We start from the raw sequence: 144,179 nt of genomic DNA, 5'->3' as shown, positions 1-144,179 counted from the left end.
ACTGGAAGGAGCATGCTATGAAAATGTACGTGAACAGTGTTGGTTTACCCAGGCCTAAGCCAGAGCTGTGATCTTCAGCACTGGTATTTTATTTATTTATTTATTTATTTATTTATTTATTTATTTATTTATTTATTTATTTATTCTTAAATATGTTTTTATTAATTTCAGAGAGAGGAAGGGAGAGGGAAAGAGAGAGAAACATCAATGATGAGAGTCATTGATCTGCTGCCTTCTGCACAACCCCTACTGGGGACCAAGTCCACAACCCAGGCTTGTGCCCTGACTGGGAACTGAATGGCGATCACCTGGTTAATGGGTTGATGCTCAACTGCTGAGCTGTGCTGGCCGGGCAGCGCTGGCATTTAAAAACTTTTAATTGAAGTATAATATACATACAGAAAATACATGCATACACATGTCTCCTAAGTATATAGCCTGATCAGTTTTCTCATCATTGGTTTACTCTTGTCATTTGGATTAATAGATCTTCAGATGCTTAGAAAATAAACAGAAGGTAAACATATTTTTATTACCCATCATTAAAATTGAAAAAATGCACACACATACACGCACACACACATATATAGAGAAAGAGCGCCTCAGTCTTTGAATGGAGGCTCATTTACAGTGACTGTCCAGTGCTTTAAGCTGGGAAACCTACATTAAGCACAGAAATGACATCTAGGTTTTCTATTGTTCCTCACATTCTGCTTTCATTCCAACTCTTCTGTAAAAGCCACATACTTATTTATCCTCTCTGCATATGTTCCTGGGATATTTCTATTTAGTAGGAAAGCAATATTGATGAGCATCTCTGTTTTATTTTGTCAACAACAGAATATCTGGTCTGCTGGCCAGAATTTGTTAATCTGTTTTCACAGCTCTCAGTCTATCTTGGAAGGCTGTTTCCACCACATTCTTGGGTTCATGCTTATCAGCGGTGCTCCTCCACTTGTCAACAGAGGCCAGTTATTGATATCAAGTCTTAGCACCACTTTTCTGTTGGTATTTATGTTCCTGAGGAAAATTCTCTACACCATCTCCTAGCTCCTCTGTTAGGCTGACATGATAGCTGATAATTCCTACCCCAGCTTCAGAAGCCTATGAGGTAAAAATTGAAAGGAGAAGCAACTGAGGGGTAAAACTTTTTATGAGAAAAAGCTAGGGCAAAAATTCCCTATCTTTGCATAACCAAGGACCATTCTGGATCTGATATTTTTTTCTTTTTAAAAATTTTATTATCTTGCCCAGCCGGGTGTAGCTCAGCGGTTGAGCATCGACCTAGGATCCAGGCGATCGGGGTTCGATTCCCGGTCAGGGCACATGCCCGGGTTGCGGGCTCAATCCCCAATGACACTCTTATCATTGACGTTTCTGTCTGTCTCTCTCCTTTCCTCTCTCTGAAATCAATAAAGATATATTTTAAAAAGAATTTATTATCTTTATTGGGATGACATTGGTTAATAAGATTATGTGTTTCAAGTGTACAGTTCTATAACACATCATCTGTTTATTGCATTGCATGTTCACCACCCAAAGTCTAGCCTCCTTCTGTCGCCATATATTTGACCTCCTCTACCTTCTTCTACTCCCTTCCCCCTGGTAACCACCATGCTGTTGTCTGTGTTTATGAGTTTGTTTATTTGTTTGCTTTATTTGTTCATTTGTTGCTTTCTGTCTTATATCCCACATATGAGTGAAATTATGTGGTTCTTGTCTTTTTCCCTCTGACTTATTTCACTTAGCAGGATAGTCTCACGATCCATCCATGTGGTCACAAATGGCAGTGTTCCATCCTTTCTTATGGCTGAGTAGTATTCCACTGTGTACGTGTCCCACATCTTCTTTTCCAATCATCCATTAAAGGACACTTAGGTTGTTTTCATATCTTAGCCACCATGAATAATGCTGCAATGAAGATAAGGGTGTATATATCAAACATTTATTGAATAAATGTTTTCAAATTTTTCAGTTAGTTACCTAGGAGAGGGATTGCTGGGTCAGATGGTAACTTCATTCTTAATTTTTTTGAGGAACCGCCATACTGTTTTCCATAGCAGCTGTACCAGTCTGCATTCCCACCAGTAGTGAATGAGGGTTCCCTTTTCTCCACAACCTCTCCAACTCTTGTTACTGTCTTGTTGATATTAGCCACTCTAACAGGTGTGAGGTGGTATCTTATTGTAGTTTTGATTTGTATTTCCCTCATAGCTAGTGAAGTTGAATATCTTTTCATATATCTGTTGGCCATCTGTATGCCTTCTTGGGAGACGCGTCTGTTCATGGACCTGATGATTTTAAAGCACTGTCTATCAAATCACAGAAATTAAAGAGCAGAGGTTTCAGCTTGTGCCTGGTCTGTGTCCACAGTGAGGATACAGGTGTATGTGGATGTGTTTGGGGATTGGAAAGAAGACAGGCAGGACCAGAACCAAGCTGCATGTGAACGGGGCAGTTGTTGAAGGAAGAGGGAGGGGGTTTTAGTGAAAGTTCCCTGGAGAAGGGGCTGGAAAAGTGTCTGTCTCCTGCTTCTTCTCCCAACCAAGGATGCGTTCTGACCCCTGATGGAAGTTCTGCTATTGGCACACGCTACAAAGAGGGAGAGATTCCCTGAGACTATGGTAAAAGCTGTGCTATTTAAGGGTTCAGGTGACAGAGGGTGACACAGAATTAGGGGCAGGGACAACCTGGTAACTTCTCTGTGGAGCCCTGAGCTCCTCAGGAACAGGAGCCTCCCACACAACCTGTGCCCACAGGGGTAGCAGATACTTCCCGTGGATGTGAGGTGCGTGGTGGATGTGGTTGAGCCACCAGGTCACCAGGAGGTCAGTGGGTCTAGAGGGACAATTTTGCAGCAAGCTGAGGTGTTGTATAAAGGCAGAGGCAAAAGCCATGGAAATCTGAGTTATTTTTAGCATATACATTTCTACCAGGATTCACCATCTGAGGAAATCCAGGGCAAGTTGAATTAATTAAAAAATAATTCATTTATTTTCCCAGTGTTAGTCTTTACAGGTTTTGACAGTGACTTATTTCAAGTAGCAGACTGTGTGGCCTAGGTGACACCTGAAGTTCAGGTAGGTCACAGCGATGCTCAGTTTTGTGAACTAACCAAAGACAGTCTAGTGGTTCACCACAATCTCAGGTGCTTTGGGTGAATCTGAGTAGCAGCCAGTGACAAGGTACATAAAAGCTATTTGTCTCCTGCCCCACAACACTTTGTTACACAGAAAGCAAGCCTCAGACAAAATTATGTCACCCAAATATTTATTAAAAGCAGGATAAAAAATCATGAAGGCCCATTCTAAGAAGCATAGGGAAACCCTGCCCTCTGTCCTCAGCTCTGAGTGAGGGAGTCATGGTGTGGCCCACACTTGGTATTCATGGCAGCCCTGCTGTCTCCGGGTCAGTTCAGCAGACAGACGAGGGCCCAGACCACTCCAGACCTTACTGACACAAGAGCAATAGGTATCCCTCAAATCCTTCAGGTCAACCATAAACTTGAATGCTACTCATTAAAAACAACCAATGGCCCTGGCTGGGGTGTGTCAGTGGTTAGAGCATCTGCCCAAGCACTGAAGGGTTGTGGGTTCAGTTCCTGGTCAAGAGCACTTACCTGGGTTGCAGATCGATCCTTGGTCAGGGCACATGCAGGAGGTAACCAATCAATCAATCTCTCTCCCTCCCTCCCTCTATCTCTCTATCTCTATCATCTCTATATCTCTATCTCTATCATCTCTCCTCCTTCCCTCCCTTCAACTCTCTCTAAAAATCAATGGACAAAATCTCCTTGGGTGAGTATTAACAAAATAATAAATAAAAATAAGCAATGAAAAGTTGTTCCTAACATCTATTGTGCTGGTTGGCGGAGCCTCAACAGCAAATTGAAAGAATGAGATTTGCCACATTTGCCTCTTGAGTGTGGTTTCCTGGTGAAAGTCCCCTACCTTATAACAAATCACCCTTGTGCTGTGGGTTTCTGATTAGGGGCTTTCAAATGCTAAGTAGCCATTCACCGGGATTTTATTTAAAGCAAATCTACTCATGTACCATACCTCACATGGCCAATAGTGAAGTATTTGAATTACCACGTAGGCAATATGATATGCCATGTGATAAAGTGAGCACCTATGGCAAAGGTGGCTTTTCACATGAAATTAGTCCCCCAGACCATTTCTAGAACATGCAGAAAAAACAATTAAGTAAATCCAATATTTGTGCCCTTGCTTGCAGTTTATAAAACACTCATGCATAAAACTGTTTAATCCTTAATTTAAGATGAATATCTCAGATCACAAATGGAACTGAAGGGCCCACTCTTAAGCTCATTCCCAAAGACTTCTCTCCACAGGGCTGCCTCTCAACATGGTGGTTGGCTTCCCCAGAAAAAATGATCTGAGACTCAGCCTTCCTATTACATAATCTCAGAGATGACCCCTGGTTCTTTCTATCATTTTCTATTAGAGCTAGCCCATAAGTTCAGCCCACATGCAAGGGGAGAGGATTCCACAAGAACATGAGTTCCAGGTAGCGGGGGTCATCAGGGCCATCCCAGAGGCTGCCCAGCAGAGCAAGTCATACATCACTCTTCATTCTGGAGCTTACAATATGGTCACAGAGACAACTATGATTCAGAACAACTATTACTCAAATTATCCACTTACAATTATATTTAGTTAGAAGTGATTTATTTGATATAAAGGAGAGGCATAGGAGCCAAAACAAGAGTAACAGGAAGGTTTCTTTAAAGAAGTTATATTTGAATAAAATTTGAGAATGAGTGGGATTTAGGGGAAGGGGGTGTCACAAAAGAAGAGGAAAGGGTATTGTCTGTGCAAAGGCTCCATGGCTCTGGGTAGCATGGAAGTTACCTTTTTCTCTTGGAAAACTTCTTGACAAAGAAGTCCAAGACTCATGTGATTGTTGTGCCCATGTCCCAGGAGCTCAGCTTTTTCTGGCTTGTTCCTTGCTTGTGAGGAAGTGTTGCCTTGTTCTCAGAGTCCATGATGGCTAAACCCACATTGGTGTCCCCAGCAGCAGGAATGGGGAAGGGGATGAGAGAAGGAAGAAAGACACACACTCTCCTTTTCAGGGTATGACCTAGAAGTTTCACACTGGCTGTAATTTAGTTACATAGCCACACCTAGCTGCAAGGGAGGCTGGAAATATGGTCCTTATTCTGAGTAATCATATGTCTGGTAAAATACGGAGATTTTATTCTTATGAGAACATAATAATAATCTCTGCTTTAGTCTGTTCCTTGGACCACCCAAAGATCTGTGCACACCCTTTTTCCCCTTGGAATTTATTCACCGCTCACCCCAAGTGATAAAATTCCAAAGCCTCACTTGGAGGCTGCAGACAGTTTGAATTTAAGTGTCTCTCAGTGATACTAAGTTCCCTCCACCAGGTACAGATGTGGAACTCCCATTTCTGGTGACCCAGGAACTAAAACACAATGATCTGTCCTGATACATCCATTGTATGATAAGAAAGAAGGAGCAGAGTCTTAATAGAGCAAATTGCGTCTCCCTCAAAATTCATATATTGAAGCCCTAATAGTACCTCGGAATGTGACCTTATGTGGAAACAGGGTGATGACAAGTGTGATTAGTTAAGATGCAGTCATACTAATTACATGACTAATCCAATATGACCGGTGTCCTTATTAAAAAGGGAAGTTTGGACACACACACACACACACATGGAGAACATCATGCAAAAAAAAAAAAAAAAAAGTGAAAGCAGAGACAAGTTGATGAGTCTACAAGCCAAGGAAGCCAAAGATCACCAGCAAAACCCCCAGAAGGAAGGAGAGGGGCCTGGAACAGATCCTTCCCTCAGAGTATCAGAAGGAACCAATCCTGCCAACATCCTGATCTCAGACTCCTTGCCTTCAAAACTGCGACACGATAAATCGCTAAAGTTGAGCTACTTCTTAGGCAACCCTAGCAAACTAATACACAGAAAAAGTACAGTAATGCCACCTTTCCTGCAAATTTGAAAAGGGAAAGACAGGAAATTTACACTAGTCACTCATTCATAAGAAGTTTAAAAACAGCCTCCCCTGCCCAGAGAGTACTCTGTGTGTGTGTGTGTGTGTGTGTGTGTGTGTGGTCAGTCCATCTGGCCCCCATCTGATGCCTGGAAGGAACCCCCTGTGCAGTGGCTCCTGGGGCCCTGGGTTCTGCCCTCTCCTCCATGGCAACATCTGAGATGATCGTGGCCACTATGTTCCGCTTGGCAGCTGCTCAGCTTCCACAGCCACTCTGGCTAGTGGTTTTAGGGGTTGAGTGGGCACAGATTTTGGCAAGTCAAACACCTGATTCTTTGGCAATATAATTACCTCAGAAACTCACCCATTTCCTGGTCTATTTGCTTCTGGTCAGTACCAGGTACAAGTAACCTCAGCCAAATACCAACAGTTTCTCAGCCCCAAGCCTTTGGTTTTTTTCCTTACTAGGTCTGTGTTCTCTCCACTTCTGCTCTCAACCTAAGACAGCAACGGGAGACCCTCTGAAAGAACACGCTTGAGGGGGAACGTACACCTGCCACCTGGTGTTTGACACTAGACTGGCATTTGCTCTCTTTCTCTCCTCTCCTGTCCTCTCCCCACTTCTCTTCTTTTTCCTCCCCCTCCCCTCCCCCTCCCTCTCTCCCTCCTCCTTTTCCTCCCCCTCTTCCCCTCCCTCCTCTTCCTGTCCCTAGTCCTCCTCTTCCCCTCCCCCTCCCTCTCCTTCCCCCTCTTCCCCTCCCCCTCCCTCTCCTTCCCCCTCATCTCCCTCCCCCTCCCCCTCCCCCTCTCCCTCCCCCCTCCCCCTCTCCCTCCCCCTCATCTCCCTCCCCCTCCTCCCCTCCCCCTCCCCATCTCCCTCCCCCTCATCTCCCTCCCCCTCTTCCCCTCCCCATCTCCCTCCTCCCCTCCCCATCTCCCTCCCCCTCATCTCCCTCTCCCTCCTCCCCTCCCCATCTCCCTCCCCCTCATCTCCCTCTCCCTCCTCCCCTCCCCATCTCCCTCCTCCCCTCCCCCTCCCCATCCTCCCCTCCCCATCTCCCTCCCCCTCATCTCCCTCCCCCTCCTCCTTCCTCGTCAGCCCCCTCCCTTTCCTCCCCCTCCGCCACCTCCTTTCTCCCTCTCCCCCTCTCATTTTCTGACAAAAAAAATTTGACCAGATGTTCCAGAAAATCACTTTGGGTCACAATCTTGTTTCCTCCTAAGCCTGTGGCTTCACTTGGGGGCACAGAAACGGCTGGCTTTTTAACTCAGTCTCTGAATCCATCAACCCAGGTTTTAGGCTGCGGATTCTGAGCCCTGCCCCTCGCAGAACAGAACCTCCTCCCACCGCTGCTTGCCGACTGACTGCCTCTAGCTGGAGTCCGCCTCTCCCTGGCCTCTGCTGCAGCAAGAGCCAGCCGACACCCATCGGAATTCTCACTTTCCCCAACCGTTTTTCCCTGGAGCTAAGATCTGATCCGCATGAGATGTGACTCCCAGGTTATTGCAGAAAATGTTTTCACCAAGCGTTTGCCAGCCACGAAAAGGCTCGCTGGCCTCCAGGGGCTACAATTTCTGGGTCCCTGAAACCAGTATCCACCGTAAAGTCTATGCCATATAATTTAGACATTTTTATACCAAATTCTAATTTATTTGGATATGCTGTATGTATCACTACATGTAAAAGGGATCCAAAATAAAAGAAACGTAGGTCAAATAGACATTTGTCCTCACTAATATAACTGTCCGTGGGCAGGTGGCCCAGGACTGCTGTGAGGCGGCTTCATTTGGCATTAGCCGTTGTCTTGACATCTCTTGGCTCTGCGGTCCACGAAGGCTCGCTTCCCATCCACGTCTCAAGCCACAGGACAGGAAGAGGGAGGAAGATGGGTGCACCTCCTCCTTTCAAAGACTTTACCTGGAACTTGCATGGACCACTCTTGCAGACATCCTTCTGCCGAGCACTAAACCACATGGCCACACCTAGTTGCTGGGAAGAGAAACGGCCTTCACTCTATGAGATCATGGGCCCAGCTGACAATTGGGGGATCAGCTACTAAGAGAAAGAAGATTTCTTTTTTCTCCAAACACAGTTGGTTATTTCGGGGACACAGAAAGGCTCATTTGGCTCCAACTAGCCCTCCCTTCAGCCCACTCCACTGCATTTTCATCGCTTTAGGTTGGGAGTAAGATTGGTCTTTAAGAAGTGCCACATTTCACACTGTTTCTGGACTTGTATTAACAGGATTTTCAACACTATGAAATAATTATTGATGATTCTCCTTTACAGTCTTTAACCAAAACCGTTTTCCAGTCATTTCTCACTTCCAGTTCTTCATAACCCCATCGCTCCATCTTTTGATCTCCTTTTTTAATTTCTTTCCACTCTCCTCCTACAATCTTGCATCTGTCGGTCCCAGTTTTGAGCTGCACATTACTCTGCTTGTTTGATGATGAAATGCAGCCCCTGCTGCCCACACTGCTCCTAGTCTGTAAGCCACATCCAAATTGTGCAGCTTGTAAAAGGAGATTAGTCGTATGCACTTTCTTCCATAAATCTAAGGCATTGCACACACAGCCCTGTGTGTCTGCTGAGTGCAGCATGTTTTACAAAGTATGGATTTGGCAGCTTTTGCACAGCAAGGGTACTTTATTCCAGCAACTTGGAGTGCATGGAGGGAACTTTCTACGTAGGTTCAACCAGGAGACCCTGAGCACTCCTGATCTACTTCGAAACAATCCGAGGTTTCCTGCTTTTGGGGGTTCGTTCTCACGCTTACATGTGATTGGAAGAATTGGGAAACTGACTTTTCCACCAGCCAATCCATCCTTTCTGTTTGTTGGGTAGTTTTGGGTATCGCTTGTGTGGGAAGAGGTAAATCTTTATGTCTTTATCTGAGAACACCATTGGTGATCTGCCTATCGGGTCACTGTGTGATGAAATGGTGAGAGGAGTGTTCAATGGGAGTAGACAGAGAATTGATCTGGGTGTTGGAAGGATGCTGGAGAGACTGGAAATAAAGGCGGAAGGGAAGGGGTGGCTGTGAAACAGCCAAGGTTCCCTCTGGCTCCCCTGGACTCAAGCCCCTTACTCTAAACCACAAAATAGAAGCAAAGGGGGCAGGGAGGAGGCCACTGCACCAACCAACAGGCCCTCCTTAGACTTGGGGGCTAAAGCATGAGCCCTGCAGACCCCAGAGAAAGCCTAGGAGAGAAGTTCTCAAGCCCAGGATAATTCTAAAAGTACAAAAAGTAAGGCCACAAAGAAAAGCTAAGCGATGAGTGATGACTTAACCTAGAATTAAGGGTAAAGAGAAAGGACTGTTGTCCACAGTCAGAGAGAGCAGCTTCTGGAAGCAGTCCTGAGCTCACTCCGCAGCATCAGGGAAAATCAGCCCCGCCGCACAGGGTTTCGACACTGAGGGAGTTCTTTTGTTTGTTTGCTTAAAAAAGCATTTTGGACTAGGTTGGAAATTCTTCCTTCTGGGAGCTTTTTAGAAACATACACAGACACAGAGATGAAAGAGCAGGGAGAGAGGAGGAATAAGAATTGAACCCTGGCAAATAGAGCATGTTTGTAAATTTTTAAAAGAAGTTTCGTGAGTTGACTGGACAGGGAATTGGGAGAGAAGGGAGCCAAGATTTCCTGACTTCTCCCCAGCCCACACCAGTGGAAGGGGACATATGGAGCAGTAGTCGCTATGACCCTCCTTTCAAAAAAAAAAAAATATCTGGTGAGGAAACTACTGTACAGAGAGTTAAGTAACTTCCCCGGGGCCACATCTCACCAGTGTGCAGATTCACCTGACTGAGCCCAATCCCCAATGTGCTGTAACTGCTGATTTAGGGCATACAAGGGTGAGCAATGGGGCCGGGGCCCGGAACTGCTCCAGCGTCCCAGCGTGTCCCCAGGACGCCGTTGGGTGAGCCACAGTCTCCTCCATGTTCCCAATGTGCCCTCTCATTTACCCCATTCTTATCTCTCAGAATCCTGTGTCCTGCTCGTTAATTTGAAAAGTGCACATCCACTTATGCTTTAGTGTTTTCTATGGTGAAGCAAAATATATACCTGTGCACAGTAAAAATTCAAATGCTACAGAGAAACATAAAAGATTTTAAAAGTTTTCCTTCCTTCTCCTGACAGCCCTTCCACAGAAGAAAATCACTTTAACAGTTTTATCTGTGTCCTTCCAGAAAAATGCCCAAGGGTATAACCAGGTCTGTACTTAGTAAGGACCATCTGCCATGTCTTAAGCCAATGAGTGAGCAATGTTATGAGAATCTGCAGTATAGTAATCAGGGGACAATAATCTGGTTTTGTGTTCATTGTTGTTTTATAAAATACAGCTAATGGATGGCACTAGCTAAGGCTCACTAGTTCTTTTGGGCCTGACATTGTTTTATGTGTATCACTTAATCTTCACAATCACCTTCTGGAGGCATATTATAGTTTTACAGAAGGATCCTTAAGGCCTTAGAGAAATGCTCTCTCAAACCCTTGCAGCACTGAGGGAGGAAGCTGGGAAGTGCACCTGGGCAGTGGGACCTCCCACCTTGAGTTTTTGAGCACAACAGATCATCATTCACTCAGCAATGGCAGAGACACTTTGGAAAAGCAGAGAACATAAGAAAAACACCACTGTCCAAATAAAATCCATAGGTTATTTATTTTGATCTGTTTCCTATTGTGACTTTTTTCTTAACTCCAAATCTAGACATGAAACCTCACAACTGATGTAACTGCCTGATTTGTGAGTGTACTTACATAGAAAGTTCTCCAAGAGGGAAGACATTCAATTGGTGGTTATACAAGTCATGAGCTCATCTGAAAGCAGGACTATTCTGGAAAATATAGGAGTTGCTCTGTAACTAAGGTAGAGGAGGGAAATGAGTGACATGATGGCACTTGGTCTTCCCACAAGGGTGGGCCTAGAAGGGATTCCAAAGTAGTGAGAGTGGATGAGCAGGTGTCGGGGTGGTGGGGGTGGTGTCTGGGCAGCCTGGAAAGCAGCTGAATGCCAGAGACAGAACCTCTCCTGCACCTCAAAAGGCCAGGAGAAGGGCCTGGGTGACACAGATACCAACCACCATTATCTTTTATTTTAAATTGACACATAACCACAGGGCTGCTGTGAGGCAAAATAAAATGCAGCTATATTTTGGGTCCCAATGAGGAAAGGGATGATTGCTACTGATGAGGGTCACTATTTCTTTCTTTTTTTAAGTTTATTTTTTGTTATTGACAGTATTACAGATGTCCTCTTCTCCCCCCCTCCCCCCACTTCCACCTTCCAACCAATTCCCACCCCACCCCAGGTCTTCCCTACACTATTGTCTGTGTTCATGGGCTGTGCATATATGCAAGTTCTTTGGTTAAACACTTCCCATCTCCCCACCATCCTCCACCCTGAGATCTGTCAATCTGTTCCATGCATCCATGCCTCTGGACCTATTTTGTTCATCAGTTTATTTTTTTCATTAGATTCCACAGATGAGTGAGATCATGTGCTACTTGTCTTTCTCTGACTGACTTATTTCACTTAGCACAATACTCTCCAGGTCCATCCATGCTGTTCCAAAGGGTAAGAGATCCTTCTTTTTTACAGCTGCATAGTATTCCATGGTGTAAATGTACCACAACTTTTTTATCCCCTCATCTACTGATGGGCAGATGGGCTTTTTTCAGATCTTAGTTATTGTAAATAGCGCTGCTGTGAACATAGAGGTGCATATATAGTTTCCGATTGGTGTTTCTGGCTTCTTAGGATATATTCCCAGAAGTGGGATGACTGGGTCAAAGGGCAGTTACATTTTTAATTTTTTGAGGAAACCTCATACAGTTTTCCATAGTGGCTGCACCAGTTTGCATTCCCACCAGCAGTGTACTAGGGTTTCCTTTTCTCCACATCTTAGCCAACGCTTGTTGTTTGTTGATTTATTAACGGTAGACATTCTGGCAGGTGTAAGGTAATACCTCATGATAGTTTAATTTGCATCTCTCTGATGATTAGTGACTTTGAGCATTTTTTCATAAGTCTATTGGCCATCTGTATGTCCTCTTTGGAGAAGTGTCTGTTCGGGTCCTTTGCCCATTCTTTTAATTGGATTTGTCATCCTTTTGTTGAGTTGGATGAGTTCTTTATATATTTTGGAAATTAACCCCATATCAGATGTGTCATTGGCAAATATGTTCTCCCATAGAGTGGGCTCCATTTTCATTTTGGTGATGGTTGCTTTTGCTGTGCAGAAGCTTTTTAGTTGGATATAGTCCCTTTTGTTTATTTTCCCTTTGTTTATTTTTCCTAGGAGGCGTATCAGCAAACATTCTCTTACTTAAGATGTCTGAGATTTTACTGCCTATGTTTTCTTCTAGGATTTTTATGGCTTGTGACTTACATTTAAGTCTTTTATCCATTTTGAGTTTTTTCTGTGTATAGTGTAAGTTGGTGGTCTAGTTTCAGTTTTTTGCATGTATCTGACAAATTTTCCCAACACCATTTATTGAAGAGACTCTCTCTCTTTACTCCATTGCATGCTCTTGCCTCCTTTATTGAATATTAATTGACCATAACCATGTTGGTTGACTTCTGGGGTCTCTGTTCTGTTCCATTGATCTATATGCCTATTTTTGTGCCAGTACCAGGCTGTCCTGATTACAATGGCTTTGTAGTATAACCTGATACCTGGTACTGTGATCCCTCCAACTTTAGTCTTCTTTCTCAAGAGTGCTGCAGCTATTCAGGGTCTTTTTTGGTTCTATATAATTTTTTGGAATATTTGTTTTGGATCTGTGAAGTGTTTTGGATCTGTGAAGGGTATTTTAATAGGGATTTCACTGAATCTATAGATTACTTTGGGTAGTATGGACATTTTTATGATGTTAATTCTTCCAATCCATGAGCATGGTATATGCTTCCACTTGTTTGTACCTTCTTCTATTTCTTTCTTCAATGTCCTATAGTTTTCCAAGTACAGGTCTTTTACCTCCTTGGTTAAGTTTATTCCCAGGTATCTTATTTTTTTAGTTGCAATGGTAAATGGGATTATTTTTTTAGTTTCTCTTTCTGAGAGTTCATTATTGGTGTATAAAAATACTCTCAATTTCTGGGCATTAATTTTACATCTTGCTACTTTGCTGAATTCATTTATTAAATCTAGTACTTATGGTGGAGTCTTCAGGGTTTTCTATGTATAACATCTTGTCATCTGTGAATAATAACAATTTTACTTCCTCCTTTCCAATTTGGATGCCTTTTATTTTTCTTTTCTTTTTTTATTGTTCAAAATATTAGAGATGTCCCTTTTTTTCCCCATTGACCCCTTCTAGCCCACACCCACTCCTCTCCCCAGGCTTTCACCATGGACGCCTTTTATTTTTCCCTCTTGTCTGATTGCTGTAGCTAGGACTTCCAGTACTATGTTGAATAAGAGTGCTAAAAGTGGACATCCCTGTCTTGTTCCTTTTCTTAGAGGAAATGGTTTTAGTTTTTGCCCATTGAGTATGATGTTGGCTGTTGAGGTATGATCCTATTCTCACTTTACTGAGTTTTTATCAAAAATAGATGCTGGCCCAAGTGGCGGGCCTCAGTGGATGAGTGTCAACCCAGGAACCAAGAAATCATGGTTCGATTCCCAGTCAGGGCACATGCCTAGGTTTCTGGCTCCATCCCCAGTAGGGGGCGTGCAGGAGGCAGCGGTCCCTGATGTTTCTCTCTCATCAGTGTTTCTATCTCTCTATCCCTCTTCCTTCCTCTCTCTCTAAAAAATCAATAAAAACATACTTTTTAGAAAATGGGTTCTGGATTTTGTCAAATGCTTTTTCTGCATCTACTGATAAAATCATGTGATTTGTATTCTTCATTTTGTTTATGTGGTGTATCACATTTATTGATTTGTGAATATTGTACAAACCTTGCATCCCGAGAATAAATCCCACTTGGTCATGGTGTATGACTGTTTTAATGTATTGCTGAATCCTATTTGCCAATATTTTGTTGAGGATTTTAGCATCTATGTTCATCAGGGATATTGGCCTGTAATTTTCTTTCTTTGTAGTGTCTTTATCTGGTTTTGGAATTAGGATAATGCTGGTCTCATAAAAAGAGCTTGGAAGTCTTCCCTCCTCTTGAATATTTTAGAATAGTTTGAAAAGGATAGGTGTTAGTTCTTTGAAACTGGCCTGTGAAGCAAGGACTTTTGTTTGCTGGAACTTTTTCTATTACTGCTTCAATTTCATTAGTTGCTCTTGGCCTATTCTGTTTTTTTTTATTCTTCTTGATTGTGTTTTGGAAGATTGTATGTTTCCAGGAATTTGTCCAGTTTGAAAGGTTGTCATTTTGTTGGCATGGAGTTGTTAATAGTATTTTCTTATAGTCCTCTGTATTTCTGTGGTGTCAGGTGTTACTTCACCTCTTTCATGTCTGATTGTATTTATTTGAGTCCTAGTTCATCAATCTTGTTTATCTTTTCAAACAACCAACTCTTGGTTTTATTGATATTTTGTTTTGTTTTTTTAGTCTCTGTATCATTTATCTCTGCTCTGATCTTTATTATTTCCTTCCTTCTACTTACTCTGAGCTTTTCTTGTTGTTCTCTTTCTAATTCTTTTAGTTGAAGGGTTAGAATGTTTATTTGAGCTTTTTCTTGTTTCTTGAGGTAGGCCTGTAATGTTATGAATTTCCCTCTCAGGACTGTTTTTGCTGTGTCCCATAGACTTGGGGTTGTTTGTGTTCATTTTCATTTGTTTCCTGGTAGTTTTTTATTTCTTCCTTGATCTCATTGGTAACCCATTCATTGTTTAATAACATGCTATTTTTTAGCCTCCATGTGTTAGAACATTTTCGAGTGTTTTTATTGTAGTTGATTTCTAATTTCATGCCATTGTGTCCTGAAAAGATGCTTGATATGATTTCAGTCTTTTTGAACTTGTAAAGACTTATTTTGTTTCCCAACATGGGGTTTATCTTTGGGAATATTCCATGTGCACTTGAGAAGAATGTATATTCTGCAGCTTTTAAATGAAATGTTCTGTAAATATCAATTAAATCCATCTGATTTATTGTGTCATGTAAGGTTGCTTTTCCGTGTTGGTTTTTTGTCTGGAAGAACTAGCCAGTGATGTCAATGGGGTGTTAAAGTCCCCTACTATGATCGTGTTGCTGTTGATCTCTCCCTTAAAGTTCTCCAGGAGTTTATTAATATATTTCAGTGCTCTTATATTGGGTGTATATATGTTTACTAGGGTGTTATTCTCTTGTTAGATCAATCCCTTTAGCATTATGTAGTGACCTTCTTTGTCTATTTTACAGCCTTTGTTTTGAAGTCTATTTTGTCAAATATGAGAATTGCTACCCCAGTATTATTTTCATTTCCATTTGCATGGAAAATTTTCCATCCCTTCACTTTCATCCTTTGTGAGTCTTTTGTTCTGAGGTGAGTCTCTTGTAGGCAGCATATATATGGGTCATGTTTTCTTATCCATTCAGCTACCCTGTGTCTTTTGATTGGAGCACTTAATCCATTTACATCTAAGATTATTATTATAAATACTTATTTATTGCCATTTTTATTCTCTCTGCATATCTTCCCCTCTCTCTCTATTTCTTCTTTTTCTTACATCATTTCCTTATACATTTCTTGCAATGCTGGTTTGGTGGTAATAAATTCCTTTAGTCTTTTTTTGTCTGTGAAGCTCTTTATTTCAAAATATATTTTGAATGATAGCCTTGCTGGATAGAGTAGTCTTGGTTTAAGTTCCTTTTTTTTCATTACTTTGAATACTTCCTGCCATTCCCTTCTGGCCTATCGTGTTTCTGTTGAGAACTCAGCTGACAGCCTTATGGGAGCTCCTTTGTAGGTAACTGACTGTCTTTCTCTTGCTGCCCTTAAGTTCTTTCTTTGTCTTTAACGTTTACCATTTTAATTATGATGTGTCTTGCTGTGGGTCTCTTTATGTTCTGATTGCGATTCTCTGTGCTTCTGGAATCTGTTTGTTATGGAAGTTTTCTGTCAGTATTTCTTCAAACAGGTTCTCTATCCCTTACTCACTTTCTTCTCCCTCTAGCACCCCTATGATGTAGATGTTGCTCTGTTCAATGTTGTCCCACAGTTCCTTTAAACTGTCCTCATGCTTTTTAAGCATTTTTTCTTTTTTGCTGCTCTAGTTGAGTGATTTTTTTTTTCTACCTTGCGTGACAATTCTCTGATTAGATCCTCAGCTTCTTCTAATCTACTGTTGATTCTTTTTAGGGTATTCTTTATTTCAGCTATGCAATTCTTCATTTTCAACTGTTTCTTATTCATGGTCTCTGTGTCCTTTTTCATGCTGATGCAGTTCCCAGTAAGTTTCTTGTAGTTCTAATTAAGGTCCTTATAGCTCTCACTAAGTTGTTTGAGCATGATTATAACCATTACTTTGAACTTTATATCTGATCAATCGCTTGCCTCCATTTCATTTCTATTTCTGGAGATTCATTCTGTTCTTTCATTTGGGGCCTGTTTCTTTGTTTCCCCATTTTTGCCGTGTCTTTGTGTTTGTATCTGTGTATTGGATAAGACTGCTATGCCTCCCAGTCTTGGTATTGCCTTCTTGAGGGGCCCAGTGGTGTAGTAGCCTTTTTCTTCTGAGCTGGGTGCTCTAGGAATGTCTCTTGTGTGGGTTATGTGGGCCCTCCTATTGAATTTGGGTTTTTATTGCTGTTGTCCCATTCGTGGGTGGGCTCAGCCCTCAGGCTTGTTTACTGAGTTTCAGCCCCAACCACATCATGCCAACTGTTATGCAGGTGCTTTGGATCTGCTATTTGTGGAGTTGCTGGATTTTGCTCTGATACTGTTGAATCTGGTCCCTTTGTGTGTCAGCCCTGGACCTTCCAGGAAGTTCTCTGGTGCAGAGCAATGTGAGTTGCTGCCCCTGCCTGGCCCTGGGCAACCTGACTGAAGTCCAGCAGGGCAAATCCCCAAGTAGTCTGGCTGGCAGGGCCTCTGTAGCTCAGAGGCTGAGTCCTCCTTGAGTCTTGCACCTTGAATGTCTTTGTTCTGAGCTGCCCTTTCCCCCATGTAACTGGGTTCTGTGGGGGTACCTGGGTTTTTGTCAGGATGGTTTAAACAGACTCACATTGGGGGAGGGTGCCCATAGCTTACAGGAGGGGTGTGTGGGCACCCTCTCTCCTTCCAATGCCTCAGCTCTACCTGTGTCACTGGCACCACCTTTTCACTATCCCAAGTAGGATGGGATATTACAAAAAAAACAGCCCCACTTGGCTCTCTAATCTCTCAGCACAGCCAGCCCTTTCTGGGCAAGGCTTCTGCCCAGGCTCCCACCAAGCCAGATGTCCGAGTCCGCTGCACCACCAGGCCCAGCTACACAGGTGTATATTTCCAGCCCAGAGCCATTCCACAGGTGGGGGAAGGGGTGTCTCCTCTTCCTTCCAGGTGGGGAGGATCGCTCCTCTTTTCCAGGGCACTCTGACTGGCTCATCCTGCTCTCTGCCAAAAGTTCTTCCACAGAATAATCAGACCCTCAGATTCACTGCTGAGTGAACCAGTCAGACCCCTCCGGGAGTCAGGAGTTCTGGTGGCCCCTCGGGCAGACATAGATCAGGGTGAACTTCCCAGGCTGGTGTAACCAAGCATCTGCTTTTTCCTGGGATAATGTGGTCTGAGTCTCTCAGGTGGACCAAACTACCAGATTCCCACTACCCAATGCTACGTGGGCTCCCCTCCCCTCCCCTCCCCTCCCCTCCCCTCCCCTCCCCTCCCCTCCCCTGTTGCTCTAGAATGGGGATCCGTGTATTGCATGGAGACCCCACACCCCTAGTGGGTAGGGGCTGTGCTGCCCCACCTTCCCTCAAGCTTCTCAGCCACCCTGTGCAGCTGCTCGAGTTGTCTCACCCAGTCCTTGTCTTTCCTTTCCCCTCGCCACACTCCCTGCTCACAGTATTTCAGGTCAGCTATTTTTCAGTTGTTTTTTCAAGTTGAATGTTCTGCAATTTAGCCAGGAGTCCTGTCCAGTGCTAGGAACTTCCCTAGACCACAGCCATCTTGCTTCCTTTGAGAGTCACTATTTCTAATTCAATCATTATACAGGCAGGGGAAATAGCTAAGGAAATTAGTTTACAAACTGTCTAGCTGGGTCTAGGTATTTGTTTTTATTAATTATGAAGAAAACAGGAATCTGAATAGCCTTGTTACATTAGAGTCTTATAGATGTTTTAGTTTCTTTATGTGTTTAAGGAAAACGTACTGAAAAGTGTGAGTCACAAATCACATTCTAGGAATGCTGCTAAGCATACACATTTCATTTCATTCCTGAATGTGGTCAGATATAAATAGCAGCACAGATATTTAAGAGCTATTCCCACTGCAAAAAAAAAGTAATTAATTGGTGTAATACACAAAGGACTTCTGTATTTAGGGGGGGCGGTAACCAGCACAGCTTTAATTACAAGTAATTGTTCTCAAAATCAGGCTGCTCGTTAAGTTCTGCATCCTAGACAGTGATTATGTATCAATACACTAATCTATCACTTTCATTATTTTAGTCATTTGGTTTGTAAATTTGTTTTTCATTCTGACAACAACTAGGTAGTTTCCACTGTTACTTTCTATCAAAGTATGCCTTTTTAAGGCACAATTTGGGTGATTCTAACTTTCATTCATTCCTTTTACTTAGGAAAATAATAGTATGTTGTTTTTTCCTTCTGATGACTCGTAGGTAAATACAATGGCATCAGATGCACTAGGAACTGGGTTTGTTACTAGTTAATTGAGAATTTTACTAGGTGTCCCCATAGAACTGCGTTTACTACCTCACTGAAGTGAGCTGAAGCTTACAGAAATTCCCCTCCAAAAATATTTTAGTAGATTAATTGGAGCCCCTTCCTGACTTCATCCAGAATTTGTACCTTCCTTTCCTTCCGAATTAGACATTGGGACTGTTGCCTGGATCACTGAAACCTAGTACACTATTTACTGGGCCTTTGTATATATCTGAATGAATGAATTCCCAAAATCAAAATCGAAGGCCTTCCTCAGACATCAGATGGGAGACATTAACTCCCCCTCGTCCCCGTGGGAGATTGCATTTTCTTGTGCATGCATGCAGAAATTCTGCATTTCCTGAAGAAAGTCAAATGGTGATACCCTTTGATTTTTCCAACTTTGAGTGTGTGTGTGTGTGTGTGTTAGTCCAATTCCTAGACTAGAGAATTTAAATTAAAAAATAATAAAGTTAAAAATTCCATCTATGCTTGCAAAAAACAAAACACTCAAGTGCTATCTTTGGTAAACATTGGTTGAAAAACCCTAATACATCATGCACAAAAAACGTCTCAAACTTGAGCCAATATCTCCTGATGACACACTCTACCGTTATACATTTCAAACCCTTTTAAAATTGGAAACATTGAACAAAATTAGCATTTAAAACTACTCACTTTCTTCATTGTTTTTCCTTGGGCTTTCTTACTACGTGTGCACACTGTAGAGCTGAACTGGCCAGGACTAGACCGCTTTGCGGACACCCTCTGTTCTGTCTTTATTTCCCAGGTAAAGTTTTTATTGCGGTCATGAGAATTTCACCTAAATAAAGAATTATTGGTAACCTGACAATATTTATTGAAGGACTTCTGTGATCATGATATTTAGTGAGAACAGGACACAGGATAAAACGATAGTAGCAAAGATGATGACGATGCAGGACATATTATTGTCCCCCTCGGGGAGTTCACAGTCACAGGTTAAATTGTGTACCCGTGTATCATGGGCACACACACACACACGCATACACACAGCTCTTGTTCCAGACAAGTAGATGATTATGGAAAAACTGAGGAAATAAATAGGAAGAACCAAGAGGACCCCTGGAAGGGGAGCGGCTAGCTTCGCACTGAAGTTTATTCGCAGAGCTTTCAGAAACGGCCAAGGGAGCGACAGGGCTGGTCATCGGGTAGAGGAGCCCTGAGTTTCATGAAACAATTTTTGTTTCACAAAGATGATTTAACCAATGCGTACCAGTACTTCACTATAGTTGATTACTTAAATGAAACTTTAAAAAGTTGTTTTTGGAAGAGGTAAAAGGTTACCCGTGGGGGAGATTCCAGGGCGCTGAGAGATGCAGAGGACGTTTCTAGGCCAGTGTGAGCGAGTCGCGAGCCAGAGGCCGCTGAGGTTGGTGAAAACCCGCATCTGTCTGTACAGAACTGGTGAAGAACAAAGCAGATAATCCCACGAAGGTAAGCTATGGGGGAAGGAGGGGCTTTTTAAATCAGGTAAAATTGCTCCAACGGACCACAGAAAGTTCTAGATCTCACTGGCATTTTCACATCCTGATTACTCTCACCGTATATATGTTCTCACTTAAGTCATTTCAGCCGGTCACCCACCAAAGATGAGAAAGAGTGAGACATACTATAATCATATGTGCTCAGCCTCTGCCTACGGGATCTCAAAGATGCCAGTTTAGTGCGAAATAAGCATTTATCTGACATACAGAGGGAAAAAAACCCAAGTACTAGTTTACATTTTAAATTTCTATTCACCTATTAGTGAATGTGAGTGCATTGCCTAAGATGGCAGTGATCTGGGGATGGTCCTGCCTTTAAGCAGGGAAGGAACGTGAAGGGGAGCAGCACCCCAGTGCGCACATGGGACGTGCTGAGCCTGTTTCCTGTCACTGACGTCGGCAAGAAAAGCTGAGCACAACTACATTCCCACTAATGTGCTCTACGTAGAGCTTCTCGGTCACTCTATTTGCACATATCAGATGCTCAGTAAATGGTTTTTGCGCTAAAGAGCTTAATTGTCCTCTTTACACTGCCTACAAAAAGAACTTCAGTGACACATCAGTAAACCAGATACTTAGTGGATGAGACTCACGCTTCCTTCATACCAAGACCAAAGGCTTAAGTTTTGAGTCTCAGTGATCAACACTTAGCAGAATAAACACACCTCTATATGTTGGGGTTTTTTTCCATTCCCAGAAATAGGAAATAGGTCGCTTTGGTACAAATGAAAGAATTGTAAGCCAAAAGACAAATGAACGTTGTTAGAATTTTGAGAACCTAATTTACAGAAATCCATTACAAATTTTGAACTATAAAAGGCAGATATCCACATTGACTTTTACTGTGTACATGTACATTTTTTTCGTTAGAGAGGAAGGGAGAAGGGGGGGGGACACCGATGTGCGGGAGAAACGTTGATGGGTTCCCTCTGCACACAACCTGCCTGGGGATCAAACTGGCCGCCTTTCAGTGCACGGGACACTGCTCAACCAACTGGGCCACCAGGCCGGGGCGCATGTAAAATTTTGTGGAGATTATACGCGATGTTAGAAAACAATGCTGTTGCTGAAAAGATTTTCCTTGGGGTTACAAGGTAGGTCAGATCATACTTTGTAGAAGCAAATGTGTCCTTCAACGTTTGTCATGCAGAACAAATAAAGGAGTAGATGCTGAAAGCAACTGTCCTACCAGGAGCCGATGAAAACCATCCATCCCGCACATATACCTCGAACGCTTCCAGGGAAGCAAGAGCATTACTGCTTGTGCCAAACAGCAGAAGGTCTCAGCGAGATGGGAAAGGAGAGGCAGGGGGGCAGCGAGCCTTCCCGGAGGGAGGAGTTGAGGTGCACACTGCCCCGAATTTCTTTCGGGAAAAAGTCTTGTGGGAGCTGCCAGGCTGTGAAACAGATGTTGGCTTTTCTGGAAAGGCTTTTTTGCTTCTGTCATTCCATAGGGAGAGGCTGCTTTGGGTGGTGCTTGCAGAAGTCTTACGGCGAAGCAGGCCGAGTCCTTGGGTAAGAGCTCACCGTCCTGGGCCGTTTCTGGGCATGCTAACAGCCATCTATTTTCAGTGTCCTCACTAACCATCCCATAATAGAGTGCCTTTTACTGAGCAATGGGAACATCCTGGACCTGAGCAGTAAAAGGGATTGGGCTCAGGAACACGGGAGCTTTCTTCAGAGGGTCCCGGGCACTCTGCGGTCGTGCGGGACAGGACGGTTGCCTCAACGTGAATGCTGCGGGGAGGAGGGAAGGGCAGGTCTGGGACCCAAGCGCACTGGCTCTTGCTCGGGGCCATCCCCGTTGTCCACACTTGCTTGTGTGCCACAAGGGCTGTCTGGGGGGCCCTGGCCAGGCAGTCGTCCACCCAGGCAGCCTTGACCTTCCTCCCACTTCTTCTGCTGCTAAGATCACAATGCACCCGACTCAACTGATGTTCACAGAGAGAAGCAGAGAGCCAGGCCCAGATCGAATGTCTCTACCTAACCCCAACCTTCCCTTTTATAAACTGGTTTACAAATTAGCCTAACTTCAAAGATCACCCCGGGTCCACCTGGGCTGTGTACAGGGGAGGGAATCGTTCGTGGTATTATTTTTTTAATTAATCTTAATTTTCTATCTTTCCAATAACATCTGGACTATCTTTCAGTTCATGTCTGGTGATAATGAAATCATTAAAAAATGTACCAGAACCCTTTTTGCTTATCTCTGTGCCATTTGGAGCATATGTGAATAAATTGAACACCACTGGCTCATTGGTTTTCTCTTCCCCTCTCTCCCCTTGTTTTTGAAAACCGTGTTTGAATTCAGTCACCACAGAGCGAGGCATCTGAGTTAAGGATGGTGCTGGGAGGCAAGCCTCCCACCCTCCACATGGCCTTCATCTAGATGGCAAGCCGCAGTTAAGCCACACATTTTTGTGGCTTAGGTGACTTAGTGTCTGGGGCCTTTCTTCGTTGAGGATTTTCTTTGGTTTCCGGGTGGATTTTAGAGCAACAGCACCCACCCCAGTTGGGCATTTCACAAAGAGCTCACAGATGACCCCGGGGAACTCGGCCGTGCTGTCGGGACTAGCAGCTAAAGTACCTTAGAGCACTTGCCATACACCAGAGAGCATCGTTCCCTTCTGGGAAATCACGTTGCCAGCCCTTTCCAGCCACGGAGCCCGTGTTGGGCAAGAAGAGAGCGCGCTGGTTTGTCCCAAGATAGCCTCCCCCACCCCCCAATGAGACGAGACTTTCCCAGAAGGAGCCTGCTCCAAAGCACAAGAAGGTTCAGCCTCCAGCCCATCATTTTAAAAAGTTTTCAAAGTCTTTAAAGCAACAGTTTAAACCCAGCTGCACCTATCGATCTGTGATTTGACTTTGCTTTGTTAGGAGGGATTTGTAATCTGCTTTTAAATGTTTTTGTTCCTGGCCTTCATTGACAGCAAAGTTCTGCCCGGGGCTCTCCTCACACTCTCACGGCAGCTCTGAGTCCATGGGAAAAAACAGAGTAATTTTCATCTGCACCTCTCCCCACCTCTTTTCCTCAGTGAGACTTTTTCTTCAAGTTCTGCCAAACCTAAAACTTATAAAAGGGGTCATTTGTCTTTAGAAGGGAGAACAGAGGAGTAAATTCTATTTACAAAGTAGAGTGAACTAGATTTCATTTTCTCAAGTACATTCAGTTAGTCTCAAAAGTATGCAGCTCCTCAAGCTTTGTCTGCCTAGCGCCTGCTGCCATTGAAAAATAAATCCCCAAAAATATCCGAATCAGAGCAGAGCATGCTATTTTTGCAATACATAGATTTTATAGAAACTTTTATTTACAGCTTTTAGAGGTTTTCAGTGTGCCTTTAATGGCACTGTGAGCTATTAATTTTATGTTCTCTAAACTACCACAAAATAGTGGGTTTTCTATCATTATAGTATGAATTAAAGAACAGAAAGTGTGGTCCTAATTTAACTAATCACTCCTGATATTCCCCAAACTTATGAAAACCCAAAACACTCATAAGATGTCTGTTTTTTTATTTTTTAATAAAACGCACACGTGTTATTTTTATTATAATATAAGTGTATGCTTACACATGTATGAACCTTATGAGTTTATTTAGCAGGAAACCGAATATGTGAGGAAAACAGACTTTAAAAGTGGTGCCTTAATTGTCTTCCATGCATGTTCCACAGATCATTGCTGAGTGTTCACAGGTCCTGCATGGGATGGCTCTACACCAAAGAGGGTAACGGATCTCCGTTGTTTATAAAAATGACAGCCCCTAATGGACCATATTAGCTTTAACACAAACTATTAAATCCCCTTCATTAAATTTTTCTGTGTTCTGTTTCAGCATCTTGTTAGCCCGGCGACGTAGGTGCAAACGGGGAGGGAAACGTGAGCACACATTGAGCCGATTAGAGATCATGGTTATTAGATAAGCCTCTGGAGGATGTTTTTTTTGGGGGTCTGCTCGCGAGCATTTTGAAAGAGTTGTGTTCCAGGTTTGAGGTCCCATGTTTCTTCCTCTTAAACTATGAGCAGCTGTAGCTCACGACCTACTTCTGTAGGGCCCTGTAATGATTTCCTTCCTTCGGAGGCTTCAGGAGTCCTCCCTCTGCCCTGTGAAAAAAAGGGACAAATATTTTAATCCAAGCAAAATGCTGCAGCAGGTTTTGTTGGTTTCAGGGAAGAAACTCAATACAGCTCCAGCGCTGAGCGGAGACCTCAAATTGGAGCCATCTGGCCGCGCGGGCCCGGGGGCCTCTGTGGACGGCGGGGCGGCCCTGCCCGGGGTGCAGCTGGTCCACCTGCGCGGGCACCGGCTCCTGGCGGCCGGCCGGGCGCCCGAGAAGCGGGGCCTTTCCCTTGGCCGAGGGGCCGCCCTGGCAGTCGGCATATCGAGAAAGAAAAGGTGACAACTACCTACTCAGGCGACAACGTATTAAGTAAACATTCCTCATATTTGACACAAATCGGACAAAAACACGCGTCTCCTAACTTCCCTTTTGGCGGCCAAGGGGAGGAAGCCTTCGGGCAGCTATAAGCCGATATGCACAGTATTTTTCGGGGTCGTATTTAGAGGGGAAAAGGCAGTGCACGTCGGTCCGGCGGGCCCCGTGTCCTTTCCAGGTTCTGTGTACAGCCCGTTGCTGGCGAGGTGTACTTGCCAAGTCGGTGAAAACGCTTTTCAAGTGGCCCTAATATCTGGACATTAGGCTTAGGCCAACTTCTGGGAGCTTGTTTTCAATGAAGTATTTTGTGGACTTTGAATTACCAACTTTCCACGGGGAGGGAATGAGAGAACCAATCCGTTTTCGAACAAAGAGAACCAGCTGCTTTGCTTTGTCAAAACCCAGAAATCTTATCACTTAATTTTAAAACCAGTTCATAATATATTTTTCTGGAAAGAAAATGGGACACGAAGAACGGATCAAAATGGTACACAAGTTGTCCATGTAATAAAAACATTTTCCACGTATGGGTGATGACGAACATGTCGTTTTTAATCTCGGTTTAAATTATTTATCATAGAAGCATTATGGTTACAGTGGCCGTTATCAACTCCTAAGTGATAGGACCAAGCGTGACACCCCGAGGATGGGACACCCGCACGGAGGTCAGAGGGCGACTCCGTGAGAAAAGGCGAGCCACTGACAGGGTGGGCGGTTCAGGGGAAACGTGGGAGAGGCTGTTGAAATCGTGTGTCTAGTTAAATTCTTAGATGCGTACATTTATCTGGCTTCCTCTACCCCATCTTTTAAAGTAAGCCAATGGACCTCACTTTTTCTTTTTGTAATTAAATGTATTGGCTGAATGAAATATACAGTCAAGATGTGGGTAATACACATGACGTAAAAACTTCATACATTTTTAAAAATAAGAACTGCGAGCTTGAATACATTTTCTCATCTCTAAAGGGAAAATAAGAATTAGAATAACATTTGAATAGCAAGGCTCACCCAACATCCCTGTTCTTCCGAAGTTCTGAGAACAGGCAGGATGTGTAGGGGGGAGTCCCCAGCACATCGCCACGCCTGTCCCCAAGCTTCTCACACGCACGTGCCTCACAGGCCCGCTGGGAGGACGGCGGGGCCTGTGCGTGTCGGGCTCTGTTTTTGGCCTGTTCCGAATCTATATGCATGGATCTAAATTTTTAACCAAATCCTTATTCTCTTTCCCCTGGAGGCGGCTTCACGCTCCTGCCCACGCACCCAGCCGCACCCAGGCCCGCAGGGCTGTGCAGCCGCAGGGGAGGCTCAGTGCAGCTGAGCGCGTCCTGGGGGCTTCCTGTGGGGACCCAGTGAGCCGAGACTGGGACAGGCCCGTGGGACCACGCGGGGAGCCCGGCCCTTCCAGGCCACTCCCATGCCTTTGACCTGGGCTTGGGTTTCTCTAGAAAACTGCCACCGGCTCCTTACGCAGCTCTTCGAGGACAGCCAGGCCCGGCGTCTGCGCCCAGCGGCCCAGCAGTGCCAGCGAGGTGCGACCGTCTGGAAAGTATTCACACCCAGCCTTCGGGACACTAAGAAATTCTGCGCTGTGTCCTAATTAGTATTTTTCAACACAAGGTTCGATATCTTCAACTTAGCCCCCAAATCAAGGCAACAGTTATAACAATCATAAGGCAGCAAGGACAATGTTCTTATGATTTTATTTGAAAAGCACGGTTCTCTACAAACGGGAACTCGGTGATATAAATATATCACATATACACATACTTTAGAGAAAGGCCCATGCCGCTCTCAGGAAAGGTGACACTTAGGAACGGGCACTCTCACACTGATTTATGAGCTGGGAAAGTACTTCTGATTTAAAAATATATATATTTTTGGCCCCAGTGGTCAGGAGGTGATGAAGACTGACTGCCCAGCCCTTTGCTGCCAAATCTGAACGGCCCGAAAATGCACAGAAATGCTTGATTAAAACTAGAATAAAAACCTCCAGTTGCCTTCAGCAAACCACAGCACAGGGTGGGAAGGCAGTGCCAGGTCGCAGTTTAAGTACAGTTGCTTGGCGCCCGCTGAAAGCACTGCTCCCTTCCTGTTTAATAATTAATTCGGCTTTAAAGCCCCAAGGATCTGGACTCAGCACCAGCTTCACAAAGCAGCACAGAAACAAAATGCTTCCAGGGCTGGAGGGGGGACACAGGAAGAAAGAATCTAACATTTCAAGAAATATCACGGCATGGGGCGGGGAGCGGAGGGTGGGGTTTGGAGGTGGAAAGAACCAGGGTGGAGAAATTCAAAATAAAATAAATACACACAAAAGCAAGGTTATTCGCGGCCACTGGCACCAGGGCTGGGAGCGGCACAGTGGGCCGGAAGTCATCCATTTGGGAAGCAGGCTGGGTGCCCGCAGGCCAGGGAGAACCAAGAGGGTAATGGGCTCAGTCTCTGGAAAAGGAGAGGCCCAGCCTGGCTCTTCATTAGTGGCCTCTGCTCATTAGTGAGGGCATCTCGCTGGAACAGGCGTCAAAGGTGGGCAGGCTTCCTTGCCTTCGCCCCTCACCCTCCGACCCACCCGGGCCCCAGCCTCCTCCTGCCAGGGGATGGCAGCTATGGAGGGAGGTGGGCACACACACACACGCACACACACATGCACGCACACGCACCGCTGAAGGAAGAGAGGAAGGACTGACTGAGCGGCAGCTGCTCTGTGCATTAAGCAGAATATGGAAAACTAAGCGAGTTGCTAGGCTTAAATATTCCACTACAGAAGTTAAACCCAGCCCAGCCCAGGCCGCTGCAAAAAGGAGCCGCACATGCAACGTGTCCTATGTGATTTTTATAAATCGTGTGCTGGTGAACCCGGCACAGAAGGTCACACGCTGCGGACGCTTACGACAGACAGACGCCCCCACGGCCCATCAGATCTTATCAGGCACAGGTAGGAGGGGGGATGTTCGCAGAATGACCGCATCGGACCCCTCCAACCACAGTCCAGTGTCAGACCCCACGGCCGCGCTCTCTTTCACCGGGAGACCCGAGAATCCCCCAGCATCGCACAGAGGCGACGCGCACTGGCAGTGAACAGCGATCAAACAAAATGCAGGCCCAGGTGGCCCAAGGAAAGAGGAAAACTTACTTAAACACCAAATCTCATTTACTTTTTGCTAATATTATTATAAAGAAGACCCTGCATGGAACACTCACTCATTTCCTCTGGGACTGTAGGAAAGTATTTTGAGAAAGACATTTATGTAATTAAATGGTTGAATTGAACAAATAATGACCTGAATATTTTTCTAATCCCTAAAATGGGATGTTTTTAGTACCCCATAATTATCGACACTGTATGGATTTCTTTACATTTTACTTTATACATAAACTAGTTATAAAGCGTTTAAACGGCACTCCTTTATATCTGTTTCCTCTCACGTCCGACCGATGGCTTTGTCTCAAACATGCAGCAGCTGACTTAAGAATAAGCCTTGTGTTCCTATTGACTGACCCCTCAAAACTGTGCCAAATTCGTCTGAAATAGTTTCCAGTTACTGAACAATTTCAAAGGCCCGTATGTTTTCTCTATTTGTGCGCCAGTGAATATCTAGCTGCTGGTTTTTTAGCTTTTAATTTCAAGTTCAGATTCACGCTAATGCCCTGTTTTCTGTGTAGCTCACAGTGGTCTGGGTCAGGAGGGACCTGACCTCGATTGAGCTCCCTGGCCCTGCTGTGCCTTGGTGTCTTGACCTGCGCAATGGGGTAATCACTGCCCTCGCCTCCCTGGCCAGACTGCAATAGGTGGAGGCAGGTGGGCAGGGGGTGGTGCTGGGTGCACACACAGCCCCTCACACCCAGAGGAGGGCCGAGGGGGGCTCCTCCCAGCCCCTGGCACTGCCCCAGCCAACTCTCTGGAGTGCGGCTATAACCCACTTGGTGAGTTCCGAATCCTGTGCGCTCCCTTTCCCTTTACAAGACCCGAGAGTCGTAAAGATTTGTAAATTGAATTTCTATAAAGCCAATCGTATTTCCAACTCGATTTCCAATAGGCGGCTTCCTATTTAAAGGAGCCACCACGGTAGTAAACCCGTTCTTAGAGTGGCAACATCCTTTGCAGTCAGAAGAATTCTCTCTCAGCTCACCTTTTTAATGCTCATCCCAGGTGTCTGTATGAGGCAGTGTGTTGTAGTGGAAAGAACACTGGCTCTGAGACAAGGCTGGTCCACCACTAACTGTCCAAACCCAGGCAAGTTTCAAACTCAGGGGCACAGCCCCGGGAAATCAGTTTCCACCACAGCCTGAGGAGGGGGCACCACACTCAGCTTCTCTTCTCGGGGACACTAGTATTTGCTATGTAGAGGGAGCCCCGAGGGGAGCCCTGTTTCCAGGGAGCAGGCTCACACCCACAGCCACAGTGCACACTGAATTGGTCCAGATTGAAATAAGCACTCTTCAGAGAGCGATAAATTAAATGGAACAACAGGTCTATAAGGCCCATCCAGCCCCACAATTCTGATTTCATGTGACTCGTGGGTTCACCAGCAGCCAGGCTGGTGCTCCAGTCACTGACCCCACTCACCGAATACTGACTCTGCCTGTTCTCTCCTATCCTGCCGGCGTTATTGCCAAGAAAGGAGCCGCATTTAACCAAAGAGCCTGTGATTAGTGCTACATACCCAGGATTGCCACCCTGAGATATTTTGCTTCCAGTATATCAGTTTGCTAGGGCTGTTATAACAAATTACACAGGCTGAGGGTATTAAACAATTAAAATGTATTTCCTCTCAAATCTGGGGGCTGGAAGCCTGGGATCAAGCTCTCAGCTGGTTGGTTTCTTCCAAGGCCACTGTTCTCAGCTTGTAGGTGGCCGTCTTCCCCCTGTGTTTTCATCCGACAGCCGTGTGTGTGTCCTGGTGCTGATCTCCTCTTATAACGACACCAGTCATAATGGATGAGTGCCCACCCATTTGACCTCATACTAATTTAGTTGCCTCTCGAAAGACCTTAACTCTAAATACAGTCACATGCTGAGGTACTGAGGGCTAGAAATTCAGCACAGAGAATTTTTTGGCAGGGGAGTGGGGGTGTTGGCACAATTCAGGATGTAACAGCCTCCATACCAATAAAAGCATTGCTTACATTACATTTTAAAAATAACAGAAGTTCAGATTTGTACACACGGGTGTACAAGTGAAAGAATGGAAGAGTCTCCATGCACACTAGTGATACACCGTCCCTAAGACGAAGCCCTGCGGGCTCTGTTTCCTTGAGAAGAATACACTCCCAGTCTGGAGACGCGTCACAATCGAGCAAGGGAAGGACGATCACAAGACCAGTGGCACTGATCTGGGTAGCTATCTACTTGCTCACTCAACTTGCAGAACTTCAATAACATAAACCAACAGGAATCCTCTCAAAGCAGGTGCATCCAGGCCAGAAAGGAGGCTGACAAGCGGCCTTAGTCTTTGGCTGGCTCGACCCAGCACCCCCAGTCACTACGTCATTCATAGAGGATTTTGTGACCTACGAGCTCACGAAGAGACAGAGGTGATGGTTCACCCAGTCTCACCCGCCGCCTCCATGGTGTTCAGTGGCTGGTGGGCCCTGGGCTTCCCATGGTGCTCCCCTCTGGGGTCTGTCCCTACACACCTTACCTGTGACTGCCTTTCTGACCCATGTCCTGTCACCCCTACTTGAGTGCAGGAGAAGATCAGGCTCAGTATTGAACTGAGTTCTATTTTTAAACTTCTTCACTTAATAAGTTTAAATGTCTATTCAAGTCCCTTTCAAATTTTGCTCTTCTGGGCTCTTGCAGACTCTTATTTTTAGGATTTACTGAACACCCAAGTCCAAGGAAGGTATTTGAGCACCATATAATTCTGTTATATATTGGTCACCACACTTCACGCTTGAGCATGACGTTTTCAGAAAATTAAAGTAAAAAAAGTAAGGCCTGGTATTGGTTATTAAGCTCAGCTCGGGGTGACTTCTCTTCAGGGGCAATTAAATAGCAGCTCTGGGCTGCTACGTTCAGTGGCTCCCTGGCACGTGGCACCTTTTCACGGATAAGCTCAGTTCAGAGCTGCTGCGATCGCATGCGCTGGAGCCGAGTCTGCCTCTGCAAAACCAGGGTTTATTAGAAAGCGTAGGTGTGACCATATGCGTGCTCGGACCCTGCTTTAAGAAACGGGTTTTGCATTACCAGGAAAATGCCCTTTGCATGGAATTGCCATGGAACACTGGTGACACCCTGTGGTCAGTTGGGTTTAGGCAGCCAGCCTTTTCCAGCAACTATCTCAGGATATAAAGAACCGTCCCAGGTAAATCCTAGTGTGTTTTGCAAAACCAAAGGGGAAAGAAAGAAAAACATCCCTCATCCTAATCACTCTCACGGTGCGCCCATCTGCCTTCCTGAGCCACGCGGTTTCCGAGGACAAACCGAGCTCTGGTGAGGACTGGGGTTGAGAGGAGGCGATTCACGGAAACAGGACGGTGTCGTCCACACCGAGGATGAGCTCCGCGGGGCGCCACTCGCGGCCATACCTGGTTCTCACCATCTGCTGCTGTGTTCCCTGTGCCCTGGCCCAAGGTGGAGCCTTCGCAGGACACCCTTCTGCAAAGAGCACGCCGCGTGGCTTGAAGGGAAAGCAGTGGGTGTTGGCATTTTTACACCAGTGACCATAAATTGGAGCCATTTAGTTGTAAATGTGATATTACGCTTGACGGTTTCCCCTTGACAAAGCACCGAGTGGCCCACATGGGACAGAGGAAAAGAAATGGGACTGGGGGAGCCAAGTCAGTGGCCAGAGCGGCCGAGGAAAGGGGCCCCTGAAGGCGTTTGCCATTTAGAGTCATAACCCGGCTCAGAGCGGAGGTACCGGGAGCAACCGTCCGGGCGAGGCTGGGAGCGCGGGCGGCCGAGTTTATGTTGTTCTGTTTATTAAAAACGGATGGGAGCACTTGACAGAAAAATCAAACTTCTGGTCACGGCTCATTAAGCCCGGTTGCATCTGTCGGGGCCTGTGTGCGGAGCCAGCCAGCCTCCCCGCAGCCTCCAGGAGGAAGAGCACTGCTGAGCTCCGGCTTTTCCCTCGTTTCCAGTGGAAAAGAGACGCCAGTCAAGGCGAAGTGCAGAGCGAGGGGGTTATTTTTAGCCCACCTACGTGGAGCACATTAAGTGTGAGCGAGCCCGTTCAAGATACAAATGATCTTGGTGAAGGGTTGTATTGCCGATGGTTGTGGGGGAGCCTCCTTTAGAAGAGGCGGAAAGGTGAGGATGGGCGTGAGCTAGGCCCGGGCGCGGCTCTTTGTGGAAAGTGCAGCCGGTAGATCTAGATCCTGCACGAGGCGGGTGAGGTGCAGCATCGGCCTCCTCCGGCCCGAGCTGAGGCTCGGCTCAGTCCAGACCGCGTGCAGGAGCCCAGAGGAAAGGGCCAGCGACACTGAGGTCCCGGTGCTGGAAACAGCCGTGGCCCGTGAGCCGACGCCTTTCAAAGCTGTCGCTCGGTGCCCGCTGCGCCTCACAGGGAGACAGGCCACAGGACCAGGACCGACGCGGTGTCCTGCTGACTTGGGGCTTGCACTCCGGAGTCACATTTCTGAATCTCCCGAAGCTCGGGATTCCTTGTGTGCAAAAGGCGAATGACAGTAATTTAGCATCCACCCCTGAGGATTTGGGCAGGATTAGATGAGATAACGCGCCTGAGTCGCTGGAGCACCGCGGTGAGAGCGCTTCTGGACATGCCCATCGGTGACTGTCGCCAGCATCGTGGGCAGCACTGCCTCCTCTCAGCTGGGCTCCCTCCGCACACGTGCCAGGCAGTGGGCAGGGACAGGGACAGCAGAGAAACGTCCTGCTGAGCCAACTGACCCCTCCGGCCAGGGCGATCATTAAACTAATTGTTTTAACTATTCCGGGGCAGGTGCTGCGAGTGAAACAGAGAATTTTCAACTGTAGTCTCCGGGCCCAGTAAACTTAAATCTGGTCCGTGTTTGCGGGCGCAGGAAGTCCTCGGTGTCGGGTGTCGGCAATCTCAAGTCAGTAGCTTGGAGCAAAAGGGAGGCCAGGCTGCAGAGTGAGGGTTCAGGAGGGAGTGGGACCCATGCGACCCTGCTGCGGATCGGGGTTCACAGCTAGGGGGTGGGGAGCTGCTGGAGGCACAGCCTCGAGCATTTCATAGGACACAGCACCTCCTGGGCATTCCTGGCTCTTTTTGAATTTGGTTTTCGTTTAATACATATGAAGTGGCCTCCTTCCTTTGCCTAAATCTTCTCTGCCCACAGATAATGGAAACCAAATTGATCATGAAGCAAGTCTGAGATACACTAGTGCCCCTGATCCACGCAAGTTATGTTCTAAGACCTTCAGTGGGTGGGGACACCTGAATCCACGGATTATAGCAAACCTTATACACACTGTTTTCCTACACGGGCGTGCCTTTTCACGTAAAAGGAGCACTTAACGCTTCTTTGTGGCACGCCAGAATCGCCAGCATCGCTAATTTGCACCTGGGGCCATAATTAAGTAAAACAAGGGTGACTTGGACACAAGCACTGCGATATCCTGGCAGTTGACCTGATAACCTAAGTGACTCATGGGCAGGGAGTACTCACCTCATGGAGACACTGGGGTGAAGGGTGATTCGCGCCCAACCAGGACAGAGAGGGACCACTCAGGACTTCATCGCACTACCGAGAATGGCACCCAGTTTAAAACGTACGAATTGTTCATTTCTGAAATTTTCTATTTACTGTTTCAGGACTGCGGTGGACCGCGGGTAACTGAAACCTCAGCGGGAGAGACCACGGGTAAGCGGGGAGACTATTGGAGAAGTTAGAAGCTCTGACGACCTCAACCATTTTGGTCTTTTTTCCATCTTAAACTCCACTTAAACCACAAGTAAAGCCTTCTAAAAATAGCCATTGAATGCCCAGGGTGGAGAGTTAAACTGTGATGCAGACTGGCAGAGAGACCCCGAGGGCATGGCTTCTCCCCCAGGCACCCTACATTCCAGCTGAAAGAAGCTGCAGGGACACAAGAGAGCACGAGGTCAGATAGCACGTTGGTGACCTGCGGTAGAGCCTGGAAGTCACCAGAGAGCTCCTGAATGAAGAGATTTTGCTTTAACGGGGCCTTGAACGGCGACCGTTAGGATCTGGACAAGTGTGACAGAGGCGTCTACGAGAGGGCCCTCCAAGTACAGGGACATCAGGGCAGAGGCCTGGGGACAAGGGGTCATGGTGTTTACACAGGAAGGAGATTAAGAAAACTACTGTGTGTCTGCTGGAAAGCTCCGCTTGGTAAAGACAAACTGTTTCAGGGAATGCGGTGCATGGGAAACTTCATCCTGCTGGTCTTGTTGCAGTTCCTTCCACTGAAAGAGAAGGATCGAGATTTGGGATTCTGATTAGCCCTGCGGTTTTTATTTACGTTTCTGACTCAAGCCAGTTTCCCCCTCCCTTCCTCACCCAGCCCGAGCACAGGGAGCTAAGGACCCTGGGCAGCAGCGGCTGTATTTTCAGTTTTTATTAGCATTTCTTATTTGCCCACAGCCTGATTTCTTTTAGGCTTGACATAATTTGCATGATTGAGTTAATCCAAGTGTGAAATGCAGTAGGGACCCAATTCAATGGGTGGCCAAAAAGGGAGCATTATTAGGACATAAAGGAGACAGAGCAGGGCTGTGCCTCCAACTGCAGGCGCAAGCAGCCGATAATAGGCCTCGCAGGCCATCTCAGGGGCATCAGCTGCGCGCTCCGCATCTGACAGGCATTCTCAAGGCCCGTCTTACAAAGTATTTTCTCAGTCGAGGCCCCATATTTGAGCTGGGAAGACACCCTCCATGTGGCATCAAACTCTCTCAGCCTAACTCCTCTAGCACTCCTTGTAAAAGGAGCGTTTTCAGCTCTTGATTTATGTTTTAAGCTTTTATTTTAAAATAATTTTAAATTTCTAGAAAGGTACTACAGAGAGCCCCCATATCCCCTTCACCTACCACCCCCTAATGTTTGCATCTTACATCACTTCAGCACATTTGTCAAAACTAAAGCACAGTCCTATTAGTTAAACTACAAATTTCATTCAGATCCCCCCCCCCCCCCCCCCCCCCGTTTTTCCACTAATGCCACTTTATTCATTTTGAAAGAAAAATCTCACCGAGACTCATGGGGGTAGTTACTGCTAATCAACAGAGAAAGTCATTCTTGGTTCCGTTTTGCACCTGAGGGTCCTGCCAGACGTGTGGGCTGGTCAGGGTGCAAAGCACGCTCCCCGCAAAGCCTGGCAGAGCGCTGGGGCCAGGTGCTTCTAGATCTTCCCTGAAACTCAGGACAGGTTTCCCGCTCAGCGCTGAGACTCTGGGGAGCCAGCTCTGAGAAGCAGCTGTGATCCATCGGCAGGCGGAGCCCTTAGACCAGAGGAAAGGCCTGAAGGTAGAAGGACATTCACACAGGGCCCGGTGCAGATCTCACCCAGCAGCAGCTCCCGCTCTTTTCGTTTATTGAGGATTTCTTCCGTGATAATATAATAGCACTTTTGTAGTGATCCCGTATATCCTCTTGGTAGTTTTCCCATATAATTTCACTGTTTTGTGATTTTCAAGTTTAAAATATTATATATCAATGTTATTAAAATCAGATCTTAAGATTCATATATTATAATCTTTAAATATTATCTATAATATATGACATCTTAATTTTATCAAGATATTAATGACATGGGGTGTTTATTACTTTAAATTAACAATTTAAGAAAAAGCGTATTTTGTTGATGAATTAATTTTAAAATGATATATTGTCCTGTCCTTGGAAACTGAATGTATATTAAGATGTAGGTGGAGATTTAACCACACATCACTGTATCGAATGTATCAAAAATCCATTTTGTGGCCTGACATTTACAAATCTTGCATATTGCCCTTTAAAAATTAACTGGCTTATTTTTATAATTTTTGCTTTTTTATCAGTGATAAGATGAGGGAGAACCTTTTACACTAATAGTGGTAAAAGGGTTGCAAATAACACATTGAGTTATTAATAGTTTCAGATTTTTCACTCTCAGTCCATTAAAAACCAAGTTGCATGTGGGTTTATCTTTTGAACATTGAATTTTGAAGTGCTAGAGACATGGTTGTGTACAATACAGGACATCCTGCAGATCAAGCAGATAATCTTAAGAGGAATTTGCAGACTCGCTATTTCATGGTTCTTATTAATTGCTCTTTGGCAACACCAATGTCCCTTATGCTTCTTTTCTAGCCAAATAACCAAATGTAAGTTTAAACTATGCAATCTTTGGCTAAGAATAAAAGTCAGTGGCCCTGCTCAGTGGTGAGAGCCAGTGTGGAGTGGGAGGTGCTCAGTGGGTGGCAAAGCGCCCATACAATCCGAAGTTATCCCCACGTGCTTGCTCTCTGCTTGGCAGAGGGCTCGTGCGCTACAAACAGGGAACTATCCCGAGTTATTTTATCTATTAAACCCACCTGGGACCCTTGCACATACATGTCAGACCTCAGGTTTCCGAAAGGCCCAGGAGCAGGGACCAGGAGGTTTGGACATTTGAGGACAGGGAAGGGAGGAAAGTGGAAGGGAAGAAGAACAGGATGAATGTTGAGCCTCTTGGTGTTGATGGCCTCCCTTCAGCTTCATCACCTTTGACCTTCTCTCCTGTGGCTCCTGTATCTGAGCATCCTATCTCCCAAATTAACAAAGGTTTCCTACCAAAACTTTCTGACAGGTGACTCCATATGGAGAGACGCAGGTGGCCATATGGGGATAAAAAGCAGACAGAAACTGTGTATTCAAGAAAAAAAAACACAACAAAAAACTAGTCTCTAGTCTAGAAAACAATCTGTATTACCTACTCGATCTGGGAGTAAAGCCATTAATGATCATTGACTAGATTCATTCGTTTATTTGGGGTTTTAAAATAGTGATAATCTATTTCTACTATTTTTCACAAAAGCACATTTCTTAAAAACAAGGTGCTATTCTATGAGCCTCCCTTTTCTCAGATATAAAATAGGAATAATAATAATAACTGCCTTACCTACATCACAGAAGTGTTGTTGGGCAGATACAAAAAGTTTCTGGGAGCTGAAGTCACCATGCAGATGTATGGCAGACACCATGGTTGATCCCTCACATCAACTTCAGAGGAAGCACAGAACCAGATCTTGCTAGTAACAGACTTGGGAGTAGGCTTTCGACCCAACCCTCATGGATGAGTCACTGGAGGAGGGAATCCTCTTGAAAAGCTTCTGGGAAATGGTTCCTTCTCCTCAGATAGAGCCATAGGAAGCAACAGTAACCCTTCTTTCCTCTGAACAATGCCATACCTGGAGTATCACCAGGAATGGGTGATGTTATTTGCTACCAAAGAGGTTGGATCCTTGATGACACTATCAACCTGCTGAATCAACCAACTCTGGAGCCCATTTTTCTTATGAGTCTCCTGCTTTGGAACATAAAATATTTATAATTTATAGCTAGTTTGAGTTGGGGTTTCTGGTTGCAGTGGAAACCATCCCAACTAGTATAGAAGGTAAGGCGTGATCACGGTGGCGATAGTGATGAACACAGCTTTCTTAAAAAGCACCAAGACATAAGTCAGGGTCAGAGGTGTCGAATAGACTTTGAACATGTAAATATTTATTATTAATCAACACTTCATGTGTATATACTTCGTATAAAGCATTGTATATACTACCAATGAAATTTTATACAGAGAGTCTCCCAGGAATGGTCTACACATGATTTCTAGTTAAGAGATGTCAGCTCTAATTTCTGTGCTGGGAAATGGTGCCAGCCCATGACTTCATGGTCTTTTTTGAACTTGGTTTTCTCTTTAAGGTGGAACCATCTTGAAATCTCTTTGAAAGGTAATAACATTTATGAGTGGAGGTAGCACCGAATTCAGCTGCACTTCCCTGAATTGTGACTTGCTGCCCATGGCTTGTAAGACACTGTCAAAAGCACTTTAAAATGTACGATGTCTTTCTCACTTGAAAAAGTTTATTTTCAGAACACAGGGTAATATAATTCTTCCTAAAAGATAGTTTTAAATCCTTGAAATATTCTGTATGCACACAACCTTGCGTCTAACTTATATGAAACATCTCCTCATCCTAGGTTGCAAGATAAAATTCTGTGTTTTGGAAAATGTAAGAGAATGAAACTGAAAATTCATCATAGAATTTTGTTAAGACAAAGTGCTGTTAAGAGATCTTACTGGATGGGGGTGGGGAGGACTTGTCCCTAATAGAAAATATTAAAATTCATCTCCTTATCTAAGGAGGGAAATACTAGAGACTTAGCCCAAGTAAAGAGAAAGGGTCAAAGCAGGAAAGAGGAATAGACCTAAATGTAAAAAAAAAATAAAAATGGGGGGGGGGGGGTGGAGGTGGGAACCAGACTTGGGTCCAGAGAATGCCCCATTTCAGGACTGAGAAACATAAGTGAAGCATAAAAACAGACACTAGAGTCCCTATAACAAATCAAAGACTAAATGCAGAAGACAGTATCCAAGATGTCTTGAGAGAGACAAAAGAGCTTGTGTTTGGTCCTGGAAGACAGAAGCTAATGGGTTTAACAGAGTTACCTAGAAAAGCAAATAGGGAGCCCCAGCTAAGATGAGGAAGTGACTTTAAGACTGGTATAGATTTTACTTTAAACCAGTGTGGTGATCCTGGATACCAAAGGAAATGGCCTTAGTTCTAGGGCCCGGGCCCAGGATGAATTAGAAAAGGTGATGAGTGAAGGATGGGTGCAGTCTAGGTGAGGCAAGTCTCCAGGAGCACACAGTCTATGGATAGAAAAGTCTTATCTCACAGTTCAGTGGAATCAAACCTTTTATGGGTGATGAGAGTGCTGGGGTCAAACACCAGGAGAGCAAAGTATCAAATCAAGGTTCAGGGACAGAAAAGATGCAGGCAGGGTCAAGGACTCGGCCAACTGTAGGGAGCAAAATGTTTCCCAGGATAATCTTAGGACAAGCCCAGGGAAAAGCTAAAGTCAAGGTCTTCGGGCACTAACAAGAAAGAGGGCTACGGCCCATATTTCTGCTTGGTCGAACCAGGAACTGCTCTGGAGGCCTGTTTGCCAGAGGACCTCCTTTGAAGATGGGGACCTCACCCCTACAAGTGCCTTTCTCTCAGCCTTGGGCATTGGGAAGAGCAGATAGTGTTTTTGACCCCCAAATCCTTGTGGCAAAGAACATGCATGGTATGGGCCTGTGAACATCCTGGCAAATGTGACAAAGTGTCCAGCTAGGCCTGGGCTGGGAAATCTTCCATTCGCACATCCAGACCCACTCCTCAGCCTTCTCAGCCTGCTCAGCGGTCAGGGAGGTGGACCTGTGTAGACTCCATCACTGGGCCCCACTGTCAATAAAGTTGTTTCTCTGCTTGTTTCTTTTCTTGCAGGATGGGCTTTTAAGAGAGTCGGTAAAGCAATCTCAGTCCTTGTGATAAGGAAAGGGCTAGATGACCCCCTTGTGGGAGTCAGTGGTGGTAGTAACTGAAGGCTGAGCAGAGCCAGGCCCCCTGCCTCCACCCCATGCCAAAGTGATAACAAGAAAAATCAGCCTGGAGACAAGGTTGCCACCTCCAGTTCTACTCTGGTGGCCAGGCAGGTCCATTTCTGCCCTAATGCTTGGTTCAGTGGGAGGGCTAGAGCCAGGTTATTGGAGCCCAGTTTTGCAAGAAGTATGGGTGGAGCAGCTACAATCTGAGAGTGGACAGAGACATAATCTGCTGCTCCTTTTACACAACTTGCCTGACCTATCTGAGCTGCTCTTTGGTAAAGCTCTTCTCTCTCTTCCTGGAAGGGATGGGCCCTGCTGCCAGCAATCGGCAGTGTCCCAGAGTCAGCTCACTGAGAAGGAACTGAGGGCAAGAAAGGACCCCCTCCTCTCGACACCTTCATCTTGACGTCTAGAATCTGGATTTCTGCCAGAGGCCGGCCACTCTGACTCCCTGACATTCAATTAAGACTCTCCGGTGCTTCTTCAGTGACTTCCACAGGAAACCTCAGTGTTCTTAGAGGAGACCCATGACCAGTGGTGAACACTCATCAACAAACCCTCCATAGCTGTTCTTATAAACAACATTCCAGATGGTTCTTCAGGCAACTTAGTTCTTAAAGGTCAGGTCTAAAGAGTGCAGTCAGCTCTTTCTTACCTGAATTAGTTCATCTCTTCCAGTAGCCCAAACCCACCAGGTGATTACAGGTATTATATTTATGCTGTGTAGCCCATTCTCCCATTCATTCGCTCGCTCGACAAATATTTATGGTTTGCCAGGTACTGAAAGTATACTTCGTTATAGGAATAAATAAAGCGATGGTGCTTGCCTGAAAGAGCTCCAACTCTGTCCAGGAAACGGAAAAGTCAGCAGCTGCCTGGAACACAGCGTTTTCTGGACCCAGGGAGCCTGTGAACCAAGAGCAATGGAAGAGCAGGAGAGGGAGCCCCTGATTCTGCCGCGATGGGAAGAGGCTCTCAGAAGTGGCGACATTTCGTCTGGGTCTTGAAAGCTAAGTGGGCTTTCACCAGGCAAAGAGAGAAGAGGGGGACGTTCCAGACCAAGGGAAAAGCCCTCTCTTCCACGCAGACTTCAGACACTAGAAGCCCGTGGCTCGGGCCTGAGCTGTCTTCTCCCTTCCTCTAGCCCGCATCCTCATTAGTGAGCATATCTGATCTGTGCATCTAGCCCTGTGGTTTCTCCAGAACTCTCCTCTGTGCTCTAGGTTCATGTGCCCAACTGTTGACTTGACATTTCCATTGGGGTGCCTGTAGGCACCCTGAGACTACCCCACTCAAACTGGGTCTCAATCAAGGCCACACCGCTCTGAAGAAACCTGAGTCTTTCGCTCCTCTCTCACCCCCTCTCCGCATCCAATCTATCATGGGAACTATCGGTTCAACTGCCAAAATACTCCTTAAACCCACCCATTTCCCTCCATCTCTGTTGTCACTCCTCGTGTCTAAGCTGCCTTCATAGCTTGTCTGAACCATTGGAATAACCTGAAAACTGGCCTCCCCAATCCTGTTCTAGTCTCCATATGGCATCCAGGCTGATGTTTTTAAAACATAATTATTTTACTGCCTGGCTTAAAATGCTTTAAGGATTTCCCGCTGCCCTTAAAATAAAACCCACACTCTCCAACTTGGCTTATGAGGGCTGCAGAATCTGCCCTGCCCACCTCTGGCAGCTCCTGGAACTTAGGGGGCTCCTTCTGGCTTCAGGGCCTCTGGGCTGTGTCTTCTCTGAGAGCTTTACGTGGCTGACTGCTCCTCACCCTTCATATGTTCACTAAAATGTTTCCTTCTCACAAGGGTTTTCTTGACCCCCTTGCCTAAAATACTGCCCCTCCACCGACTTCTCAAGCTATCCCTTGTTGATCTCCTTTACAGAACTCTAGAGCAAGCAGTGTCTGGATTTTTAACTTAACACTTACCATGTGTCTCCCTCACTGGAACCCAGGTCCCTGGCGGTGGAAACCCTGGCTATCTTGTGCTCCATGCAATTCCTAGGGTCTGGCTGCGTGCCACGCGCAGAATAGGCCGTATGTAAGCACTTGTTCATGAGAGACCGGATGAATGAATGTGGCTTTCTTTCTCTGGACTCTCCCTAGGTCCTTCATCACTGAGCCCTTACCCCTTCCGGAGCATCCTCCTGGAAAATGGATCCTGCACCAGGTCCTGCATGGACTGAGGGAGGCAGAGACGGCTTCCCTCCCAGGCTGGCATCACAACAGTCCAAGTTCAAAACGTCTCATCTTTGCTGCCAACTTAGAAAAGCCCCAGTGCCAATAGGAATGCCTCCTGAGTTTTGTTTAATTTTTAATCTAAGTCAAAGCTGTCCCCTTTCTTTCTGTTCCACATATTCCTCCCTCTTTCATGGTAGCTCAGGGCCAGGGCTGACCTACTGCCTTGGTTACATTTCCTGCAGGTTAGATAGAAGTGCTGTCGATGAGAGATGAAGAGGGCCCAAGGAGCTGGTGAGTTACCTCCTGCTGAGCAACGTCACGCCAGGGGCTTGGACCTTTCTGACTCCAGCTCAGCAGAAAAGCAGCGCAAAAATAAGGTGAACATGAGCAGGTAAGACAGGGTAGTGAATATTAGCATAATTATTTGCTCCCCTAACAAGAATTAAGAGCAGACTTCTGCTGGTTCCATTTCTACTTCCAAATGTTTTCAAATTTATTTTTAATTTTCAAGATAATCATAGTGAATTGAAAAGAGGGAGATATCTGTTTGGAAAATATGTAATGAAACTCAGTATTTAATCTAACCATTAGCTGATATTCTCCTTTCTCCATTTATGTTGATTAGAACCTGTTTACTGTATTGTGCACAGAGTAATTTATGGTGGGTCAACATTTACTGGATATACATTATATGCTGGGTAATAAGAATAGCAGCCACGAGGGATCCGAAGATGAATTAGACGCCCTATCTGTCCTGAAGGAAGTTCAGGGGGCAGGCAAGCCTGTAAACAATTAATTAAAACAGTGTGGTGCCTGCAACCGTGGCAGTGACAGCGAGAGAGGGAGCAGGGAGTGCACATGAGAAAAACGTAAATAATCTGTGGCCAGAATCTGACTGTGGCAGAGTTAACCTAAAAATGAAAGACCTTTCAAAGTGAGGCAATAAGCGTTTATTTGAGATCAAGAAGAGTGGCTATTTGGGGAGCTTTGATTCAGGCGGAAGCCCAGGAATGACAAAGGCAGTGGGTATTTAGGAGAAAGAGAAGGGGAACAATGGCAATCGGCAGAAGGAAGCCGCTTCTGTTGGTGCAGGTAACACAGAGTGATATAATTCTAAACAATGTCTTTAATTTTCAGCTCAAAAGTCATCAGCCCAGTAGTCATACTAACTGCATTCTTGTCGTCTTTGCGGCCAGTTCTTTGGGACACAAAATAGATTTAGGCCCCATGCAAAGGTGAGTTTCCCCTGTTTAGTATTTCAAAGGTTTGAGGCCTTAGATGTTGGAGGCAGTTCCTCTAGCATGGCAACTCCAACTCCATTTTAAAGTGGTTTCGTTTATATTATTTTTTACAGCAGTTTGTAAGCGTGGCCCAGAGTCCTTTAAGGGTCCTCCTATCGAGAGAGATCTGCGTCCCCTGCCCTCGAACCTGGGCTCTGTGACTGCTTGACTGATATAGAAATCGGTGGAAGTGACACTGTGCCAGTTTCCGAGCCTTAAGGAACTCGAAGCTTCTACTTCTTGTCCTTAGGTTGCTTGCTCTGGGAAGCTGACTGTGTGCCCGGAGGAAGCGCAGAGTAGGCCGCCCGCCCAGAGAGCACACAGGGCCCTCAGACTCCCACGGCCCCTGTTGTTCCAGCCTCCTCCGGGGCTCTGCCGGGCAGGGCTGCTGTGCCCAGTGGGGTTTCTCCCGCAGCTGCATCAATTCCTCACCAGGGTTGGAGTCCCCTAAAGGCTTTACTGGCTCACTGGGGCCCCGGCCCTCCCCTCCTCCATGCAGGCACAGGGCCTTTCCATAGGGCTGCCACCTCTGCCGGGGGGAGATAACCGCTGGGAAGATGGCAAGTTAGACTCACCTGCTGCTACTTCAATAAACTGCTGCTGCGAGAGTGAGAGGCGAGGCTGGAGGACACCGCAGGAGCAGAAAGCAAACAGGGAGGAACCAGCAGCCCTTCCAGCTCCAAAGCACCTCACCTCCCTCTAGCACCCACTACTGGCAGAGTCGACCAGGGAAGCAGCTGGCACAGCCAACGCATGCTTTGCAGAGTCCCAGCCCTGGTGCCATAAATAATACGCACATAGGCTTGAGAAGAGATAATAGCATAATAATCGTCACATTTAACAAGACTTCGAAAATAAAGTTCACATCAGAACTCCCCGCCGCCAAAATCATACCATTAAAAGACACTCATTTGGGAACATGTTTTGAATGAAACCACTTGCTTTTTATAGTAAGCCATTGCCTTGGTACTGAAAGGGAGAAAGTGTTACGTTATTATTGGAAAGCCTGCATTCAAGTAATGCAAATCTGTCTTCAAGTTCATTTAACAAAGTGACATTTAAATTACTAAGAAGAATGGAATAAACTCTATGTTATTTGCACTCTCTCAATACACGGGGATGAAATTGTCCTGGGATCAGCAACTGATTAAGCTGATTATATGCCTCATACATGTAGGATGTGGTTTCAACTGGCCACAATCAAAATACAATTTACTTCTGTTAGTATAATCATGTAGATGCTATAAAAGGCATCCCTCGGTGAGTGTTTCCCATTTACATTTCTCCTGCCACTCGCACGGTATTTTCACGGCCTCACTCTGTTCTCTCCCTGCCTTCAGCTCCACGTTCCTACCATGGAATTTGGGGAACTTTTCTGGATCCACACGATAAGGAAACACCGCTGCGTGATGGGGAGGGAGGGGGCCAAGCCCTGCGCTGCGGGGAAACGAGGCAGCCCCTGCTGGCCTGGAAAAAGGTAGTAAAAGGCGGGCGGCTCCTGAAAAGGTGTTGCGTGAAAAGGTGCGGACCAGGGAGCAGCTCAAACAGCTCCCGGTGGAATGGAAACGCCAGCCAAAGAGAAGGCAATCTCTGTTCTAAAATCAACGTGGGCACGAGGGCAGGGACCCCGTGGGCCGTGCGTGGTTCCTCGGGAAGGAAGAAAACCGCGTTGGCTTCCTCTCCGGCCAGGTGCCCGGCCTGATGGCTGCTGCCCCTCCTCTGATCCGCAGGTGGTGGCGGGTGTGCCACATAGCTCCTGGGACTCTCAGCGGAGATGCTGCGGGAAGCTGGGAACCGTGGGCGACGACCCCCATCGGCTTCCAGTCGGCCACGCACCCCGTACGTGTACCCCGAACCCCTTCTGTCTCATTGCACAGCCCGGCCCGCATCTCTGCCCATCACCTCTTCCTGCCCCTTCAATTCTCCACCGTAAAAGCAGCCGGGGTGAGCGCTCAGAAACCCACCTGGGACCACGCCCCTCCCTTTACTGAAGCTTTCGGAAATGTCCATTTTGCTCCGGCTAAAAAATACAAAAAATTTTCGCGGAACTTGCAAGGCCCTGCATGGTCTCAGCCCTGGTCCCCCGGGGACTGTTTGGAGCCATTCTCCTTCCTTCTCTCTGCTCCAGCCGTGTGCCTAGTGCTCTCCCGCTCCCATCTCCGAAACGCTCTTTCCTCAGCGTCTTGCACGTGCAGTCCTTCGTCAGCCTTTATCCTGAGCTCCCGAAGTCACTTCCTCGGAAAAATGTCCCTTTGTCCCACCCTTTCCCCACCGTCCCTTTCCTTCCTGAGCCTGATGGGAGCTCATAATCCAAGGGCATGTGTTGATATCCTGCTCTCTACTAAAAGTTAAGCCCCAGGGTGGTAAGGATTTGGTCTTTTTAAAAATAATAATAATAATAATAATTGTTTTATTCCTGGTACCTAACATGTAAGCAGTATATATTGCTGAATGAATTAATGGTACAGTCACATGTTCCTGCAAAAGCGATTGTCAGCCCTGACAGGGAGGATGATTTAGTCTCTGCCCCAGATAAGCCTCGCACTTAGGGCCCTAACTAAGCATCAGACCTGCGGTCCTCATTCAGAGGGTCTTCGCCTTTTAACACCGCGGGGAGAGCCCCTAAACTCAGGGGGAGTCTGTTAGCTGGGGCTCCTCAACACTCGTTTCTGTAAGTAAAGAGGAAATTAGTGATTTTTAAAAATTATTATGAAGCTGTTTTTCTTTTTTTACTCTCCAGAGCAACCTCACGGAGTCATGAAAAATTTTACTTCCCATAAGATGCATGGTCCGTGCGTGGTGCCGGACTCTGTCAGCTGGATGCTGGTCACGGACAGGGACTTCATCCCAGAACTGAGAGCAGCTCAGCCAAGCGGAGGTGGAATTGGGGTTCACCCTTCAAAATGCCAGGCCCGGTCCTGGTGCGAACGGGACAGACCTGGCCGCCCCTCTGGGGCGCCTCCCAGTGGATGATGGAATTGGGAGAGGCCTCCTTTTCCCAGGTGCTGGGTGAAAATGGAAACTGGAATTTTCTGCAAGGAATGGACCTCACTGTTGAAATTCCCTAAAATATGCCCAAATATTTTTAAACTAAGGACCTTATGCTTCATGTCATAAATATTTTACTTCTTTTTTAAATATTCTCGTTAACATAGGTGCTGTGGAAAATAACCACCCTAGATGATGAAGAATTAGGTACACGTGCATCTGCATAAAGAAAAATACCAAATATATTCAAAGGAGTCCTTGTTGCCTCAGCCACAGTAATGATTTCTCTAGTCTACGGGTAGCTGGCAGGATGACTCTATACGATGGCCGAGGCAGAGCGAATGCTTCTCTAGTGACTAACACTAAAGTGGTTATAGCCCTTTCATCGGGAATCAGGCGTGCTTTCCTCCGCTGCCTACAGTCCGATTGCAACTTCTGATGCGATTCCGAACCCACAGTGGCACGAGCAGGCCCCTCCGTGAGAGACCCGCGGGTGGAATCACTGTGTCCTGGATCCTAAATGCAGCAAGGACAATGACAGAACTCATCAGGCCTGAAGCAAAGAAGGAATGTGCCATTCTCTTTAAAGCCCTGTAAAATGGAAATGTTTGGTGCATTATCAAAAAGGCCTGGGAGCCCTGGCTGGTGTTGTTCAGTGGTTAGAACGTCGGTCTGAGCACCAGAGTGTCTCTGGTTTGAGTCCCACTCAAGGGCATGTACCTGAGTTGCAGGTCAATCCCCAGTGGGGATTCATGCAGGAGGTAACCAATAAATGTGTCTCTCTCACATCGATGTTTTCTCTCTCTCTCTCTCTCTCTCTCTCCCTCCCTCTCACTCTCTCTGAAAAGTAATGGAAAAAATATCCTCAGGTGAAAGAAAATAAAGGGGGGGGGCCTGGGAGTTTCACTATGATCACTGTAAGTAATGACTTTTCTTTTTTTTTTTTTTTTTAGCTCAAATGCTTAAAACAGAAAAATAAAATCCCAATGGGACAATCATACTTGGAACTTCCACAGCACCTTCCTCTCCGAGCGTTTTCTCTCTTTGTGTTGTGTTGAGTGTGTAAGAAGTGTGGGCAGAGAGAAAACCAGGGTTCTCCCCAGGCCACCTGGCTACCAGCCGAGTTGGAGGCAGGACCACACGGCCTCTTACCGTTCAGCAAACACGCTGACCATTCTTCACTGTGCCTGCCCTCCCCGGCTCCAGGGCCTCGGGGAGCAGAAAGGGGCCTCTCAAAACTGAGCCCAGGAGCGTCCTGACTGGGCGGTGGAGCTGGTTAGCGCCATGTTCTGCAATTTTAGAGAGTTTTTAAAAGATTTTTTTTTTATTAGCAGGCTTCTTGATTTAAAGAGGTACTTCAGGAAGTAATCAACTGTTTTACCTTCAAATTGAAATAATAGCTATTCCTCAGCCGATATAAACTTAAATAATACCCACGTGTTGGCCTAAGCACAGGAGAGTGGAGCATTTTAGGACATGCCGACGGCAAGGGGCTTCGCAGCTCCAAACCCACAGGACTCACTGATCAGGAGGGAACACAGACCGGCCAAGGAAAGAGATGAGGCAAATTTTATTCACATCAGTTTATTTCTGGTTAGCCCGTAAATCAGAAAGAAAACAAAAGGAGAGTACATCGGGGGGGCGGGGGGGGGGGGGCAATGGATGTAAAACAACAGCAGCCCACTGGTGTGAAACATAAAACATGTCTTTATTACTCAGAAACCTCCAGGTTAACTAGCCATTTTACTACTCACTTTTTAAAAAGTCATTTCGAAACACTTTTGTCAGTAAGCTTCCTTCACTGATGATTTCATTTTCTACCTATTTCTGAAACAGGCCGAAACTTTGAGGGCCAAAGTGCTTGCTCTCCCGGCCGCAGTCGTTGGCTGAAAGTGGGCCTTTCGGGATGAGTCGGCCGCCCGCCCGGCGAGCCGGGAGGCCTTGAGGAGCGCTCCACGCCGGCCGCGCTCCCGTTCACGCCGGAATGAGAGCAAACCTAGGTTTCCTTTGCCTTGGCTAAAACGTTTAGGTTTGTCTCCTCTGAAAATGAGCAGAATGTCTCAGAAGACAGGTGATGGGGGACGCCGCCTACATGGTGACGGTCAGAGGGTTTACAGAACTAGCTGCGCAGGTAAGGCTGCTGTGAAAGGGTTATCAGCCCAAATCAGCGGTAATCCCTATGCACCCTGGATGGTGTCGAGTCTTCCAGCCCCTAGGGCCCCCTCTCCTCTGGCATGTAGATAAAATGACTGGGGCCCCATCACAGATATTATGGGACACCCAGTGCTCTCCCCTACATCCAAGGATTCTGGAGAAGGGGGAAGGACCCCAAATTCCCACTCCCGTTTCAGTCCTCAAGCTTCTCGCTAGCTCCCGTCTATGGCTCAGCAGCTCCCCCAGGACCTCTTTCCTCATAGACACGGCCCCCTTCCTCCTGAACTACCCCAAACTATTTTATGTAATATTCCGTGCTGAAGGTTTGGGGACACTGAAGGAGGTGTTGCATGGCAGGACGGAATCGGAAACAGTGGCCCTGCCAGAGAGAAAGGAAGGCAGGATAACTAACAGCGTGGGCTAACACAGTGGCAAGTACGTCCATACGGTGTGGATGCGGGAATACCTGCGGTTCTTCATCTGTCCATTCAAAATCGGTATGGAGTACGCTTACCTCTCAGGCAATGGTTGGATGGGAAGATGCCCAGTACCAGGGACCTTGTAGGCAAAATATGCTTTCTGTTAACACTCACAATCATGAGGGGATTTTCAAACATTTTAGTTGGAATTTGCACAATTTGTATAAGAGCTATGATCATTTCTCTTGAAGGGTTTAAAGAGGCGGTTTTTCAAGAACACCCACGAGTGAATATTAATTCAGTTTGGTTTCTTTTCTTGAAATATTTCATTTCTGATAGGAAAAAAAAAAATGGCATAATATGTATTAGCATGAGTAGTATGTAAACATGTGCTCTGCCAGCACCTCACACACCCCCGTGAGTAACAGCAATACAGTGGGAAAGGAGGCCAGAGATCCAACTTGCAACCGCTGGCCTTTCACTCACACGCTGGGTGACCATGGGCAAATTCCAGTCTTCTGGATCTGTGTATAAAACATGGGAGTAAAGTGCCATTGCCTTATACTAACACCTTGCACATCTGTAAATTTCCCAATTCAATGTGCTGTCACAAAATTTAGAACACTAGATTCATTAAAACCCTTGTTTCTCTCAAACCACAGGTTAATGTATTAGAAAGTGCTTCGTAAAGCTTCAGGTACGTGAAAGGAGTTCTTCTAAAGTAAAGAGAATAATTTAATTTTAAAATAACATAAGACCTCGCATGTGCATAACAAAGTTTGCAGAGTGAACAAATATGGGCTTCAGTGCGGACGCAGATGGTGGGTTGCGGCGCTGTTCCCTGCGGTGCTGTTCCCCGCGGAGGCCTTTACTCGCTGTGCTCACACCGTTAGCCCTGCCGAATGCCTCTCCCTTCGCATGTGGGATGCAGAGAGCACTTTACAAGCGCTTGTAAATTTCTTCCTTAGATTTTAAAGTATTTTTACCTTTCCCAGCATTAGTTTATAAAACTTGACAACATTCTTATAAAAGAGCAGTAATTTTTCTTCATGTTTTGCAGCCTGAAAACAGAAAAGTGATGGGAGTTCCTTGAAATCTCAGAACAAATTATTGGCAAAGGCAGGAGGGGGAAGAAAACCGAACGACACAAATAAAAGTTCCCTCGCACCGAACACGTGGCCCCAGCCCTAACAGCATCACTGAAATTCAAGCATTCTACACTTTATGGAGAGCTTTGAAAAATTAAGACACGTTTCTTACTAAATTTAACAACTTCCTAAATGCAAGAAATTGTTGTAAATAATGTTTCAGCTCATTTTTTAGCCAGTGAGTAATAAAAGTAAGATGACAAATTGATAAAATCAAGCCATAGGCTCAGTAAGACTTGCCTTCCCGTGTCCTTGGCGCGTTGCATGTGCCCTTTTAACGACCCCTCAGCCCTAGGTGAGCAAGAGCTTGATGCAAGTAACTACCTTTCTTTCTTATGAAAATAACGTTCACTTTACATTTCAAGCCGTAGCATGATATATTGGTTATATTTACAGCAATGATCATTCTAGAACTTTTGACTTAAAATTTTTTAGCGTTGGAAACATTTGCAAGCACACAGTTACGTACAGACTTGCCACTCATTTGCTAAGGAAGGGGGTCGCTTCAGCCAAAGGAGCTGTGTGCTTTCATCGCCGATGCACTCACTCAGATGCCAGCTGAGTGCCTACTGTGTGGTCTAGGCGCCAAGGTCTTCACGCTGAGGGAGGCTGTGCACCTACACGCCTCATGCCACACATTCTAGCTGGGGCCAGAATAGGTGTAAAATAAGGAGACGAGTGATTGGAAGCAATGAAGTGGAGCAGAGGGCCAAGAGCTGGGGGCCGCACTTTAGATCATGTAGGCAGGGAGTCTCGTTAAGAGGAAGGCATCTGAGAACATTCTTGAGGAAAGAACGTGGAAATGTGGGACAAGGCATGAATATCTAGGGCAAGCGTGAGGCATAAGGCGAAAGGCCCTACTGGGAGCGTATTTAGCACGGTTGAGAAATAACAAAAACAGAGTGAGTGTGGCTAGAGCAGTGTGAGCGAGGAGGGCCCAGCGGGAGATGAGGTTAGGGGGGCGATGCGCTGGGTGGGGTGGGGGACCCAGCAGGGCCTGCAGAGCCCCTGTGGGTCACTGTGAGGACTGCCTTTGACTCCGGGTGAGATGGGAGCCATTGGAAGGTTCTGAGTAAAGAGATGACAGGATCCTGCTGACCTTTCAAGACAGCAGGGGTGGAAGTAAGGTCACGTAGAGGATATTGCCACAAGCAGATGAGAGAGTGGCTTGGACCGGGTTGGGAGCCGTGGAAGAGGCAAGAAATGAGTGGATTCTGGCTGTAATTTTAAGGGAGCTTCAGCAGGATTTCCTGGCGGGTTGGGTGTGGGGTATGAGGCAAGGAGAAGCCAAGGATGAGTCCAGGTTTCTGGTCTGAACGCTGGCAAGGCAGGGAAGAGTGGGGTCGGCACAGGGCTGGGGAGGGGCAGAGGTCATCGCTCACTTGGAGGTGTAGGGCATTAGGGATGCCTCCTGGACGCCCAAGTGGAGAAGCCAAGTGGGCAGTGGGTTTAGCAGTCTACTTCAGAGGGGAGTTCAGAACTGGAGATTTAAATTTGAAATGTGAAGCCATAAAACCACATGAGATTATCAAGGGAGGTGATCATCAGGGGCCCCGGGACTATGCTCCGAGCGCTCTGAGCACCCAGATGTAAAGAAGCACAGAAACCAGGGGGAGCTGGCAAGGCAAGGGGGGAATCCAGGCACCGGTGCTGAGCTGGAAGCCAGTGAGCGAAGGGGTTTCGAGGGTGGGCAAAGCAGCCGTGACAGATGCTACTGCTTGCAGCCCAGAAGACAGCCACTAAAAATCAATATTGCAGTTAGCCAAGTGGAAATCACTGTTGGCCTGGCCGGTAGAATGGGTTTAAGACAGGACAGGAGGAGAGCACTTGGCAAATCAGACCACGAAAGAGAACAGAAAAGTGGCACAGTCGCTCAGAGGGGGTGGCTCCAAGGAGGGGTTGTACATACAGCGTCGCCTACCTTCGGTCTCCTCGAGGACTCAGAGTCCAACAGGGTGCTCTCACACAGGGGGAACCGAGGAGTTGATGCACTGATAACACTTTTAAAATATAGACTTTATTTTTTAGAGCAGTTTTAAGTACACAACAAAATTGAGTAGAAAATACAGGGTTTCCCGCACACCCCTTGCCGCCCCGCATGCCCACCCTCTCCACTCTTACCATCTCAGGCCACGTGGCACCTTTGTGACAGCCGGCGAGCCCACACTGACTTCATCACCACCCAAAGGCCACAGCTTACAGCAGGGTCCGCTCTTGGTGTCGTGCATTCTATGGGTTTTTGACAAATGTACTAACATTTTAAATAATTAAAAATAAATGAATGTCGTCATGGCTTTTTTATGGTGTAAGAACACTTAGCACAAGATCTATCCTCTCAACAAATGTTTAAAAGCGCAGCAGGGTGTCGTTAGCTCCAGGCACGGTGCTGGGCAGTGGGGCTCTGCACCTTGGTCATCTCCTGTAACTGAAGCTTTAGCTCCGCCATCCCGAGTCCCATCCCCTCCCTCTGTCCCTGGCAACCACCGTTCTACTCTGCTTATCGAAAAACCAAAAGCTAACAAGTGTTGGTGAGGGTGTGAAGAAACTGGGACCCTGGTGCACTGTTGCTGAGAACGCAAATTGGCGCAGCCACCAAGGAAAACAGTATGGAGGTTTCTAAAAAAATTAAACAGAATTATTCTATGTTCCTGCAATCCGACTTCTGGGTATGTGTCCCGAAGAGTTGAAATCGGGGATCTCAGAGAGATGTCAGCATCCCATCGTCACTGCAACACTACTCACAAAAGCAAGATGTGGAAACAGCCCGAAGGCCCATCAGCAGCCGGTGAGCGAGACAGTGGGGTCTGTACACAGAGCCCCTCGGCCCCCAAAGGAAGGAGGCCCTGCCATACGCGACAATATCGACGAACCTGAGGACAGTGCGAGTGGGAAAAAAGCCACTCACGGAAAGACAAACACTGCATGGTCCCACTTCGGTGAGGTAGCTCAAAGAGCACCATTTGAAGTAAGATTTTAAAAATAACTTAAACACAATTTAAGAGCACATTTAAAGTAATATTTTGAAAAGTGTCATATTTTATCATATACTGTTCTGTGGGAGAGTCAGGGTAAAAATCATCAGCTAGAGCTAATATGAAACACAAAAGTAGGCAGGTCCTGCCTCGGAGGCAGCGCTCCCCGGACACCCGCCGGGGGGAGAGCTCGGTGCCCCCGGGCTACCCACAGCCGGTGTCAGGAGCAATGTCCCCAACAGGCTGGGAGCTGTATAAGCTAAAGGTCTCCTACTGTGGAAGAAAATTTCAAAGTATGTAACCAAGAGATGAAGCGCAAACACCAGCGCAGGCAGGTGCTAGCCCCACGCAACACCGCCTCCGACACGCCTCCTCGCCACCAAGAAACGTCCATGCCTTGCTGCCGATCTTCGCCAGCCGCTTGCACAGTTGGGGTGACTGTCCTGATCGCACGGAAGCGGACACTGAGGTCCAAGGAGGCTTGCACAAAACAGCTGGACAGCGGCCGGGGTGAATCCTGAGCCAAACTGTCGGTGCCTGACAGCAGAGCCCGCGCTTTCCCCTTCGCACCTCAGCACCTTACGACCACACACAGCAATAAGGAGCTCTCTGTTCATTACTCGCAAGAATCGAGCATCTAGAGAACATAATGCTGCTGAAAGGAAAACGAATACAGGTGGCTCACGGGCCTGCAGCGCTGAGTGCGTTCTGCCCTTTCTCCAGCGAATGACAGCTCAGAAGGCCCCAGAAACCGTGACGGACAAAGGGACATGTTCAAATGCCCGATGAACTCAGCGGGGAAGCCTGTAGGTATTGGAACAGCCCCCTTCCGAGATAACTATGAGGTGTTACTATGTTGTACCCAAAAAAATTAAGCGTGCCATTTCTTTTTTTTTTTTTTAAAAACAATTTGCACAATTTTGTCATCTACAGAGAAACAAACATAGATAATATTGTGTAGAGTAGCAAGGCCCCGATGGAACGAGTCGAGCTTCCACAGTCGTGTTACACCACATTACACTGCTATTCAGTGCTAATGTCAGCGATTATGGATGGATTGGCTATGTGCCTAAATGCTGGTCCGCATCTGTAATTTAAATACATATCATGCTAAATAGTGACCCTGTGCGAGAGCCAAGAGGTATTCAGTGGTTGGTGTTTTCTGTTTTCCTGAGACACAAAGTAGCTTATTTTGTTCTCTAGTATGCAGGTGTAACGTTGGAAAATGCCTTGAAAATTCCACCCTGCATGTGTCTGGGAAGTTAACTGACTTTTTTAAGTTATAAAACTATGCTGGCTTTTCTGAGTGGGTGGATGGAAATGGGTAGAAATGTGCCATTTCCAGCAGATATGTTTATATTATTGAAACCTTGAAAACATTTCAAAGTAAACAGCCCTACATAGTTGGGCTAACAGGCTGAAATGTTTGCAATACTTTTGTTTTGCATTGAACCTTCGCGTGTATACATGAAAACTGGATTAAGACCATTTTAGCACATTTGGAACTTGCCTTCAAAAAAATCACTTGCTATAAATGCAAGGTCAGGAAAATCTCAAGTATTTTCTTAAACTCAAGTGCAGTGAATTTATGGCAACAAAAGAATTTTTAAAACACAGCCGGGAGATGGTAGTCATGCTATGTACACCTTCTCCGCCCACACCGAGTGCCAGGCACATGGGAAGGATTCACGGCATCTGCACACAGTATCAGAGCTGAACCTGAACTTCACTGCAAAATGGCCTTGGTGACAGCTTGGGCTATTTACATAAAGCCTATTTCAACTCTCCTGAGCCCAAATTAAATAGTCTTAGAATACGGTACTAACGAGGAAATAAAAGGCTTATTGATTTGATATCATGAACCAAAAATAAAAGATGTGAGTGGCATTGATATAAGTGGCATCATCTTTCCATTCTTACTCCCTTGGTCCAAAGTTGCATTGTCCCTTTAGCTGGGCACTTACTCAGGATGGCTGTAGGTGGTCAAAGAAGTGATGTCACTTCTCCTAATCACTGGCGCGGCTACTGCTGGTCCCCTATTTACTGTTCCTTGTCATATTCTCCATTAAGGCATTGGGGTAGATTACTAAATGTAGCCACAAATTATTTGTAGCCTCACTTGTCAAGAAGTGGAGTCTATTCTCCACCTCTTAAATTTAGGATGCTTGTGACCTGCTTTGAACAATAAAATGCAGTGAAGGTGAGGTTGTGTGCATTCCAAGCCCGGGTGTCAGGAGGCCCTGCTGCTGCTCGTATTGCTGCTGGGAACCTCTGTGCCACCACGTAGACAAGCCTACACTGGCCTGCTGAAACATGACGTGGAGAGAGGCCCTAGCATTGCAGCTGTCCCAGCCTTCCCAGGGGGGCCCCAGGCAGGTGAGCGAGCCTAGCCTAGAAAACCCAAGCTGGGAACAAACAAGAAAGGCACCACAATGAGCTCGTTCAAATTGCCTAAGTTTGGGGTAGTTTGTTACACAGCAGCAGATAACTGTTACAAGTGCTATCTGGAAGACAGATATGCCCCATACAGCCCTCTTATGGTTCCATCTCATCTCTCCTTTCCATTGAAGGGAGATTGTTTCTTTTTTTAAATTAAATGTATTGGGGGTAACACTGGTTAATAACATTATATAAGTTTCAGGTGTATAATTCTATAATACGTCATCTTTATATTACATTGTGGCTCGGCCGGGCGTGGCTCAGCAGTTGAGCGTCGACCTAGGATCCAGGCGATCAGGGTTTGATTCCTGGTCAGGGCACATGCCCCGGTTGTGGGCTCAATCAATGACTCTCTCATCGTTGATGTTTCTATCTCTCTCTCTCTCCCTCTCTTTTCCTCTCTCTGACATCAATAAAAGATATATTTAAAAAATAAAAAATAAAAAAAATATCGCATTGTGTGCTCACCCCTCACAGTCTAGTTTCCTTCCCTTCTGGTAACCACCATGCTGTTGTAGTGCTTATGAGTTTGTTTTGTTAGGTTGTTGCTTTCATATATCCCACATATGAGTGAAATTATAAGCTCCTTCTGTCTTATTTCACTTAGTATGATACTCTCAGGATCCATCCATGTTGTTGCAAATGGCAATATGTTATCCTTTTTTATGGCTGAGTAGCATTCCATCATATATATATATGATGGGCCAGAGTTAGTGGGGGCCATAACAAGAAACTGTTTTGGAATTGCATTCAAAGGGAAACACTGGTGTTTTTCTTTGACTCACTTTTGCTTTTGGTGCGCTCAAACTGCAATTTAAAAAGAATCACAGAACCCGCTGGCTCAGAGATGGCAAGTTATTTCTGAATTTCGTAATCTCTAAAATGTCCCCAGGAGTCTATGTGTTCACACACCACACCAGCCCTGTGTGTCAGAGAACTAGGCGCTAGTTATATAATGAGTGACACCCAATACGCTTCACCTCCAGTAATAGTCCTGGCCTGGCACTGATAATGTAACTTACGAGATACAATAGACTTCGCTTAGCGCCAAATTTACTTACCTTAAAAAACAGATACAAATGGATCACAGACTTAAATATAAAATGTGAAACTATAAAACTGTGAGGAAAAAAAATAACAGGACGAAATCGTCAACTTTTTATACTTGACACCAAAAGTGTGATCTGCAAAAGGAAAATGTAATATATTAGGCCGCAACAAAATTAAAAACATTTGTCCTGTGGGAGAGGGTGAAAAGACGAGCTACACTGTGGGAGAAAACATTTGAAAACCACACATGCAAGAGAAGACAAGACTTATGTCCCCTAAAGGACTCCTTATAAAGGAGTCTCGAAACTCATCGTTAAAAAGTCCTTTTAGAAAATGGGTGAAATATAAGGAACAAACATTTTACTGAAGTGGATATACAGACGGCAAATGAGCACATAAAAAACTGCTCAGCCCTGGCAGGTGTGGCTCAGTTGGTGGAGCGTGGTCCCCTACAAGGAAAGATTGGGGGTTCAATTCCCAGTCAAAGCACGTATGCGGGTTGTGGGTTTGATCTCCAGTCAGGGCATATATGGGAGGCGGCTGAATAATGTTTCACTCTCACATCAGTGTTTCTCTCTCTCAAAGCAATTTTAAAAGCATGAAAAAAATTTATTTTAACCGTTCAATTTCATTAGTCATCAGGGGTAAGCAAATTACAATTACAATGAAATTCCATTACACATCTATTGGAATGGCTAAATTTTTTTTTAATTGTGTTAACACCAAGTGCCAGTGAGGAACCTGGGAAACTGGGTCACTCATACATTGTTGGTGGGAATGAAAAGTGGTACAGCTGCTCTGCAAAACAGTTAGTCAGTTGCATATAAAACTAATCCTGCAACTACCATACAACAAGTAATCACACTCCTGAGCATTTATCCCTGAGAAATAAAAATTTATGTCTGCACGAAAACCTATACACAAATGTTCTAGCAGTTTTATTCAAGATAGCTGACAACTGGTAACAACCCAGACGGCCTTACATGGGTAGACGCTAACCAGCCTGCAGCATGTCCACCTCATGGAGTGCTACTCAGTAATACTAAGGAATAAATATTTCATCCCCATGACGACTTGAATAAATGTCTAGGGAATTATGCTGAGTAAAAATAAAATCTTGCCCGGCCAGGCGTGGCTCAGCGGTTGAGCACTGACCTAGGATCCAGGCGATGGGGGGTTTGATTCCCGGTCAGGGCACATGCCCGGGTTGTGGGCTCGATCCCCAGTCGGGGGCGTGCAGGAGGCAGCGGATCAATGACTCCCTCATCATTGATATTTCTCTCTCTCTCTCTCTCTCTCTCCCCTTTCCTCTCTCTGAAATCAATAAAGATATATTTAAAATATAAAAATACATAAATAAATAAAATCTTAAGCCTGGCCAGTGTGGCTCAGTGGTTGAGCAGCAACCCATGAACCAGGGGATCACAGTTCAATTCCCAGTCAGGGTTTGGGCTGGATCCCCAGTAGGGGGCGTGCAGGAGGCAACTGATCCATGATTCTCTCTCATCATTGATGTTTCTGTCTCTCCCTCTCCCTTCTCTGAAGTCAATAATAATATATTTCTAAATAAAGAAAGAAATAAAATCTTTAAATGTTACATATTACATCATTTCATTTATACAACATCCTTAAAATAACTCAGAGAGAGAGAGAACTGATTAGTGGTTGCCGGGGGTTTGGGGGCGGTATTGTGAAGGGAGGCTCTGAGGAGATGGCATGAGACAGCTTTGCCATTCTGGACTGTCTTTATCTTGCCTGAGCAGTGGTTCCGTGAATCGACACAGGACATCAACTGGGATATTCACACAGACACACACAGGCGAGTGCACACACGCAAGCGCACAAGTGCACGGAGACCTGGTAAATCCCAATAAGCCCTGCAAACTGTCGAGTTCCTGGCGTGACACTGTACTATAGTTATCCAAGATGCTTCCTTTGAGAGAAACTGGGTAAAGGGTACACGAGAACTCCAAGTACATATTTTTGAAACTTTCTGTGAATCTCAAATTATTTCCAAATAAAAATTTTAAACAGCCCTGGTCAGCGTGGCTCAGTTGGTTGGGCATCATCCCGTGCACCAAAAGCTCACCGGTTTGATTCCCAGTCAGGGCACATGCCCGGGTTTCGGGTTTGAACCCCAGTTGGGGCACGTCCAGGAAGCGGCCCATCGATGTTTCACTCTCATGTCAATGTTTCTCTCTTTCTCTCTCCCTCTCCTTTCCTCTCTTTCTAAGAAATCAATTTTTAAAAAATTAAACAAACAAAAAAGGATCCAGGATGGGCAATACAGCACACACAGGAACAGCAAAGATGAGGTCTCGTGACCCCAGGCACGTGTTCCCATATGCCTGTCAGGATGGGTCACAGGAGGTCAGGCTGCATGTGTGTAAACTCATGGGAACCTTCCCCTGGCTGGACGTGTGGCTGTCCCTCTCCAGTGCTGCTTCATTTCATCAGTACTGGTGACTCCCTACTCAGTAATCTCAACAGTGAGGATGGGAGCTAGTCCTGGTACACAGACCTAGGCTCAACTCTCATATATCTCAGATTTCTTATAGATCTCTTTCTAACAGGCCCCCATGTTAGTACTGGAAAGGGTGTTCAATCAAGGGTCAAAACCTCTGGCGCCCCTGCAGGAAGCTAGAGAAAAGGCCACCCAACTAGCAGGTCACCCTTCCCAACCAGTGACATTAACTAATAGCTGCCAAACATTTGGAATTAGTCTGTGCAATGAGTTTCAATCTAAACTCTGGACTATATATGAGAATGAAAGTCTAGCAAAATAAAAATGATCAGTGCCTGGGGCCTAGGGAAATCTAAACACCTTGTTAATGGGCAGAAGCCAACTCTTGGATGGGTTCTTTCTCATTCCAGGAGGAAGTGTATATATGTCTAGACATACTAGCAATAGCTCATCAGGAGACATAGAACATCATTGTGAAAACTTAGAATCTATTTCTAAAAAAGACTAACTACAGAAATCAGAAGAAAGCTTAAGTAGCAATTGGGCATCTTTATTAGGGTGAAAACAACCATGTTCGCAATGATGCCAGAAAAAGAAAATTATAATAAAATGCTACACCAAGATAAAAAGAAAGCTGGGAGGGACAAGAAAGCGTTAAAGGAAATTACACAGCCAATAGCACATCTATAACTTTGAGTTTTAAAATGATGGAGTAAAGGGGGACGGCTGACTTTCCCCTCCTCAAAAATCATCCCCCAGTACTCAGAGAATAGGTGGGTATGGGTATTAAAAGAACAAGAAACAGAAGCCAAATCCACTTTCAATGAAACGAGAAGACATCTGTAACCTTGAACCACCACATGCAAGGAAGGGCTGGCAAAAATGAAAGGGGTCAGACAGAAGCGCAGACCTGCTCAGAAGGGAGGCCCCAGAGGGAGAGCTCAGGCGGCACAAGCAGCTTACCAAGCCCCTCTCAGCCTCAAGGCAGCTGCCCTGCTCAGGCTCCCTGCTGCTGGGACCCTGCAAATCGCATGCTCCGGCGAGATTCTGCCAGGAGGGGGCGCTGGAAGAAACCAGCAGCAAGAGGAAGACAAGTTCATGGCCCGCAGTTCCTCCAGGGGTGGCAGTTGGTTCCAGAAACAGTTGATTCCAGTTTCCAGTTTCTTCTGCATTCCCAGAACATCAGCCTCATCTCATCCCATCCCCTCTGAAGCATCAGTAGCCGCTGGCTGACATTTCTCAAAGGTCTGTCTCCCATCCCGCCAAGCTTCCAGATCGAAATAACCTCAAGCTGTCCCTTTCTTCCTCCAGGACGAGGAGGGGCCACTGCCTCCTGCAGTTACTGTCTCTAGGTTAAGTCATGGTCCTTTGTTCCATTTTCTATGCTCCAGTATCTGTTTAATCAAGTTCTTATATTAAATTCACGTTGTTAAAATAACTGGTGGAATTCTGTTTGCCCACTGGACCCCAGTAATACACTGTGAACGGCAAAGGTAATAACTCCTGGTGGAAGGGCCTTGGCCTTAGTTGGCAGGGAAGCTTCCAGAAGCAGGAAGGGTGGTGCTGGACACACCATCACATAGATCAGGATTGGTGAGTGGGAGGGGAAGAAGGGCCTTATGAACTGACTGCAGCGTTGATGTCCCTGGTCCAGGCAGAAGTCACACAGGTTCTGTCACAGGAACACTTGCAGGGCTGGAGCAGGACCCCACCTGCTCTCGGCACCTTTCTAGATAACTGGTCCAGGAGGAGCGCGTTTCACTGAACAGCGAGCAGCAATCCCAAACGAAGCTGACGTTGAGTTCTATGCAGATACGTGCCAGGTTCCACACGAGAAAGCGATAGCATATAAATAAATAACCAAAAGTCTAAGAAAAATATTAGCAAGTGGAATTAAGCAATAAATTTTGTTATGATATAAAAATAACCAAATACGATTTTTTTTAATTTCAAATATGCTTTATTAAACCTGATTGCTGATTAGAGCCTAAGCAGTGATAACAAAATTGCACAACTGATATTCAACCAGAGGTTATTCTTTTGGACATGTTGACATACTATTTTTCTTTAAAATTTTTAAATCTCTAGTAAAAATAATTGCAATCAGCCATCATTCTGTTTTCTGTAAGAGCTCATGGGGGACAGAAAGGGGGTGGGTGTGTATATAAGAATTTACCAGTTTCATCAGCAAGGTGGAACTAAATAATTAATGTTGAGACTTGAGACTCAGGTAACTTTCTGGTTAAAAACGCTTGTTAAGGTAGGTGATAACTGGGCATTTTTTACGTTGACAACTGAGACAGAGCTACAAAATGTCAGATAATGTCAAAATAATACACTTTATAGCCATGATGTCATTCTTAGCACAGCTGTACATTTTCAAGTTATCATAAGGTTAACTGGCTCAGTGTAAGAATTCACAGGACGCGAGGCGGGGTTACCAGGTAAGCCATGAGCAGGTGCCAGCAGAGCCGCAGGCAGCCAGGGCCCCAGCCTGCCAGGCCCAGGCCTTCCCCAGCCCTGCAGTCCGCGGGGCGGGAGCCGCCCCCAGGCCCCGCCGGCCACAGACCGAGGGGAGAGGCTGCTGAGACTCGTGCAACTGGGCGCGTCGCGGTACTGCTGCGGTTAGGTGTCTGTCACCAAGGCTCCCCATCGCAGGCTATTACTGTAAGTTATTTTTCAGGTGCAGACCTTGGGTTCAACTGCTATAGTCATACCTAGAGGCATTCCCGGGGATCTTCTCGGCGTGGAGAAGGTATGCAGGCCATTGTGTCTAACCCGTCTTCCTAAATTTGGGAAACCTTTATTCCCACCCACCCCCCACACACGCGCGCACGCCCGCCCGCGTGGATTTTACAGCGCAGCGCAGGCCTGCGAGCGCACCGACGTGTCCGTGTCCGTGTCCTGCCCGCGGGTTGCGACCCCGCCGTGCGCGCCCCTGCGCTGCTGGCGCCTCCAGAGCCGCCCCGGCTGTGACCATGGCCCTGGAACCACCTGCCCTGCTCTCTCACGTGGATGTCGGTGCTCCCGCCCACTCGACAGCAGCTGCGAAGTGCTTGGGAATCGCTGCAAATGTTGATCGTGTTTTACTTCGAAGGCCTGTCGTACTGTGAACTCCTACAGCTTCCCCCCCCCCACGGCGGGAGGCTGATGGCACCAACCCCACCCGCGCCCGCGCGCCCCCAGCCCGGGCTCCAGGCCCGGGGACCCGCTCTGGGCCCGCGCCGGCCCTGCTCCCCCCGCTGAGCCCGGAGGGCTCCCCTTCCAGCCGGTGACACTGTAGCGAACCCAGCCGGCGTCCCAGCCGGTGTCCCCCCGGAGGCAGGGCCAGGAAAAGGCCGCCCCTGCCAGGAACAGCCGGCGGACCTGTCCCCAGCCTCAGGACCTGTCCCCAGCCTCCGGACCTGTCCCCAGCCTCCGGACCTGTCCCCAGCCTCCGGACCTGTCCCCAGGCTCAGGACCTGTCCCCAGCCTCCGGACCTGTCCCCAGCCTCCGGACCTGTCCCCGGCCTCAGGGCCGGCAGGCTCCGCATTCATAACAGAGCCTCCACTCCAGGTTTATTTTTGAATTGGTAGGTGCGTGCATGTTAAAAACTAAAACTGTTACATTATTAAACCAAAAATAGAAGCTAAATAACAGGTGGTGATTTTATTTTTTCAATCGATACAAAATAGTTAATAACATCCTGTATCCATGTATTAAAAATGTTTAATAAAATTTTAAAATGTCCTTGATTATTTTAAACAGCATTTATCAGAAATCACTAATAAGCAGTTCTGAAAAAGTAAAGGCATGCTGACTAAGGGCGGCAGCGAGGCAAGCGCTCACCGTCTGATTAGTCAGTCTTACTTCGGACAGTCTATTAATGGCATAAATCTAGAAAACAAAGTGGGGGGAAGTGGAAAAAGAGGCAATATTTACATAAAATATGATTCTTTCATAGAAAAATCCAAGAGACGTAACTTTTAAAAGCTACCTGAAACTAATATAATGTACGTCAATTATATCTCAATTAAAAAAAAAAAGTATTTACAAGTTAATATCTTTGCTTCCAATTAGCCATAACTAGTTAGAAATGAAATGAAATAATAAAATCTCATTCACAAAAATGACAACTAACCAAAAATTCAACAAGAAAGAAAAACTATATAAAAATATAGAGGAAACAAAGCAAATTTACTGAGAAACACAAAATGAGGTCAGCGTTGCGTGGGAAACATACCGACCCCTGAGTAGGAAGACGCGGCGCTTAAAAATATCTCTCTCCCAAAAGCAACATATAAACATCACACTTTTCCAGTCAGAATATCAAGTACTTTCGAAGAACTTAATTGAGTCTAAGTTTCATCTGGAACAATAATTAAGAATTGTCAAGAAAGGTTTGAAAACAGAATAATGAAGGAATAATGTATCTTTTCATTAAGATGTCCTTAAAAACTATTACAGTTAAAGCAGTATGTTATATCAGGAAAGACAAATAGTTAATTACACGAGAGTATAATCCAGAAATATATATGCATTTAATATACGGCAAATGTGACATTCAAATCAGTAAGCAGAGAATGGACTATTCAATATATGGGTATGAACAACTGAATATCCATTTTGAGTAAATTAAAGTTAGAGCCGTGTCCTGTGAGATGCATATAGGTGAAACAGTCCTGGTTTATAAAACTATTAGGGAAAATTTTACGGAATTTTCAAAAAAATCTTTATTGAAGAATGGGTTTCTACATGAAGTCCAGAAGCCAAAGAAAATTGAACAAAATTCCTAGGTTTTACTACTAGAATGGAATCTTCTCTATGTTGAAAAATCCATGGACAAAGTGCAAAGTAAATGACAGATTAGGAGAGAATGTTACAACCCCCAGAACGCAGAGCGTGCAGCGGGCGCCGCGACCTGCTTTCAGCAGGGGCGTGCCAGGCACTGGGGAAGCTGCCGCCGGGTGCCAACAGCTCAGCAGAGCAGGCACAGAAGAAAGGGCCCAAGGCGGGGGCTGAGGAGGACACTGCTCCCCACCCTATGAGACATCAAAGGGCTACACCTTCACTGTAGTTAGACTAAAATTAACACTGGCCCTACCACATAAAACTGTAAAGACATTGCCAGTCTTGAAAGTGGTTTGTCAAGTAGCATAACTAAACCCATTCTTAACGTGACCGTACAGCCTGAACTCATCTCAGCTGGGGTTTCAAAAAGCCTCGAGCCAAGAATTTAATTTAGAATGGTCCTGGACTGGTAGAGTCCCCAGAAATCCCACAAAAGCAAACTCATATCTTTTCTTCAGAAATGCACCTTTATCCCAGGTCCCAAGTATTTCCCTTCCTTCCCCCCGCCCCCAAAAAATCAAGTAAAAAAGCAACACTCAGTCAAAACACAAGCAGAGAAAGAGAGACAGAGAGAGAGCCAACAATGGCTAGAAAAATTCCACCGGCCAATACTTGAGATCAGTTTTCCTCAAAATGTAGTCCCTAAAGTAAGAGCATCAGGGTCACCTGGGAACTTGGGGAAACATAAATTCCCGGCGTCCACCCCAGACCCACCGAAACGGCAGAGGTGAGGCCCAGCAATCTGTGTTTTAACAAGTTCTCAGGTAATTCTGATGCGCACCCAAGTTCAGAAACCATTGCTTTAAATATTAAATTAAAACACCCAATATGTAGTGTAAATAGGTTTGATGTTTCTCGAGGGAGGTGTGAAAACATGACAAAAGCACAATCTTGAATAAAACCAAGCATAACTTTTCAGGAGTGAAAAATACAATACCTGGAATTTAAAATCCAATCGATCCCTTTAGCCGCAGACCAGATGGACAGAGCTGAAAACAGAGTGAGTTGCCTGGAAGAAACGGCACAGAAGGAAGAACAGGGAGATGGGAGGGGAAAGCATGAAGCCAGCTTAAAAGATGTGAAAGCTCATAACGTCAGGTCAGACTAAGGTTAGTAGGGTTGGAGAAATCTTATCTTTGCATTGCTTTTAAGAAATGAATGTGAGAGCTATCACATCTCAATTAGGCTTAAAGAAAAAGGTCAGTGTTGGCTGTTTCCTACAAGAGAATTCAAGACCGTTATTTCCTAGTAAATTGAAGCGTGTGAATTAGAAGCCGCTTGTGGTAAGCAATCGATACCAGCAGTACTTACAAATAATCTATTATATGCAGGTCTTACGTGTTTTAGAAAGGAGATGACTGAAAATTAATATCTAATTATAATGAAAAAAATTAAAACTCTTAGAAAACCAAAAACAGAATGCTATCTCCTAGGTTTGATAAAGAACATCTAACTTAAAACAACAGCCGGCCAATATCATCATCATCAAAGAATAAAGGTGATTGCTATCTACAGATTACTCACTCTCACTTCAGAGTAAAATAAGAAAATACACTAAACAACTCTACCAAATTAATTTATAGAACATGAGAACTTAAAATAAGTATAGCTGAATCAGTACATAAATTTTCTCTTTGTCTTTGAGATTCTTTAATTTTACTGTCTTGTACTTAGATGTAGGATTTTATTACCCATCCTGTGAACTCTTTCAACTCTCTCGTTCTATGATATCTTTCATATTTCTTTCATTCTAAAAAATGGAATATTAAATTCTATTTAATAACAGGCAGTCATTTAAAATAAGAAACCAAGTGGAAATAATGATTGAAAACTATAATTGCTGACATAAAAAACACTGTGGGTGGTATGAATCTCAGAGTGGATTCCACTGAAAAAAAAAGGCTTCGTGAGCAGATTAGGTCAAGAAATCCTCCCAGAAGACATTAGGAAGTAATAAAGGGTCAGCATGCGGATAACGGGAGTGCCAGGATAGGGAAGAGCAAACGGAAGGAAGACACATGGGAAAATGTTGATAATGACTGAGAATTCTTAAAACTTACATAGAAAAAGCAAATCACATACAGAGAACAGAAATATATCAGACTTCTCGACAGTATCATTGTCATCAAGAGGACAGCGGTGAGACTTTAAAGAGATCCAAAGAGCCTAGCTGGGTGGGTCTGCATAAAACATAGGAAGAAATTTCTTTTTGCTTCTGAAGGACAGGAACAGAAGAAAGTTGGAGAGAGAGAAGGTGGTGGTGGAAAGCGAGACAGCCTGAGGCTGCAGGGGATGACCTGAGATGCAGCCACAAGAAATTTTCTGATTGCTGGAGTAGCCAAAGAGTATTTGAAGACGACAATTTTCAAGATTCAACTTAGGGTGATTTACACTGTTCTACGGAAACTACTCTCCAATGCCCACCCCCTCACTTCAGAAACTTATACTAAAATATATTCCTCTCCTGAATGCTTTCCATGAGTGTGAGTGTGTGTGTGTGTGTGTGTGTGTGTGTGTGTGTGTGTATAACTAACTCATGGAAGAGACTGAAGGTAATATCTGGATTGATACGCAATGGATAATGCAGCCTCACTTAAATGAGGAGCTTGGGGTCAGAGGTGACTGAAAGAATGTAAGATGTAAGTCCAGGGAATTTTTAGAAATCTTGAAGGGAAAGAGGGTAGGTCTTGGGCAGAGTTGAGCCAAGCCTGTCTGGATGAGCAGGGCCTGCGAGGCTTCCTTTTAGCTGAAGTCTGGTCTATGCAGTACTCCACTCCCAGAACAGAACTCCGTCCCCGGTGGCTCCTGTGCCTTGGGGTCTCTCTGTAGAAATCCCCTGACAAACCTTCCCTCCAGTTCTGGGTCCTCAGGCCTTCCCTAGCTAACCTCCATGTCCCAGCCTTCCATCTTTATTAGCACGCCTTCATTCCCTTCCTTTTGTCAAAAGTCAGCATTTTCCTGAAGTTCCCCGAGCACAGTTCTTCTCATTTTCCCGGCTCACTGGTTCGGGAGGTCACCTGAGAGACCACTACTCACAGAGTTTCATTTTAAGAATGCATTAATTACCCTGAACTCGGGGGACCAGATGCCTGCAAATCCATCATGTGCTTGGAAAGGGGGGCACTTCATTATACTATTACTTCATTTCAAACTTTTCTGTAAAGTTTAGCAACTATTTTAGGTCTTACAGGCCATATGGCCTCTGTCGCAACTCCTCAGTTCTGCATTTCGTGTGAAAGCACCATAGCAATGTGTAAACAAAGAGTTGTGGCTGTGTTCCAGTAACATTTTATTTACAAAAACAGGCAGCGAAAAGGATCTGGACCACAAGCCTGAGTTTGCCCTAAACAAGCACCTGCAAAACAATGACCAATCCCCTGGGATATGAAATATAGTGAAGGCCTACGAATGGCAGGGTCTGGGTAGCATTACCTGGTCTTCCTGTGCATGTCCAACTCCTCCCCGGTGTTCACAGGTTCCAAGATTTCTCAAGGCGGATTTTAGCTCTAGACTTCTGCTTTTGCAGGGCTTGCCTCTGTTTTGCACCTGGCCTGCCTTGATATATGCATATAAACTATTCACAGATTTATGCCCTTACTAAACTATTCACACCATATTTTGGGGAACATATCAGTTCACCAGGGTCACCATAACAAAGTAGCGCAGACTGGGTCAGTTCACAGAAATTTATTTTCTCAAAATTCTGGAGTAGGGAAGTCTAACAAGCTCAGGATGTGGGCAGGGAAGTTCTTTGTAAACGGAAGGGTTCGAGATAGGGAAGACTAGTGATCCCGGTTGGCTCTGAAGGTACTTATAGCTTACTTTAAGTACTCAAAGCATTTTAATATAAAGTTATATGTTTCAATTATATAAGAATTAAATGTTCAACTAGAACGTTTACAATATACAGGAAGGAGGAAAATCTCCCACAGTCACACCACACTAAGCAGTACTGTTAACATTCTGGTGTTTACTTCAAGGATTTTAACGCTCTTCTTAACACAGTGGTGACTACAATACATATATATTGTAGATTCTTGCAAAGAATATTTTTTTGTCCATAAAGAGAACTAATTAGGTTAGTGGGTTTATTTCCATTTTGTATCTGGGAATTACATCTCATCAAGTACAAGGGATTTATCAGTACATTGTACCATTAAGAGATGGCCCACCATTCTCACATGGCTATCTGATGGATAAAGAAAAAAATTAAAACAGTATTTGTTATAGATAGCATTCACTAACAACTTATTCAATAGTAACTATAATAATATGCTCCATTTTAAATCAGCTAATGGGGAATTAAGCATTAGCAAGGTCTGTTTTGAGACTTAACAAGAATTATCAGCTTCCTGATAGTTAACTTTTGGATTGAAGATGGTTTTCAAAGGAAATGTGTGCATTTGATGAATGCTAATTACATGGTTCCAAACCTTCTTTAGCCAATCCGTTTCAGCTGTTATCAAAGTTATTTTATAAGCCTCAGAAACAGCTGTCAACATTCTGAGGGGGAAGCTCTTCAATCAATGAATTGACAGAAATGCAATACTGAGATTTTTCTGAGCAGAAGGCAAAAGAGCATAATATACATCTATTTAGTGATGTAGCCAGCAATGAAAGGCAATGCTTCAGATTGCCATTGTGTTTTAAAGTGTTGAAAATTTTCATGCTCGTGGGCATGGAAAAGACATTATCAGAGCACACTACTGGTGGGGAAGGCCACAAAGTCAAATGGGACGATCAAGTGTCCTAAGGATACAAGCAGTGAAATCTTATTTCCCATCAATAAGAATGCTTCTAGTGCTGAATAGCGACATTGTAAATCATATTTTAATTAAAATTTTAGTACTTGATGTTATTTTTTTATTGTCTCAATAAAACATTTTTAACAGATGACATCTGGACATTTTGCTTAATTTCTCTCCTTTTTTTCCTCTATAAAATTCTTTAGTAAACCTAATTGTTGAGAAAGCATCAAACTGACAGTTCTGGAAAATGAAGCCTTTTATTCAGCCTATAATTCGTGTGTTCAGGAAAAAATTGCCTTCATGCTACTATTAGCCTCAATTCCACACTAGAGAGATAACTTCTTAAGGGAAGGCTCAGGTTACTTTTTTAAAATATTTTTTTATTGAATTTTTAGAGAAAGAAGAAGGGAAAGGGAGAGAGAAAGAGAGAAGCATTGATGTGAGAGAGAAACATCTATGGGTTGCCTTTCATACAAGCCCTGACTGAGGATCAAACCCACAACCTTGAGTGTGTGCCCTGACCAGGAATCGAACAGGCAACCTTTCAATGCACAGAATCATGCTCAACCAACTGAGCCACACCAGTCAGGGCTCAGGTCACTCCTAACCTTAATCTAGCATTTGCTTCTTTGCTAAGATTGCAGCCTTAAGTGTAAAATGTGCAGCACTTATAGTAGCGCTTTCAGGATCCTAATCCGTCAGATATTAGATTGAACCCACTATGTCTTTTCATCTGCAAGTGGCCCAAAAATGATGCTTGAACTACCATGATCTACTTAAAAATTATCCAATATTTTCTTTGTGAGAATAGAGGAAAACCTTGTCCCTGAGTGGGCAACTCATAATTTGTCTCATGCCAGTGACAACCAATGATTGTTGGCACCAATTCGACGCCAACAGAAATCTTCAGTTTGGGGTACACTGGAGAAGGAAACTGTATTCAGTACACAACAGCTCAATCAACTGTGATACAGCAGGGCTGTGGAACAACTCAGTTGTGATACAGTATGGCTATGAGGCTACCTGGGGTGAGGCCCTTCTTCAGCTAGGCAGCACTGCCCTGCTCTGTGCTGGTTGGCCTCTCTCTTCTGACACCAGTCGTCCACAAAACATCACCTGTGTTTCAGTCCTGGGACAGGCACTCCTCAGTCCTGAGAAAAAGTGCACTCCTGAAACCAGAGTAGAGCTGGCTTATATAGGCAGAAATCCCCATCCCTGGTCCCTGATTGGTACATCCTCATGCAAATGAGAACTCCAAATCCTAACAATTTGATTGGTCCAAAAGGCACTGTCTTGATTGGTCAGAAATAAGCTGTTCTGATTAGTCCCTAAAGATGTTGATATAGGGGCTGGCTCAGATGGCAGGAACACAGTGCAGGCAGGCAGTTCTGTGCATGCTTCCTCTTAAAGTGCCATTTGCATGAGAGGCCTCTGTGTAGAAATGGCAGCTAGGGTCTGGGTTTTTTCTTTCTTTTTTCTTTTTTTTAAATTTGAGCCCATTAAGCCATCAGGAGCACTTCTTAGTAGGTACCTTCTTTCTCAGGGTCCACACCAATAACCAAAGAACATAATTAGGGTGTGTAGTTTGGGAAAGTCTGCCTGGTTAAGTGGTGCTGTCAGAATATGTGTACTCATCTCTGAAAATTTTATACTGATAATCAAATATATGAAAACATTTTGATGTCTGAGCTGTTCCCTAATAACATCTGTAGCTATGGCATGCTATCTCTAGTGAAGTTTTTTTTTAAAAAAAAGCACACAAAAATAATCTTTTAACTTTCAAATGAAGATTAAAAATACAAAGTTTTCTTTGTTGACTTCTGAATAAGTTTGTTTTGGGCTTCCAGTCAAGATGCTGCCATAGGTAAACATGGTACTCAAATCTTCCCACAACCAATTCAAAAATATCACTAATCCTCAGAACAGTTATCATTCAGAACCACCTGAAATTTAGCAGAATGGAAGTCCCACAATTAGGGAATTAAAGAAGAAGCCACATTGAGACTGGTAGGTGGGGCAGTGCAATGGAGTGGGCTGATTTTTAATCAGGAGGGATATCTTGGCTGTGGAGGGCCTCCCTGAGGAGCAAGGAGTCCCAGCTCCATACCAGACTCTTCAGCCCAAGATTCCAGTACCAGTAAGAGAAGTCCCCATAACTTTGGGTTGTAAAAACCAGTGGAGATTGTGACTGAGTGACACAGAGGCTGCTGGAGTTCCAGGCAGTTTCTATAAAAAGACCTACACACAGACATATTTGGACCCATTCCCTGTGAGCTCCAGCACTAGAGAAGCAGCTTGAAGGGAACCAGGGACATTTGGGGAGGAACTAAATTGGCATCAGGGCAACAGCTAAGGGGGTACAGCTTTCTTTCAGACAGAAGTGTAGGCAGAGGCCATTGTTCTGTTGTTGAGCCCTCCCCCACCACAGAGCTGGCAGGCAAGCACCATATCCGAGTCTCTATCAACCTGCCTCACACTGTTCACCCCACCCTGGTGATTCCCTGAGACTCCCGCCTCATCCAAGCCATTTCCAGTGGCTTTTCCATACAACTGGCCTTTCTTGACTCGTGCTTCAGACTCTCCTGAAATCTCTCAAATAAGCTGGCCTCAGCGTGCCCCGTCCCTCTAGCTAAGTGGCTGCAGACCCAGCACTAGCAACAGCACACCTTGGTTCAGAGTTTGGCTTCTTGTGGGCACCTCCAAGCCCAACACAAAAATCAACCATCTTCAGATCGCTCTGTACCTAATGCCAGGTGGTCCCAAGCAGGGTACAGGCAGTGGTTGACTCTACATCTTCTGGGAGGCCCCAGAGTCAGGGCACCTGGTGGACAGCTTCAGACCATCCCAGATTAGAACCCTACAACCTCCTCAAGCTACACACTCAAGGGGAAGATTCAATGAGTACCAAAGCCCCACTGAAGCAAATCCTGCTCTGTAGGGTAAACTCCTGCTCAGCAGTTCCACTCCTATAGTCACAGTTGGCCCCCACAGCTGATTGGCCTTGGGGTCAATCACTCCCAGTGATGCCAACAGCAGTCAAGGCTCAAGGGCAACAGGACAGTCCACACAGCCCACACAGCGTGCACCTGAAGTGCCGAGCTCAGGACTCTGGGGAGCCTGTACCACTGGGCCCTACAGGACACCTACTACACATGGCCACTCTATAAAGTCCAGGAGACATAGCAGCTCTACATAATACAGAGAGACAAACACAGGAAAACAGACAAAATGCAGAGACAAAAAAACATCACAAAGGATGAACAGGAGAAATCTCTAGAAAAAGAATTAAAGGAAACGGAAACAAGAAAACTGCTGGACACAGAGTTCAAAACAATGGTTACAAGGATGCTTAAGGAACTTGATGAGAACTTCAAGGAACTTAGTGGGAACTTCAACAGCATGAAAAAGAATATAGTAACCATAAAAAAGAACCAGTCAGAAATTAAGGCTACACTAACTGAAATGAAGAATAATTATAGGGAATCAACAGTAGAGTAGAAGACGCTGAGAATCAAATCAGAGATTTGGAATATGAAGAAACAAAAAACACCCAATCAGAATGACAAAAAGAAGAAAGAATCCAAAAATACAAAGATAGTGTTAGGAGCCTCTAGGACAAACATCTGAATCATAAGGGTACCAGAAGGATAAGAGGGGGAGCAGGAAATTGAAAACCTATTTGAAAAAATAATGACAGAAAACGTCCCTTACCTGGTGAAATAAATAGACATTCAAGTCCACAAAGAGCAGAGAGTCCCAAACTAAATGAATCCAAAGAGGCTCACACCAAGACACATTATAATTAAAGTGCAAAAGGTTAAAGACAAATAGAAATCTTAAAAGCAGCAAGAGAAAATAAGTTAGCTACCTACGAGGGAGCTCCTATAAGACTGTCACCTGATTTCTCAACAGAAACTTTGCAGGCCAGAAGGGAGTGGCAATAAATATTCAAAGTGATGAAAAGCAAGAACCTACAACCAAGATTATTCTACCCAGCAAAGCTATCATTTAGAATTAAAGGACATATAAAGAGCTCCCAGACCAAAAAAAAAAAAAAGCTAAAGGAGTTCATTACCACCAAACCAGTATTAAATTAAATGTTAAAAGGTCTTCTTTAAGAGGAATAAGAAGAAAAAAAGATCAAAATATGAATAATAAAATGGCAAAAGATACATATCTATCAACAATTGAATCTAAAAATCAAAATAAACAAACAAGTAGAACAGAAAGAGACTTAAGATATAGAGAAAATTTAGATGGTTGTCAGATGGGAGGTTGGTTGGGGAGATAGGTGAAAAAGGTGAAGGTATTTAGAAGTATAAATTAATAGTTATAGTAAAGTCATGGGAGTATATAGTACAGCATAGGAAATACATATTCTAATAACTATGTATGATGTCAGATGGATATGAGATTTTTCAAGATGATCACCTAGTACATTTTATAATGTCTAATCACTAGGGTGGACACCTGAAAATAATATATTGTATGTCAACTATAATTGAAAAATAAAAAATGATTTAAAAAGTTTGTTGGATTCCAAGATGGCAGCAGTTTAAGTGGAAGCTACACTGACACTTTCCCAGGGCCAAACTGGAATTATGACTAAAATATAGAAAAACCATCCTGAATAATCAACTGAAGACTAGGTGGAGAGAACCCTTATAACCAAGGACGTAATGTGAAAACTGCATAGATACTGATAGAAAGCGTGGAGGCAAGAGAGGGTTAGCAGGGATTCCACAGGCAGCAGCTGAAGTTCCAGAGGGATATCTCAGTCAGGGAGGGAGGGTGTCCCACTGAGAGCTATGGGGTCTAAGCCCCCAAGCTAGGCCCCCTAGCCCAGAGCACCAGAACTAAGAAAGGTACCCATATAACAACTGGCTGTGAAAAGCAGCAGGGTTCCTGTCTGTTAGAGAGAGATGGCTGGTAATGCTGGCACTCTCTTAAAGGGTCAATGCACATAATTTTGTGTATAGCCACTCACCTTGGTTTCCAGCAGAGGGAGGGCAGTGTGGACTAGAGCTGTGTGAGGAAAATCTAGGGATGCTGGCTCTGGGGATAGAGCTTGGAGGGTAGACATCTAGATTCCTGTTCTGAGTCATTCCCCCATACTGCAGAGGACATTTTTCTCAGGCAGACCTTTACCATCTGGACAACTTTTGCCTGGGGTGGGGGAGCAAATGCCCCACCCATTGGAAAACCTCTCACTCCACCCTGTGGAGTTTATGCCTTGCTGTGGACTACAGCCTGAGTCTCATTAAAAGACTAACAATCAGCCTGCAGGCAGAGGTGGATCTCTGGCTTTGCCTGACCTCCTTCTGGATACAAGGATTGGACCTTGGTGTTCATCTTGGTCCTATCCAAATGCACCCTACCCCAGCAGAGTGAGCCACAAGCTGTGGATCGCTGATAGCTCCAAACAGGATACTCAAGGCTAGTCACAAATAGCATCTGACATTGGCTTGCACCAGAGGCCCTCCAAAAGACTGGGAGTCTTAGCAGATCTACCTAATACATAAAAGCAAGCCTGAACAGGCAGTCAAAATGGGGGGACAAATAAAAAGCCCCAAATAAAAGAACAGGAGAATTCTCCAGAAGAAATAAATGAAATGGAGGTAAGCAATCTATCAGATGTAGAGTTCCGAATACTGATTGTAAGAATTCTCAACAGCATGAGAAAATATGTGGAAAGTATGAAGAAAATGAAGAATGACATAGCAGAAGTAAAGAATATATTTGAAGGGATAAACAGCAGATTAGTGGAAGCTGAGGATCATATCAGCAAATTAGATGATGGTAGGAAAAAATCACTCAGTCAGAGATCTGAAAAGAAAAACCAATTAAAAAACAGGACAGTCTAAGGGAGCTGTGGGACAACATGAAATATAACAATATTTGCATCATAGGAGTACCAAAAGATGAAGAAAGTAACCAAGGGATAGAGAATTTGTTTGAAGAAATAATGGCAGAAAATTTTCTAACCTGGTGAAGGAAATAGTCACACAAGTTCAGGAGGCACAGAGTCCCAAGCAAGAAGAATCCAAAGAGGCCCATACCCAGACACGTCATAATTAAAATGCCAAAAATTTAAGACAAAGGGAGAATCTTAAAGACAGTAAGAGAAAAGCAATTTGTTACTTACGAAGGAGCTCCCGTAAGGCTGTCAGCTGATTTCTCATCAGAAACTACGGGCCAGAAGAGAATGGCATGAAGTATTTAAGGAAATGAAAAGCAAGAATCTGAAGCCAAGACTACTCTATCCAGCAAGGCTATCATTCAAAATAGGTGGTGAAATAAAGAGCTTCCAAGACAAAAAAAGCTAAAGGAGTTTATCATCACCAAACCAGCACTGCAGGAAATGTTAAAGGGCCTGCTGTAATCATAAATAGAATGCTTGGTAAGGCTCCCCTGTGAAGCCATCTGGACCAGGGCTTTTGTTTGCTGGGATTTTTTTTATTGTTACTTTGATTTCATCATTTGTTGGCTTATTCAGGTTTTCTGATTCTTCTTGATTCAGTTTTACATGATCTCACTCATATGTGGAATCTAACGAACAAAATAAACTGATGAACAAAATAGATCCTCAGACATAGGAGCATGGAACAGACTGAGGGATCCCAGAGGGAAGGTGGGAGTGGGGAGTGGGTGGAGAGAGATGTAACCAAAGAACTTACATGCATATATGCATAACCCATGGACACAGACAATAGTGTGGGGAAGGCCTGGGCAGGAGGATGTACGGTGGAGGGGATCATTTGGAAAAAAGTGGGACATCTGTAATACTTTCAACATTAAAGATAATTTTTTAAAAATTGTTTGTTTCAAGTTAAAGTTTCACTCTTTATTTCCTCTTTCCTCCTTTAACTTACTGACGTCTAGTGTTACTTACTCAGTGGGTCCACCATGAAGTCATGCACCAGTTTGGGTTCCCCAGAAATAGATCCTGAGACAAATATATGTGTGCAAAGGACTTATTCAGAAGTGCTCAAGGCAAAATAATAAGGAACAGGGGAAGCAAGACAGGGACGGGGAAAGGTAGGCCAAAGTATGATATCAAGCAAAGTCCACTGGGGAGAGGAACTAGCCTGAGCTGGCATAGGGATTTGATTATTTAGTTTTGCCTCAGTTTATCCCAACTGGAGGCAAGAGAACTGGGCTTTCATGCAGCCACTAGCTAAGGGCTTCCCTGAGGAGACCTAACTCCTAGGCATTTCCTGCTTTTCGTACTGTGCCCAGAGAGGCTTCAGCAGACCTTGGGCAGACCTCCAAAGAAAGACACAGGTGTGGTGCAGAGGCATACAGAAGCCAGGGGAGGGTGTGTAAAAATAAAAGTAACCTCCCTGAATCTGGCCAAGCCCCAACAAAGTCCAACACATGTAGGAATGTTAGACAATATGCCTAGAATTGTAAAGTTAGGATAAATGCTCATTCAGAAATCATGAGCTCTGTCTTAGAAGAGTATAAACATATCTGAGCAGTCATATTTTGAATAGCATATTCATTGCCATGAAAGAAGGCACAGAGCAGAGATTCCCGTGATCGTTGGAATCACCTGGGGAGTATTTAGAAATGCCAAAGCCCAGGTCATTCAGTACCTCTTACCATTCAACCAGAGTTTTGGGGGATGGGACCAGACATCCGTGCTTTTTCATCCATGCTTTTTACATCCATAGCCAATGCTAAAAACCTTTGGCATAAGGCTGGTACTGGCACAAGAACAGGCATATAGGTCAATGGAACAGAAAAGAGATCCCAGAAGTCAACCCATGACAATATAGTCAATTGATATTTGACAAAGGATGCAAGAACATACAATGGAGTAAAGACAGTCTCTTCAATAAATGATGTTAGGAAAATTGGACAGGTACATGCAAAAAATGAAACTAGATCACCAACTTACACCATATACAAGATTAAACTCAAAATGGATAAAAGATTTAAATGTAAGTCATGAAACCATAAAATTTCTAGAGGAAAACATAGGAAATAAAATCTCAGACATCTCAGGTAGCAGTATTTTCACCAATACATCTCCTAGGGCAAGAGAAACAAAGGAACAAATAAACAAATGGGACTATATCAAACTAAAAAGTTTCTGCACAGCAAAAGAAACCATCAACAAAATGAAAAGGGAACCCATGTATGGGAGAACATATTCACCAAAGATACATCTGATAAGGGGTTAATATTCAAAATATATAAAGAACATATAAAACAACACCAGGAAGACAAACAATCCAATTTAAAAATGGGCAAAGGACCTGAATAGACAATTCTCCAAAGAGGACATACAGATGGCCAATAGACATGAGAAAATGCTCAAAGTTACTAATCATCAGAGAAATGCAAATTAACACTACCATGAGGTATCACCTCACACCTGCCAGAGTGGCTACCATCCATAAATTGCTGGCGAGGATGTGGAGAAAGGGGAACCATAGTACACTGCTGGTGGGAATGCAGACTGGTGCAGCCACTGTGGAAAACACTATGGAGTTTCCTCAAAAAATTAAAAATGGAACTGCTTTTTCACCCAGCCATTCCACTTCTGGGAACATATCCTAAGAATCCCTAAACAGCAATCAGAATGAATATGTGCACCTCTATGTTCATAGCAGCATTACTTACAATAGCTAAGTTCTGGAAAGAACACAACTGCCCATCGGTAAATGAGTGGATAAAAAAGCTGTGATACATTTACACAATAGAATAATATGTGGCTGTAAAATAAAGAAGACTCTCTTACTCTTTGGGACAGCATGGTGAGACCTGGAGATTATTATACTAAGCAAAATGAGCCAGTCAGAGAAAGACAAATATCACATGATTTCACTTATATGTCAAATCTAATGAACAAAATAAACTGACAAATAAAATAGGTCCAGAGACATGGATGCATGGAACAGATTGACAGAGCTCAGAGGGGAGAAGGGTGGGGTAAATTGGAAGAGATTGACCAAATAACATATATGCATATATGCATACCCCATGGACACAGACAATAGTGTGGTGACAGCCTGGGGTGATGTGGGAGCTGGGTGGAGGGAGGCAAATGGGAGGAAATGAGGGCCATCTGTAATACTGTCAACAATTTTTTAAAAAATCATTTTAATAACAGTGAGAAAAAAAGTAATTCACACGCACACACACACACACCTTTGGCATAGACTACAAACCCAATATTGATGGCATCTCCAAAAGGTTGTGGTTGCCTTTCTTAAAATGTTGTTTGTAAACAAAACATCCTGCTCCTCGATATACTAACATGTTAATGGGAAAATATCTTGCTTTTCACAAAAACATCAGCTTTTTTCCCCATTAATATACTGTTTAGCATTTATATAAAAATTGTTTAACTGGTGTAGAGAGAAGCTATTAAGAGATTTGTAGAAATCCACAGGAAATTTTTGTGCTGTTTTGGAATACAAAACAATGAGGATTATTTCAAGAAATAATAAGCTACCTTTTATCTTTTAAAAAGAGGGAGATTCTTGAAAGATGCCAAAATTGGAAGCAGTAGGAATCTATCTCCCCAACCTAGACAGCAATTGCACTGGCAGAATCTGTCTGATAAAACAATTTTGTAACTTTGGAGTCAATTGAAGGCTAGCAACTTCCAGGGGAAGGCTTGGATGGTAAATTGCACATAATTTCCATCAATTTCATGGTTACAACTATCCATCTCCCACCCCTAGCCCCACAGCAAGCAGCTGTGCACGTTTCAGGAGCAGTTGCACACAGCTTGAGTGAGCCAGGGCAGATAATGAGTACCCTGCCTACAAATATCAGGGACCTGTGCTCTGACCTCTGATTGCTACTTCTGACCAGAGAGGCATAGACACGGAGTGTGACACAGTCATTGCTGCACTCCCCCCACTGTTATAAGCCTCTCCTCTTCAGATTGAAATGTCTTTCAGAGGGTTTAAAGGCCCAGTGTCTTTTTAAATTTCTTTTGTTTTCTTCCTCCTCTCATCATTTCCTTTTTTTTCTCTTTAGAAGCCAGGCATTTAAGGTCTAGGACATTCAAAAGCAAACACATATTTAGAAAGTCATCATGCATGCCTGGGAAAAGGCACAGGCTCAGAAAAGACCTGAGAAGACCTTAAGTTTACACCTTTGGCTGATCCACAGCTCAGAGACAGTCTACAACAATCAAAAATAAAAAAAACAATAAGAAACACAAAAATCAGCAAACTGGGGAAGAGGAAGAATCTGATTTCCAAAGTTGCCATTATTAGTTTCAAATGTCCAGTTTTCAACAACAACAAAAAATTTTGTCAAGTGTACAATGAAACAGAAAAGTATGGCCCATTCAAAGGGGGAAAAATAAACCCAACAAAGCTATCCCTGAGAAAGACCACTTGGAGGAACTCCTAAACAAATACTTTTAAATGCCTGTTTTAAAGATGCTCAAAGAATTGAAGGAAGATGTAGAGAGAATTAAAAAAATGATATATAAGCAAAATGAAAGTAACAAAGAAGAAATAGAAAAACAGAAAAGGAAGAAAAATTCTGGAACTGAAAAGTACAATAACTAAAATAAAAATTTCACTTAGAGGGATTTAAAGGCAGGTTTGAGCAAACAGAAGAAAGAATCCACAAACTTAAGATGGGGCAGTTGAAAATATCAAGTCTGAGGAAAGAAAAACAGATTGAAGAAAAGTGGACAGTCTGAGGGACAAGAGGACACCATAAAGTAGATCAACATATGTATTGTGGGAGTCCTGGAAAGAGAAGAGAGGAGAGACAGAGAGACAACTTGAGAAAATAATGTCAAAAATTCCCCAAATTTGATAAAAAACATAATTATAAATATCCAAGAAGTTCAATAAACTCCAAGCAGAATAATCTCAAAGAAACTTGCACCAAGGCACATAATTAAGACAAAGAGACAATCTTGAAAGCAGGAAGAGAGAAATGACTCTTCAAAATGATTCTCTATAAAATAACCAGCAGATTTCTCATCAGAAACTTTGAAGTCAGCCCTGCTGGGTGTGGCTCAGTGGTTGAGCATGGACCTATGATCCAGGAGATCCCAGTTCGATTCCTGGTCAGGGTAAAAACCTGGGTTTTGGGTTTTATCCCCAGCAGGGGGCGTGCAGGCGGCAGCAGATCAATGACTCTCATCATCGATGTTTCTATCTCTCTCTCTCCCTTCCCCTTCCTCTCTCTCTGAAATCAATAAAAATATTTCAAAAACAAAAGAAATTTTGAAGCCAGAAGTCAGTGGGCTGACATATTAAAAATGTTTAAAGAAAAAACTGCCCATCAAGAATCCTATGTTCAGCAGGACTGTCCTTCAAAAGTGAGGGGAAAAGTAAGACATTCCTAGATAAACAAAAGCTGAAGGAGTTTGTCATGTTGTTAGACCTGTCCTGCAAGAAATGCTAAAAGGAGTCCTACAGGTTGAAATGGACAGTAGACAGTAACTCAAAGCCATAGGAAGAAATAGAGCTCAGTGAAGTTAAATACATGGGCAATTATAAAAGCTAGTACTATTGTAACTTCAGTTTGTAACTCTACTTTTTGTTTTCTACATGATTTAAGAGACTAATACCTTAAAAATTATTAGTCTAGCCCAGCCAGGCGTGGCTCAGCAGTTGAGCATCGACCTAGGATCCAGGAGATCCCAGTTTGATTCCCAGTCAGAGGTGAGCAGGAGGCACCCAATCAATGGCAACTCTCTCATCATTGATGTTTCTATCTCTCTCTCTCCCTCTCCCTTTCCCTCTCCCTTCCTCTCTCTGAAATCAATAAAGATATTTTTTTAAAAAAATTATTAGTCTAAAAGCCAGTATTGAGAACTTAACTTTGGTTTGTAACTTCACGTTTTGTTTTCTACATAATTTAAGAGACTAATGCATAAAAATTATTAGTTTGTGTTTTGGGACCCAATGTATAAAAATGTAATTTTGTGACATCAATAACTGAAAGGGAGTGGGATGGAGCTGTATAGGAGTAGAGATTTTTTATGTTATTGAACTTAAGCTGTTATAATTTCAAATTAGAGTGTTATAATTTTAGAATGTTAAATGTAATCCCCACAGTAACCACAAAGGAAACATCTATATAATATACCCGATAGGAAATGTAAAGACAATTAAACATTTACTGCAAAAAAAAAATCAGCAAAACACAAGAAATATGAGAAATATTTCTCATAGTCATATGAGAAATGAGGGACAAAAAAGCTATAAGGCATATAGAAAACAAATAGCAAAATGACAAAGGTTAAGTTCAATTTATCAGCAATTAAGCATAAATGGATTAAACCCTCCACTCAAAAGACAGATATTGGCAGAATAGATTAAAAAACATGATCTGCCCTGGCCAGGGTAGCTCAGTTGATTGAGTGTGGTCCCATGCATTGAGAGGTTGCTGGTTCGATTCCCTATCAGGGCACACGCCCAGGTTGTTGGCTCAGGTTGTAGGGTCAGGGGGCAACCGATTGATGTTTCTCTCTCTCCCTCTCCCTTCCTCTCTCTCTAAAATCAATAAAAAACATTTTAAAAGTGATCCAACTATATGCTGTCTACAAGAGAGAGACTCACTTCAGATCAAAAACACAAATATCTTAAAAGTGAAAAGACAGAAAAAGATATCCCATGTAAATAGTACCTGCATACCAGTATGATACACAATCGTTAAAAGTGTGAAAGCAACCCAAGTGTCCATTGACAGGTGAGTGGATAAGCAAAATGTGCTATATTCACACAATGGAATATTATTTAGCCTTAAAAAGTAAGGAAATTCTGACATATGCTACAAGATGAATGAACCTGGAGGATATTATGCTATGTGAAATAAGCCAGTCACAAAAAAGACACATAGTACATAATTCTGCTTATATGAGGTTCCTTGAGTAGTCAAATTCATATAGAATATAGAATGGTGTGTGTCAGGCTTTGGGGGAAAGAGGAATGGAGAGCTACTGTTTTGTGATTTCAGAGTTTCAGTTTCGCAAGTTGGGAAGAGTCCTGGATATAGGTGGTGGTGATGGTTACACAACAGTATGAACGTACTTAATGCCACTGAGCTGTAGACTTAAAATACTTAAGATGACAAATGTTATGCAATGTGTATTCTACTGCAATAAGAATAAAAAGGGACGTCACTATCAAGCTAAGCGAGAGAAGGTTTATGTGGAGAGTATAAAATCAATGAAGGGAAATGGAAAGAAAATTATAGAAGGAATATCTTAGCCAATTGTTTTTCTAAATCTTTCTTTTAGTCACTCTCTGAGCTCCCAGGCAAAGGAGAATTTCATGAAACTTGCACATAAATATTTAGGGCAAATTAGTGTTTGTGGTGATGAGGTTATTTCAAAAATCATTAAGGGACTTTTAAAAATATTATTCAGGGTAATTTTATTTATGGCGTGTATGTCTGTGTGCATGTGTGTGTGAAGGAATTAGGAACAGCTAAGAAATTTAAGAGGCTATTCTGTTTTCAAAACCAATCTACCTAGATGTTTTATTTTTCCCTTGAAGTATTTTATTTTCATGGTATTAACAGGTTTTTTCTTTCTAAAGATAAAATAACATTGTTCCATTGTTAGTATGTGCTTTTAGTATTTAAAATATGCAAGCCAGTATATCCAAACTTGACATAGTTTCCAGTATGTTTAAAATGTAATTCGGTTGTTATGAGAATCAAATAAGTAAAACATTTAAAATGCTTAGGAAAACATAAATTATTAAATAAATATAAGGTATACTTTTTTTTCTAGATGTGTTTATAAATCTAATTTTGGAAAAAACAAGTCTTACAAAGTGCAAATTTGTAAAAAAATATGGAGTTGTGCATAATGTGTAATAAATTAACTTTAATTCCTAAAGGTGCTGAACTTTCCGTACCTCAATTAAATAATCATTACAATAATTCATTTATAGAAATATGCAGAAGCTGGGTCTGCATATCAAATTGAGGTTTCTACAAATTCAGAACAGAAAATGAAACACCAATAATTTTTTTAGGAAAGAAAAAATCAGGCTTTTAAAAATAAAGAATACAAAAATAGAAGGAAAACCCCTATTCTGAATATGGAAACGAGAGGAGGCATTTGCTGAACAACCATCGGTTCTCCTTATCGTCCTTCGTTCTAAATCACAGAAATAAAGCCATGTCAGGAACATGCTATTTAGAAAACTGATATGATGACCATTATTTTCTGATTAACCATGTTACATTCGCCTTGATTTAAAAGCTAAGCTACTATTTTCTGTGATAAGAAGGAAGCCATCTTCTGTGGGGATAAAACTCTTCAATGGTACTTTCTGTGCAGGAAAAATCGAAATGGACCCATAGACAACTACACTGTTCTTGTGATGACCAGCTTTACACTGAGTTAACTAAGCATTCAAATAAACTTAGCTGTCAGTATAAAGAGAATGTGCACACAAACGTACTCACAAAGCCTCATTTGTACACATTCTCAACTTAGGAAAAGGAAATCAAATGACAAAATTATCAAATATAAGAGCTACATGATATAAAAAAAACTGGAGAATAATCAGTATATGGATCTTGGCCACTGAGGAAAGTTGGAGACAGGAGGAAAAGACAAGTTACATCTATGTAATCATTCATTCGCCCAACAAGCATTTATTATTGATTGCCTGGGATGTGCAGGGCACTGTCGAGCTGGGGATACAATATGAACAGTACAGACATGGACCCTGACCTCAGGGGATTTGAAAAGGACTTTAAATTTATCTCATCTAAGCTTCTACTAGACACTTGAGCCCCTTTAAAGCAATATCCTCATTAAATTGTTGCAAAAACTTTGGATTAGCTTGTTCAACATCCCTTCTAATTTCTTTCCTTCAATAAACATTTATGGTCTAACTTCTAGGTACTGGGTAGTGTTTAGAAAGCTGTTAGGATTAGAGCAGCAAGCAAAACGGTTAAAAAATTACTTCCCTCCTGACTGCTAAAGTGGGAACGTTAAAGACTCCCTTGCAGCTAGAATTCCATTAGGACTGTTTCAGCCAATCAGAGGCACCCACGTGAGACTTACATTTGTAACTGGATTAAGCGGGGACAGATAGGCAGAGCATGAGGCATCCACTTGTTCCTCCAAGTTCAGCTACAGCTTGACCCACCTACCCTTTCAATCATTTTTTAAGCGAATTAATACCTGGTTTTTATAAAAAATCCCCCCTGTAATTGAGCACAAATGAATACAGTGTTACTAACCCAGTGTTTGTGCCCACTGTTTAGCAGGAATCCCTGCCTGCTGATAGGAAGGTGTGAACCTACAATTCTGATTGCTTACGTAACAAAAAACAAAAGATGCAAACTAAATTTCCACTTTTCCCCTTGTGTTCCCTTTTCCCAACATGGGCCAAATGTATTTTTAAAAATCTGGAAGGTATGCTAACTCATACTATCAATTTTTCTTCCCTGTTATAAACTGCATGAATTGTTGAATTCTTAAACTGAACACCGCTTCTGACATAAAGAAACACTTGGCTCTGGTTAGATAAGACGTTATAAAGAATATGAATATTTGGCAAGTGTATGCCTGAGGTCAGCAACCTATATCTAAAGAGTGCTGGATATATAAATAAAATGATAAGAAGTCATGGATTTACCATATAATCATAAATATATCTAAGCTTCAAAGGTCTTAAAAATGTAACTCTTATAGCTTTGCTTGAAAAGTGATATTTTTATTTCAGGAATCTGTTTTTGCAGGATAAAATATTCCTTTTAATCACAGCAAAACTTTATTCATAAAGAGATGATAGTTTAACCACACAGGAGACTGATATGCTTGTTGAATTGGACACAATTATCAGGTGTGATACTTGATTTTGGAAAACACTTGGAAAATGGACCAGGAAAGTTTCCTCAGTGAAAATAGGAAAGGTGGAATGCAAATGCTTGAATCATTTAAGGATATTTAAGAATAATTTTCAATCACATGATTTGATAAAGCAAGGTGGAAAATTCTACTTTGTAGGTATTATAAGCTGGGTAGTTACGTTCATTGCTTTCAGAGCAAGTTTGGAAGTGGTTCTGCGAGATGGTAAAGAAATGAGTTGGATGGTTTCCTTATTTTGATTTGCAGCTCTATAAAACATTTAGGAAGTCTTGGCCCATTTGGCAGGCAGTAATGTTTTTCTTTTCAAACTCCCAAATTACTTTACAATCCTTTCATGACTCTATCACAGTCTTTCTAGAATAATCATATTTGTGCAAATATCTTTTCCCCACTATAAGTTTATAAGCTGCTGAAAGACAGGTACCATCTTTATACCTGGGTGGTTCCTACTACAGAGCCTTGTAACGTATGTATCAATAAATATTGGGTGATAAAGGAGTTTTTGTGTAGATTAATTTATTTAATTCCTAAAGTATCAAAATTCCACTTCCTAGCTGGGCAGCAGTCAGCAGAGATGCTGGGCAGGTTTATCCATGTCTCCGAGTCATGAAATACCCCGTTTCCTGCTTGGCCTTTCTGGAAGAATCTTTTGGGTCCTAGAGCCCCAGCAACCCTAACCATCTTTGAGTAGGCAAACTCTGAATGGTTTGGGGGTTCATGTTTGTATCAGAAAGCATTCGTCACGTGCATACATGTAGCTCTCATAGGGGCACCAGTAAGAGGTGAGATGTAACATGAGCATGGGAACAGCCTGAAGTAGGGCACCAGAGTGGTGGGGATGTGACAAATGAGGGTGTAGCATTCAGATTTAAACTACACACACACACACACACACACACACACTGTGCAGGCCAAGGAAAACATATCCGAAGGACAGTCAGCTTTTGACCTCTGAAAAGCTACCTAGACAAATGTAATCTCCTGTCCTTACACAGGAGATGGGGTAGGTGAGAACAGTGAGAGCAGTGGTTTGAGTGCTGAAGGAAGACGACAAGTGCACTGGGTCCCTGAAGTGAATGGTAACAGTGAGCAGATGCCATGGATACAGGCGAAAGTGAAGGCTCTTAAGTCGCCCTGGACTAACTCGGATTCTGCGCGGTTCTGGGTAGGCCCCAGGTGTGACAGAAAGTAGTGGTGTTAAGTGTGTGTGATCCTGGGTCCCGCTGCCTGGCTCCATCCCTCCCTAGTTGTGGGACCTTATATGTTAGTTAACATCTCCATGCCTCAGCTTCTTCTGTCTAATAAGAGGATAATAGTGTTTTTCTCATAGGGGTCTTGTTATGAGTAAATGAGATAAAACTTAGAACAGTGCTCAATTAATGCCATGTAGTGCTATATAATCCTTTACAATTTTTAATGTTTTATATTGTGTATTTATGTGAGTATGCATGTAGAACTTACATAATTCTCTTCTGTATTTCTTAGACCGTTATCCCATGGTCCATCTAAATCCATACTCTTTCTCTAACAGAGACACTGGAGATATGCTGCTCCTACCGGTACTTCCTTCCGCAAAGGAGTAAGAGTGAAAATGACATTTTAGAACATTCCTCATTTTCAGGTCTGGGTCACAGTCTTCTTATTTACACGTCCAGGCTGCATCCACTTCTAAGGAGCAATGCACTTTTTAGTTGGTCATAGCTCCTCTGTTTGTCCTAAAATAGTCCCTTCTATGCCTCCAGAAGTTCACTTTGGGCCTAGTTTTATTTCAATTATATATATTTTTTCATTCTCAAAGACCTAGTGTATTGATTACGTCCAGTCTGTAATTTCGACCATTTGGTTTCCTTTTTTAGGTCTTTATCTCCACTCAGCACCCATCACAGGGGGTCCTGTATTGACCCCAAATCCGTGCTTAGGGCATGAGTGAAATAGCCAAAATATCACAGACCATTTTCTACGCACTATTATTTCACATAGGGGAACCACTCATAATCCAACCACCCTATTGAAATTACTTTCACTGTCTACATGCAATTTTTTAAAAATGACAGAATCTATGCAAAGTAGTTATAAGCATGGTGAGGAAGTCATCAGCCCTCAGCACACTGCCCATGTTTGCAGTGATTTTCAATACACAGTGAATGGTGTGATTAGCCCACCGTTATGTTCTATGCAAGTTTTTTTTTTATAATGAAGCCCAGAGAAATTATTCTTGAAGCATCATAACAATGTTGACTGACAGCTTCCTAAGTGCTGTCTCTTTCAAAGTGAACATAACTGACAGCTCGTAGGTAAAGAGCATATAAAGGTGGATTGGGTCCACAGTGGGGGAAAAACAAAGAAGATATTTGTTCTACTTGTTATTAAAATTCAATTAATATGGTAAAATATATGCATCTTGGCAGAGTAGATTTAGTTTGTAGGTTGAGAGGTTTTCCTGTTATGGAAGCTTGATGTACAGCAATTATGTACTAAAATTACTTCTAAATATTTTCAAACTCCAGTGAAATTTACACTATTCTTTTTCATACACCACGTATACTGCTTATTTAGCTGGGAGTGGTCTAGATAATTAAAGACTTTTCAAGTTGAAGATTTAAATTCCAACTGAGTTACCTTTTGTAGGTACCTACCTGTGTAGATGAAGTTCAAAATCTTGCCACATTAAAAACAAGAATTCTGCAATGCCACTTGTAGATATAGAGCCAAAAGAACTGAATGCAGGGACTTGAACAGATACTTGTACACCCACATCCATAGCAGCATTACTCACAGCAGCCCAAAGGTGGCAACAGCTCATGTGTCTATGGACAGATAGATGGATAAACAAAACGTGATATATCCATACAATGAAATATTTATTTTGCTTTAGAAAGAAATGAAATTCTGATACATGCTACAATGTGCATGAACCTTGAAAACATTATGCTAAGTGAAATAAGCCAAGCACAAAAGGGACAAATACTGTCTGATTCCACTTATATGAGGTTCCTATAATAGTCAAATTCACAGAGACAGAAAGTAGAATGGTGGTTACCAGGGGCTGGGGGGAGGGAAAATGGGACTCGTTTAATGTGTTCAGAGTTTTAGTTGGGGGAGATGAACAAGCTCTGGATGTGGAGGGTGGTGATAGTTGCACAGCACTGTGAACGTTCTTAATGCCGCTGAACTCTACACTTACAAAAGGTTAAAGTAGTAAATTTTACATTATGTATTTTTAACCACATGCTCGCCCACAAACGATGTGTAGTAATCTGCCAGACGGTCAAGATGGGAAAGGGCATTGCCCCTGGATTAAATGTAATGGAACCTGACCTATTACGAAATAATAGATTGTAAACTCAAATAAAACCAAACAAAATGAGAATTCTTAATTATTTAAAGGACTTTACACTGGGCCTCATCTGCAGATGTAATAGTCTGAGACCCAAGAATTTGCATTTCTAACAAATTTCCAGGTGCACTAGTCTATTGCAGAGTAACAAACGCCCCCACATTTTAGTGGCTTAAACAACATATTATCTCCTAATTCCTGTGGTCCAGGGGTCTGAGTCAGCACTTTGGCTCAGAATCTCCAATAAGGTGGCAGTCAAGATGCTGACGGAAGATGCAGTCATACGAAGACTCACTGGGAGTCCCCTCCCAGGACTGCTCACGTCCATGGTTAGTAGAAAGAGGCGTTAGTTCCTCCCGGGGCACACCTCTCCAGAGCGCTGTCCCCTGACATGACATCTGAGTTCCCCCAGAATGGGCACTCCAGGAGACAGCAAGCAGGAAGCCGCAGTGCCTTTTGTGACTAGTGTCCAAAGCTGTACACCATGACTGCCATTTTTTCTGTTCTTCAGAGGCAGGTCATCAAATCCAGCTCACACTCAAGGGGAGTGGCTCCACTTACTGAAGGAAGGAGTAGCAGAAAATTGTGGACATTTCAGAACCAATATACTGGGTGTATTCCTAGGACTCCTGAAGAAAATCCCACAAACTGGATGGCTGCAACAACAGAAATTTATTTTCTCAAGTTCTAGAGGCTGGAAGTTCAAGCTCAAGGTATCTGTAGAGCTGGTTTCTCCTGAGGCCTTTGAGGGAGAATTTATTCCAGCTCTCTTTCCTTGCTCTGGCAGCCTCAGGTGGTCCATGGCTTGTAGATGCCCATCTTCTCTCTCTGTCTTCACATTGTTTCCCTCTGTACGTGTCTGTCTCTGTATCTATATTTTATAAGTATGTACTTCTCATGTTGAATTAGGAGACCCATCCTAATGACCTCATTTAAACCCAATTACTTCTGTAAAGACCTTATTTCCAAATAAGGTTACACTGGGAGGACTTTAACATATTTGGGACTTTAACATATAATTCAACCCACAGTTCAGTCAGGTAATGCTGATGCCCCTGCCGCGAGGTCCACACTGTTGAGAATCACTGGTCTAACCTCCCCCCACCTGCCCCCCGCCAGCTCCATTACACTGCTGAGAAATAGAGGTTTCCCATCAACTAAAGGAACCAGCAAGTGTCAAAGAGTAAGTTTGTGGCAGGGCTCAGATAAGAATGCTGATTTTTTAAACTCACATTTATGCATTTTACATGAACCACACAGTGTTTGGTCATCTTTGATCAAAAGTTGTCTGGAGTTCTGTTATCTGTGAAATCCATTAAGCCTTTGTGTGTTTTCTAGGCTAAGGTTTTTCATATTGATCCACAGAGCTCTGCAGATAGATGTTTTCTAGGAATCCTTTAAAGGGGTGTGTGTGTGGGGGGGTATGTGTGTGCGCACATGCGCGCGCGTATCTTATGGTGACTACATCATTCAATATTTAAGTGATCACACTGGGTATGAAAAGAGAGAGCAGGGGATGAATAAAAGATAATAAAGAACAGAGCAGTAAGAGAATAAGATATGAGAAACATAGGAAAATGAAATAACAGTTGTACCAATTTCCACTCCTGCCATAGCCTGCCGCATCTTCACTGTTAGGGTAGGATGGGAGATGAAAATCAACTTCCTGTTATGCGTATCTATAACATTTGTTTAGAAACGCAATAATAATCATAAAGCAAACACCTGTGCATTCACCAGTCATCTAACAATAAGGAACACTGGCAGGAGCGTCATCGCCCGCCCCTGTGCCTTGCTCATGGCATCCCTCTCCCTCCTCCCTGGATATTCAGTCCTGAAGTTTGGATTTATCATTCTCTTGCTTTTTTTTTTTTATTGTTTTACTACATATCAATAAACCCTTAAACAACACCTTGCTTGGTTTTGCTGGTTTTTGAAAGTCATGTAAATGGGATCATGCTCTGTAAGAATATGTAACTGTGGTTTTCCCTCCTGGTGAAACTCATCCATATTCCTGTGTATTTCTGGTCCATTCATTGTCATTTCTCTATGGTGTTCTTATCCATCCTTTTATGGAGTCTTAGACATGACTCCACCATATTGGACTTTAAGGACTTGATGATCATGGTACCCAGGATGCTTACTTAATACCTACGCCAATAATAGGTGCTCAGTATATGAGAGAAAAATGAGATGAATCTAAGTTTTAGGTGTTTGGTAAAATTACAGGTTTTTCATATTTTAAATGTTTATCAGCATTATCCTGATTCGAATCGTTCCTTCTGTCTCCAAATTATGTATCCAATGTCAACCTATAACAGTGTATTTGTTCCCAAATTCAAAGGCTACACAGGAAATTTAATGCAGCAGTCCAAGTGTTGCCCCTAGAAGTGGGAAATGTACTATTACATTTGCTTTACTGTAATCCAGTAAAAGGCTGTAACAGGAATTTTAGAGAAAAAAATAAAGAATAAAACCTCCACAATTCCTAACCTAATTTCAGTACTTACATAGTTATTATATGTTCCAACTTACTTATTTAAAAAATGGTATAGCCTTCCCACAGTGGCCATCAAATCCGCTTCTATGTTCTGGGTGGGCACAGCATCCCTGGAGCCTCCACACCCTTGGCAACTAGCCTAAGGAGGCCCACCTTCAATTCTTGACCTTCCTCTTCAATGGAAACAGACAAAGAGGGGTGTGCAGCCCTTGCGAAGATGTGTCTACATGCAAGAGGCTTGCAGTAAGCACTGGCTACTGGGGTAACCCTTCCATTCAGCATCTTGTGAGACTGTCTAAAGAGAGGGAGGCCCCCGAAATTAACAGAGGTTATTTTGCTTGAGTCTCTGGCAATGGTCAGCTTACAAAGGCATTTCTATAGACGACAGAATGACACTGTCAAATGATAAACCTTGGGGCTGGGATGGATATTGCCTTATGAATATTAAAGAATCAAGATCTCCCAAGTAAATATATTTAAGTTGACTTTTCGATAATAGTCATGAGAAAGCTGCACAGCATCAAATTCAAGACTCTAATATCAAAACCCATTTTAGCATTCAGAGGACACACTTCAAATCGGTGGACACATGTTAGATTCAAAGAGATATGCCATAATTGGAGCAGATCTTCAAGACTGACCTGAACTGGAAGAGAAACTAAATAAAAGTTACACAAATACACAATTGCAACAGTCCTGGTAACTGAGTGTGTGCTGGTCTCCGGAGCAGTCTGCAAACCTAATCAGGCTGGCAGCCAACAGTTCTGGGACTGCCACGTTCATAAACTATGAACAGGTGAACGTGGATGACCGGTTTGGACAGATCATGACTCAAAACCTGTGGAGGTGACCATGTGACCTGGCGAGGGTGGAAACCTTCAAGTCCTTAAGTGTCCGAAAGAATGGCTCCTGTAGAATAGACGGGAAACAGTATCAGTCACAAGTAGGATGTAATTGTACAGCAGATTACCTCGGACTGAAGTCAGCAGAATAAGCCCCTTGAATCATGGAGGAAACACAGCTTCCAGAGCAGCTCATGCAGCACACTGCCTGTGCTGGAGGAAGCGCACTAAGTCTGAAGGAGATCACGTACTAATCTGCTTAAGGCTCATGCTGAGCCAGAAGCTACAGCCACTGACCTTCCCAGAGTTGATACACTGAGTTTCCTGAGTGATGGCCTGGCCTTGTCTACCTATCCATCCCACACTCAAGAAACCTGTTACTAGGGCTGTTGAACCACTTCTTGTTCCTGTTGACTTATCGTTTAAATAAATCCCAGTTGCCAATTTAAAAAATTCTGCTTCTACATGCTTATTTGATTGTTTTCTCCTTGGTTAAATTTCCACAATTAAGTTTAAAAACTTTTATAATGTATAGGAAGTGTTGTTTAAAAACATCTATTTTGGGGGAGCTGATGAAAAAAACGTAATGACATTAAGCAAATATATACATATATATCATACAGACACGGGGAACAGTACAGTGATAGCCAGAGGAAAAGAGGGTGGGGATATGTGGAAGTGGGCAAAGGGGGACAAATGGGGACAGAAAGAGACTTGACTTTGGGTGATGAGTGCATGATGCACTACGCAGATGAGCTGGGTACCCTTGAAACCTGTATGGTTTTATGAACCAATGTCACCCCAATAAATTCAAATAAAATATATCAGCCCGGCCGGTGTGGTTCAGTGGTTGAGCATGGACAGAGGAACCAAGAGGTCACAGTTGGATTCCCAGTCAGGGCACAAGCCGGGGGTTGCAGGATCCCAGGTAGGGGGCGTGCAGGAGGCTGCAGCCTGATTCATGATGTTTCTATCTCTCGATCCCTCTCTCTCTAAAAATCAATAAAAACATAAAAATATATACCAGAAAAAGAGAGCAATCTTTAGCTAAAAATTCAGACCATGAAGTCTGATGTTTGAATTAAAAACATACATACATATATTTTAACAACCTATAAAGTTTGGTTCCCAAATTCTAGCTAATGGACCTCTGACAACTTCTTATTAAAGTTTCACTAGCCTAAAAGGCGACAAAAGAAAGAACAACAAGAGTGAGCTTTTTGCACAACGAAATACATTCCATTTAAAGGACCGTTCTTTATTCCGAGATGATGTCCGTTCTACCTTTTTAATGTCCAAATGTTGTGTTTGAAGACATGATGGTGACAGGAGATGGCATTCATTTGCTTGGCCACTTTGCACGGCCTCAGGTTGTCTCCGCATGTTTGTGTTTTAATGTTGCCGACCCTCCACATCTGAATGTTCGGGAGCCCTTTCCGAGCCGGCTGCGACAGCCTTTAACACGTGCTCCGGGCAAAGCAAGCGGGGAGCTACCGGCAGGACACGGGTCTCGGAAGGCGAAGCGCACTCGTCTCTACCTACCAGCTATTTATTTCGTTCCGACCGGGCGTCAGGGGAGGCTCGGTACTAACCCCACGCAGAGGGGCGTGCGAAGACGAGCGGAGGCGGCGTCTCCTCACCGGCTTTCGGTTTGGCCTGTGAGCATCCCGCAGTCAGAGCGTGAGGCAGGAGTGAAGGCCCCGCTCCGGCAGCTGCTGGAGGGCGGCGGAGACCCTGGGCGCCGGAAACTGCGGAGAGGAGGGAGGAGGGAAAACTCGCGCTGGGAAGGCAGAGGGGGCGCGGGACCGGGAGTCCATGCCTGCGTGAGGAAGAGGAGCTGCCCAGCGTGCGGAAGGCAGGACGGAGAGGGCGGCGCGGGGAGAGCCGGAGGAGGTGCGGCTGTGGGCCAGGGAAGGGCGGGCCGGTCCGAGTCACGTGCAAATCAGTCAAGTACCCAGAAGACACCGAGAGCAACTTACCTCCAGAGCTGCGGAGAAGGAAAGCGGCGGAGACAAACGTGCCGCCACCGCTCCAGCCCGAGTCAGCGCGGGCCGGGGGTGGAGTCGGACACGCCCCTCGGGCTCACGCACCCTATCGGCTGCCTCGGGCCGCGGGACACGCCCCCTGGTCCAGCCTCTCGCGCGAGCTTCCTCCCGCCCACCTCCGAACTCGGCCCGCCGGCGCCTGCGCAGTCGCCAGGCCCCGCCCTTCCAACCCTCCTGCCCTGGGTTTCCACAGGCAAGATGGCGGCCTCCTGTGCGTCCTGCGGCGCCGGCCTTTCCCACCGGCTCTTTCTCGGGGGAAGGGTTAGCCTGGCCGGGAGACGAGTCCCCTGGAAAGCCGCGGCCACAGAGTTGCAGACAGTTTCCGGACCCCAGGTACGGCCTGGGAGGAATGGGAGTGCTGGTCCCTGGAGCGCGAGGCTATGGAGCAGGGCCGTCGCCTTCCCCGGCTGTCTCTGGTGCCCGCAGACGGGGACCCTAGGGTCTCAGGTACTCAGCAGAATTCTGAGGTGGAGAGAGGAGAAGTGGGTATTGGTTTTCAGCGACCACTCTGGAGGCCGCTTCTGAGTTTCTCAGGGTGCAGCGAGGGGGAAGTCAACCTGCCGGCGGGAGGAGAGCGACCCCCGTCCCGCCTGGCTGTCCCCGCGTGGGCGTGGGGCTGGGTCCCGCCTTCCCGCGCGAGGTGGCCTGGAAGACTAGGTGGAGAAAGTCCCATTGTGGAGGTGCTAGATAGTGACTTTTTAAAAATCTGTGCAGTTTCTGTTTTCTTAATTTCCCCAAAACGTTGTCTGCGGGGAGACGGAGCCCAGAGGGGCACTGTCCATTAATGCCGAGGGCCGCGGGGAGGGCCCTGGAGGGCCGTCGAGGCTAGAGAGCCCCCAGGAGATGAGAATGAGCAGAAGGGGAAACAGCGTGATGTCGTGGAACACAGGAGAATGTTTCACGGAGGGAAAGGACCGTTACCAAGTCCCGTGAAGTCAAATACTGTGATCTAAAACTTACGTTGAAAAAATAATACTGTCATTTTTCTTTTTAAAAATAGTTTAACCTAAATCAACCACTCTTATACTTTTATTTTTATTATTATTGGAAAATATTCTGGAACTTAGTTTTTCTTGGTTCTCTTTTGAGTATGTCTTTCCTGTATCCACACACAATTATCTATTAAAAGGACTATAGCATACAGAGTATTAGAATATTTTTATTTGTTGATACTGTGTGTGCATGTGCAGAGGGTTGCTAACTTTACCTCCCTGGATCTCCTGAACCTATGCATCTTCTGTATCTTTGTTCTTTTAGTCATACACGAACATACATGCATATGCATACTTTTTTAAAAATGGGTCCCACTGCATTTTTTGCTTCTCTAACTTACATATATAGTAGAAATCCTTGCAAGTCACCTATTATGAATCTAGCTGCTGATATTTTGTGGTGTGAGTGTATCAACGTTAATTTAACAATTTTTAAAAAATATATATATCTTTATTGATTACCGGGAGAGGAAGGGAGAGAGATAGAAACATCAATAATGAGTCATTGATCAGCTACCTCCTGCATGCCCCCTGCTGGGATCAAGCCCACAACCTGGGCATGTTCCCTGACCGGGAATCGAACCTCGATCTCCTGGATCCTAGGTCACTGCTCAACTGCTGGGCCACACCATTAATTTAACAATTGGTGGACATTTGCTTGTTTCCATTTTCTTCCCACTAATAAAGTATTCAGTGAACATCCTGGTCTAGTTCTTAGGTACTGATGCTTTAATTTCTGTGGGAGAGAGTTCCTGTTTTGAGGTTACTGCTGCAATGGATGTGTACATCTTCAATTTTAATAGATATTCCTACATAGCTTTCCAGGAAGGGTGTAGTGATTCACATTTCATCGCTGATGTATGAGTGTGCCCCTTTTTCTACCTGCATTATCTATTACTATGTTTTCAATAAGATGGGTGAAAAACAGTTTCTCTTTGGTACAATGATTTTCATCTCCCTGATTCTTGAAATTAAGTCCTTTTTTATCCACATGGCAAATGTTTACTGAGCACTTTATTTGAGCCAGACACTGCAAAGTAAACAAATCATAGTCAAACAAATAATTTCCAGACAGTATGGACCCTTAGCAGTGCCCAGATTCCTGAACACCACCACAGCACATGTTTAACCACATGAGGTACAGCTCAGATATAATGGAAAGACTTAACTGACCACATCGGACCCTTAATGATTTTATACATATGGCTTCTCTGTCTTGAATATTAATATTTCTTTACTTTTAGCTCCAACCTTAATAGTTATATTCCTTTTAGGGGCCATGTTTCATAAAACAAAAATGTTAATCATCTCATGAATGACTAAAACACTATGCCTTTTTTTTTTTTTTTTTTGAGAGGGGGGAGTGGTCGTAACCCATTACTTATGAAATCCCTTCAGAGGTTACCAGGAACTTAATGAAGGGAGCAGGGAGGCTAGAATAACAACAATAAAGTGCTTCTTGTACAGGATAAGTATTTTTTGCACTTTGTTTATATGTGTAAGTGTGTAGTAGGTGGTGATATAAACAATAAATATTACTGTGGGTCACAGTGAGAAACACTGATACAAGGACAAAGAAACAAGTTTTGTTAAGCAGTGACTTTTGGGTGCTCAATTGGGATCCTTACTAGCAGATTTCCTCTTGCATACCAATCATGTGGCACACTGGTTTCATATTAATGCCAAAATATAATTGCAAATATCTCATTGTCCCAGATTTTGGGTGTAGGAGGGTATCTTGCTTATGAATGGCCAGACTTTTCAGATTATAAACCCATGACTACCAGGGATCTACATAGAGTGTACTGTGAGATTTACAGAAGTAAATACAGAAGTGCAGTGCCTAATTCAAAGGAGTTGCAAAGGGTGGAGTGGTGGGCAACTTCTCAGGAGGTGAGAATAGTCTTTAGGAGCAATTAGGAATTACCTGAAAAAAGAGAGGTATTCTGTTCTAGGAAGATGTAATAGGTACAGTGGATTCTGGTAACAACAAGTGATTTGTTACAGCAATTATAATTGATAGAATGGTGAGAGACAGAATTGGAAAGTTTGGCAGTGTCCAGGTTATCGTCTGTTTTGCTTATGCTAAGGAACTTGAATTTTTTTTTAAACCTCTCGCACATTAGATTATCATACATATTACAAGCAGTTTACAGTCACGCTGTTCCCATGAATTCTTAAATCATGTGTCGGTATAAATTAGGAATACTAATTTACCTTTCTATAATATTTATGACTTACAGTAAGGAAAAGCAGTAGACCAATTTCTGTTTTGAAAAACATTACTACAAAATCTTGATAATATATCCTCTTTTATTTTCTACTAAGCACTTTCTCAGCGCTTAAACTTTCCATTTTTACTGAGCCAAAATGCTCTTGTTGAATTGGACTGTCTACCAGGAAAGAATGATCGATGACATCTGGTGCCTTAGCCCTTGCATATTTTGGTTTTATTGTAGAAACATTGCTATCTTTGTCTTAAGTATCTGTTTTTCTCATCTCTCATCTCATGGGCTCCTGAAGGTTGTAATATCCTATATTTATCCTCATTTTCCCTAATCTGACATCTGTCTTTACCTTTTCTTTTATTCCTCAAAGTATTTTTTTGCCTTTTCTATTCATATTAGCAGCAGATTCTTTTTGTTCCATTTTTATCCAATTGAACAAAAGGAAACTCCTTAGTACTTCCTTAATACCATTAAAGTAGCGTGTAGCACTGGCATTTGGCCACATTTGGGACATCACTGCTTTGTCAGGATGTGTCTGCGTTTTTGGCAACCTGCTGAATTGAAATTACAGTTGTCTGACCCCCTGATTATCTTTAAAAAGAAGCATATCTGTCAAGTTGTGTCAGTACAGTTCCATGAAAACAAAGTCTGAGGGAAATTCTCCGTTAGTAGCTTCTCAGTTTGAAATAGAACCTGTAGAAAATTTTGTTGGGAATTGTACTTGGTGGCAAAGCACATTCTCTCCAGGATTCTCAGCTGAGGTCTTTTCACTTGCAGCCTCATCTTACTTGATGGCTTGTACTAATGAATGATGGACGCCCTTGAATGTAAATATTTTTGTGTGAATTCGTTGCACGAATAATTCACATTTAATAAGTATATTCAATAGTGTGGTACTGATGCTGCGATGGCTTTGTAACTTTAATAAATATTATGAATTTCCAGAATATCATATTCTTCAGCAGTATGTACAAATGTCTTTGAAAAGATTCTAAATATCTTAAAGAGATTGTCTGAAAAATAGCAAATTGGGAACATGTTAAAGAAAAAGCCCTTTATGAACAACAATAAACATTTTACAGATATTTTTAAAGTATCATTTATGTTAAAAGTACAAAAGCTGCCACCTCATGTCATAAACCCTGGAGAATATAGACAGATAAAAAGTAATTTAAATCCAGTGAAGAAATGAGTTTTCAAGCCAATAATCAATTCTTTTATCAGAGATGATACTAAAATGTAAGAACAAAAGAAAAGGAGCAGTGTGAGAGAGAGATGAAAATACAAAGGAATATTTACTCAAAATGGAAGAATTATTTTAGCCACTTCACGCTATCAAGAGCGTTTTAAAAAGGTTGGATGAGGGAGAATTCTGTGAAACAGATATGATCAAAAGAAACTGTTAAGGATATAATTTTGAAGATGGACTGATGATACAAGAAGCTAAAAACTCAGAGTGACTACAGAATTGACACTGCAGAAAAAGGAAAATAACCCATGGAGTAAAGACTTAAAAATCATACAGAAAGCAGAAAAAAGCAACAAGAAATAAGACTAAGAGAGACCATATATACAGAGGATAGAATGTCAGGTAATTACTGTGATTGAAAAAGAGAACAGAATAAGGTGAGTGGTCAGTGGGTATTGCTGAAGTTAGTAGGAGAAATATATTTTATCAGAGACATGGATAAAAACTCATAAAAACACTGTGTACTGTCTAAATTGCCAGATCAAAAGATGAATTTTGAAAGTACAGACCATATAGCAAAAGAAAGAAAATAGGAAGGAAGCATAAAAAATGTAAAGATAAAATAAGATTAAAAATAAGACAGTATCTATTAAAGCCTATTTAAATGGAATAGTTGCATGTATTTAAAAAAATTCAGATTGGGTCAAAAGAACAAAACCTAAAATGACTTAATTTAAATAAAAAATATGGGCAATGATATTCCAGGGTAGTGCAAATGGGAGTTTAAGAGGTTTGCAATATTGTGATCCAACAGCATTGATGGGATAAAAGTATTGCATGGCAGTGGAATACTTTATAATGCTGAAGCATAGAGTCTGCCTTCAGATAAAACTCTCCTGAGCCAAATAGTGCATTGGGTATACCACTGAAACATATGAAGGAAATATGTAGGAACAAAAAGATAATTGACAAAGAAAATTTACAGATAGTGTAGATGTGTAGATTTGTGTTTCTTTGGTATTTTTGCCTTGGCTCACATCCAATATAAATAGCCACTTTAAAATGTTTTTCTAATTTTTTTTCCCTTTAATTATTCTATCTACCCTTTGCAGTCCATCAAACCTGTCACTCCTTACCCTGCAGTCCATCTCATATCCTATTTCACAAGGAAAATAGTGGCCAGAAGACATAAGTAACCGTACTTCTCCGCCTACTCTCCCTCACAAACTACTTTGCTTCTTTGCATGGAAGAGATGTTTCTCATCGTAACACTAATGCCTGCCATTTCCCCTGCTTCGTGTCCTATGTGATTATTAACAGACTATACCTCTAGCCCACCCCCATCTCCCCCTAGACCCCTCTCCTGATACTCCTGTAAGGCACCTCGACATGCATCATGCCAAAATGGAACACATCACTTTCCTCCCTAATGTTTCTTTTCCTCTAGAATTCATTACTTCAGTGATTGGAGCCATGTTCAGTGGAAGACTCATTTCTCCTTTCGAGGGCTGTGGTTGGTGATTGGTGGGAAGTGTAGTGGATTTACCTGTATTATGAATGGATTGTTTTAGCTATGGACAAAAATGTTTGTCATATTACTTACAAAGCCAGCAGTGTAACCATGGCTTTGGCAATGAAACATTTGGAAGAATTACCTCTACTCCATGACTGTTACTTTTATTCCCCAAATTCATACTTTTACCATGTTTCTTGGGGCAGAAAAGCATTTTCACTTTGAATATGGGAAGCAGTTTTCTCCATTGTTCAAAGAAGGCATGGAATCTAAAGAAAAGCCTGGAAAAAAAGTGAAAACAAGATGGTAAAAACTATTGAGGTGGGGAATTGGTGCCCATGTCACCTGGCTATGGGGAGAGGTAACAGAGTGTAAAAACAGGCTCTGTCTATAAAAGGGCAGGCTAACTATATACATCAGCCAGTTTGTGTCATGTTTTTACTCATTGATAGTAACACTATCTTTATAGAGCATTATAAGAAAATATAATTGTTGATTCATAATTCATAATACAAAGAAACTCCTCTGTGCTTTCCTGAGAAAAAGTGAACTATAAAGTTTCATGAAATTTTAAATTGCCCTTTCTTACTCATCAAAGAAAAGCAAGAAACTGTTTTATCACTATTTTAATTTGTGAGAGTTTGAGAACATAATTTTTACTGTTAATTGGATATTTTCATATTTGTCCTGTATATTTTCTTCCATTTTCTAGTGTAACTGTGGTGCCAAAATACCATAGACTTATTGGAATCTGATTCTCAGAGGGGTGGGAATGGCTAAGGGAGGGGTGGTGCTGGTGGCGCTATGTGTGTGAGACGTCTATGTTTATGAAAAGGGAAATGAATGAGTTACTAAGCCTGAATATTACTTAAGAGTGTTTAAAATTGTTGAGGCAGGGATCAGGCTGAGAACCACAGACTGAAGATTTTGAGAAGAGCCAGGACCAGAAAGATCTGTTCTGGTTCTCTCCAGCTACTCAATGCGACCGAATGGTCATTTGAAAACATTTTTCAGGTTCTTTTCCTTTATTGCAGATGAAATATTCATGCCTTGGGGGGGAATCCCTAGTGCCACAGCATAAAGGGTCCACAGCAGCAAGTGCGATATCATTACTGATAGTTTAAAATGTGGAAGCCCTTATTTCTACATAAAATATGGAACCAAAGAAATACAAAGAAATTGCCTTGCTTTTTAGTGAAGCAGTTTCTTCACTGAGTCAGCTTAAAATAAGGACCATGGAATAAAGTTTCAGACTAAGCTAAATCTATTATTTTAAGGCACTTAAAGATAGGTTGCATTTGTACCCTAGACAAGGTGAGTGCCTGTAATCTAAGGGTGCTGTTTCCAAGTACTTGTCCCTTTACTCCCACTTCTGCCTGCTAGTGATTATCTGCTGGTACCTTTGCCTCTTTTTAAGGGAGTGGCGCAGTCATCCTTCATTTCATGTGTGTCAAATATCACAAGAAGCTGAAGTTGACAGATCAGAATCAAATAATGTATGTTTGTAGTATTTTGTTTTTAATGTGTTGAAATGCTAGTAGTTTAAACTACTTCGTAAGCACAGGCCTTAAAAAGCAATCTTTTGAGCAGCTTTCTTAACAGGCCTTTTAACTTGTCTGCAGACTCCTGCCAACTGAGTCTATTATTATTATTATATCAACTATTATTATGAAAAGACAACTGTTTGAAAATCCTGTTTTATTTAGGGACAGTGGCTTACAACATCAGTGTTTAATGTAAATTTTTTTCTTTTCTTTCCATTTATATTTTCTGCTAGATATTAAGACTAAGACATACCGCAGTTGTAACAACAAAGAAAAATGTTGCAGCCTTAAGACGTGAAACCTACACAGTGGATTTTATTAAAAAGCAGATTGAGGAGTTCAACATAGGAAAGAGACATTTAGCCAACATGATGGGAGAAGATCCAGAAACCTTTACGCAAGAGGATATTGATGTAAGTACAGGCATACTCTGCTGAAAAGTAATTGCTGTGAAGTTTTAGGTGTTGAAAGCACTGTTCTTCAGCCTGAGCCCTTGAGCTCCGTGTACATGTTAGTCAAACTGTTGGCATAAGGAAATATGGCACTGTAAAACTTTGCAAGTTGAAACGATGGTTTCAAAGAAAGATATTGCTCTGTATTTGAAGCATCATAATGTATGGCAAGTTTTAGGTTTTAACTGGAAATGAATACTTTCCTTGATGTAAGGGCATAGGAGCCGCTATGAATCCTTATACACAATTTGGAAACATTCTGTAGTGTAGTCTTAAATTTTGCTTTCTTACAAAATGATAAAACAAATGGTAATGGAAATATAGTCAAGTTCATAGGAAATCCCATAAGTAAATCTAAACCCAGTGTTTTTATCAACTTAACTCTATGTTCGAATTTTCAAAGTGAGGGCATAGGGCATGTCCTAAGTGATTTGAGGATAGGTTAGAATGCTATTCATATACCATTCTTGAATTGTTATAATTCCAATAAAAGTTGTAATATCAACATTACTTTTTTGCTAGACATGCCAGAATAGCTAGCAAAAGAACTTAACAATTTAACAATTTTGAAGGTTGTTCTAATTTTAAAAAAAAGTAACATATGACATCCCATGATGATTGATATTTAACAGAAGAATAACATCTTTGTGTAGATTTAACATTTTATATTATTTCAAATACATAATTCTTTTAATCATTTTGTATTTTTAGGCATTTTTAGTTTACTTCCCATCTTTTTATCTACCTTTCTTAATTATTTGTAAGTGGTACTTCAGTATGTCTCTAAGGCACCAGACCAACACGTTTGGCTAAGCTGGAAGGATTTCCCATTGTCCTCATAGGTCCAGGTGACCTGGAGTGATGGACCTCATAGCTGCTGTCCTGTTTTTGAATCTTTTGGTAACCTGGACAATATTTAGGGATATTAAGAAACCTGTATTTTTATAACAGTAATTTTATCAAAGGCCATGTAGGTATTGCTCCATTTTTAGAAGAGGAAACTGAGGCACAAAAAGAATAAGCATCATGTTTAAGTATATACGTATGGGTAGAGGGCAAAGAGCTAAAACTTTAAACTTTGAACCTCGTGTTCTTTCTTCATATCGGCCTCATTTCGTAGGTAATGGACGTCTGACAGTATCCAGAATTATTACATAACGTTTAGCTACAGACTCAAAACATGATTTTCAAGAAGAAAAGGACAAAAAGTAACTAGTGTTTGTAATACTCAAAAAGTTATTTTTTTTTAAAGAAGAATTGAAGGAAAGGACCACACACTAAGTAAGACCTTCTCTTCCACATTTAGTAACGTGCCCTTTAAAAAGCTCAGGGAATGGTGAGCATCTAGGCACAGCAGTCCTACTGTAGATTTATGTTTTTCGAGGAGAACCGCAGTCTCAGTATCTCTGTGCCCCTCAGGCTTTTCTCTTGAGACAACTTATTTTGCTGGGTTTTTTTTCTTTTTTTCATTTGGTGGCTGCTTTATTGAGACACACTTCACATACCCTGGTTTTCAGTCTTCCCACAGAGTTGCCCAGCCGTCACCAGTCTACCACAGACCATTTCCATCACTCCGCAACATAACCTTGCACCCCCAGCAGCTGTCACTCTTCGCCTCCCCCGTCCCCTCAGCTCTGGGCTACCCTGTCTTTATAGATTTGCCTGCTCTGGACATTTTATGTAAACAGAATCATACAATACTTGGTCTTTTGTGACTGGCTTCTTCACTTAGCATATTGTTTTCAACATTTATCTATGTTTTATCATGTGTCAGCTGTTCATTCCTTTTTATGGCCAAATACTTTTCCATTGCATGGATATACTACATTTCTTTTTAGTCCATTCATCAGGTGATGGGCATTTGGATTGTTTCCATTTTTGGCTGTTAGGAACAGTGCTGCTATAAACATGCATGTAAAAGTTTTTGTACGGTCACATTTTCACTTCTCTTGGGTATGTAGCTAAGAAACCATTGCTAATCCAAAGTCATGAAGATTTACACTTATGTTTTCTTCTGAGAGGTTAATAGTTTTAGTTCTTACCTAAGTCTTTGATTCATTTGCAGAAATTTTTATATGTGGTATGAGATAGGGGTTCCAGCTTCATTCTTTTACATGAGGATGTCCAGTTGTCCCAGTGGCATTTGTTGAAAAGATTATTGTTTCCCCGTTGAATTGTTTTGTCACCCTTAATGAAAATCAATTGGCTATAAATATGAGGGTTTATTTGTGGACACTATTATATTTCATTGATCTTTAATGTATCCTTATGCCAGTATTACACTGTCTTGATTACTATAGCTTTGTAATAAATTTTGAAATTGGGAAGTACTCCTAGTTTGATCTTGTTTCAAGATCATTTTGGCAATTCTGTGCCCCTCGAATTTCCTTAAAAGTTTTAGAATCAGCTTGTCAGTTTCTGCAAAGAGTCAGCTAGTATTTTTATAGAGATTGTGTTGAATCTCTAGATCAGTTTTGGGAGTATTGCCATCCTAATATTATCTTCTGATCTGTGAACATGGAATGTCTTTCTGTTTATTTAGATTTTCTTTAATTTCTTTCAATGATATTTTATAGTTTTCAGAATTCATGTTTGATATTTTTTTCTGCTGCTTAAATTAAAAGCATTAATTTCTTTCTTAAAATTTTAAGTAGAATTGTTTTCTTTTTGGATTCTTTATTGCAAGTGATAGAAATACAATTAATTTTTGAGTATTGAATCCTTCAACCTTGCTGAACTCATTTACTAATTCTTACAGTTTTTTAGTGGGTTCCTTAGGATTTTATGTGTTCAAACTGTCAATAGAAATAGTTGCAGTTTTTTTTCTTTTCAGTCTGGTTGCCTTTTATTTATTTTTTTTCTTGCCTAATTGCTGTGGCTATCACCTCCAACAACGTTGACTAGACATGGTAGGAGTGGGCATCCTCATCTTGTTCTTGATCTTAGGGGAGAGCTCCAGTCTTTCACCATTAAAAATGATGTTAGCCATGGGTTTATTTGTAGATGCTCTTTTATCAGATACAGGAAGTTCCATCTCTAGTTTGTTGAACATTGTTATCATAAAAACGTATGGGATGTTGTCAGTGCTTTTTTTGCTTTTACTGAGGTGATCATTTCTTTTATTGATATGGTATATCATGTTAATTGATTTTTTCATTTTCTTTATCTTTATTAAATTAAAATAATAACAACTACTTTCATATTATTGTTAGGACTACAGAGACAAGCAAGCTGAAAAAAAGCTTATGACATAACAAATCACAGAGTCAAACACAGCCTTATTTTACCTATAGATTTGTTCTGGGAATAATAGAAGCAATTGCAGATTTTTGTTTTTTAACATTGTTCAATGAAACATTACTTAGTAAAACTTTTAATAGGACCTTGAGCTAACACAATGTGTAGGATGTCAACTAAGATTCACGAGAATCAGATTTTGTCCTGTATCACACTTAACACTTTAAAGCAGCAACCTTTAACCCATGTGTGGCAAGAATTCTTAAAGCTTGTGATATCTGACTATTAGTCAGGGGCACTGACCTCTATTCCGAGATTGTCAAATAAAAAAATGACAGCAGCCAACACAACAATTGCCTTCCAGTGTGAATGAATCAAAATTATTCCAATTTTTTGGTCAGATTGGCAAAAAATATGGTGTTTTTTGGTATGCCACAGAACTTCAGTAATTAGTTTATGTGCCATGAGATGAAAACAGTTGAAAATCGCTGCTTTAAAGGATACATGTTATTTGTTTTTTTATGTTTTACATTAATTGATTTGTGTGTTTAACTGTGTTCCTGGAATAAATCCCACTTTGTCATTGTGGGTAATTTTTTTTTTTTATATGTTTCTGGATTAGGCGTGCTAGTATTTTGCTGAGTTTTGCTTTTAATTGATACTGATCTGTAGTTTCTTTTAATGTCTTTGTCTGATTTTGACATCAGGGTAATACTGATCTCATAGAATGAGTTGTGAAACGATCTCACCTCTTCATTTTTGGAAGTTTGTGACGAATTGGTGTTAATTATTCTTTAAATATTTGGTTGAATTAATCAGTGACACTATCTGGGCCTGTCATTTTTGGGGGAGGTACCTTTTTTATTACTGTTTGCTTTTTTTTTTTTAATCCTCACTGAAGGATATGTTTTTATTGATTTTTAGAGAGAGATGAAGGGAGGGGGGAGAGAGAGAGAAACAGCGGTTGCCTTCCATACGCACCCTGACTGGATCAAACCTGTAACCTGGATATGTGCACTGACCTTGAATTGCATTCTCTACCCTTCCTGGTCACGGGACAATGCTCCAGTCAATTGAGCCACACGCGCGGGGCTTATTGTTTGCTTTTTAAAATGGTCCTCCCCTCTCCCGTGACCTGTGTGTTCCTGAGTTCTCTGCCAGAAGATCCACCATCCAACTGACTTTAGCCCTAAGGCTTTTTTGAACATCTCTTTTCAACCTTTTGGGATGTACCTGTGGCATATTTAGATCACTGAGAAAACAATCAGTCATCAGTTTTGTAATTCTCTCTGAAGGGATAAACATTTTCAAAAGATAAGTGTAAAAATGAATTATGTTGTTTGGAATGGTTAGTTCATTGCTTGGATGTTTAATCGGACTGTTAGTTTAAGATGTTAAAATTATTTTCATGAGAATTTAATTTCTACAGAGTAGGCATGACCTATAGTTTAATTCAATTACCTCGTTAAAACTCTAGGCTCACTGTATAATTTTCACATAGGTAAATTAGGTGCCATTGTATTTAGATTAAACCATCTATTATTTTATGTATTAGAAACTGTTTCTTTTATATTGCTTATTAACCAGTTGCTAAAGTAATAATAGCCAAAACCATCTGTGAAAATGCATTTAAGTAAATATTCTAAAGATTTAAAATATCTGCCCTGGCCAATGTGGCTTATCAGTTAGAACATCAGCCTGTCCATTGAAGGGTTGAGGGTTTGATTCCAGTCAAGAGCACGTACCTGGGTTGCAGGTTCGATCCCAGCCTGGTCGGGGTGCATGTGGGAGGTAATCAGTCGATGTGTCTCTCTCCCATCAGTGTTTCCCTGTCTCTTTCTCTTTCTCTCTCTCCTTCTCTCTCCCCCTTCCTGCCTCCCACTCTCTCTGAAAAGCAATGGAAAAAATATCCTCGGTTGAGGATTAACAAAAATAAATTTTTTTCAAATATCGATTTTTATATATTAAAATATCTTTAAATATTTTTGTTAAGGTGTTTACAACAGACATACATTGGTGTCTCCATTTAGATTATCCGTTTTATATTATTTAGAGAACTCTTAAAGGATCCTATCTAGTCAGAAACAGTATGTTTGGTTCTGGGTTTTTTGTTTTTTGTTTTTTTTTATTCCTCACCTGAGGATATTTTTTCCATTGTTTTTCAGAGACAGTGGAAGGGAGAGGGAGAGACAGAGAGAGAAACGTCGATGTGAGAGAGACACATCGACTGATTGCCTCCCTCACAGCCCTGGCCCGACTGGGACCAGGGACGGAGCCTGCATCCGAGGTATGTGCCCTTGACTGGAATTGAAACGAAGACCCTTCAGTTCACAGGCCGACATTCTAACCACTGAACCATAAAGGCCAGGGCCAGTTCTGGATTTTGAAGTGTAGAATTGTTTTCCAGAGAAGATATGTTTAACATCACTATGTAAATGTAAGAGGTGACAGCTATTCTGTACTTTTAAAACTGTGAGTGTATGTGTGTGTGGTGAAAGTAAGTTGTTGTAATTTTGTGTCATTGTGCCAATAGAGTATAATTTTTAAAAATCTTCCATAGATTTAGCAAAAAGAAGTAATGCAATCATGAATTAATATGAAAAAATCTCCAATTATTAAAAGTATATAGAATCTCTAAAATGAAGCTGAATTTATTGTTTTGAGGAATTATAGATGCAAAACATGTAGAACTTGGTTAAATGGATTTTTTTTTTTAATCATTGTAGTTGAAGTGGTGGTGTAGGAAGATGCAAAACCTGGTGTGAGTAGGTTTTTTGCAGTGTCACTAACTAACACTGTAATGTTGAGCAAGTCAGAGCACTCTGTCGCTTGATTTTCTGGTCTCTCTAGTAACTCCAGCTGCTTGCTTACCTAAGAATATAGGAACAGGAGATTACTAGTAACTGTGATAAATGAAATCTACCGTAGCTTGAATCACTTACAAGTTTCTAATTGCCTTTGTCACACAGATCTTCCATGCTACCTGACACTGAATGTTGGGGAAAATAATCTGAAATACTATTGAGTATGTTGATTTATCGCTGAGTGATTTAAACTGGAGGCTGCATTGTATTTGGTGTTTTGTCTCACCTCGCTCACTGTCTGAAAGCCTGTGTGGAGGGAGTGTTGCCATTTTCCTGACACCAGTGACCTAATTCTGTGCTAGACCTTCCTCAAGTGATTGATCTGCTTCACTAAGCCTCACGTATTATATCAATTAATTCTTGGCATTTTATTAAATTTAGTGGACTCCCTTTGGCATCTGAGTAGATATATAAGCAAAGAGTACAGTGACAACTGTTATCAAGGTGTTAAAATTATACACCCATTATGGTTCCTGTTTTCATTTATGTTTTTGAAACTATTATTTTTTTAAGAAGTTTCAGCTGTGTGTATAACTTGAGAGACATTTTAGCTGATGAGTCTTATTTAGCATTTCCATACTGACAAAATGCTTAAATATTTTAAAGACAAAAATAAATGATTTGATATCCAAAATCAGGAAAATATTCTAAGCCTCAAGATAGTGTTTGGAAGGGCATTGTGATTGCTGTTACATAGAATTTATAATGCTTTGTATAACGTGTTTGGCTTTTGACATATAAATTAAAACTGGGTACAATAATTTTCCTTGTAATATGATCATGAAATTAGATATTCTACAAAAGGGAATTTTCTAGATAAGGGAAATCTATTTTTAACTATCTAATGAAAAATGCCCCTACTTACTAAACACCTCTTACACATGTGCAAGATGCTGTCCGGAGCTGATGCAGAGTATCACATTTAATGTTTATAAAATCCTTATGGGGTAGTAAGTATTTATTGTTGAAGAAACCAAGGCTGTACAAGGTCTTTACTCTACCCAAAGTCTGGTTTTTTACACTTTCAAAGATTATTGTTTTGGCTAACATTTTCTAAAATAAGTTGTAGTTTCCCCAACCTTATACATGTGTTATAGAGTTAAGTGAGTATAACTTAACCTTCCAGTGTGTCAGGATTTCCCTTTTTAGTGTGGTTGTTAAACTGTGATACCCTGACTGTGGCTCATAGTGAATGTTTGCTCCTGTACTAAATGGCCTGGCTATGCTTTATTCTGATTCCTGCCATCTCCTTTCCTGTCAAGGTGTCCCTGTGTATGTGCCTGCCTCCAGCCTCTCTCTCATGACTTCCAACCTTCTGGCATAACTAACTTGTTAGGCATGTGAGTTAAAACTAAGGACCATTGGACTCAGCATAAGGACCTATATGCCCTTCCTACTAAGTAAAATCACGAATTTATGTCAGCTATTTCTGCTCTTCAGAAGGCTCTTCGGGCCTTTTTTGTTGTTGATTTCTAGGTTTACAGCTTTATTCCAGAAGATTGAACTTGAATGGAATTCTGGCTTCTGTCCTCACTGAATGCAGCATATAGAACTTATGTGTGAAAATTATACTTAGCTAATCTTAAATGCTAGTGTATCCTTAGTTTAATAAGGCTTTAAAAAGATTTCAGATGTGGGCTAATAAAATTTTTAAAAATCAGATAAAATTTTATGAATAAAAATAATTGTGCTTGTCACTGTTGATATTTACTTTAAAGTTACATTATTTAGAAGATTTTAAATGATTAAAGCTACAGATTGTATGGCTGCTAGAATTTTTTTTTTTAGAATTCCTTTGCTATATTTAATGCTCAATCTTCATATTAAATTTATATGGAAGAATTATTTGTAGTTGGCAAAATACCAGATTAACTAAAAAGAAATTAATCATTAGTCATGGACAGGTATAGATTTCCTCCATTTTAAAAAGTTTAACTTTTCCTGACTTTTTTTTTTTTAATATGTCTTTATCGATTTTAGAGAGAGGAAGGGAGAGGGAGACAGAGAGATAGAAACATCAATGATAAGAGAGTCATTAATCAGTTGCCTCCTGCACTCCCCCTACTGGGGATCAAGCCTGCAACCCAGGCATGTGCTTTAAGTATATTGGAAAGAAAGGAACCACCTACCGCTCTTTCCCAGTGAACCACTATGGTGTTACCAGTAACCTTCAGAAGATCTAATAAGAGGAAAAACAGGTCCCTCTAGCAATCAGTAGTGTGTATGGTGTCTTGCTGAAAGTACTTAATACATGCTAAATATTTTGAGAATAGGTCTTAATGCGGTGGTTCTCGACTCCTGTTCCGTAAACCGTTCACTGGTGACTGCCAAATGCTGATCATTACATATGTAAGAAGTAGTTTGGCTGTAACAGCGTATGTTACTGCGAGGGGGAGTCTGTCAACTGAACATTGAGCTGAGTGGGTTTTGTAATTCAATGTAAAACAGTTACACTTTGGTCAAAGGAAGATCTTATGTGTGGAAACGATAAAGAAATAAGATAAAGAAATAAGCCCCATCACCCGGCCGGGCGTGGCTCAGCGGTTGAGCATCGACCCAGGATCCAGGCAGTCAGGGTTCGATTCCCTGTCAGGGCACATGCCCGGGTTGCGGGCTCGATCCCCAGTCGGGGGAGTGCAGGAGGCAGCCGATCAATGACTCTTTCATCATTGATGTTTCTATTTCTCTATCCCTCTCCTTTCCTCTCTTTGAAATCAATAAAGATATATTTAAAAAAAAAGAAAGAAAGAAGCCCCATAGTCTGTAACAGGCACGGCAGAAAACAATTGTCCTCAAATAGTGACCCAGGGCTAAAGGCTGGTTGGTCAGTGAATAGTGCAGTCAGTGCCTATAGAATTTTAGAGACATTATAACTTTTGTTATGCTAAAGTAGATACTGGATTACAGTGATTGCTAATATGTTTAGTATCATTGAGTCTTTTAATCCTTTCACATATACCATCAAAAATTATTTTTCTCTCCCTGGCCGGTGTGGCTTAGTGGTTAGAGCATCAATCCAAGCACCAAAGTGTTGGGGTTTTGATTCCCAGTCAAGGGCATGTATCTGGGTTGCAGATTCGCTCCCAGCCCCCAGTTGGGGCGCGTGCAGAAGGCAGCCAGTCAGTGTCTCTCACATCGATGTTTCTCTCTCTTTCTCTTTCCCCCTCCCTCCCTCCCACTCTCTCTGAAAAGCAATGGAGACAATATCCTCAGGTGAGGATTAACACACACACAGACACAAATTATTTTTCTCGAAATCATGCTGTAAACACCGAAAAGTTGAGGGCCACTGATACTTGCATTTTCTTTTTTGAATTAGGCAATATCAGTTATAAACATTTTGGAGACATTTTAGTTACATTAAATAATATGGATGCAGAATTGCACTTGTACTTACTAATGTCTTTATTTGGGAATTAAAAGTTAAGTTCTACATTACTACAGAATTTCAGGAAAAAAGCCAGCAAATTGATATATAACACTGTTGAAGTCTACCAATTACTTTTTAATTGGTATTACAGACCTCATTCTGAAGGCAGAGCGTTTTACTCTCCTAAGTGTGAGCGTGCTGTATGGAGTCTCTCTAATTGGTTAGCTGTGCCCATTCCATTTGATGTACCATTTTTCACAATATCTCATAATTTGTGCTCACTTCTAATGAACAGAGTCGTTAGGACAGGCGTGTCTAAGTACAACTGACAGCTAACATTAGGTGCCAGATGCAGTTTATAAAGCTGCGTAGAAATGTAGAGAACAGTTTAAATAAATTAGCACCTGTACATTAGTCTCACTTGCTGGTAATTTATAAGCGAATCAGTAGAGATGACATTTAGGTAAGTCATTGATCAAGTTAACAGCTGCAAACCCACTGCCCAGCTGGGATACCTAATTAATTGAGATTGCATTCCTGACCCAAAGCTTCTCTTGGTTCAGTCTGCAGCCCTTTTATACTTTGACATAAACCTAAGAATATAGGTAAATACTTTGCCTTCATTTCAGGGAACCCTTCAATTACCGATATTCTAATTAAAATCTAAAAAAGTAAGAAACATGTTTACGAATGAGAATTACCTTACTCCATGAGAATTACCTTACTTATTTGGATAATTTTTTTTTTTAATTTGCATTCTTTATTTTTGTCAGTATTTTTTTTGTTTTGGATTCAGGTAAACCTTGCTGTAGTCTAATAAATTTCTAAAGGATCCTGTCTATACTATCATTAAATGTATATAGATGCTTTTCGACTTACAACAGTGTTACATCTTAATAAACCTATTGTTAAGCTGAAAATATCATAAGTCAGAAATAGAATCTTTAAAAAAAAGACATTGACTGCACCTAACCTACCGAACATCATAGCTTATTAGCCTACCTACCTTAACCGTGCTCAGAACACTTGCCTTAGCCTACAGTTGGGTAGAGTTATCTAACACAGTGGACACGCTGTGTAGAGTGTGTTGGGTCGTTTTACCCCTGTGATCGTTTGGCTGGCTGGGAACTGTGGGTGTTGCCGCTGCCCAGCATCAGGGGAGAGAGTACCATACCACCATATATCGCTAGCCTGGGAAAAGATCAAAATTCAAAATTCAGAGGATAGTTTCTACTGAATTCATATTGCTTTACACCTTTGTAAAGTCGAAAAATTGTTAAGTCTAACCATCGTAAGTTGGGGACCATCTAAGTACACCACCTTTTTCCAGTAGAAGCAGGGGTTTTCGGTTTTTGTTTTTGTAATAACCAACCATTGAACCAAAGCCATATATGTATATAACAGTTTTTTCAAATGTGAGATTCGCTTAAAAGAACTTTGCCAAGTTGAATTTCATACAAATTCAGTGCTTAATATAGGAATTACTAAGGTAGAACTTCCTATAGGAAAATGTCCTTTGTTTTCTGTTCCTGTGGCTCAGATTTTCTTCTGAGTGAATTTAAATCTGAAAGATTAGGGCATCAACAACCTTAAATCAGAGTAAGGCACTGCTTTTGTATATATTCCAGGTATATGTTCATGGATGTTGATGTTTGAATACCAGTGTGTTAACTACAGGCCACATCCAAAGCCTGGTTCCTACACTGAGAAAAGGTCTCTTGAAATGCAAATGATAACACTCAAACAAATAAAAATATGCTAGTAATAGTGTGTGCAAGCTTCTTGAAAAATGACTGAGTTCCAACTGATAGACCTATTTTTGATTTTGTGGAAGGATTGGGTTTCTAAGTTTAAATAATAGATTGGATAGATTGCGCAGAAGTGAAAAAGTATTTATTTCAGATAATTATGAAATTTCTGTTAATTCTGTCATGGTTGATAAACTTGGTCCAAGTGGGCCAAACCCCAGGTCGGATGTGAAATGCCAGTATGCCAAGTAGTAAGGTACTTGAAGGTCTACGCTGCTTTCTGCTGGTGCTTTTTCCCTGGTGCCTGGTAGGTGCCACACACAAGCTAGGGCGTGGCAGCACATAGCAGTTGACAGACAGGTGAACATCTTCAGAGTTAAGTATTTCCTCCAGTGGTTTTCTGGTTAATTTCACTTATCATAATATTTCAATTCTGCATTTTTGTGCTAATACCGATATTTTTTAATAACGTATCAGAAAACTGCTAAAAAACTGAGCTATTTCAACACTGTCTTTGCCTTTATTTCTCATTTTCTTTTCTAGCTGTACTGAATCTTTCCTAATCAAATTTTTACATTATTTGAAATTTTATGTGAAATAACCCATTTATTCCAAACCATGTTACTTACTCTATTTGTAATTCTATTTGAAATACCCTCTTTAGCTTTATGTTGAATTGGAAAATTGTAATTTTAGTTATGGCATATTTTGAGAAGCCCCAAGGACTCAAGAAATCAACCAGTGGAAAACTTTATCTTTCATGAAATGTTTCCCAGTGTGGGGCAGAGGCTGTCAGGTGTAAGGAGTGAGGGTAAAGTTGTCTGCCATCTGCAAGCAGAGCTTGAGGACGTCTCTTGATCCTGTGGCTTTTTTTTTTTTTTTAGTATGTTTTTATTGATTTCAGAGAGAGGAGGGGAGAGGGAGAGAGCTATAGAAACATCGACGAGAGAGAATCATTGCTCAGCTGCCTCCTTCATGCCACCTACTGGGGATCAAGCCCACAACTCTGGCCATGTGCCCTCACCGGGAATCGAACCATGACCTCCAGGTTCATAGGTTGATATCAGCCATTGAACCACACTAGCTGGGTGAGCCTGTGGCTTTTGAAGCTGCTTGAGGAAGCCAAAGGGGCAAATTAGTGGGGGTAAGGGTAGAGATGGAGAGTTAAAATTATATTTGGAAGAGCTTGAATAAATGCCTTTCTATTAAAATAAATGTCAAGCCACAGTGCCCCAATAGACAATCGTAGGGGCATAGACTGTACCTGCCACTGGGCTAATTTCTCCTATCTCGACCTTAAATTAGGGCCAGATAATCCTTGTCAAGTACGATGAAATCTTAACATTGAGACTTGTGGGGTGGGGAGACAATTTGAAAGGAAGAAAGCAGGAAAGGTGTTGCACTTCCTTAGTGGGTCTTCCTCCCATTGTGAGGTAAGTTGGGGTCAGTGCCCTCATAGCTTATACAGAGCTTCCAGTAACTAGAGGCTGCAGTAACCCACAAGTGCTGCTGGTGACATTGGTGCTGAAATGCATTTTCATGCTGTGCAGACATGTATACTCTCCAGTAGCTGCATCACTACCAGAAGCAGGCTTTGGAAAGAAAAGTGATATGCCTCCTCCCCCTACCATGCCTGCTTTGAAGATAGTGGTGGGAAAGAGTTACTCTGGACCTAGACGGAAAGTCACACTGAAGAGGGGGAGGGTGCTCCCTGGAGGGCACATTACAAACAAAGCCTTATCCTTGGGTGGTAGAGGACCACTTGTGCCTTCAGGTGAGCCTTCCTAGGACAGAAGAGGAGGTGGGCACTTGTCATTTTTGTCATTGTTGTGCTTGGTTGGTTTTTCCCCAATGCTTTGTTTCTAGGAGGAAGGAGTTGCAAAAACATGCAGAAGGAGTTTTCAGTATTTGTCACAAAGAAAAATAGCTTTTTTTTTCCAGTAGCAGGTTAAGATTACAAAAAGAACAGAAGGCGGGGGAGGACAACAGGAGCTGTGTCAATAAGGACCCTTGAGTTAATAAAACTACAAGAAGCCTCATTGGGGACCTGGAGACTTTGGTGTTGTTACTCTCGCTTAAACCCAGATGCATGTTTGTAGGCTTGTCTGTTTTTTAGCACTTTCTGTATATAAATGTTTGCCATTCCTGCCGGGCTTTGAAACTCAGGCTGAAATGGGATAGTTAATCCAACTCACTTGCCTCAGACACAGTAAATTCAGCCCTCCTGGTCAGTAGCACAGGGCCTCAATAGTGCCAGGAGAGGTGTCAAAAAAGTCACCATTCCAGATGGTTTCCATGATATGGTTACCCATGCAAGCCCCCGGGAACCCAGTCATGAGCAGGAATATCAAAATGCTCCTGTCCAACCCTCTTACCTCACAGAAGACAATTAGAAATGGTCGTCATGACCAGCTTCATTGTAGAAATCTTCTCCTCAAAGACTATTTGGCTGTTAATACTCTTGTGACAGTATATATTTGTTAATTTAGACCAGTAAAATTAAATTACAGACTTTGTAACAGTTTAATGAAATTTAAAAACCTTGCCAAAATACACATCAGCAGTATCAGTACAGTGGTGCTAGCTGTACTGCATGGAGGCTTTGGTTAAACTAGTCTACTGCTGTATGGTTGCCACTAGCTATGTGTTAGTATTTAAATTAAAGTTAATTAATATTAGATAACATTTAGTTCCTCAGCTGCACTAGCTGTATGTCAAGGGCACAATAGTCACGTGGGCTACTTCCTGGCTGTCATACTGGACAGCGCAGATTATAGACAGTTTCCATCATTGGAGGAAGTTCTTTTGGGCGGTGTTGAATTTGAATTTTTTGCCCTGTGTTATTTGTTTATTTATTATTTATTTTTAAAATATATCTTTATTGATTTCAGAGAGAGGAAAATAGAGGGACAGAGAGATAGAAACATCAATGATGAGAGAGTCATTGATCAGCTGCCTCCTGCATGCCCCCGACTGGGGATCGATCCCACAACCTGGGCATGTGCCCTGACCAGGAATCAAACCCCGATCTCCTGGGTCCTAGGTTGACACTCAACCGCTGAGCCACGCCTGGCCAGGCTACCCTGTGTTATTTAAAAGAAAGAGAACATTTTGGAAGTATAACTAATACTCTGCAATTTCATTTTTATATTTTCTTTCATCAAAACAGTCCAAAATACCATATGATATACATATGTACATAATGTTATTTATAGTATATGTAAGAACCAGAACTGAGAGAGAAACATATTGTAGGCCAGTAATAGCACTAGACATTAATTCGTATACTTTTTCTTATGAAAGTTTCAATGATACAAAAAAGGAAAAATAATTGTACAATACGTACCATATGACCACTGCCTAGTTTAAATAACTTTTCACATTTTGCCATATTTGTTTCAACTGTATAAAGTAATTTACAAACATCATGGTGCTTTACCCCCAAATACTTGAGTATATGTCTCTAAAAAGGTAGGATATTTTCTTATAAAACCGTAATATTATTATAACATTTAATTTGAATGTAGTCTACATAGCAGGGGGTGGGAATATTTATATACAGGGCATAGAGAGAGAAGAATTGGTAGAAAGCAACAAAAGTTATTTGAGGAATAGCTTTGGATGTGCTGTTAGAATACTTAATTGGGAAAATCCTAAAGGCAGTTCAAGTTGGACATTGTTTGGAGCTAGAGAAATAGATTTAGGCTCTCCGTATGTACCTTTGCTTGAAAAGAAGTGGCTCATAGATGGCACTCTCACCTCCTCCCTTTTAGGGGGCAGAAAGGTGTTTGGAAGAGACCAAGAAGGAATTTGCTTCTATGCTCGTTCAGGGGACAGAACTGAAAAATTAATATCTTTTAAATACTGTAGAAATAATATAGGAAATAAATTTTTTTGAGGATCATGAGTTTATATTGATTTGTCTAATTCAAACTTAACATTACTTAACATTATATTTCTTTTATATTTGTATCTCTTCTACAATAAAATATTAGTAATTATAAAATTAATATAGTTATTTCCTTTATGCTGTAATATATACAAAATATTTCAGTTATAATATTAATATTACTACAAATAGTAAGCCCACCAAGTGGAAGATTTATTTGCAATTACTTTTGTCCTTAGAAATTAGGTTTATTTGTTTCTGCTTGTATTAGGTTTTAGAGGTTTTTTGAAAATTTTTGTCTTTAATATATAAAACATCTAGATGCTTCAAAGTTCAAGTATATGAAAAGGTATACTCAGAGAAGCCTTACTCTCATCCCTGTCTCTCTCGCTTCTCTCACCCATCCCTGAGTAGGTAATGATTTTTATTATTTTCCACTTTGTTCTTCCTGTATTTATGTTTGCAAAAAAGAAACCTACGTATATTTTTCTCCTATCCCAATATGTATTTTCTTTTTTTTAATCCTCACCGAGAATATTTTTTTCCGTTGCTTTTCAGAGAGAGTGGAAAGGGGGGAGAGACAGGGAGGGAGGGAGGGAGGGAGGGAGGAGAGAGAAAGAAAAGAAGAAAGAAAGAAAAGGAAAGAAGGAAAAGAAGGAAAGAAAGAAGGAAAGAAAGAAGGAAAGGAGAGGAAAGGAAGAAAGGAAGAGAAAGAGGCATTTATGAGAGAGCTTGTTTGGGAAAATGTAGTTTAAAACCTCTCACAACTTCTAAGAAAAGTTCAAAGAGCAGCCAAAAAAATCAGTGGGTGTCACTGTGGGCAGAGACTTAGGGCCTCTCTGTTCAGTGTTTTGTCTGATATTTGCACAACAGCTGGGCGTTAGAACGACCACTCTTGAGCACAGGACCACAGAAGTCGTATAGCAGCAGCTCTAGTGTTCCTGTAAAAGGGAGACGTGATTTGTGTAAATTGTTAATAACTAGTTTAATACGGTATTTCCCCCTTATCTGCAGTTTTGCTTACCTCAGTGTCAGTTACCTTTGGACTGTCTCAGTCCAAAAATATTAAATGGAAAATTCCAGAAATCGCTGTCCTGCTCCATCTCACCCAGGATGTGAATCATCCTTTGTCCTCTGTTTCCAAGCTGTAGTCACTCTCTGCCCGTTATCCACTTAGTATCAAATCCACTGTTGATGTATCACAGTGCTTGTGTTCAAGTAACCCTTGTTTTACTTAACTGTGGTCCCAAATCCCAAGAGTAGTGATGCTGGCAATTCAGATATGCCAAAGAGAAGCTGTAAACTTCACCATAGGTATGTATGTATAGGAAAAAACAGCACACATGGGGTTGGGGACTCAGCGGTTTCAGGCATCCACTGGGGGTCATAGAACTAGGGACTGCATTTGTTACAATTTTTCTTTTTCTTTTGGGGGATGTGTATGTGGTAACTTATTCTTTCATTTAAATATTTTGAAATGAGATAATGTCTGTGAAACTCTTAATGTGATATCTGGCACATAGTAAGCACTCAATAACTTAATCCTAACATTAACTGGTTTTTATAACAATCGTTAATTAACCTTTATGTGTATTTCAGAGAGCTATTGCTTATCTTTTCCCTAGCGGTTTGTTTGAGAAGCGAGCTAGACCAATAATGAAGGTAATTATCTTAATATTTTTAAAATTTTCACTTAGATATTTGTTACAATAATTATCTAATGTACTTTTAATTTCTTTTACAGCATCCTGAACAGATTTTCCCAAAACAGAAAGGTAAGTTCACTCAAGAATGAAGTAAACAGTTCTTTTTTCTGTATTATTATTTATATATCAGCAGTCACTTACATATGACGGGAGAAATATGTCCAAAAAGATATTACTAAGACTGATGTCAAATAGTTTATTACCTATGTTTTCTTCTAGGACTTCTGTGGTTTCAGGTCCTCCATTTAAGTCTTTAATTCATTTTGAGTTTATGTGATGTAAGATAGTGGTTCAGTGTCATTTTTTCTACATGATCTGTTCAGATTTTCCAACACCACTGAAGAGACTGTCATTTCTCCATTGTATATTCTTCCCTTTTTGTCTTATATTAATTGACCATATAAGCAAGGGTTTATTTCTGGACTCTCTATTCTGTTCCATTGATCAGTGTGTCTGTTTTTGTGCCAATCCCATACTGTTATGATTATTATAGTTTTGTAGAATAGCTTGAAATCAGTGAGTGTGATACCTTCAACTTTGTTCTTCCTTCTCAAGATTGCTTGGGCTACTTGTGGTCCTTTGTGATTCCATATAAATTTTAGGATTTTTCTACTTTTAAGAAGAATGCCATTGGTATTTTTCTAGGAATTGTATTGAATCTGTAGATTACCCTGTATAGTATAGTCATTTTAATGAAAATAATCCTTCCAGTCTAAGAACATGGTATATCCTTCCATTTATTTTTGTTGTCTTCAGTTTCTTCTTCAGTGTCTTATAGTTTTCAGAGTACAAGTCTTTTATCTCGTTGGTTAAATTTATTCCTAGGTATTTTATTCTTTTTGATGCATGTAAGTGGGGTTGTTTTCTTAATTTCTCATGATCATTTATTATTAGTGTATAGAAACATGATGGATTTCTTTATATTTCAGTAAAGTGGCCGGATTTTACTGAACTCATTTATTCTAATCAGTTTTTGGTAGAATCTTTAGGGTTCTCTCTATAGTATCATGTCATCTGCAAACAGTGATACTTTTGCCTCTCCCTTTCCAATTTGGATGACTTTTACTTCTTTTTGTTGTCTGGTTGCTATGGCTAGTATTTCCAGTACTGTATCGAATAATACTGGTGAGAATGGGCATCTTTGTCTTGTTCCTGATCTTAGAGGAAAAGCATTCACCTTTTTAGTATTGAGTATGATATTAGCTGTGGGCTTGTCGTATATGGCCTTTGTCATTTTGAAGTAAGTTCCTTCTATACCTACTTTGTTGATGTATTAAGAATTATACCCCTAAAACCTATATAATTTTATTTACCAATGTCACCCCAATAAATGCAATAAAAAAGAAAAATAAATTCAAAAAATAACAGTACTCCCTTAGAATCAGCAAAATATTTTTGCCACCTACCTATGTACCAATTTTACTTTGTGAATATAGGACAAAATGATTTTTTATGCTAAAAAATGTGAGTGAATTTGACATTTGAATAGATTATGACACTTATAATGTACTACTGCTTCCTTGATTAAAAGGTGAAGTCTTTTCCAAATTAAGTTAACATAAAAACCCTGCTTTACTGTTTAAAGCAAAGGATAAAAATATTGGGAAAAACAAAGACATATACGAATTGATACAGAAGCAAGGAATAGTATACCTAATACTAGACAAATTCAGGGAGATTGGGGAATGGCTCAATGAGACAAGAATGGTAATTTATGTTGATAAAACCTAGTATCTATTAAGTGGATTTGACGACCATGAACCTTTTTGCACCAAGCATTTAGCATTGAAATGTTTAAAGCAAAAGCTGTTAACTAAGTCTCTAAAGAATTTGAATAACACAGCATGATTTTATAACTACAGATATAAGTGCAAAGAATACATTTGCTATACAGATGTCAATGGAATATTAATAGCAATACCATGTAATAGTTCATAGAGAAAACTAACAAAGTCCAAAAAGTAGGTATTATATAGATTAGATTTTTCTGACTATAAAAATCAACAGAACTATAAAACTGTTGTGTTAAAGAGGAAATCAAAATTGAGATTACAGACTATTTAGAAATACAGATTATCTTTTTCTTCTTGGCTTAGTCTTGAAAGATTGTATGTTTCTAGAAATTTACCCATTTTTTCTAGATTGTCCAATTTGTTGGCATATTTGTTAATGATCTTTTGTATTTCTGTGGAGTCAACTGTAATCTCTTTCATTTCTGATACTATTTATTTGGGCTCTCTTTTTTCTTGATGAGTATTGCTAGAGGTTTGTTGGTTTTGTTTATTTTTGCAGCGAATCGACTTTTAGTTTCATTGATCTTTTTAATTGTTTCTTTTGTCTCTGTTTCACTTATTTTCGCTCCAGTGTTTATTATTTTCTTCCTTCTACTTACTTGGGGATTAGGTGTCTTGTGAGTGCCCGCTTCCTGGTTCATAGCTGTCTTCCCGTGTTCTCACATGGTGGAAGGGAACGGGGACCTCTCTGGGATTCCTTTTATGAGAAACTAATCCTCTTCATGAGGGCAGAGCCCCAATTTCCTCTCCAAGACCCCACATCCAAATACCAACACATTGGGGATTAGGCCGCAATATATGAATTTTTGGGAAGACAAACATTCTGTCTATAGCAAGTATATAGTGTAAACACAGGTTAAAACCATTTGTGTTTTTAAAAAACGTAAAAAATCTTTTATATTTCAGTAGATATACATATGTAAGAGCACCAAAGGAGTTTAGAACAATAAACTGTAGCCTTGCCTCTGGCAAGGGAATTCTAATATTTGACCTTTATAAGAGGAGTGAGCAAAAGCAGTCCTTAGAGGGAAACATATAGCATTGAATGCATATATTAGAAGAGAGATCTAAATCAGTCATTGAAGCTTCTACCTTAGGAAACTAGAAAAAGAGGAGCAAATTAAATTCAAAGTAAGCAGAATAAAAGAAATAAAAATTAGAGCAGAAATCAATGACATTGAAAACAGGAAATCAGTGGAGAAAATCAACAAAACTAGAAGCTGGTTCTTTGAAAAGATCAGTAAAATCTATAGCCCCTAGCCAGGCTAACTAAAAAATAAAAAAGGAGAGAGAGGATACAATACCAAGACCAGAAATGAAAGACAGGACCCTGCCACAGATGCCATGGGCAGCAAGAGGGTAGTCAGGGAGCCACCACAGTATACATCAACCAATATGCAGTGTGTCTGGTATTAAAATTTCATGGGGAGGGAGGCAATTAGGAAAAAAAGTCTAAAAGGTCTCCTTAATAAGGTTGATCATGAAAAACCATTTGAGAAACACTGCACTAGAGGACAAGTGAGATTCTAGAAAAACATGTATGTTAAACATCTTGATTTTGAAAGACACCATGAACACAATTAAAAGGCAAGTGATAGATTGGGAGAAAAGAGTTTACAACCTACGTAAATGGACAGGAGTGTAATCTTTAACATATTAGACTTCCTACAAATTAACAGAAACAATAGAAACATGGGCAAAGGGCATGGAGTTAGTGTTTGCTTGCATTCACTAGAACTGAACGGCCATCTGTACTTCAGAAGGAATTACACACATAGCACCTTTTGGGGGCCCCTTCTGTTTTAGACATATTAAACTCTACTGTATGTCATCACAGAGTTGAAACAGGGTGGCGTGGAAAAATCCGTTTAGTTTTTTCTTTGTTGTACTATGCCTGTTTCTAATTTTCTGAATGAATTACATTGACTATATCAGTTTTCGTTTTTAAGAAGATGGGAGTGCATTGTATTTACAGTCATACCTAATTTTTTATTTTGCCCTAACAGGATGATTTTGGCCAATTTGTGTGTGTTTATTTAAAACAAGTTATAGAAATTCTTGTGGTGAGATATTTAGGAATAAGTTCTGAAGTACAAACATTGTTTTATGTCAATGGGTATTAAATAGTAAAACTCCAAATATTAATGATTTTTGTTTCTTTAAAAGTTAATCAGAATTATTAACCTGTCTCATAACTGCAATTAAATACATCTATTTGGTCTCTCTCTGTATATTTTTAGTTTTGCTTATTTGTTTTCATCTGGCTTTTTATTAGCAACCCAGTGGGGAGAAGATGGCCGCCCATTTCATTTTCTCTTTTATACTGGCAAACAGTCATATTACTCACTAATGCATGTAAGTACACTACATTTATGATAAATAATATGGACTGTAAGCTAAGTAACTGATTATACCAGAGATTTTGCTAAGCTTCATGATTTACCTAGTATGTTTCATAATGGGGAAAAATAAGACTTCTAGAGGTAAGACAGTATGTTAAAAGGCTTTAGATTTTATTTCATTTTTCTAAAGGTAAACATTTATAGAATTTATAACAGAATGGTTTGTCCTTAAAATGCTTTTACTTACAGATTGAGATCATGTTAGGAGATAGATGCTCAATTCAATCATAGTGCGCATATGTGCAGTCCGGGTAAACCGTGAAACAGGCAGACGCCAATCTGTATGGATCACTGGCATCAGGGGCTGTGAAGCACCTTGGGAGAGACTCAGATAGTTAACTGTACTTGTTATTCAGACACAGTTGTTGCTTTTCATAGACTAATGCAGTGTGTGAATCTGGTGAGTCTAGAAAAAGACCTAAGACGTGCTTTCATTACATTGACTTGCCACCTGCATTGGAGTGGACTGGAAGCTTCTGTTTCAGAGCCTGCATGTGGTAGTGAGCAAAAGTGGGGGTTCCCCAGAGTAACTATGGGGAAACCTGGATGCCAATATCCAGGTTTAAGCAGCAGAACCCATTTCATTCTTAGAACATGTCAAGCTTTACTTTATTCATTGTATGATTTTTTTAGAATATTCACTGGGTTTCCCATCCACAGTCCAATTTCAGGTTGCTTGAGTCCCATGCACACATTTCCTCTGCTCCTTAGAACTGATGTTTGTTGGCGCTCCACAAACCCAAAAGGACAAAATCCCCACTTGTCAGGTACATTTATTTCTTGGGGGGGAAAAAAGAAAACCTTCTTTTCGTTTTTTGTTGACCTTGGGCAAATGAGCTTCTTGCCCTGGCAGAAATGAAATGAATGATAAATGTCGAGTGTGTCTTTGCTGAGTAATGGAGCTGCGCGCAGGCTTTCCGCTGCTGAGGTTGTCTCGCAGCGCCCGAGGCTGCCCGGGGACCCCTGCTGTTCATTTAAATAGGTATGTCAAATCTGCCTGCAGACGCCACTGGTTTGATCTGTGGTAATATTTGTGAAGGTTCCATATGGACTTAAGCCCCCTGCAGTGCTAAGAAATAATGTACAACGCTTCATGGTGCAGACGCAAATTTCCTCTGAAAAGGGATGCAGTGCTGCGTTTTAGCTGTCGGAGGGGATGATGGAGCTGACGCGCTAGGCCTGTCAACTTGTTACACGGATGGGTTGCACGCAGCGAGGCTGTGGAAAATCTGTGCCTTTTAACTTTTCTACTTAATCACGGCTGTAGCATTGCCTTTAGACTGTATGCTACATTAATTCCCTTCCTGCCTTCTGCCTTTCATCCCAAGTTTCACGGGAAAGGAAAGCATGCAGGTCTTGTGGAGGCGCCTTATCAACCAGCTGTCATCCCACAAGCCATTTGCATTTGTTTTGGCTGAAACTGAGAAACCCAAGGGCAAGATGTTTTGTTGCATTCCATCATAATGAAGAAATTACACTTTGTAGGAGAGGCCTAACTTTATTTTTAGTTTGCTTATGTCTTTTAAAAGATATCGCTCAAGAAACTGGTCTTAGTGGGTAATTAATTATTAGCATACTCTGAAAAGTCAAATTATATCTGATCAATAAATACTTTCTTTTTAAATAATACGGTTCCTGTTACATATAGGAGAGTTCTTTGGCTTTTATGTTTCAGTTAAATTCTGTAATTTAGGTCAGTTTGTTTCATTGAATGTTTTGTACTCTCCAAACTGTATGGGTTTAGTGTTTGTTTTATTGCTCATCAGAACAGTTTACATATAGGAATTACAGATATTTGGGGTTAACTTGAGCATTTTAATTTTAATTCAGATAATTAGTAAAAACTTGTATATTCAAAACTCTGTTCTATGGAATTTTAAAGTAATTGTATGTATGGGGAAGGATGTTTTCCTAAGAGTATGCACATCACTTGAGCATCGGGTGCGGTACCTTTGTTAATTACAGAATAGTCACACCGTCTCAGTTCCGAGACCACGCAGACCAATATCCTCCCAGATCTGGTTGCTGCTTTAAGTAGCATGTGACTCAGTACTCACTGGTGGGCTTATAACGTGGTTTTGTGGTGGAGTCAAGCATTGCACATAAGATAAAACGATAAAAGTGGAAACTGCTTCATGTGTTTGCTCTTGCCTTTGTTCCGCCTTCTCTTGGTGGCGGGGGCTGCTGTTCCATTCTTTGTGACCACGAGTCCACTCCTGCCCTCCCACTGCAGCAAGGGGATTGGCCCCAAAGATTGGCTGGCATTAAATACTTGGAATTGAGTGATTGTTGTTACTATTTCTTTTTGTTGACATAATTTCTTCCCATGTCACAGGGTAAAAGGCACTGAGCCAGATCCATTTTCCCAGTGTCATTGACCAGCTAGAATTGAGGCCTGGCAGTCATCGACCAAGATTTTTGACACAAACACAGATCTAGACCACACGTGCAGCTCTGCCAGGAGACCTTTCTGGTGTTGGTTAACCTCTGTCCTCTGTGCCTAGCTTCCTTTTAGTATTTGGTCACTGTTTGTGTATTAAGCAGATGTGTTACATTAAATCAACTAACAGATGATAGTCCTGATGCAGCTTACAGTTAGGGTAAAGAAATGCTTTAGTGGGCACTGTCCAGATGGCCTGTGATTGGCCCAGCTGATTTTTGCGGAGAAGCAGGGAGGTTTATGAAGGATGGTGAAGATGAGAGGAAGGAGCAATTTATTGTTCCTGCAAAGAAATGAAGCGCGACAGGAAAGGGTGCGGTGAGGGGAGAGGGCTGCTGATCATGGGCCCGGCTTGTACACATGTGACATTCTGGGGTTTGCTGGCAGGTGAGCTAGAGCGGGAGTTGCTCTGGACAGCAATACACTTCTTCACATCCTGGGAAAGCTGACGACAGACCCCTTACAATACAGTGAATGTGATGTCCATCTGTGATGGAGAAAGGATAAAACAGCGCCAACAGCTGATTTCTTAAGCAATAAAAAGTAGTTTAAGTGGGACGAAACCAGACTTGAGCTTCTCTAATGGTGGTTGAGTGTGAAGAGGGAGCTCCGTGCTGGAGGGCACTGGCTGCCTCGCTTTTTCCACTCAAATGGCCGTTTCTTTAACAGCCACTTAACCAGTGGAACTTGTATGCTTTTCAGACACGATTTAACATTTCAGTTTAGGGTTCCAGGAGCAGAATGAAGAAGTAAAGAGTAGAAGTTTTCGGAAACAGCTGAGCAGAAGTATAAAGGGAGGGGAAGGCTTTTTAAAGAGGAGTGTCTGCAAGGAAGACAGTGCTGTGCCACTGAGCAACTGAGCTGTGAGCGGCCTACGTCTAGGTAAGGGACAGTAAGGGATAGGCCAGAAGGTGTGCCTTTGGTTGTACCAGCCGGCGGTGAAGGGGAGAGTGGGCTGCATTCATGAACAAGGTGTTGGTGACCTGGGCAGTCATGGTTGAGTTTGTGCAGGTCCTTTAATTTTTAGAAAAATGTTAATTCAGATTGACTCATTTTATTAGTACGTACGTTTCTGAAAATTTAAAAATTCACTCATGAAAAATGAATTGAAAATTATTTAAAACTCATTATAGGGGGTGATTGTTTCACTCTGAAGTGGGAACCCTTTTGTAAAATACGGTTCATTAAGACCCCATGTCTGTAATTCAGTCTTCCCAACCTGCTTTCTGAGGCACACAGGTTATAAAATACTCTTCAAGAATGGGCCTCTGAAGTTAAGTTTCTTAGGGAGGGTTGCATACTGCGGCCTAGGAAACTCTTAGTAGCATGAAGAACTGTGAAGTCCTTCAGTACAGACACCTGTGGCATTAGCCCGTTGCTGTTCACACATGCTGGATCGTGGAACCCGTTCTACCCAGAGCACTTTTTTAAAATCAGCACCTGGGAAGGGCTGTGTAGCATATTGGAAACACTGTAAGTTGTCAAATATGTTAAGCATTTATTGAAATTTTACATGAATGATCTCTTCTCCCCAATCTTTAGGATAAGATTAGTCAGCTCTAAAAACTGCAGTGGGAATAATTTAGCACCTTACAGAAATCTCATTGATATTTAGGACAAGTTTTATAGTAAGCAGTGGAGTATTTTTATAAATTGAAGGAATTACATGTTCACAGGTGGAATTTTTACCCCCCAAAAGAAGTATAAAATTAGGGAATAAGTAGATCATTATATACTAAAACTACTTTGCTGAATTAAAAAATACACACACACACATATATATGAGAAACAAAACCAAGTGATTCTAATTCTGATAATGTATGACTGAACAGGATTCATTGCCTTTTGAAAGAAGCTCCTGGCTTATTTAGAAATTCTCCAGTTTGTTTTAAATGACTTAAGTGGCCATCCATGGTTGTGCGAGAACCTTCCAAAGCACAGCCCAGGAGGAGCGTGGGGCTCATCAGGTGCAGAGTCCAGACTCTTAAAGCCCACTCCTAGGATGTGGAGTCACAGAATCCTCACTTCCTGCACATCTTTGTAACCTTGTGGTGAATATTTAAAACTCTTGATGTAGTGCTTTTATCCGTAAAAATGGAATGAAAATGGTGAACCTTCTCAGGGTGAGGTGTTGTGAAATAACTACATTATGTAAAGGGCTTAGTTTTAGAAAGCCACAGACAACGCTGGCATGTCCGCGTGCTGCTTTAAGACTTTCCTGACAGCAGGAGTTAATTCAGGATTAACTCAGCAGTAGAAACTGCTGTTCCAGGAGTATCTGTAATATACATTGGAATCATTACTATTGTATATCTTGCCATGTACTAAATGTAACAATTAAAAAATTAAATTTTAAAAACTGATTCAACTTACTTCCTCTGGTTTTAATCAGTTTATGCATATATGTATAATGGTATAATTGTTATAATATATGGTGGTGTTACTTTGAATAGTAAAAATATGTGGTATGTGAGTTACAAGCTTTTTTTATGTAATTACGCCTGGGTGTGCTTTGCTAGAGTACTTTTCTGCATGACCTGTATAGGAGTCTACTTCCCTTTTTATATGACTAGCATTATATGATGTGTGAACTGTTAGCATATTGTTTATACAGTGAGAGCAAGGGTCTGCACTAGAAATATGTCGCTTGAAACTGTAGATCAGTAGCAGAAACTATGATAAATGAGTTATATTTATATTTATTTAATTTGACTTTGTACGTGCCAGTAGCCTTAAAATTGAAAATGTTATTTAGGAAATTGATTTTCTGTGATTAAAAAAAACCACAAATACGTAATTTTGAGTGTGTTACTTTTCTGTTTTTGTCTAGTATCTAAGATGATAGTTGTTATTATGTTATTGTATATTTGTATATCAAAATACAGTTGAATTTTCCTATACCACTCTCCCAAGAAATGTTATTTGTTTACTCTTCCTAAATTTGGAATTTCTAGATGATTAATAATAACAACCAAAACAGATTTCAGAAAACTAAAATCAGGTTTTTTAAACCAAAAATCATACTGCTCATGCTCTTGGAGGGTTTCGTTTAAGCACTTCTTTCCTGCAACCTGAGCATCTGGTATTTTCAAATTAGGCACCTTCTAAATTTGACTCATGCATTATGGAAATCTGATGGCATGAGGGTGGATAGGCTCGCTTTGATTTTATGAAATATTAATCATAGCTGTGATTAATGATTCAGCATTTCACATCTGGGTTATTCCTGTCATATTTGAAAATGATACTATTAAATACAGTATACAAACTTAGTGTAGGTGGGTCATACTAATTCTCTAGTGTCCCTTAAAAATTAAGTGGAAATTTAACAGGATACCAGAAGCTACCGGTGATAATCTGTGATGTTGACAGTTCCTGGCATATTTTATACCCTCAAGGAACTTTTATGTAAATTAGTAGACGTCTCTTCGGGGAGTTGAAGCTATAGAATGATCTACTTTCCAGAGAGCTGTTGTTTCTAACCAAGATAGACTCTCAGGAGTGGTTTTGTTACATAGAAAAGGAAGAAAAATAGAAACGGCGCACCAGTACAGTTGTTTCTGGATATTAGACTCCTGAGTGCCCTCTGTCACCCAGCCGCCATTTCTTGACCGTTAGCACAGGCCAGGCACTATGCAGAGCAGTTTACATATATTATTTTCCTATTTAAAGAAGTATAAGGAGTGATTTAATGAGCATTATGTAATTTGACAGGTTACTACCAACAAAGTATTAACATTTGCCATAAACAAATTTACCATGTTTGAAATTTGACATGAACTTTTCATGAGTTTGTTTTCTCGTATTCTGCATTTTTTTCTGATTATTTTACTTGCACTATTTATAAATTATTATGGAACTAAATATAACACTGGATGGTAATAACAAGGTGAAAGAAAATAGTAAGAAAAATATGGACTTAAAAATTGCTCAGAAGTCACTGGAAAATGATGAATTTAGCAGCCTAGACTTTGACTTGAAACTTACCTGGGAAGCAGGTCAGTTATTTTTATTTTAGTTGCCTTGGTTATTCCAGAAAATTAAATGGAGCCTTGCAAGCGGGAGGGTACCCTATTACTGTTCCTGGTGTTCTTCTGGATTTATATTTCCTTTGTTAGATCTGAAAGATACAATGCTTCTGACTTACACACTCAGAATCTTACTGTGCCCTCCTTCTACCAGCATCCCCAGACGTAGCAGTCTGGCTGGGGCCCAGTGAGATGCAGTGTGCACTGTCCACTTCAGACAAGTCGAGGAGGGTCTTTCCCTTTGTTTTACCTGTTCAGAGCACTTGAGAATTGCTTTCTCAAAATAGGTGCATAGAAATTTTTCTGATACACTGTTCAGTTGGGGTCACAACCCACTATCTGAGCCTTTAGAAATGAGTTAACCATAGTCAAATGAGGCTTGCCAGTTCTAGGGAGACAGTTGTAAAATTTTATTTAAGTTGAATAGCAGGTACATGTTTTATCTGTGGATGGTTCACATTAGTTTTTGCTTTCTTTAGGGTGGACAGTTGTTTGTTTTAAATTGTCACATATGGCCCGACTGGGCGTGGCTCAGTGGTTGAGCATCGACCTAGGATCCAGAAGATTGCGGTTCGATTCCCAGTCAGGACACATGCCTGGGTTGTGGGCTCGGTCCCCAGCAGGGGGCGTGCAGGAGGCAGCCAGTCAGTGAGGACTCTCGTCATTGATGTTCTATCTCTCTCTCTCCCTCTCCCTTCCTCTCTCTGAAATCAATAAAGATATATTTAAAAAATAAAATAAATTGTCACATATGTTCTGCTGCAGCTACATCTGATGGATTTGTACTTTGGATGTAGTTGTAGAGATAGTTACCCTTGATAAGGACACTAGAAGCGTCCCTACTTTTTCCTCTTGCTATCGCATTGAACTCGGCTTTCCGCATGTCTAGTGTGCAGATGCCGCTGTGACTGCTTCCCCCCAAAAGTCTGGTGTGCGGCCCACGCAGTTACATTTCCAAGCAGTCTTAGGCTTGGGTGCTGCTGCTGCCGCCACTGCCACCTCCACCACCCTGGGAACATGCCTTTACAGTTCCTGAACTGGTAGTTTCACTTTGTGTGCAATGCTCATCTCCACCATTGGAATCTGTAGCGCAGCCCCGGTTTGGTGGCTTCCTGCTGCTTTTCTTTTCTTCGTCTCTGCTCAGCTATCCATCCGCTGGCCCTACTGAGAAACAAAGCGGAGGCCCACTCCTGAGCCCCCCGTCACAAGACGTGCACTTTCACATCCTGATCTCTGGAGTTAGCCTCAGCTGTCTCACCTGCAAAGGCTCCGTGTTTACATTCTTTTCTTTTTTTTAGCATTTTTTTCCCCACGAGAGTAATGGATTTCTGAAAAGAGGTTCCCAAGTGAAGATAGTAGTAAAGTGCAAGCAGTGGTGAATACAAGGGCAGTGCAAAGGGACACTTCTTTAAGCACAAGCTCTTTATTAGCCACATTGTGATGGAATGTGGCAGTCTAATCAGAGCCCATAAGAAATTGCCCTCAAATTTGAAATGATTAATTAAGACTGTCAGGGATACAGGTGAACATCCCTGTCAGTAGCAAGTTATGTCTTCCGACATTAGCTAATGACATTGGGAGGGGTCGTGATTAGCGAGAAAAAAATGTCACTTATATCAGGTCTAACTCATTCTTTGAAAATGCCTGTTTGTTCATTAGGTATTGTAAGTTATAAATGAAGACTCACATATTGGGTGTGAGTCTTCAGATGGTTAAGTTTGCTCAAACAAATATTGGCAGACAATTGCATTATCCTGTTTGTTGTAAACTCATTTCCTGGAAAATGTATTTTGTTGATAACTTGTATTGCCAAGTTATAACAAAATGGCAGATTTTCCCCTACTTGCATTACATTTTAACAAGTGCCATACATTCGCAGACTTTGTTAGAAAGTAAATTAACAAAAGAAATCAGATAATGAAAAGTAAATAGGATAGAAAACTGGTTTTAAGATACAAAGTACATAGAGAGGGCTTAAATATTATGTAAGTATACATTAGATAAGTAGTTCAGCTGTAAATACCTTAACTTTTACTGGTTAATTCTTTAAGTTTAAAGAGCATATTGCTATATAAATTAAGATTTTTTTCCCTAAGGAAAATTTTTGTTCCTGTTTGTGGAACTCTAAGGAAAATAGTTTGTAGCTTTGTTTAGTTTTTACCAGCCTCACTGGAGTTTCTTATAGAGTTGCTTAAAAATCAGTTATTTAAAAACCAGTTCATGTATGCATTATACGAAATTCTCATTGAAATTACTCTCCCATTCTTGAGTTTGAATGAGAAATAGTATTATTACAGAGCATTTTCAGTATTATTTGCTATGCAGCTAGATTATTTGAGGAGGACACTTTTAAAGTAAAGGGTGCGCAGGGAAAATATAAAGTGAAGTAGTAACATACCATCTCTCTTATTTTAGCATGTGTATTTTATTTGCCACAGGACGCATATGGAAAGCTGCTCGATGTAGAAAAACATAAAAACCAGTTGCAAGCCAAAGGTCTGTTTTCAGAAAAAGATAAAACCAAGTAAGTTCTTTTCTTGCATTGAAATCTATGAAAAAAAAAATTTTTTTAAATATGTCTTTATTGATTTCAGAGAGAGGAAGGGAGAGGGAGAGAGGCGGAAACATCAATGATGAGAGAGTCACTGATCGGCTGCCTCCTGGATGCCCCCTCCTGGGGGATCGAGCCTGCAAGCCGGGCATGTGCCCTGACCGGGAATCAAACCGTGATCCGCTGGATCATAGGTTGACGCTCAACTGCTGAGCCACACCGGCCAGGCAAAAATCTATGAAAATTTGAACTAAAAACATGGAACTTATCATTGGTGTTTTTAAAGCATACCTTAAACCTAAAAATCAGTTCAGTATTTCAGCATTAATCTTAAAGTTAGAAGTAAAAATAAGTGATTTTTTTTTTTGTTTGGAAGTAAATACTAAGGTTATTGTTTTCATGTTACTTCATTCCATATTTATACACTAAATGGAGTTTAATAACTATATTTGAGTATGATGGCCTCAGAATTTTTGTGTCTATAGCTACACATTTAACTTTTACATGGTTTAATTTTTTTTAGTATTTCAAGGTTTGTGCTTTTGTTTAGCAACAGTGAGAGATTAGATCCCTCATCCTGAGCCACCAGTTTTAAATTTCGGCCTGGTTATTTCACATATTTCTTCTCCCCCAAAAGACAAATCTTTGAGCAAATCTTATTTAAGTTGTAAGTGCTGCCTCAGCCCTTCATTTGGACGTTACTACTGTAGCCCATTGACAGATTAATGTTGCACCCATAGCCTCTCCTCTGAAGTAAATCAGTGAAAAACAAGTGAAATTTTTAAGAAATCTGGTGGCTTTTAATAGCAAATGAATTCCACAATGGCACGTTAACTCTTCAGACTAAACTTGCTAGATTGGGTATCTTTCTAGAGTAGATTGGGGAGATGAAATATGACATCTGAAAAATAGTTTGCTTGGATGAAATTTTACAGCTATATAGTGCAAAATTTGTTTCCCAGTCAAGAATTGCTACTACATGTGGGATCCTTTGTGGTACGACTCTAATTGCATGGTTAATTTAAAAGTAATCTAGGTGATATTTTAACAGAGACCTGATTGGCAGCAGATGGCTGATTAAGGAGGAACTGGAAGAAATGTTGGTGGAAAAACTGTCAGATCAAGATGTGAGTAATTGATCTTTTTAGTTTAAGGGGACCTGTGCCCTAACAATGCAGGCAATTGCTGTATTTAGGATCCTAGTAGTGATGTTCCTGAGAGGTTCCTAAGACAGTTTCCCATTTTAAAACACACTTATAATTGATTACTGCCATGGGAGGACCTTAACTGTGGTAGGAAGGTGACATGCCTGTCTCCAGACCCACTTAAGGAAGTGCCCTCATGTCCTCTGCTACTCGCTCTAGAGGAGCATGGTAGAGGTCAGCTTTCATCTCCTGCCTAAAGCGGCAGCTGATTTTATAAGCTAATGGTAAGTGTAAGGAGCTGTTTCAGGTTAAGTAGGAAAGGAATGAAGCACATGGTTACCTTCACATACCTCACTGCTCTTTGCTTACCCATGTGCAGTATCTCCAAGGCCATGGTTTTTATCCTGGATCTGGAGAAGCACCTGTTCAGAATCGCTTGCAATGCTAGTCACAAACTGCAGGCCTAATACTCAGCCAGAGCTGAGAATTTCTAGGGGTGTCACTTGGGAATCAGTATTTTTAACAAGCTCCTAGGTGAATGTTATGTCCTCTAGTTTGTGACCCCTTGCTTTAGGTCTCAATCAGATTCTTATTTTGCTAAATGTCCTAATATATGCCAGTATCATCAGAGGAAATTTGATGTTTAAAATATTTTGATGTTCTAAGTGTAGATTATTTTTGGAAGATTTCCGTATAGTTTAATTTCACAATTGTTCCAAGAGTGTTTTTCTTCCCTGGCAGTGTCTTAACATTGTTAGTAACTTCCCACCATATAGGTTTAAGTCATGTACTGAAATCGCCCTTTTTCTCGTTGAACATATTGGATAAATTAATGATTTGGAAATTGCTTACCCAGGGTGCCGGGCATTTGGCGAGTGAGTGGTAGGTCTAGAGTTAAGTTCTGGCGTCCTCACTGCCAAGTTGATGCTGCCGCTCTCAATCTAACTGGAAAGACTCCCTTTGCTTCCTCATTGAACACATCACTTCATGTTGCCTCTGTTTCTGGCTGCTTTGATTTTTATAATGCAGGGTTTTGTTTGTTTTTTTCATTTTGAAAACCTCCCAAAGACTTTATTACAGGTGTGCATATATGTGTACATACCTATGTCTTCTGTCCTTCTGGGGAGTGGCTATCAGAAGTCCTGAAGTCTGGTGTCAAGGTGAGGGAGGCAAGGGTGGTCAGTGACTTCAACTCCTTAGTTCATGAGCACGACTATGTCATACCTGTAGTTACCCCTTGGTAGGCTTGGTAGGTTCACCGGTAGTCACACTGTATGCAGTGGAATTGAGAGAACAGCTGAGGACAAAGGATCGAGGCCTGCAGGGGAAAAGTGGAGCTTTATCAGGCTGGTGCCGTGGGTGGCTGAGTACTTCCCCTTACTCAGAAAATTGCCTTCTCTCTTCTTGTAACATCACAGGAAGCAGTCATTGAAGCAGTTCTTTTAATCTTACTGGTGAGATTTTTATATATTTCAAGTTACTAATGGCGAGTTTCACACTAAAGACAATGGTAACAAAGACGAGTGTAGCTTTTAGGGTTGGCAAAATATAAATAGGATTATCAGAATTTGTTTCATACTTCATATAACTGAGGATCTCAAGTATTAGTTGTTTCCTTTTGCATAAACACTTTAGAATGATTATTCTGGCTTCTAATTTTAAGGGGTTAATACCAAGTTGTTTACTTTCTAATCACATGTTTAAGAACTATTTAAAAAAATGCACAGAGTAGCAAGGATAATTTATTTCAAGAGGTTGCCCTTTAAGTCAAGTATCTCTTGAATTTTTAAATAGCTTGATTGTTCGGTTTTAAAGGAAATCATAAACATTAATGTAACACAGCTTGAACAGCTAAAGATATATTTGCCAAGTGTATTATGAAATATAATTTAAGAGGTACATTTTCTCAAAATCAGACTCTTCCCATTTTACTACACATAACTTACTGAAAATTATTTATGAAGCTCCATTAAATACTGTTCTAATAAAAGAGTAGAAATTACTCTTGAAGATCATCTAAATATTTTTTTGAAAATGAATTTAAATCTCAATTTCATGTCATCAAAACATGGAGAAATTGACTTTGAATGACAAATCTCTTTGTTTCTTGAAAGAAAAGACTGAGCCCTGAAGACCTCCAGGCAGGTGCTGTGTCTGCACGCTGCGTTAAAAGCAGCATGGAGGTGCCGAGTGTCATCCTGTCAAAATTCATCACGAAGGCAACATTGGAAGATCAAGGCTATAAAAATAGAGAAAATTTAGCAAATGCAATTACACTTGCATCTGCTAATGAGCCTTTATTGTCTGCAGTATGCGCAGTTCATCCGGCTGCTGGAACGGTTGTTGGCGGTGCCGTGTGGCGGGGCTGCTGACGACTTTGTGCAGCGCTTCCGCCGGAGTGTCGCTGTCCAGTCAGAAAAGCAGCTGATCGAGCCTGTGCAGCGCGACGAGCAGGGCCGGGCCTTCAGCGCAGGCGAAGGTACTGACATTCCGTGCAGAGAAATGAACTCTGGCGATGCAGGAACCGCAGTTATTTGTATTTGCTTTTGCTCTCTAGGACTCATTCGATTGGAATTCCTCCTTTTAAAGATTCTATTGAAGTTTTAAAAAAACAGGACCTTATAATGTCCCAAGAAAAAATGTGAACACATTCCTACACAATCATATTAACCCTTTTTATTTTCACATAACTTATGTTAAATCTTTTTATTTTCAACTAGTGGAAACAATAAAACATTTATGATAAAGGTTTCTTACCTAAAATGAAAGTGCTCCGTGAATCTGCATATCAGATGCTAAAACTATGAACTGTGAAAATTTTAGGTCCTCACGTTTTCCTTGTCCTTGTGCAAAGACATTTGACATGGTGTAACTTTTAAAAATTAATGTATTAAGTGATATATCTGCAACTCTTAAAAATTTACCATCATTGATTGCTTTGTCATTTTTAACTAATGTTTTCAGAGAAATGTAGCCATTTTTATCAATTATATTTTATCATACTTTTCACATATTTAAAAGATTATATGATTCGATATAGTCTTATTGAATATAAAAGAACACTATGTAAATTGGTTGATTTTTTTTAAGTAATATAAATAAATATGAATTACTTTGTTACTTGTGAAAACTAATTTAAAATCACTGCAATGTTCTTCAAGTGGAACTGACAAAGTTACCTCACAGTGACTGTTACATTGATGATGGCGAGTTTACCTGGCTTTATTTTTGTTTGACTTGTAGTAGTCCTAGAACTTTCTGTATACAGTGCTATATATTGTTGTTCGGAAGAAGAAACTTTTAATGTAGCTTTATTGCCTCAAAGCCCTGCCTTTCAGATTTTTACTAATAGAAAGTTTGTATTTTTAAAGGTAAGAGAAAGAGTGCGAAAGCAGAGGCCATCCTTTATGAACACGGAAGTGGAAGGATAGAAATTAATGGAATCGACTACCTGCTGTACTTCCCCGTGACACAGGACAGGTCAGAGTCTGGTTTTGCTTTTGCTTTTTGTTTTTAAAGAAAATATACTTCATTATACATCGTGATCAGTTCATTAAGGCTTGTGACTTTCTGATTGTCTTTGCCTTTGCCCATGATTATTTCTCTTTATCAATACAATTTATCAGACTAGCTAGAGGGAAGCTATCACTCTTTTTTATGTAGTTTTCCAGATTTTTCAAAAGCATTTCTAAAAATTCCTCATTAATTGAATCTTCCTCCCCTTTCCGTCAACTCCTACTAGAATTTGAGTGTTTCAGATATCTCTTACATTCTGAAATGCAGACTGTGCCAACATGTAAGAACAGTAGATTTCCACTTTCTGTTTCCCTAGTGTAGGGTTGAACGTAAAAAAAAACAAAAAGCAGACTTGGCCGTCATACATGTTAGAAAAAGTCTGCTCTTCCACTTCAGATATTTTCCTGTTCAGAGGAAATCAATTATATATATTGAGCAACCAAAGAAACCTTCCACATATGCCTTAAAATAAGAGTTCATCAGGCTGTGCTTAGTTCCCAGGCTGAGTATGGCAGTTTTATTTTTGAACTTTGTGTCCCATGGGAAACAGACATGAATCCCATGGATCATTAGTGGGTGTTACGTTCGGATCCTCTATATACACTCATCTTAGGTCTTTGTGAGTCTCATGCACAGGTCTGTTCTTGAGACAGTTATATTTTTCCACAAGGAACAGAAGTTCTGATGACTAGTTCCTCCTTTCGCACCTCCCGCTTCCTGAATGTGTAGTGGTTTTAAGCTCAGTGCCATGTGAGGGATGGGACGGGGCCTGCTGGTGTAGTGTAAGCCCCTGGGCAGAATAATTACTCCAGGTAACGTATGTTTATTTGTGTGTGTGTTTGTGTCCACTCTGACTCCATTTAGTGTGAATTAAACTAATTCTGCCCTCATCCTCATGGGGAAGCAGATGAGGATGTTTTTATTGCCCTTATGAAAGCCAGAGAGGCCCATTGCTTCAGTCCCGGAGACTACTAGGAGGAACGGCATTTGACCCAGACTTGCCTGTTCACTTGTTCTCAGATATAACTGATTATTTAACACAAAGTTTTCATTTTTGGCTTGATCTCACAATTAAATATATTCTTAGAACTTCTCATTTTTAATTCAACAGACATTTCACGAGGATTGTCTATGAGTTGCGTCTTTTCTGGATATTGTGAAGATATCACAGCTATTAAGATCTGATTTCTATCATTAAGACACTTTCTTATTGGGAAACCTAAGGTGGGAATGGGCGGCTAAACCGTCTCAGCATCTCTAAGTAGCTGTGGGCGCCTTGGGAGGCCATACCAGTGTGGACTGCCTTTCCTCCTGCAGGAGCAGCTCAGGGGCTTCCACATTCAGCAGTGAGGGGCACTGACCAGGAGGAAAACTTCTGAGGGTGATCTTGATTCTAGCTCTGTTTTTTAGCTGCATGACTTTAGCTGAGAGTCTTAAAGGTCACTTCTAATTGGTAGGAGGGAGTTGAACTTGATGGTCTCTAAGATGATGCCTTAAAGTCAGTTGAACTGCTTGCTTTCCAGGGGCCTTTCTTAGGCTGCTTTAACAAACAGTAGCAAATTATTGGTAGTGCTGACTCTGCTGCCTTCCCAGCATCCTCAGGAATTTTTTGTTCATTCATTCACTTACACAACAACCATTTATTACTATGTGCCTGGTACTGTGGAATAAAAGATTGATAACCTTTCTAATTTGAAAGGCCTTGGCTCTATCATTCAACCAACAAAGCAACTCTAATTGATCACCTGCACTGAGAGAGCTCATTCCTCACACGGCACTAACCACATAGTGGAGGAGATAGCGTCAGCATTTTAAGCAATTATAGAAAATAAAAGAGACTATGCAATTATATGTATTTTAAGTTACATTCTGGTAGAATTGGTGTCCTAGGAATAGTGTTCAGAGAAGATAGAAATGAGAAAATTGTTTATTTTTTTCAAAATAACTTTTATCATATAACAAGGAACAAAATAAATTTGATTCTTTTGACTCAGGATTTCATCTGGGATCCCCAAGCAGAGAGAGAAGAAATGTGAAATATTTTCAAGCCATGTAACTATTTTTGCATGAATCAGTTTGTAGTCAGATTAATTAAAGTCGATAGCTATATAATTATTTTTTATTATTACCTTAGGGGCATTTTTTCATCTGTTTATAAATTGAGTATTGTGCCTCAGTGTGCATTACCTTCTCATCTAGACTCTTCTTAATGGGTCTTTCTTACCTTGACTGCTCTAGTAATATATCTCAAGTAAATTATAAAATATTTTTTCCTGAATTTTAGTCTTACATTTCTTTTAATAAGCACGTGTTGGGGAATCTTAAAATTTTAGGAATTAGGACAGGTAAATGTTTAAACTCCCAAACGAGTGGGTGGCTAGAGCTGCTCTGTAGAGTCACTGTGCCAGGAGCTCACTTGGCTGTGCTAGGCATGCAGAAGCCCTGTGACGTGTGCATATGGCAGGTCACAGATTTTATCTTGGCCTTGTTTCCTTGCTGGGAAAAATGAAATGGTGGGATTAGACAGGTTATCAGTCTCTAAATTCTCTTTAGTTATGGTAATATGGCTCTTATAACTGCTATTTTTACAACATTCCTATTTTTTTACTTGGTTGCTGTGAAACATTTGTTCAAAAAAGCAGTATAGATTTATGTTGCCTCCCTTTTGAAACAACCTCCCTATTGAAGCAATATTGCTACAGGTTCCGGGGAACTGGGCCCTGGAGGGTCCTGTCTGGTACATCTTCCTGATGTGATTGTCTTGATAATGTAGGCCAAGGGGTGACACTTGAATGTTCTGTCTGTATCCATCTTTCAGCTGCACTGTGTTGTAATAAGCTTTGTTTGGGCTTTAGAAAGCTACAGTGTCAGACAAAGCAAGCAAAATGCAATATAAATTTACTTTTCTAAGTAAAAACTCAGCAGAGATATTAAGGCAAAATAGTCAGAGTACTTGACAAAGGTGGTAGTAAACATTGCACCTGCAAGTAAGCTGTGTTCAGAGGTGCTCGTTCCGCAGAGCAAGAGAAGGTCCAGGCCACATCTCATCTGTGTCCCAGTCTCTGATCCTGTGGTGCTGCCTGGGACCACATGGGCACTTGCTGTTGAGGGACACAGGCCTGACTGCGGTTGTACAGTGTGTCACCTGGGATCAGGCAGGGAGCAGAACCCTGCAGCTTAGAGAACTATTAATAGCAATATGTATTTCACTGGGGGGAAAAAGTTGAATGTGGTTTTAGTAACTTTAACCATGTCATGATGCGCATAGTATACACATTATACAAATGCGTTATAATTTACTTTAGTGAGAGTCCAGACGCATTGGACACTGTGTGGGAAAGCCTATTAATGATATCTGAGCATTGACTCCAGCGAGTTAGATTCATTTGATTAATGGAGTTTCCCAACTTTAAGACTTCTTTACGAGGCTATTTCCAAGCCTTACAAAGGCCTTATGAAGATAAAAGTGAGGTCGTATATTGCTATAACCAAGAAAGAGAGAAATAAACCTTGCTCTCAGCAAAGCATTCTAAATATCAGAAATACCAGTGGCCCTGGCTGGGTGGCTCAGTTGTTTGGAGCTTTTGTCCCATACACTGAAAGATGGTGGATTTGATTCCCAGTCAAGGCACGTACAGGAGGCGACCAATCACTGTTTTTCTCCCTCCCTTCCACTCTCTCTAAAAAAATCAGTGGAAAAAATATCCTCAGGTGAGGATAAAAAAAAAAAAATCAATGTTTCTCTAACTCTCCCTCTCCTTTCCTCTCTTTCTAAAAATCAATAAAAATATTTTTTTTTTAAAAAGAAAGAAATATCAGTGTTTCTTCACGTAGTGGATTAACCGAGAACACTGCATGCACAGTATGGCTTTTATAAATGCTTATAAAATCCTGTATGTTACAGTGAACATAACCACATTTCTGGTGATGTTCTTTAGAGAACAGTTGATGTTCCCTTTTCACTTCCTGGACCGACTGGGAAAACACGACGCGACCTGCACAGTCTCCGGGGGCGGGAGGTCTGCTCAGGCTGGAGCCGTGCGCTTGGCAGTGGCCAGAGCTTTGTGCAGTTTTGTCACCGAGGAAGAGGTCGAGTGGATGAGACAAGGTACGTGTGGCTGTGGGAGGGGCCTGATTGTCCCCATGCTGTGGATAGGTGTGTGTTTTATTGTGCTGCTTAGCTCAGAGAGAAAACACTCCTTTCACTGTACAGTATTGCGACCTGCTGGCTGCTCTTGTCATGCTCCAGGACCGTAACATTGTTTTTCAGTTCTGGTTTCTACCAAGTGAACTTGAATTAGAAAAAGAAAAGGGAAGCACTGCCAGCATCAGGGGACATTTATTTTCATCTCAAGGCATACCAGTTTATCAAATGCTGCTCAGTTGTGTGTAACAGATAGATTGGTGGTTTTATTTTATCATGGAAAGTTATAATAATTATTTGATTTAATGGTGAAGCTTTTAAGGTATTTCTTTCCAAAATCATTGGAGATTTCCAACTTTCCATTGTGATGTTAGTTTGAATTTTGTTGTCTCACTTCGTGTGACCCCATGACCTAGTCGTGGATACACGTATGAGAAGGAATATGCGTGACTTGTTCGTTAGGGCGCTGCATCAGCATCTATAATAAACCAGAGCAGTGTGGCTAAAGATGTTCTTTACACTATTTATGAAGAAAAGTCAGTGCCACAGGTGCTGCGTGGCCTGGGCCAGTCTCACTATGTGCGCAGCTCCTCACTCCCCAGCCCTTTCCCAGCCACTGGGTCCCCATGCAGTGCTGCAGATTAGTGCCATCTATGGCTTAGGCTAGGCAATTTGTTAAAACTCTTAAAAATCCATTCGTTTATAAACAGTTCACCATTTTGTGGGGTTCATGTCATCATTAAAGTAATTTGATAAGATCTTAACAGTTCTGCTAGTTTGAGCTAGTATGCATATTGAAAAGTAATAAAGCATTATTATCGCTTAAAGTAGAATTTAGACAGTGTCTGCATTTTGATCAAAAACATTGTTTTATTCTGTGCCATTAGGTACAAGTAAATTGCGAAAGCTATGGCTACATAATAAGCACTTGTTTTCCTTTGCTCTGTGGCCATAACAAGACCCCTGGCAAAATACTTAAGCCTGTGTACAATGAAAGGACGAGCTAGTATTGGAAGAGTTTAAAAAAACACTGTGGTCTGTTTGCATATTTATAAAAGCGATTTGCGAGCTAGCTTTCTCATCGCTGGTAGTTTTGACACCTGTGGTCTGGACTGATAGACTGACTCTGGCCACGACCGGCGCCTCTCTGGGCCGTGCACTGGGAGTAACCTGGCCGCGGAGCAGTCACAGCGGCCCCTGGCGGTGGGCCGAGCGAGCCGGAGCTCCTGCCTGAACTGACGACTCCTGGAACAAACCGCTTATGGGGACGGGACAGCCCGAAAACGTATTTTTTAGATTCTGAAACACAATACCAAGAATATTATCACATGAATTAGAGTGAGATTTTCTCAGATGCACTGAGTGAGCGTATTTCGAGCGCGCAGTGACCTGCACCAATGCGTGCGGGCCGCCGGCCCCGCGGGCCTTCCCTTCCCCGCCCTCAGGGAGCCCGCGCCCGAGGAGGGCAGGGGGCTTCCTTTGCGTGAGCAGCTTTGTCTTAAGTTGGAAACCAAAGCGGAACCCGCCCTCGCGGTAAGGAAAGCGGCTGATAAGGTGCGCAGGCGTCTGCCCCAGAGATGGCACGTTCCCGACAGTGAACGCTGGCCGCCCGCGAGGCCTGGCCTCAGGTGCCTCCCCCGCTGGCCGCCCGCGAGGCCTGGTCTCAGGTGTGTCTCCCCCGCTGGCCGCCCGCGAGGCCTGGCCTCAGGTGTGTCTCCCCCGCAGCCGGGCTGCTGACAACCGATCCACGCGTCCGCGAGCGCAAGAAGCCGGGCCAGGAGGGAGCGCGCCGCAAGTTCACCTGGAAGAAGCGCTGAGACCCGCGTCAGCCACGAGTAGTGGGCGATTTATGTTTAAAGGCTACTTTGCAAAGGTTACCTTACAAAAATAAAACAAAATGATGTTTAGCTTCAGTCTGCTGCTTTATTTTTTTAACTTTTTCATAAGATAGTTTTAAAAGCATAAATGCACAGAATCTTGGCAACTGGACCCAAGGGGACATTGAGCAAAATCCTGTCAAGTAACCTCACTTTGTAGACAGGAAGGCCCAGCCCCCAAAGCCTAAGTGTAAGCTGCATTGCTAATTTCTGGTGGAACTGGACCTGAACTCATTCCTCCTGATTCTGTTGTTTGCACACCTGGCAGTTACCACCACTTTCACCTAGAGAGAGGAGAGAGCTCCTTCAGGAGCAGGAGGTAAGTTGAGGGCCTTTGTCAGGGACTCCGGGGGAGCTGCAGAGGCTGAGCTGAGGAGAAGCTGATTCAGACACTGCCAGGTTTCCCCACCCCCACCCCTGGCAGCTGCTGCCATCCTCTCGGGTTTTTTTTGTTTTTTGTGGGGTTTTTTACATTCTACATATAATTGATACCATACAGGTTTTGTCTTTCTCTGTCTTATTTCACTTAGCGTAATACCCTCCAAGTTGGGTACAAACTTTCAGTTGTAAGGTGAATTAACTCTGAGGATCTGTGGTTAATACATCATATCATTGAAATTTGTTAACAGGGTAGATCTTTAACAGTTCTCATAAAAAATAAAGATAACTATGAAATGAGGGCTGTGTGATTAACTTGATGGTGGGACTCTTCACAATTCATACATGTGTCAAATTATCACGCTGTACACTTTAAATATATTACCATTTTATTTGTTAATTATCCTTCAGTAAGGCTGGGAAAAAAGACATTGAACCATGCCACTGAGACAGGGTCATTATGAAGACAGTTGTGGGCCATGTGACTGGAGGAGCAGGTTCTGGGTGAGGCAGGAGCAGTTATGAGAGCCCAGTGATGAGGTCAGCAGCTGAGAGAGCCCAGTGATGAGGTCAGCAGCTGAGAGAGCCCAGTGATGAGGTCAGCAGCTGTGAGAGCCCAGTGATGAGGTCAGCAGCTGTGAGAGCCCAGTGATGAGGTCAGCAGTTGTGGGAGCCCAGTGATGAGGTCAGCAGCTGTGAGAGCCCAGTGATGAGGTCATCGATGAGGTCAGCAGCTGAGAGAGCCCAGTGATGAGGTCAGCAGCTGTGAGAGCCCAGTGATGAGGTCAGCAGCTGTGAGAGCCCAGTGATGAGGTCAGCAGTTGTGGGAGCCCAGTGATGAGGTCAGCAGCTGTGAGAGCCCAGTGATGAGGTCAGCAGCTGAGAGAGCCCTGTGATGAGGTCAGCAGCTGTGAGAGCCCAGTGATGAGGTCAGCAGCTGAGAGAGCCCAGTGTGAGGTCAGTGATGAGGTCAGCATAGGGTGACCACAACACCTGCATACCCACTAGCCACAGCCTCCACCTCTAGCCTCAGTGTAGCTACTCCACAGTGACCTGGTTTGAATGTAAGTTATGGCCATGTGTAGCTTTAGGAGATCTGTGAAATGTTGAAATGCTTTCCAAAGTTTTCCATATGTGTTATTCTGGGATCTGTCAATTCGTTGCTTTCACAGGTGCCAACAAGAGTCCATCCCTATGATAGTAAGAACCACTAGCATAGCCCAGCCAGGTGTGGCTCAGTGGTTGAGCATCGACCTAGGATCCAGGAGATTGGGGTTCGATTCCCTGTCAGCGCACATGCCCGGGTTGCCGGCTCTATTCCTTGTCGGGGGCGTGCAGGAGGCAGCCGATCAATGATGATTCTCTTATCATTGATGTTTCTATTTCTCTCACTTCCTCTCTCTGAAATCAATAAAGCTATATATATATATGTATGTATGTATGTATTTTTTTAAAAACCACTGGCATAGGAGAGTTTTTTACTTTTTTTAAGGAAATAAACATGGCCTTCGTGTTCAACACTGAATCCAGCAGGTGGAACAGAGCAGGTCTTGGTAGGATGCTACAGTGAGAGGGCTGCTGGGAGCAGGCGGTCAAGGGTATTGGTAATGGTCTTCATCTGAGTGTCCACTTCATTATCCCTTCCACCTGGGGTACATACGATTTTTATTATGTGCTGTTAGATAAAAGGCCATCCTTCGGACCACATGGAGGTTTCAGAACACAGCCTCTGGAGGTCATGTGACCTTGGGCAGGCTGACCTCGTATAATCGTGACTGCTCGTGTGAAGTGGGGTGAAGGGCAGTGCCTCTCCCAGGACGCTGGTGTTCCATGAAGTCCACGTGAGCGACAGCCACAGGAAGTGTTCCGTAAGTATGGGTTTTGATTCTCAAAAAATCTCTTCTTGACCTGTCTCATTTGGTTAAACAAAAGTAGACAGTGACCCAGGAGTTTGGAAGAGGGAAGGCATAAACAGTGGCGTAAAGAGGTGGTTTTCTTGAAAATGAGTGGCAGTCAATCCATGTTTCACCTCTTCACGTAGCACTAGGTTCATTGACTTGACTGCAGAAAAACAAAGCATGATGTGAATGTTGGAGAAATTCGCCATAGACCAAGTGTTTCCCTGTCTGTTAGAATATGCAGGCTGGACTCGGTTCAGGACGCGCCACATTGAGTGTGTCCACCTCTTCCAAAGCCGTCAGATAGGCACAGCCAGTGAGGAGCTCAGGCGCAACAAAGAATGGTCAGTGTGCCGTCCGTTACAGGTACTGGGGTACAGTGCCGCTAACAGGCTGTAAGACATCCCACACACCTAGCAGGCAAGGAACCATGCAAACAGAAGTCCTTGCTCAGTCGTCTCAGTTGCCACCTCTGGTGAGGAACTGGGCTACAGAACGTTTTCTATTCTAAGCCTTTGGTTAAAACACAACAAACACATTACTAAAAATTGAAAGTAATCTTTGAACACCATGCTGTAAAAACTACTGACTTCAGCACCGAACAAAAGCTTATCAAAAGATTTTCTCTAGCATTTCGCAGAAAATATAAATTACTACCGAAGTGCAAGTTCTAGTACTTTTCCTTCAACACAAGCCATTAGCTTTCTAAACTAAATAATAAAGTTACTGTTATATCAGAAAGAAAGGAACTGTAGGTAGAATTAGGTATCCTACTAGAATTAGAAGACAAAGGTCACAACCTGGAGTGAAGGCTTGTG

General features: G+C 42.2%; 1 protein-coding gene and 1 pseudogene across 2 annotated transcripts; both read left to right on the top strand.

Annotated features, from left to right (window-relative positions):
• The first annotated feature begins 24,419 nt into the window (after window positions 1-24,419).
• On the top strand, window positions 24,420-90,420 carry LOC107526891 (leucine carboxyl methyltransferase 1 pseudogene; annotated as a pseudogene).
• A 2,218-nt stretch (window positions 90,421-92,638) lies between these two features.
• MRPS9 (mitochondrial ribosomal protein S9) lies at window positions 92,639-141,115 on the top strand. Of its 2 annotated transcripts, none has more exons than XM_016199478.2 (11): window positions 92,639-92,790; window positions 100,157-100,336; window positions 117,083-117,145; window positions 117,228-117,258; window positions 121,258-121,337; window positions 130,291-130,376; window positions 131,455-131,530; window positions 133,859-134,027; window positions 134,920-135,028; window positions 139,003-139,172; window positions 140,934-141,115. In XM_016199478.2, the coding sequence occupies exons 1-11, from the start codon at window positions 92,656-92,658 to the stop codon at window positions 141,023-141,025; spliced, it is 1,191 nt and encodes a 396-aa protein (XP_016054964.2). In that variant the 5' UTR covers window positions 92,639-92,655; the 3' UTR covers window positions 141,026-141,115. The 2 variants fall into 2 exon arrangements, with proteins under 2 accessions (XP_016054964.2, XP_016054963.2); XM_016199477.2 differs by lacking the exon at window positions 140,934-141,115 and adding an exon at window positions 140,300-140,861.
• Window positions 141,116-144,179: the final 3,064 nt, after the last annotated feature.

Source organism: Miniopterus natalensis, chromosome 13, assembly GCF_054644295.1.
Source record: "Miniopterus natalensis isolate mMinNat1 chromosome 13, mMinNat1.hap1, whole genome shotgun sequence".
NCBI lineage: Eukaryota > Metazoa > Chordata > Mammalia > Chiroptera > Miniopteridae > Miniopterus > Miniopterus natalensis.
This window is presented reverse-complemented; position numbering and strand designations above follow the sequence as displayed.

What these genes read in the sequence shown, in the direction of transcription:
- MRPS9 (XM_016199477.2), top strand. Translation starts at nt 92,656, where the DNA reads ATGGCGGCCTCCTGTGCGTCCTGCGGCGCCGGCCTTTCCCACCGGCTC. An exon ending in CATATTACTCACTAATGCAT is followed by an intron (nt 121,338 to 130,290) that starts GTAAGTACACTA and finishes TATTTGCCACAG; the next exon opens with GACGCATATGGAAAGCTGCT. An exon ending in GGCCTTCAGCGCAGGCGAAG is followed by an intron (nt 134,028 to 134,919) that starts GTACTGACATTC and finishes GTATTTTTAAAG; the next exon opens with GTAAGAGAAAGAGTGCGAAA.